At 35.2% G+C, this 144,179-nt stretch overlaps 6 protein-coding genes across 6 annotated transcripts; 4 read left to right on the top strand and 2 right to left on the bottom strand.

Moving 5' to 3' along the window:
- Positions 1 to 4,536: 4,536 nt before the first annotated feature.
- LOC123553886 (uncharacterized) lies at positions 4,537 to 20,738 on the bottom strand. The gene is made up of 2 exons (XM_045343600.2): positions 20,398 to 20,738; positions 4,537 to 6,781 (listed from the first exon to the last, which is right to left on the bottom strand). Exon 2 carries the CDS (start codon positions 6,777 to 6,779, stop codon positions 6,141 to 6,143), a length of 639 nt encoding a protein of 212 aa, XP_045199535.2. The 5' UTR covers positions 6,780 to 6,781; positions 20,398 to 20,738; the 3' UTR covers positions 4,537 to 6,140.
- Positions 20,739 to 47,166: 26,428 nt separating this feature from the next.
- LOC123553885 (protein PML-like) lies at positions 47,167 to 53,241 on the top strand. The gene is made up of 5 exons (XM_045343599.2): positions 47,167 to 47,415; positions 47,971 to 48,503; positions 49,570 to 50,132; positions 50,477 to 50,690; positions 51,009 to 53,241. The coding sequence occupies exons 1-5, from the start codon at positions 47,342 to 47,344 to the stop codon at positions 51,650 to 51,652; spliced, it is 2,028 nt and encodes a 675-aa protein (XP_045199534.2). The 5' UTR covers positions 47,167 to 47,341; the 3' UTR covers positions 51,653 to 53,241.
- A 4,339-nt stretch (positions 53,242 to 57,580) lies between these two features.
- On the top strand, positions 57,581 to 78,285 carry LOC128558351 (N-acetylglucosamine-1-phosphotransferase subunits alpha/beta-like). The gene is made up of 6 exons (XM_053547291.1): positions 57,581 to 57,631; positions 66,015 to 66,073; positions 66,600 to 66,719; positions 68,650 to 68,821; positions 70,381 to 70,551; positions 77,798 to 78,285. Exons 1-6 carry the CDS (start codon positions 57,581 to 57,583, stop codon positions 78,098 to 78,100), a joined length of 876 nt encoding a protein of 291 aa, XP_053403266.1. The 3' UTR covers positions 78,101 to 78,285.
- A 6,535-nt stretch (positions 78,286 to 84,820) lies between these two features.
- On the top strand, positions 84,821 to 88,036 carry LOC123555227 (N-acetylglucosamine-1-phosphotransferase subunits alpha/beta-like). Its single transcript, XM_045345899.2, has 3 exons — positions 84,821 to 84,938; positions 85,432 to 85,533; positions 86,311 to 88,036. The coding sequence occupies exons 1-3, from the start codon at positions 84,901 to 84,903 to the stop codon at positions 86,438 to 86,440; spliced, it is 270 nt and encodes an 89-aa protein (XP_045201834.2). The 5' UTR covers positions 84,821 to 84,900; the 3' UTR covers positions 86,441 to 88,036.
- A 12,152-nt stretch (positions 88,037 to 100,188) lies between these two features.
- Positions 100,189 to 102,768, bottom strand: LOC123558686 (uncharacterized). Its single transcript, XM_053547290.1, has one exon. It carries the CDS (start codon positions 102,766 to 102,768, stop codon positions 100,189 to 100,191), a length of 2,580 nt encoding a protein of 859 aa, XP_053403265.1.
- A 3,659-nt stretch (positions 102,769 to 106,427) lies between these two features.
- LOC123555295 (uncharacterized) lies at positions 106,428 to 136,225 on the top strand. Its single transcript, XM_045345952.2, has 2 exons — positions 106,428 to 106,636; positions 134,371 to 136,225. Exons 1-2 carry the CDS (start codon positions 106,519 to 106,521, stop codon positions 135,417 to 135,419), a joined length of 1,167 nt encoding a protein of 388 aa, XP_045201887.2. The 5' UTR covers positions 106,428 to 106,518; the 3' UTR covers positions 135,420 to 136,225.
- Positions 136,226 to 144,179: the final 7,954 nt, after the last annotated feature.

The raw sequence follows: 144,179 nt of genomic DNA, 5'->3' as shown, positions 1-144,179 counted from the left end.
ACATCCATCAAATACTCGTATTTGCCTATTTTCTGTTGATTTCTTTTCTTGCGCGACTGTATGCCGTCTAACGCTTTGACATAGTAATTGTGACGTCAGGAAAATGTATTGAAGTATAAAAATACATAATATTCAGCTAGGAAAATGAATTGGGTCGTGTTAGAATCTGCAATAAACAACGGCTGACGCGCGGACCGGTAAGAGAACATTATGAAGTACATTATGACGTCAAAAGGTTGCATCACGTCCGGTTTATTACTACTTGGATAAATGAAGCCCAGGAAAATTTTATCAAAACATTTCAATGACCGTGTATTACTAAAAATAAAAATAAATAAGGCCGTTGAGTGGTTCTTCACCTGATTTATCACGGTTCAGAGCTCAGATGAGCAGGAATTGAACCAAAACGTTTTTAATATATCTTACTAAATGCGATATTTTTAATAATGTGATTTATATAAAGACATGCGTGTAATATTTTAAGTGAACTGTATCTATAAATCTAACAAAGCTGATTTACTCTTTGTAACGTCATGATGTGTGTATCATTCTGTATACTTTTGCAAACTAAAGTAATAAAAGATTTACATTGTATATTCAGATAACAAATCAAGCTATAAGCCAACACAGATTGTGACCGAATATGTCGGTTTTTTAGCTGATTTTTATTTTACACTATGGTCTTAGACCTTTGGGACGATAGGTCAATAATTAATTTGTAAGACTTTTTCATGCTTTGTGAGATTAAATCATGTTCTAATGTCAATTTTCTTTCAATCTAGACATACTCATTTGTTAGATATAAACACAGTTTGATTAACTTAAGAAATAGTATTTACGCCACTTAGTACTGTTCATTTGAGTATATTTTTTACGTGTTTTAAGTGTTTAGGGGTGCGTATTTCGAACGCACCTACCAAAATGGAAACTGCTAATTCGCTATTTATATCATATAAATACATTTTTGTTCGGTATTTCTTTAACATTCTTTACACTGATTCAGTTTTGCATTACTTTTACGTTTTCTTTATAGATAAACTTTTCAACTTACGGCATATTTTTATGCTAGCATGCATCATCATGAAAGTGTCTTATGACTAATGTACAGTGTAATCTAAAAGAATGACGACGCGACGTCTGTAAGCAATCGTACATCCAAACGTTGTGATATTTGTAGCCCCGTTTTGGAAAGCCAATTGACTTCGGTAGAACTATTTATTTCAGTTCATTTCATCAAATGCAATCGTTTTAGAGTACTAAGTTGTGTAAAAAATGCTTATGTCCACCTTACATCCCCTTTCATTAAGAAATAGACTGCGGTTTAGTAGTTCACATTTGGGTATGAAACATATGGGCGTGTTTAGTTTATAGAGACCGGTAGTCTTCACACGCGCTTTAAACAAAAACCATGTATTTCATACCAAAATATAAAGTTCTAAACCACGATGATGATGTATATCTTATAACTACTACTTGAAATATTAAGTCTAATTTTACATTTTTTGGGAGTTATACTTCTCGGGAACCCTGCAGCAAACGTATTAATGTCGTGTCACAATGCAGTTTTCCCATTGGACACATCCGGTAACATACACATTTACCATAGTTTACCGCCTTTACGTAACGTCATAGCAATGGTACATAGGTTTATAGTTTATAATGTAGAAACTTTAACATATACTAATGAGGTAGCCTATCCAAATTGTAATGTACTTTGTTGACTTTGAAACATATGTAAAAGTACATTTGTAAATAATTTGTCTACAGTCATACGACAGACTAGCACAGTATATCATCTACCCGGGGAAATGCAGTTTGATATAAATAGGTTAGATAAAAGTCACCACACAATAAGAAAGACATTCAAGCAACACACCTTCTATCCGAATATTTTACCTTATCGGGATCAACTTGCATTAGTTCATGTCAAAACATTATCTCACATGCCACTTTTAAAAATGGAGTTCTAAACAAATGTTTTAAATGATTCCAATAAACAATAAAATATGAGCTAGATACTTAAATAAATATAAGTTCCTTTATTGAGCCGCTTCTAAATGGGTTGAGGCATTGATGTGAATAAAAGTATGTGAGATTGTACATTTCAATTAGCTGTAATTTTGACATTTTATTAACAATATACTTTTCTAAATGACTAAAACTATGTGCATGTAGTAATTTGAAAGGTATTTGAAAAAGTCTAAGTATTACGCTAGAAGATTTGGTAAGTGCATGTTGTCATACAGTTTACAGCTGTATGCAACATCGCGGTACAAATAAAATCTCTCTGAAATATACCAATTATTCTTTAAGGGAATATTTCTTCTTTCAGTTTTATATACCTTCCTTGATTTTTAACAATTAGAAAGGGTCTGCTTTTCTTAATATTTTATATGCCATCCCTTAGCCTAGCTCTGTTGTGAAATAGTCATGAAATTAACCACTCTATAGTGTTCTTCATTATGTTATATCAAGTAACATATCGCTGCAAAAGTATAGAGACGTATTTATTCGAATTAAGCTCTACGTATGTATTGATTATTATATAAATACGAGTTTTGGTTCTTATCCACGAGAAAGAAATATACAACATTTAGAATGAGCAAAAAATGAGGAATCTCTCCCGTATGTGTGGACAACTTTATAATGACCCGAAAAAGATTTATAGTCGAATTCTAAATCGATATAATCTAATTATAAACACATGCTTCCACTTTTTATGACACTATTTTATGAAAAGTTTGTCTTTGTTTGAAAACAGAATGTAAAGTTTGCGATTTGTGATGCGTCGTTTTAGATAATTTGAGCCGTGCCATGAGAAAACCAACATAGTGGGTTTGCGACCAGCATGGATCCAGACCAGCCTGCGCATCCGCGCAGTCTGGTCAGGATCCATGCTGTTCGCTTTCAAAGTCTATTGCAATTAGAGAAACTGTTAGCGAACAGCATGGATCCTGACCAGACTGCGCGGAAGCGCAGGCTGGTCTGGATCCATGCTGGTCGCAAACCCACTATGTTGGTTTTCTCATGGCACGGCTCATTTATCCCTTTTCATACAAATTTTTCACTAAGTAACATTTCTTTAATATTTCTTAGAATAATGTAACTTTGAAAAGCTCTACATAGCCCAATTGTTTTGTCACCAGATTATTGGAAATTTAGAAGAGGGCAATACAATTTTATACGTTACTGAACATGATAAAATTATTTTTACGAATTCAATTGTCCTAATGATGACGTCATAAAACAGTTTGTCCAGGCTTTCATGGTTGACTGATTCGAGTGTTCCATAATCAGAAATTATCTTCTGGTATTGTTCTTTAAGAAATGTATTATCTTAAGTCTCTACTAAAGTTTGCAAGGTTCGGCCATATTTTAGGATTTATAAGCCGGGCTATAAAAGGAAAATTGACTTGTGATCTCTCATATCTTTGCGACGGTGGATATCAACAGGAATAAATTGTCAATAGGTATCAATATATTTAATTAAGCTGTTTTAATTATTGCAAATAAAAACCTTTCCATTTTGATTCGAATGAGAGAACGAAAAGATAAAACTGCATAGACTGAACAATTTGGAATCATCTGTAATAATTTAGTTACGCTGCCTTTATTAAAATTTCGTTATTCGCGCGTTCGCGCGCGTGCCAGGGCAACACAGCGAAATATGCTACATAAACCGCGCACACGCCAACGCGACATAACGGAATGTCCTAAATCAGCCACCATAAATATCATTTCTCTAACATTGCTAAACACATCTACCATATGAAACTATGCTTAACGAAGCTAACACCGTACATTTGGAAGTGTTATTGTTTTGGACCTGCAATAATTTTGATATGTAGTGTTTTTCAAGAGCGTGCACGTAGCTGGAAGATTTAGATACTAGAACTTTGTACACTACACAAAAGAGATTATTACACGGTTACCATCATCAGACAATACGGGTTGCTTTCGCTTATTTATAACAGGTCGTCCGAACATTAAGTAACACACCTACTAACTTAAAACATTGTCTGAAACATTGTGCTGCAAAACTCCAAATTCATTTGGATGTTACTGATAAGGTATAGAATTCACTAAATTGAAATATTTGTAAAAACAAATGCTACGATATGATATATACAATGCCAGCATCGTACGGTACATGACAGGTTATTTACCGCATTTTCTGTCAATCATTTTTCTGTCGTAATTGACGTCCCGCGGCTACACAAGTGCATTGTCCGTGGGTCTGTAGCCTACACCAAACGCATAAAGGATGGAGGGAGTTTAATCATGATTTACAATTATGAAAGCTTATGTTATTGAGTCCCTGATTGAAGATACATCATACCTCGGTGTTTTACGCTAGTGCTGGAGCCACTCGAATTTAGAGAAAGTATGAGACTGGATATCAACAGTTTTATCTCCAGTTTGGAATATTCATCTACCTTGCTGTACTGGGCTACACCCAAAAACTAGGAACATATTCTTACAGATTAACGTTCGTATTTATATAACTATAAACAAAACAAAAAGTACAAAGCCATAATCTTTCAGATATTTATTGGATTTTCACTGTTGTCATGGCAATTGACAGTTAACTATATATAGCTGCGTTTTTATCTATACTAAACCAAAGATCTAACCCGTCATTTGCTATTTTGCAAATAGTTTCAAATTTACTGAAAGTATATTTCTTAAATTAAAGGGAAAGTTAGATCGATTTATCAAAAAATGGAAATTTCAATAGTATTAAATTACACAAAAATATAATTTTATTCGTTTTACTATAAATGTCCGTTTTTAAAAGTCACAAAAATACACATGAAAGATGCGTTTATAGAAATAAAGAAGTTGTAGATTTTGAATTTTACTAGGAAATGTTTAAATTTCACACACATATGAAATGCTCTTTTACGATAGGGCATGACAACGCTTTGTTTCTTTGTCATTTTCTTACCTCATAAGTTTTTCACTAGTTGGTAAATTCTAGATGTTTTAGAGTATTTAATGACTTTTCAAAGATGTGCTGAAGTCGAAAAATGTGCGAATTTAATATAATAAAATATTTTTTTTTTGAAATTGTGAAAACTTATCAACAGCAAATCTAGACTAAATTTCAAAATTGTACGTTCTGTAATTTGTAAATTACTGGCAAAAGAACTAATGGCGGGTTAGCTGTTTTGTTCAGTATATATAACGTGCATTGTCACCTATATGGGGGTGGTGTCTGCAAAATTGCATTAGTATGTTAAGTCAAAATTATATGCATACCATATGTTTTCATAATGTAACCTTACCCAGACGCTATTTATTTATTACAACGCGGAATTTTAATCCTGCTTCTGAATTTGCAAAAGCCAAGATGTCGAAATAAAGCTGACCCTTTTTGACACAAATGTTCATTGATATATCTTTTTAAAACATTTTGAACCTGTCGCAAAAGTAAGAAATCTTAAATTTTTACTATGAACTTTAAGAATTAGCAGTTTTACAAAGAGATGCAAGAAAATTGACATCTTGTTGGATCATGTATCAGTCATGTCCAGCTACATTTGTTTCATTTATTCTGTAAAAAGTTGTTTCGTTTAGTTCTCTTTAGATATCTAACATAGTCTTTGATATTTCTGACACAGATGTATACAACAACTGAAATGATTTAAAGAGTGGTCATAGGGACATTTAAAAAAAAAAAAAAATATTCATTAGTTTTAAACATGTCTTCAAAATTATATGGTAGTTTGCGTTGTATGATGTTTCTGGAACATTTAGTTTTTATTTAATTACTATAGATACATCGAAAATATGTATCATTTTATATATTAAAAATTTTACACGTTGAATTTCCTAAAATATTGATTGCATATTGGATTAAAATGAATTACAGTACTGTAAAGTTTATACCTACATACTGCTGTAAAATATATATTTCAAACTTTAAATAAGAAAGAAATTAAAATAGGGGCCTTCTGGTAAGACAGTAAGATATAGAAATAAACTTAATTTGCAGTTGATAATTATCATTGTAAAGTTACTAAAACTTGTATTCGTCAACATTTTCAATTTGATAAACTGTTGGTATAGTTACTGTTTTTCAAATCATGTCGTATGACATTCAAATAATTGATTTGAACATTTAAAATGTAAATATGCTACCATCCAGTGGGGTTAAATGAAAGTCTCTCTCGTTTTTCAAGAAGTTCTCTCATGTTTCTCAGGAACTTTGTAAGATCTTCGGTATCCCTCGAATCACTTCGGCGCTTTCTCCAGCCTGTTGGATTTAACCCGATTGCTCTATTTCTCTTGACAGATTCGCTTATATACCCATTGTTTGTGCTCAACAGTTCTTTAATCCCGAGGTCGCTAAAATTATCGGGGTCTAAATTTTCAAACTTTTCTGCATCCTTTTTCATGTTCTTTGTCGGTCGCTTTTCTGATATGTATTCAAATATACACTCCCTACGCAAGTCGTTCATGGTATCTAATAACTGCTTCAGACGAAGATCTTGATCGAGTAAGCTTAGTTTTTTACCGAACACGTCAGAAATGTTGTTATCGTCATTTCGCGTTAATGCAACGATGATTGCATTTACATCATTTTCATTGCGCATGTCTAACAGAAAGTTCGATGGTGGTTCTGCGGAATCAAAAATGACTTTGTTTGCTGCAGCTGAGTTACACTTGTTATAAACATCTTGTAGTGAAGTCTTCTCCGTGTTGTATATTGGAATGGCGGCAACGTAGAACGCCAAATAATAGATGCACGTAACTATTGTTAATAACCGGTCCATATCTGAAAATAATCAAAGAAATGCTGTAAATAGCAGTGTAAAATGAATGTTGGGAAAGTATTCGCCAAATAACCAAGTCTTACTACTAGTATTTTATTTGATATTTTTATTCCTGACAGCAAAATGTTCAGTTTGTTTTTGGTAATCTCCAGCGTTATGCTGAACAATTGCTATTGACAAGTGGCAGATTCCGTTGCAAATGAGTAACTGTAGAAAACAAAAGCTTGATGAAAATTTACTTTTTTAAGTGTAAGCTATAAAATTATAATGTTGCTTTAAGCTATTAAAAATACAGATGTTGGTAACGTTTTTCATTCCACTGGCTGCAGACAAATTTATCAGCAACATCCAAACAAAGAGTTGATCGGTTTCATTTAGTTTCCAGAAGTTATAACGGCTTTTCCTTGTTTGTTTTTTTTTCAATTGTCCCTATGCAATACATTGTACTTTTAAAGCTGTATATGTTTTCAGTAGAATCATTTATAATCTCTTTCTCTCTTATTACAGTACTCATTAACTGGTAAAATGACAACACTCTGTTTAAAATTTCGTTTGACATAAATTATATTTAAAACATGGACAAAGTCAGGTATAAAATATGATATTGCTTCTGTTTATAGAGTAATACTGGTGCATTTTTTAATTTAACTTGTTTATTTATGAATACCATTTTGTTATAGAATGTTCACTTTATGTAGACTTAAGGAAACTGTATATCAAGAGATATTACTGGCGTATGCCAAATTATTTTAAATTCACAGAGCTGATGAATTCTACAAATGAAAGCGAAATTAAAAAATTATCAACATACGTTTATAAGGCTTTTGAAAGAAGAAAACTATTTTCGAATATTTAACTGTTCTAAGCCTTAGAACAGTTAAATATTCGAAAATAGTTCAGCGGCTGAAACAGACAATATGTTAACGATGGTTATTAAACGATACACTGACGATCATTTTTACTGTTTATGCTTATATGTTAGTTTAAAAGTATGTTTGAAATTTGTCTCTCCCATGTTTGCTTACTTGTGTAATGTTAGTCTTATTCACATGATGTGACCTGTCCATATTATCATTGTGTTTTATTTCATATGATTATTGATGCTTTGCGCATGGGCCATAAATGGCTTATTACAAATAAAGACATTATCTATCTATCTATTTTAGGTATCGATTTGTGTTGTAGCTTTCTCATTCATCAGAGGTTCATCAAAATCCGGAGACGAACGCTCAACTAGGGAACCATGATGATAGACCTCTGGTATGCGAGAATGGTCTCTTTTATATCCCATACAGATACTGATATATACACACCAGACACTTAAAAAAAGATCAAAAGAGTCCGACACACAAACTGAGTCTCTATATTGAATCGATGACAGCTGAAATAAATCATTTTAGTGAAGAGTGTATAACTGTAAAAAAGCAGATGACTTCAACATTTATTGTTTTTATGTGTCTGGATCAGACAAAGGTAAATTGATATTCTTATACTAAATCACATAGAAAAAAATTGACTGTTGCTGTAAATCAATGACATAATCAGAGGCTAAAATAATGTGAATCTGTTGGAAATCTATAAATTGTCTATTATATCACAACAGGTAAGTTACTCAATGACCAACGTGAGCTTGTCTCACAAATGAGAATTTTGCTATGAAATGATTTAATAACTCCACTTTGAAAGACTTTACAGTTAATTGTGATATTCATTTTTAATCTTCTCGTGAGTGAAATCTCCACGTTCTTCACTCCACTGACATCAATGCACTAATTTGTAATAAAGTTTTACTATAAAACTGTAAAGATGTTAATACATTATTGACGAATTGATCTACAAGTTATAAAAATTGAAGTGCAATTGAAATTAACCAAAGTATGGTTTTTGCAAGATCTGCCGCTGTAGAGATTTAGGAGCTCAACAAAATTTGTATAACCAGTTGAGAAATAGGCTTTTATTGTAAGGCTTCAATTCTATCTAATATTGAAAAGTTATGGAAACTTTGAATTTGACCGATCTTAAAGAAGATGCTTTTCCAATGTTCAGCAAAGCTATCTAATAATAACAATTCATTTTTATGTTGCATTCAAAGAGAACAAAAATGTGACATTTGTTTCATGTCAGTTTCAAATTATCATTCAGTTTGTTAAAATAATGTAATTATAAGAGAGTTTTGTTTTCTGTGTTCGTGTAGGAAGGTATCCCAGTATAGAAAATATTGTCCGAAGGTAATCAAAATCAGTTTCGGTATAAATTGCAAATTGCATGAAATTGCATTAATTATTCATTGTTTTCACGAGGCCCTTTAGCTTATAACAGCTATATTTTCAGAGATATTCGCTATTTCTTGACCTTTAGGTACGGTTAGTCTGTAATTTTCCCGGTAGACATTATCAAACAATGTAAACGCTACAGACAGGTGACGCCCTATCTCTTTCCTTGTAGCGTTTATATTAGATATTTACTATTTTCTGTAATAAAAAAAACTTGCCTGTGTACCTAGGACAGACCAATATTTGTATTACAAAATATTTGTACTACAAATCTTACATATTACGAGTTGATGACATAAACTTGCAGAAGATTATACCGCTTCAACCTGAATTGTTCGTGTTGTCGGATCCGAACTTTCAAGCCAATTCTAACTTGTTCTCCGCCAGTACATTACAACGTACCCGGTCCCAAAGAAGTCCACCCGTTTAGCGCAATGTGGAAGCGCAGATGAACAGATTTTGGTGTCGCGAGTTCGATACCCGGGCAAGGCGTATGTGATCGTTGATAAAAGACAGTTTGTCTGAAATCATTTGTCCACCACCTCTTATTCATGCTAGGGAGTTGACAGTTACTTGCGAAAAACAGGTAAGTACTGGAACAGAATCAAGGTACCTAAGTTAGGTTTACTGCCCGCCGTTAAATAATTAAAATTCTGCTGGAAAATGGCTCTAACCGCAAAACAAATAAACAAACAAATTAAAAAAGTGATTTGTTTATCAAATCAATAAGAAAACCCTTTGGACTTACACAACAGAACAAAAGAAACACCAACAGCGGGTCTACCGACAAGTAATGACAATAAAAGCAACCCTCCTGTCTCCCAAAACCAGCTTATTACAAAAGAAAATAAACTCCATGCTCTCCAATGATCAGACATTCAACACTATGTCTAAGCTTTCAGCTTGCTGTTTGTCCGTCCCGTTTTATATGTTGAGACTGACGAATTGTATTTTCTTTGTATTATCCCCACCCCTTCAACCTAAATATTGTCTACGACCAAAGAAATAAATATTTTTTGTTATGATATAATAATAACAATATAACTTTTTGGCTAACTTTCTACATCTCTTTGTTTTCCATAAGTTTAGCTCGGATTAAGTTTGATGTGCAAAATACTGCCAAAAGTTCTACTTTGCTAAATTTTTAATAATGCCACTTATTTTACTTCCTTGTGAGGTAACAGGTGCTAAATTTGACATAACTCAGCGTAAAATAATACTGTTAAGTTCTGGCGATTGCACCTTAAAAATGCTCCACCTACGGACACACAAATGCAAAAACGTGAATGCAGCCAAAGAAAATAGAACAAGGCAGTCTGAAAGACAGCTAAATCCCCCGCCACTGCTATGGAACGTGAAAGGGTAAAAGCTTTGATTTTAGCCGTGACCTTGACCTTGAACTGACATGGCTGACTCATGAATTCTGCACAACGTCTTGATGAGGTGATCATTTGACCAAAGTTTCATAAAAATCCTTCAAGGGGTTTAGGAGATACAGAGCTGAAACCTTTGACCTTCAGTTGTGACCTTGACCTTGAGTTGACATGGCTGACTCATGAGTTCTTGATGAGGCGATCATATGACCCAAGTTTGATGAAAATCCTTCAAGGGGTTTAGGAGATACAGAGCTGAAACCTTTGACCTTCAGTTGTGACCTTGACCATGAACTGACATGGCTGACTCATAAATTCTGCACAACGTCTTGATGAGGTGATCATTTGACCAAAGTTTCATGAAATTCCTTCAAGGGGTTTAGGAGATACAGAGCTGAAACCTTTGACCTTCAGTTGTGACCTTGACCTTGAGTTGACATGGCTGACTCATGAGTTCTTGATGAGGTGATCATTTGACCCAAGTTTGATGAAAATCCTTCAAGGGGTTAAGGAGATACAGAGTGGACACCAAATGAAAGGCTCAAACCTTCGACCCTTAGTTGTGACCTTGACCTTGAGCTTGCATGGTTGACTCATAATTTCTGCACATCGTTCTGATGAGGTAATCATTTGACCCAAGTTTTATAAAATTCCTTCAAGGGGTTTAGGAGATATAGAGTGGACACGAAATGGAAGGCTCAAACCTTTGACCTTCAGTTGTGACCTTGACCTTGAGCCAACAAGGCTGACTTATAAGTTCTGCACATCGCCTTGATGAGGTGATCGTTTGACCCAAGTTTGGTGAAAATCCTTCAAGGGGTTTAGGAGATATAGAGCGGACACAAAATGGAAGGTTCAAACCTTTGACCCTAAGTTGTGACCTTGACCTTGAGCCGGCATGACTGACTCATGTGTTCTGCACATCATCTTGATGAGGTGATCATTTGACCTAAGTTTTATAAAATTCCTTCATGGGATTTAAGAGATATAGAGCGGACACAAAATGGAAGGCTCAAACCTTTGACCTTGAGTTGTGACCTTGACCTTGAGCCGGCATGGCTGACTCATGGGTTCTCACATCGTCTTGATGAGGTGATCATTTGACCCAAGTTTTATAAAATTCCTTTAAGGGGTTTAGGAGATATAGAGCGGACACAAAATGACAGGCTCAAACCTTTGACCTTGAGTTGTGACCTTGACCTTGAACCGACAAGGCTGACTCATGGGTTCTGCACATCGTCTTGATGAGGTGATCATTTGACCCAAGTTTCATGAAAATCCTTTAAGGGGTTTAGGAGATATGGACCGGACACGATTTTGTTACGGACGGAAGGACGGAAGGACGGACGGAAAGACGGACGGACGGAAGGACGGACGGAGACCATTCCTATAATCCCTCCGCCACGGCGGGGGATTAAAAACGGAAATGAATTGCGATGGAACTCGTTATTTTTTATGACTAGGCTATTTAAGCAAAGTACAATATTTACGGTAACCGTCACGTCCCTGTGAGGATATTGGTTTGATAAAGATAATTAATTTCAGAAAATGAGACCCTTCTAACCGCAGTGTACATGGCATTTTCTCGTTGCAAACAATTATATAAAGGTCGCGTTTAATTTCTTTAATATCGATTTGATATATGTATCTTCTCAATTCATTATATTTTGTAATCAAGAACCGTTTGATGAAGCAGTTGAGATCAGTAAAGTTTTCTAGTATTTCTGTTTCGAACGCTTTTGATGCTAAGTACTTATTGTCAATATATAAATAATTAATGCACACGTGCATTTATTAAAAAACTGCATTTCAGTTAAAGGTGGTTAATCCGATTTTGGTAAATCAGAATATCAACAACTGTTTATTTACACTTAGGTGTGTCAACTGAGTATTTAGTACAAGTTAGATTTGTTCATCGGATGTAGATTTAAAATTTGGTATTCTTATCGTGTTTGCCGAATCAAGATCGAGGTATTTTAGCGTAAATTTAAAATAAATTAACATACATTGCCTAAGAAATTATATACTTGAGGTATTTGCATTTATCATTATTACATCCTTTGCTTAACTTGGATGCGCAACAATAATGGATTGGAAATGAATAAATTCAGAAGCTACGTTAAATACTTTCCCTTGAGATATCCCAATATATATCAGCTGCAAATCAAAAATAATATTTAGATAAAAAGTTTTTAAGCTGCCATGGTTGCATGATTTAACTTTCATCTCGGCTTTATGAGGAACTCGTGATTGTTTTAGCATTTTCGTACTAAGGCGAGAGTGGGAAGAGTGTTGGGAGGTAAGCTCAAAACTTGATAATTAGTATTTCATTTCTAATAGAGATACAATTTTTTTTAATGCATATTGTTTTGTTTTCTAAATAAATAACAAACTATTTGAAGACTGAAAACTGTCAGTGAATGTTGCTTAGATGTGACTGACCGCCTTTAACTATAACGTAATTACCTGAGTAAAACAGATTTCAAATAAAACTTTTTTCTAACATTTCAAAAACTGTACACTTCTACTTTTCGTACCAATAAGAAAATATCTCAGAGGTCAGCAATACCGATTGAGTTCAACGAATCTTTTCCAGTCGCTTTCAATGACAACAGTAAATGTTCTAAGCATTACAACATTTGAATTTATTTGAGTGTTTATTTAAAACACTTCCACTCAAGGACTTTAAATAGAAGTTCGGAAAAGAATATTGAACAATCATAAGTCGTAATACCATTAAAAGATAATTAGCTTGACCTGATAAAAAATGAAGTTGATATTTACGTTATAAAACGCCAATGTATGTGACGTTAACGTTGGCGTAATTTGAACCATTCACGTGCTGTCATTCATAGAACCCTTGAACGGCATCCTATCAATATAGTTTCGTCGACTGTCTCGTACCGAAATAATGGATGGTGTTTGATATTGTCACTTTATAGCATTTCAACAAAATATTTTGAGAAACGCCTACTTATAAAAAGAATTTGTCAGTGAACAACTGAGAAAGTGATATATATAAACTGACACGAAAAGGATCATAACGTATTTTTACAGTGTGTGTTCGAAGGCCTCAGTGCTTGCTCTGGAGACAAACATTTATTTCATAGCAAAATTAAAATTACTAAAATCGCGATTGATGTCCTATATTTAAAATTTCGTTGTCTCTTTCATAGTTTTCCGTGATCCAGTGTTGCCAACTTTCTGAATTATAGATCCTTGAAAGGAAATGGCGAAGTCATCAAATAATAGAGTTGGTAGAATAACAAATACTCTTAATGGTGAAATAGGTTATTTTGTTCTATTCAAATTTCCAAGTAAATTTCCTGTGCCTACTACGTATGAAAAGTCAGCAAATGTCATGAAAATAGAGCCCCCCCCCCCCCCCTCGCCCCCCCCCCCCCACACACCCCACATTCCCACCTCCATCCACGATGGAATAAAACAGTTATCAATAAATGAATCCTTTTTGAAACTGAAATACATAAGTTTTACGGTTTGCATTCCTCCTGCGGCACAAAAGTAAACCGTTGTAGATACCCAAATGTTTTACTGGGCGTTAAAAAGCGGTGCCCAAGTGCGTGCCATATATCTAGTGTTTTTTGTATTGTCTTGGCTGTGCTTTTTGTTAAACATTTTTCATGTATTTGAATGTACATAGACGTTGACATAAACTGCTCTACATTTCCATTTTAAGTCAGCTACATTCTCAGAAAGTCTTATCCCTAAATGACTTTAAACTTTTTGTTAAACAATAACATGCAATCATTCATTTGACCTTGCTTTTAAAGGTGAAATATAGTTAAACTTGAGGTTAATGCTATTCATATTCTTAACAAAACTTCTGTCATCATTCGGATTTCATTTGTTAACATTCATTTAAATTTGATCATTTAGCGCGCAGCATGCAATTCAAGATCCGCTTTGAAAAAACAATTTCAATATCTGTTGCACGCGACCCGCAGACTGTAAGAGCAAATAAGGCCCCTATCATATTGGCGTCCTTGGTTTTGTGGCAGGATGTAAGACTGTAAAAAGATATTTTAACTAAACAGATATCAAAACATATAAATTTATTTTGTATATGCATCTTCTAACCAAAACTACTAAGAAATATCTTCAAGAAAATTGGATGTTGCTTAATGCTTTCATAATGTTTGTTCTCGTGTTTTTCAGATGTTGCTATAATGCTTCCCTGTATAAGGTCATGAATAGTTTAAAATTCAAATAATGGAACACAAGTCTTAAATCGCATTTAACGTATTCCAAAACTTTAAACCTATTAATGACAGCAGTATTATTCGAACACGATCTTCAGTAGTAAGGAAGATAAGATAATTGATTTGGCGGTTTAAATAACCAGTGTGGCCTCAATTAGCATACGGTGATGGTAAAATAAAGAAAACAAATCTTGATAAGGAAGAAGCTGACTTGTAACAGAGTAAGATTTTCAATTTAGATATTATATGTTAATTCTTTGTAAGTGAAATCAATGCATCCAATGGGAACAGACGAAGCACGAATAAGTCAGGTGTAAAACAAAAAGTCAAAACTAAAATTTATTAATATTTGAGCCGTGCCATGGGAAAACCAACATAGTGGGTGTGCGACCAGCATGGATCCAGACCAGCCTGCGCATCCGCGCAGTCTGGTCAGGCTCCATGCTGTTCGCTTTTAAAGCCTATTGGAATTGGAGAAACTGTTAGCGAACAGCATGGATCCTGACCAGACTGCGCGGATGCGCAGGCTGGTCTGGATCCATGCTGGTCGCATACCCACTATGTTGGTTTTCCCATGGCACGGCTCATTTGTATTCTTTGAATGAAGACATAAAAGGGATACTTTTAAGTTTTCCTAATTCATAATCTGTGAAATATATTTTTATGAGAAATTGTCGACACGGTCAACTGATCTTTTATGAATACTTTCACAGTACTATCACAGTACGATAGCCATTTATCATGGTACCGTGAAAACTTTAATACTATTACACGCTATACGTTAATATAACTTAATTAAAGTAGAATATTTTAACATTTACTATCCCTTTGGATAACAAACCCGATACAATATTATTAACAGATACCTATGTCAAATATCAAAATTTCAAACTGTTTAGTTACGTATATTCAAATTGATATTTTAGGAATTAGCTTTCAGTTCAGATGAAATTGTTCTTTTTTAACGCGAAATGTTTACTGTATAAAACACGCACTAGAGCAGAGAGATCATCTGCATATTTGATAGATTGCGCTGTGCATGTTCTGGAAATTTATACTTATCTTTGTTTTAGATTTGTTAAACTATTGATAGAATCCGCAATTTAAATAAAATGACATAAATCCGAATGTCCCTTTAGTAGTTGCTAGGCAATTACTGCAGAAAGGCAGAGCAGAGGAGTTAAACACCTTATATTTGATCAAATAAATTTATAATTATTTACTGGTACTGAAGCAACTTCAATATCAAGCAATCTCTATTTTGATATACCCCCACCTCCCTCTATTTAGTGTCCTCATTTCCAATTATGGACCGGTAAGCACTTTAAACAGAGAAATCCCATGTAAGATAGTTACAGTATCGATCAATTTTCAATTCAAAGGTGTTTTAAGTCTAATTAAGAATGTACAGTAAGGCGAAATTGAAACAAATGTGAAACATTATCTAAATCAAATTTACTGCACAGTTAATGCATATCATACAGACTAAAGGCATGTCAAACGTAATAATGGAAATTTCATTCTCTTTGTTTATGGCAATAGTGGAATGCAACATTAACCTAAATCTTCCAACATGTTTATCGAGAAAATCAGTGTTGCGTTATTCGTTTTAAATTTGAAATGTTTTTTAATTAATACGACATGGACTTTATTTGCATGAGTACTGTTTAAATTCAAATATCTAGGGTGTCATCTTGTCATGAATAGTATAGTGTTGCTGTTGCGGTGTTAGGTTTGTTTTGTCAGAATCTCGTTATGGGCTTGTGACTTTGTTTTAGTAAACCTTAAAACTTTATCAAAAACATAACTGTAGCTTAAAATATTTCATAATTTTGATGAAATTTGTTTGAAAATATCTATCATAAAGCAAATAATTCTATGATTATAAAGATACTGACAGATACCAAAGGATTTTGTTTGAAGCAGCAGATCTATGACCTCTTTACCGTGTCATTTATTTTTATTGCATTATAGTATTAAGCTTCATAAACTAAAATTGCATTGTACACAGCGGTGATAACACATATAGCAATGATTCTACGAGACACCAAAATAATTTTAAATTAAACTTTGATGTAAAAATGAAATTACATGTTATCTTATATTGCTGCACTACTGACGAATAAATAGTATCCAGAAAAGAACAAGAGTGCCAGAATGTCACAATATACGCCCGTCACAGTAAATTTCTTTACACTAGCACCTGTATTTTCAAATGGAATTTTAATTATCTAGTTGTTTACAATGTTTTTTTTTTTTTAGAAATTATTGTAATTCTTTTATTTTTCTAAGTCCACAAAAAGAAATCCTTACCAGGTAGAGATACCTTAAAATACACCCAAAATGTGAAAGTAACATCAATGTTGTACCACAGAAAAGCGGTCTTGGTTTTTCCCTAGCGTCAATTATAAAAAAGTTACAATGTCAGTTATTTATAGTAACAACTAAGGGAAGTTAATCTTTAAAGAGAGAGAGAGAAAAAAAATATAAAAAATAAAAAAAATAAAAAAATTACAAGTCCATATAAAAATCCTAACCAGGTAGAGATAGCTCAAAATACAAAATACACCTCAGAATTGGATGTAACATGCATGTTTTACTACAGAAAGTGGTCTCTTGTAATGAAAAAGTTACAATATAAGCTATTTATAGTAACAGCAAAGGGAAGTAATTCAAAAGAAGGGACCAGTGCATGACACTCCGTCTCATGATGGTGTACAATTGTGCCAAGTTACATCACAATCCCTCCATGCATGAAGAAGAAATGCTCCGGACAAAGTCATTCTTGTATCTGACCTTTGGCCTCTACGTGTGACCTTGACCTTAGACCTAGGGACCTGGTTCTTGCGCATGACACTCCGTCTCATGCTTGTGAACATTTGTGCTTAGATGTATCAAAATCCCTCAATGCATGAAGAAGATATGCTCCGGACAAAGTTTTCATTCTTGTATCTTTTGACCTCTAAGTGTGAACTTGACCTTAGACCTAGGGACCTGGTTCTTGCGGATGACACTCCCTCTCATTATGGTGAACAAATGTCTCAAGCTACATCAAAATCCTTCCATGCATGAAGAAGATATGCTCCGGACAAAGTCATTCTTGAATTTGACCTTTAACCTCTAAGTGTGACCTTGACCTTAGACCTAGGGACCTGGTTCTTGCGCATGACACTCCGTCTCATGATGGTGAACAACTGTGCCAAGTTTCATCAAAATCTCTCCATGCATGTAGAAGATATGCTCCGGACAAGGTTTGTGGACGCCGCCCGCCCGCCCGCCAGGGGCGTTCCCATAATACGTCCCGTTTTTCAAACGGGCGTATAAAAATGTAACTTTACGTATTATTTCACTAAAATGATAAGCAAACATTCTTCCTAAAACCAATAATAGTTGTAGGTTTAGTGCACTTTATAAAGACCCACCACAGAATAATTGTATTCCGTTGTGTTCCAGTTATGGTAATTATACACGAATTTCATACAAATTCAGATATGCAAGTATTTGGTGTCATATATTAGGTCAAGACACTGTGTACAATGTGCATTATTTCACCACGGACAGGTACGTGGGTAGAACCATCGATCTTCAGTTACCTGCTGAATGGTTTCCTCACATGAAGAATTCAACGCCCTGTGCGAGACTCGAACCCACATTGGTGAGGGGTAAGTGGACCTTAACAGCTCGGCCACGAAGCCTACCCCATCCTCACACACGACATTTTTAATAGAATGATGTAGCCGTTTGCACAACACTTGGTGTATTTAGTTAAGTTTAGATCACACTTTATTTGTACAGTACAAGATAGTTATTATCTATGCTTTTAAAACTGCACTTAAAGAGACTGACTGAATGGTTGCAGTCGTGAAAACACACCAGACTGTCTCCCTGTAATCATGTAGTACAGCTTCATCATAGCTATATTATGGAAATAGTTTTCATGTACTTTATGAGCGGGTCAAAAAGTTGGTCATTTGGTTGGGATTGGTCTTTAATGCGAACATTTATGTTGTCATAACCTAAGCTTATAGATTAAAGCATTGAATAAAGTATGTACGTCAAAAGTAAAACATGAATAAAAACTCGAAAAAAAAATAGTGTGATAAAATTTGTTACAGTTATGGGAAACAATTCATTGATATATCACAACGTTTGTTTTAAACTAGAACAATAAGATAACAAAAATAAAAAAACAAAATATCAATATTTAAACTATTATCACGGTCTATTATTCAACTATTTTCAAGAATGCCAATTAGGATTCTGAGCGCGAGCTCCTTCATTAACTAACCACTTATCAAATCCACTTTCAATAACTGGCTAAAATAAAACAGAAATAACAAATAATACTTTTATCAAACTTATACGAACCTGCAAAACAAAGTCGAGAAATTATCAATCTATAATTTCAGGATATTGAAACTCTGCTCAGTTACTGATTCACATTTTAAAGACTTTTTGTAAATATCATGAAATATGCATCGTTGAGAATTTTTCATTTCTTTAGTTTTGACTTTATTTGCTTTTAGATTTTCATCAGACATTTGACTGTCATAAATCAATTTCCGATATTTTACGTTGAAACTTTCAAGGACCAATACGTTCCAACTCTTAGAACAAGGAACAGAAGTACATTTTGTTGAATCAATTGGAACCAAAACTAGACAAATGTGGAATACCTTTCTCTTGGACCATCCTAAATTTTGAGGAAATAAACCCAAAACATGGCGTTTTATAGCGTTATTTTTCCATCATAAAACAGCCGTTATTGTCACTCAAAAGAAATGTAAGCAAGTGTTAACAAAAGACATTATTGCTCTTGATTAATACACTTGTTTCATATAACACAAAACAATCGTAAGATAAATGCAAAGAGTGAAATTTACAAAAATGTTCAGATAAAAACCACAGCTTTACCAGCCGCGTAACGTTTGACAGACAAGCATGTATATTATGACCCTAGAAAGCTTTATTCAAAACAGTAAAAAAGGAACGACGTCACCGTCATTAGACAATGTTGACGTTTTTTTTATACAATTATTTAATGAACATTCAGTGAATCTGAGCAACAAATTATCTACTGTCGTTATGATAAATAATGTTTAATGCATGTAATAGTATCTGAACAAGCCCTTGGGAAATGCTCGTGTCTTCCCGCTAACAGACACTGACATCAACCCAGATGTTACAGCACGAAAATATATGCGATATTCCAAAGATGAATGCCAATTAAGTGACAATTTGGTATGATTATTATTTAAATATCTTTTTTATACTACATAACCTTTTCCCCATTTTACTGACAATGTTCGAAAGGCGATATAATGCTATATATAATCCACTAGAAATAAGTCAGTAACTGGTACTTAACCATAAAATTTGAGACGAGAGAATTTCGGCCTCTCTTTTTACATACAAAATTTTACGTTTTTATTTCATTTCAATTCACACAATTAAGCAAGTATATAACACTTTATAGCAATTCGTTTTGTCTAAATTCAGTCGGAATTCGACTACATTGTATATCAAATTATAGAAAAAAATCTAAAACAAAACTCAAGCTTAACAGCTTTATTTTAAGATGGAGATATTCATTTGAACGATTTAAATTCTTGTGCGTTAATGTGTGCTTAACCTAACATCTAGTTTTATGTAAATCATATGTTTATATTAATACAAAATCTTGAAAATATGTTACAAGCGATGAATATCTTTTTTTTAATTATTTGAATAATTAATTTCATTTAATTCTTACCTTTAGAAACAACTAAAGTGACTTGATAGTCGTTCTGTTACAGACACTTATTCGATATCCGTCTTATGTCACGCTCTAGAGTTATTTTATAAAAGTATCTTTCATCTTAGATATTTATAATTTTCATGTGACAAAGTCGTAAATAAAATATCTTTCGATATCTGAATCAAGTTTGGTAACTGCCAAAAGACACTTGTGCCTTCGCACGTAACTTATCCCTTATCAGTAATGTTCCGCGCCTTTTTTGCTTCCATTCACGTGCGCGTTCTTGCTCTATTCTAAAAGCAGACGAAAAATCAAAGACTAATTATGTGAACAATACTCTTCATTTAGGAAGCTGTTTACACAAATGATACGAAAGCTAGCAGTAAGAGACGTAAAAGGCCGTTTCGAAATTAGATTTGTCACTGTTTATTATTTGCTTGCGAACCTTTTTCTGAAGCGTAGGAAAATCAACTGAATGATTCGGCATTTGTTTTAAGGGCGCACCAAGTTCAAACAAGTAGAAGTGGCGTAATGTTAGTAAATCTTTATAAGAAGAGGATATCGCTAAGATAGAAGGGATGTCGGTTATGCCCAAAAGTAAAGGCAATGAACCGTAATGACCTATTTTGGGTTTTTTTCTAAAATCTTTGAGAAAATATTGTTCGGAGATAATATCATTTTGTTTTTCATCTCGGCAAATAGCTTAAAAATAAATAGGAGGAAATGTTTGTTGGGTAGAGTCATTTTGACGCAATTTATGGTGATGAAGGAATTGTTTACAGGCATGTGCGGGTACCTCGTACATTGATAATGCTGAAATGCATGTATGCTATAATTTTAAATAATTATATCTTTTTATTACTGAACATTTGGAATTTGTTCGCATGTAATGATGACAATGGATAACAAATTACTTTCTATTTAGATAACATTTGAACAAAAACTATCCTAAAAATCTATCCAATGAAAAAACAACGCCTTTTCCGCCGAAAGAAATTTCCTACAGCAATGAATTAGGATTTTCCCTTAAGTGACTTCGTCTTTTAAAGACAACGTATTGAAAGATATCAAAGACAGTGTATTAAAAATTGAATTCGTGTGTAATATTGATAATTTTTGTTTATTTACTATTCAATACCTGGCGTAAAACGCACTGTAAAAATACTAGGCTTGTTTGCCAAATTTCTTCTCTGATAGTTTTTTTTTTTTGGCGTAATACGTCTGTTATGTAGCTGGGATATCTGATATCGTGCGGCATAGTTAAACAGTAGTTCTCGTTAATAATTCACCCTCTTCACCTCAAGTACCAATTTAATAAAAATAAAGAGGGTATTGTAAAACACTCAAAGGTATATCGATTTACTAGAGGAAATCAGCGTAGCAAAAACATGGAAATTATGATATGTATAGATTTTTGGTAATGCAAATAGCTATATTTGTTGACACATTTTGGTAAATTTCAGATTTTCTTATGAAGAAAAAAAAATCTTTATATTAAATTCGGAAAAAGTAAACTGGTATCGAAGTGATAAGCGTTAATTCTCATATGATTATAGCTAAAAAGTTATAGGTCAGAGCTATAATGGAAAGACGAATTATTTTTTTTATTACATTTATAAAAAGTTGATTTAAAAATGAGAAAGTGATGAACATTTCAGCATTTGTTAAAAGGTGCAGCCATTTTGTTTCTATGGAAACATAAAGCAAAACGGCCGATTTTATCCATTTTTATACTAGCGGAAAAAAGAAACTGTGCATAGGTATAATATGCTATAACTTGGGAGGTATATAAGAAATCGCAAAAAAAAATTTCAACAGGGTTTTATCTGACCTTTATTTAACACCAGCTCAGTTGACCTTTATTTAACACCAGCTCATTTGATATGGTTATTGCATCAGCAAATGACCGAGAGGGATACACAGCTTACCTGTGTAAAGTTTCAAGCTTTAGTTTATAAAATTGAGCGATACATGAACATTTTACACATGCACAGTTTCTTTTTTCCGCTAGTATATATATATATTTATTTGAACTGTACTTCTTTTATTCTGTAAGACAATTTCTCTATTTTTATCCAAATAGAATGAAAGAAATTGTATTCAGAGGGTCATTCACTGAAAAATTATTGACAGAATAGCGAACTGTGCAGACCAAGATCATCCTGAACATCCACGCAGGCTGATCTTTGTCTGCACTGGTCGCAAGGGCAGAGTCATTTGCCGCCAGCAGGCTAAAGGTTAATATATTATTCAGCAGTGTGTAAATGGCTGCCTCCATAATCATCAATTTTCTTAAAATTCAAAGTACCGTATCTTTACCAACGGTGGACGCATTTAGAAATTCTTTCAGCGTAATGTGAGGCTTGACAGTCACTTTCATTCAAAAGCTTATTATTAGGCTTTCCTTCCCCACTTGAACAATTTAAATGTAAAACGAAATAAATTACTTTTAAATATTGCAAAATATTTGTCTTCCTAAGTCTGCATGTGGCCGACATGTCATAAAATTTTGTGTATAATGCCATTTTCTTCCACGTTGCATGGAAAAGGCACACTTGGACTGTAATACCATAGCTTTATCTAAACATTTAAGTAAAAACAACCTCACAGCATAAGGATGGATAGTCTTTTTTGGCGAATAGTTTAACCCTTACCATGCTAAATTTCTATATGGACTGGTCCATCTTCCAATTTGGGCAGTACCATTTATCATTTGAAGGGGTGTTTACTAAAAATTTACTGACTGAATAGCGAACAGTGCATACCATGATCAGACTGCACGGATGTGCAGGCTGATCTTGGTCTGCACTGGTCGCAAAGGCAGAATCACTTGCCGCCAGCAGGCTAAGGGTTAATATGGACACTATTTACAATTATAAAGCTGTTCGTTTAACTGGTACACACTTTTTTACTTCCTTTATATTATTTAAATTATTATATAGACATGGCACAAAAAAGTAACAATTGAAAAAGATAAACTGAGAGTAGCATCTCGCCGGTTGGATAATAGCTTCATTTGAATAATTAGAATAAAAGAGAGAAGAAAACAGGTAAAAATTCATAGGAGTAACAGACATTAAGCCAACCACTACTATGAAGACCGTCAATATAATTGTGGACAATAAAGCGAAAATAAAATAATACAGGATCAGCCTTGTTCTAAGGACTCAGCCAGATGGCAGCGCAACCTTACAGCAGTCAGTGTATGTCTAGATATGTACATGATTGACATCTATACAAAATGCACTACAAAGTAAAACTACCAGATAAAAAGGAAACAAACAAGTCTAAAATGACTAAACGTTGTAATCTCTTAATCATATGCTGACGTCCGATCAAACATGCGTGCATCGAAAAACAGTGCTTCAAACTTTGGTCACATTTTTTGCTTAAACACTTTTAAAACGAAGTATCAATTCACTACATGATATTTGCCGTAATGCTATATTTTGTTTTAACACATGTTTAACGTCGCGGGAGTGTAATAAAGCCATTATTAAAAAATGATAATACACTAGTGTAATAAAGCTTTGACGTCGACGTCATTTATAGTACTGGAGACGTTGGTGAAATTGACTTGTTTATATAGCAAAAGAAAGAAGATTTATTTATGTTTCTATAGGAAAAGCTGACATGTAATAAAAAGAATATTACATTTGTGATTTTCCACATTGAATTTATTAAACTCGTTGAATAAAATTGATAAAATGCTCGGTAGAACCTCGCATTTTATCATTTTTTTCAACTCGTTTAATAAATTCAATATGTAAAATCACTCATATGAACTTATACCAGGATAAAATCTGCAATACTTTGTTTTCATCTCAGACAATACAGGTTTTTGTCGGCCAGTTCGCTTTATTTTGCTTGGTTAATCAACTCCACCCGCTAGCGATACAACTTCGGAATCAATATGGTTAATTCAACACGACCAATGTCAGGATCCTTTCTTGGCAAAAATGTTGACGTTATCTTGACTTATTTTTTAAAGTTTCGTTAACACTTTGATAACGTTACTGGTATCTATCTATTTGATTACGAATATAGATTGTATGTCACTTAATGTGCTATAACCTAAAGTAACATGTAAATGTGCCCAAAACTAAGATAGTTGTTTTTCGTAAGAGAGGTGGTCTGAAAGCCGATGAAAAAATGGACACACGGAGAAGATGTTATAGAGGTAGTCAATGACTTTAGTTATTTAGGGGTTACACTTAATTATACTGGAAATTTTAATTTAAATACTCAAACTTTGTATGGTAAAGGTTTAAAAGCTCTTAGTACCCTCATAGCTAATTTAAAGAAATATGATACAAAACCAAAACTGGCGTTACAGCTATTTGATTCCTTTGTGGCATCGACAATTATGTATGGTAGCGAAATATGGGGTTTTTCTAAGTCGAAAAAATTAGAAAATATTCATATTAGATTTTGTAAAGTTCTTCTTGGTGTAAGACAGTCTAGTTGTAATGTAGCTGTGTACGGTGAGCTTGGAAGATATCCGCTATTATAAATAGATACATCCGCATCATTAGATATTGGTTTAAAATAACGAATGCAAATAATATTATTATCCAGTGTATAGTTGATTCTGGTTTGAAAGATGCCCGTAAGGGATGCAATAACTGGTTCACACAAGTACGAAACTTACTTGAAAGATATGGCTTTTTAGATGTTTGGTTAAATCCTACAAATGTAAACCAGAGTCAGTTTTTGAGTGTTTTTAAACAGAGATTATTAGACGAGTATATACAAGAATGGAGAGCCAGTATAGATTCGAATAATGTTCTTATATTGTATAGATCTGTTAAAATTAATTTTGGATTGGAATCTTATTTAGAAAATATAGTATCGAGAAAACTAAGAATAGCATTAACAAAAATAAGAATCTCAGCACATAGTCTCAGAATACAAACAGGTAGATTTTCACGTGAAAGAGTAGATAGTAACCAAAGGTGTTGTGAAATTTGTAATACAAATGATATTGAAGATGAATTCCATTTTGTTTTTAAGTGTCCACCATATGAAAGGTTAAGACGATTGTATATTAAAAGTTATTACAGAAATAGACCAAGTATGTTTAAATTTATACAATTATTAAATAGTAGCAGAAAAAATGAAATTGAAATGTTATGCAAATTTATTTATGAAGCAGTGGAACTGCGATACCAGATCATGAATAGTTAGTCCAATAAATGTAATATATGTATATGTGGAATTATGTTCATACAAACTGAAGTTAAACTGTTCCGAACTACTTTTTGTGTTCTATAGACTTAAGCCGTTTATTGTTGTTATTAAAGCATAAATGTCATTATATCGTGTTTCAAAATTGCGTAATATTGTAACGCAACATGTTTTTGTAATGTGTCCATTTTACGTATCGCTACATTATAAAAGTCAGTACCTTAGTTAACTATACATGAATCAGACATGAAGATTCCAAAAATGAGATAAATGCTATGTAAGCATAGAGGTCACATCTATCTACAACGTTGCATAACATGGACATTTTACCGACATGTATGGTTTTGTTGAACCTATGCGCCACTCGGCTTGTATCTTACTAATTACATTGTAAACTCTAGTTGTTGTTGTTTTTAGTTAAAAACTGATGTTAAACAGTCCCGAACTACTTTTTTGTGTAGTGTAATTAGTTTACTCATCTGCACTGTAAGCTCTTGTTGTTGTTTTTTAGTTAATAATCTGATGCTAAACAGTTCCGAACTACTTTTTGTGTAGCGTAATTAATTGACCTGCGGCGCATAGATGCGACATTGAATATTATATAACTGTATAGTACTTGTATGCTATTTAAATGTTAATCCGTCCATCCAAATCCTGAAATATCTTACAAATAATTCATAAATATATGTATATGATTAATGTCAAAATCCGTTATAATTGTTTGAATGTCATCTGTATTTTCATGCCATGCAAATATGCTTGTAAATGTATTTATCACGAGGAACTTTTAGTTCAAGTGAAATAAAATTCTGTTCTGTTCTGTTCTGTTCTGTAATCATCACAATATAATAAAATTGTGAAGTGAATGTAGGCGTTGGTCGAAAAGCTTGCTTCCAGTAGTTTTCTGATGAAATAATTGGATTAAGGAAGGACGGTCAATGATTGCACATTGTCTTTGTCATCGGAATTAGTTAGCGGGCAGTAAAATTGAACCCTCACTGATAAGCTAACGTCTATTAAAACGTGAGCTTTGACGACGTTTTTCCATCATACAGAAGACAAATTGAACATAAATGAAGGCTAGTCTGAATGTGTTTTCATTCTATTTGAGTATTCATGACTATAAATCAAATCGACATTTATGGTCAGGAATCATTAAAAAGGGAAAACCGTTTTCCTGTTGACTTTATGGTTCGCATCGCAATTAATAATAACTTGTAATAAATATCATCAAGCCAGTCAATAAGTTACTCATTAACGGCTTCAGCCAATAAGACAGTCTCGGCCAGATAACAAAGTCGGTATGAAATCACTTTATTAATGACATTATTGTAGGACTGTTGTTATTAGTTTACATACTGATTTTTACGCCGCCCACAAGTTACACATAGACTATGCCTCCTTGAAATTCCTGCGCTGATGTCTAACCTCTTTGTCGTATCTCATTCAACCCACGTTTGATGTCGTGAGAGCACAGTAAAATTGTAACATACATCCGATGTTTGCACTAGTGCAGACGTTTAGACTTTGACGTCGTTTAAAGTAAAGACGGTGGTTATCACAATGACTGTTTCTATATAAAGAAAAAGGAAATTTGATATTTCAAGAACCTCTAATTTTATTGTTTTATTCGATCAATGTAAATACATAATATTTAACAGAATTTGGTTATAATGTGACATAAAATTTATATTATTTCCTGATTTACGTATTTGTTATCTCAGGATGTATTAGTCATATATTTAATATATTTGATTAACATGTAGAAAGTATTACTGAATATTTATTTCATGTCTTTGTGGCTCTGACCGTAAAAGCTCTTATGCAACATTGAAAATAGTGCTTTTCACACCTTGTGCATACAGTCAAACTTGGGTAAAAGACCACGTCCATTAAGACACCACTTGCATTAAAATACCACTTTGTCGTGCCAATTTATGTTGTAAAATAAGAAACTATGATGCACTGAGATACCACTTGTTTTAAGAGACCAGATTGTGATCATCCCTTTGGAGGTCTCTTGTTACAAGTTGTACTGCTTTACCTGTTTAAGCATAAAATTAATAGCTTTATGGACTTTTAAATATAGTATCACACCGCGGATTGGTCAAGACATGCAAAACATCCCTGGGGAGTGTATGCTTACGCCTCATCATGTTCCAAATCTTCACGATATAATAAATGTTATCCGCTGCATCCATTACATACGCAATGGTAACAAGAACTTCGAAGTGTTCTACTGTATACATAAATTCTAAACGCTGGCTTTTAAAATTTTCATGAAATTACGCTACACTTTGAACATGCATGCACCTGTGTTCCAGTCTGCATGCTCGTTTTAGTAAAATACTGGAAAGTCCCGACCTGATGATATTTTCAAAATGTAGCAACATAAAATCTAAATTTTTCAGCGGCAGGTTAAAACGAATGAAATAATGTTTAACATTATTTACCTTATCTTCATTGTAATAAAGTATATTATAATATGAAATATTTTTATTCCTATTGTATATCGGTAAAGTTTATAAAAACAATTGCTTCTGCCGCCTTGTCATGTTGTTACATTTTAAAAGTATTTATTTATTATCTTGTATTGTAGAAAATCGCTACAGTCCATAAAATAAATAAACGTGTTTGTAAACATGGACGGATCCAAACGGAAGGGGAAGAAGCATTTTATAGAAATATTTCGATGGCAAAATACAATACATATCCGTAGCCCTGACCAGCCTATAAACCGGACAATCTATTTTATAAGTACAACAACACGGTTGACCCATTTAAACGAGTTGTACATAATATTTTGATTAACAAAAAACTCTTTATATTTTTTCTGCAACAAACAAATTGGCAAATTTATTTATTTCTAATTGTGATTTCGCAGTTAGTTAATTTCTTTAGCAATTTTTTTTTTTGCTATTTAGCAATGTTAAAAACACTAAACGAGGACTTTCTACATATAATACTTATAAAGATAATATCAAATTAGAAATTTAGTGAAATATCAGCATAGCTTATCTTCAAGCGTAACATTAAATGTAATATGTGTGTCAATATTTGATATTATAGGCTTCAAATAACCTGTTAAGGATGTACGAGCGTTTACGTCTTCAGGATATCCGCCATTTGGAAAAAAATGTTTCTGCGAATATTTCTTTCTAAAAAATTTATGCCAAAAAATAATGCTAAATAATTAAAATATGGCTAATAATGCACGCTTTAAACAAACAGATTCTACTTGTTGCGAAAAAAGTTTTTCAACCTTATTTTTTGGCTGGCATTTGCCTGAAATTGATGTAAGAAGGGTACAATGGAGTAAGGGTCGGTAATTTCAAATATCTATTAAAGTAGATCAGGTTTGGAAATAAAAGTTTTCAACATAGCACTTTATGAAAACAAAGAAGTAAAAATTAAAACAAAAAGAACTAATATATCAAAATTCACAAGTTTTTAAAGGTATTTTCTAAATATGCCTCTTAGATGCACGGTGCCCAAAACATTATTTCTTTTCATTTTGAGGCATTTTCGTGTGTCACTAAAACAGCAAAGTATTTTTAAAATCTTTACATCAGAATTTTTTTCTGGATTTATTTTTTTTTCGTTGAAAAAAATGTGGGGGTTATCATGCCAACGTGTTAAACTGAAAGAAAGTTAGTGACATTTATGCTTATATAATACTGATTTTACCTTGTATTCATAGTAACCCGTAAGACCTGAAATCCCTATAACATTAAGTAGGATATTAGATGTTCTATAAAGTACCCCCATATTTTTTACTTAATTTCAAAACAGCTTGAACAGTGAGAGAAGAAAATGCCCTATAAAATAAAAAAGAGTGCAAGGACCTATGCTTTTTCTGCTCTGATTTGTCTTAGAAACTAATGTTCTTCAAGCTCACAGAGTATGATATTTTTTAACTGTAGACAAAGAAAACGGTGCGAAAACCGTAGGCTGCTGTTTCAAAAAGTCGCCCCTGCATTCTGGATTCAAGGCGAATGTTAGCGTTAGGCTTTATTTCGGAAAGAATAAATTCAGGTCTAAAAGTTGACGAGTAATATTATTTAAAAGACATAACTATATGATTAGGAAAGTATAACATTTTCCCTCAATGATGATCCGCGCGGAAAATGTTCATGTTTTACTATCTTAAACAACGTGTATTAAGCGAGAATAGTCCCTGTAAATTCGTAAGAATGTAATGATATTACATTTCTTTTTCATTTTTTCTTTTATCTGTCTTTATCTGGATACAAAAAAAAATATTAATGATTAGTTACATATTTTCACGACATTACATATTATCGGATTACTGCCATAAATAGACTGGTGTACTGGATCCTTTTTATAGGATAGCTGACGTGAAGGGCGTGTTAATATAGCCATATAGAGTCCTGCAACCATCAAAAATGCTCTTGAACATTATATAAAGTGACCCGCTGACGTATTTATCAACTCTTTTTAACATTTGCTTTCGTATTTATCAATGACCGCCGTAGTCTTATCCATACTAACATGCCCCGCTCTCAGAAAGTACCGATGTAGGATTCAAACTTCATTAACGGTAGTCAAGGGTAGGGTAATGATTAATTCATACAGAATTTGTCTCCTTTTGTGAACAGAACGCCACAAGTGTTCTCAGATTTAAAATATATCGACAAATTACAAGCAAATTGTCTAATCCCGGAGTCAAAATCCATATAACTTTGTCAAACGTGGTAATATTACAAAAATAAAGACGCCAATGTGAGGTCACAATTTGGTATCATAAAACTGGTTCTAAGTTTCACATCTAACTTATAGGTTATTAGCATATGCACGACTTTTGCAGCGGAAATATTGCGCGACTTCAGGAGCGTAACATTCTTCCGCTAAAGAACGAGTGCATATTTCCCGATGCAAAGATAATAACCTTTTATTTACATACGTATCTACACGTATATATGTAATGTAAATGTTATGGATTTGTTCAATACTCTGAATAAGATTGACAATACTGAACTAAATAAAAGAATTCATGCAGCGACACACATTAAATGACGTCACACACGATATGAAATTCAGGCGTCAGTGTATGGACAAATATTGACCTTTCCGGTACCATTGTAACTTAACGGGGAATAGAAACGAGTATGTAATAATTAAAAAGATGTAATTTATTACCTACCCTAATGACTATCGCTTTTGCTGTCAACCGTCGATTACCTTATCCGACCGCTGTCGTGTTACTTGCGTACACGGTCAGAACTGTTCAAACAAAGTTTACTGTATTCAGGACCTACCTTTAGATATTAAAGCGTCCAGCTCACTACAGTGTTTTAAATCAAAATGCAGTAAATATATATATATGCCATGAAATATGTATGTAATATAGATTATGAAATATCAATGTTCTCTATTGCTTTTACATGTGTATCTTACTTTCTAATGGGGGTAGGTATTATATTATTTTCTGCTTTCATTTGAACCATATTTGTAAATATTTGTACTACAGTCAAACCTGTGAACAAAGACCACTCTTCGTAACAAGCAAAAGTGGTCTTTGTTCACAGGTGGTCTTTATTCGTGGGGAAGGGTCACTTCTCAGTTAGCCATTTCATGCTGATAAAAAGTATTTTTACAGCTTCTTGCTTTCTTTATGTTCTATGTATTAATTCGGCCGGTGCAAACTTGCAAATTTTCAATCAAGCAGTAATTATTATGTTTGCTATAATGCGAAAGTCGTGAAAATTCGGCGGATTTAAAATATTTTCATGCCGGAACGGTCCAGCTTGGTCGTTATGGGGGGGGGGGGGGGGGGGGGCAAATATGACTCTTAGGAATGAATTAGGCCGGTCGCTGGTCGCGGTCGCCAGGTGGTCGCTATTCACGGCCTTTTTATGAGCATTTTTCTACGGGAGGACCAGAGACCGGTCGTTGTCGACAGGTGGCCGCTATTCACGGGTGGTCGCTAGCACAAGTTTGACTGTATAAGAGGGACTCATGGAAGATTAGCATCAGCTAAATGAGCCACCCACTATAAATAAAGAATTTACTTACTTACTTACTTACTTACTTAAGCATAACTGGTATCTACACTGCTGAATTAATTTAGAGGATATCAAATGAATGTAGACTCGGTACTGAATTTACTGAACTATTTAAATGAAACTTTATAATGCCAGTATTTTCGTTTCGATTCGTGCGCATAATGTGAGGTCACTACACTGATAGTCTTATCCAGCATTATAAACTAATATCGATTTTTTTCACTTTGAAATTACCAGAATAATTAACTCTGACACAACTTCCATTCTTTCCTTGATAATTATATAAACTTTATAAAATGAAACAGATCTATTTATTTTTTACAAGCATGTGAAGATATAAGCGGATATTGTCTATGTTCGTGATATTTGATACAAGAAATCGATGCCTTTTACGTATACATTGTATTTTATTCAGTACAGAATATTAAGTTGCAGTTTTGCTGTCTTTTTTTATAATCTAGAATTGTACTGTAAGTATACTGACGAGATAAAGAAACGCCTCATTGAAATTTGGCGTTATTTTTTTCCTAACGCTTATAATTGTTGTGAAATGTAGTAAATCTACATGTACTCTGACCGACAAACACAGTGAACAAAAACTCGCGCGATTTCATTCAGCCATTTGTTCACTTCATGTACCTGGTCATGATTTCCTCGTGCAGTCCGTGCATGTAAACCATGTGGTTTGATTGAACGATTTTTGCACATGTACATGTGTAATACGACACACAACCATATTTTCAGCTATTCTCTGAAAAAAAACATTAGTTTTCGTAATGCCGAGGCTGAATTCTGAAGAGAGGGTTCAGGTTTTGGCTATGCTTGAATGTGGGCGAACGCAGGAACAAGTTGCTAGACGTTTTAACGTCTCTCGTTCGACAATTGTGCGTCTTATTCGACGTGTTAGAGACACGGGAACGTCTATCGACAGACCACGTTCAGGTAGACCGCGTGTAACGTCAATACGACAGGATAATTATAAACGTCAACGTCATTTACGTGACAGATTTGTGACGGCGCAATCTACGTCACGTATAGTTGTAGGTAACCGTGGACGTCCAATTAGTCGTTATACAGTGAGAAATCGACTCAGAGAACGCGGAATTACCTGTCGTAGGCCCTACCGCGGTCTAATTCTAACGTTACGCCACCGTCACCAACGTCTTATTTGGGCCCGCAACCATCGCGGCCAGCGTTGGCAGAACGTAGTGTTCAGTGACGAGTCGCGTTTCAACTTGTGGAACGCCGACGGACGTATCCGTGTCTATAGACGACGCCATGAACGCTACGCAAACAATTGCGTTTTGGAGCACAATCGTTACGGTGGAGCTGGAGTAATGGTGTGGGCAGCAATCAACCATAGGTTTAAGTCCCAACTCGTCGTTTGCCAAGGTAATCTCACAGCCAGGCGTTACATCGACCAGATATTACGTCATGTAGTTGTCCCTTTATTCCGTCAACGTCAAGGATTAGTCTATCAGCACGACAACGCGCGACCTCACGTTGCACGCGTCACCAGGGACTTTCTACAGGCTAGAAACATTAATGTTTTACCTTGGCCGGCGTGTTCACCGGACTGCAATCCGATTGAACACGCGTGGGATTATCTCGGACGGCGGTTACGCCAACGTCAACCCCAGCCAGCAAACGTCCGGGAACTGGTAGCAGCGCCGCACCAGGAGTGGGCCAGAATCCCACGGTATCTGTTACGCAACTTGTGCGGCTCTATGAGGCGTCGCCTTGCTGCTGTGGTTGCTAGCAGAGGTGGCCACACGCGCTACTGATTTTTCTAATGCAATTTCTCCGACCGGGCTATTAAAATTCAAGATTTAAGCTTAATGCGACAATGAAATGATTTCTTATTGACCATAAATTCTTGTAAAGCATCTAATTTGCGAATGGAATTGTTCTTTTCTAATTTTGAATCACGGTTAACGAAAAATTGTATACCGAGTTTGAATGAGGCGTTTCTTTATCTCGTCAGTGTATTTTATATTTCGCAATATATGTTTTTATCACTGCATTTAAAGATGCCCATTGGATTTGATAATGTCATACGTTTGTTTGAAAACATTCAGATTTATCAACAAGGCCAAGCTTTGAGTCATGTGAAATATCATTTTCAAAACCTTCGTTTCATTCCTAACCAAGAGCCGAATATATAAAGGAGGCGTAAATCATGGACTTCTAAACAACGTCACCTCGATCCATACTTCGAGGATCCCTGACAGGGATACCTTTAATATGGCTATAGATTAGAAAAATGGACTTTAAAGGTATATATACCGAAACATGTAGTAATGGTGACCTTTACCCTGCCCAAAAACCTATATGGGCCCATATGGGCTGTATCGTGGCAAAAATACCATTTGAGTCCCATATATGGAACTAATAATATATTTGCCCACATCAGACTCATATTGGACCCATATACAATGTGTCAGCAATGTGTATAAGTATTGTTAATAGTATTAAACCGTTTTTGATTGTTTTCTTAATTTTAATACATTTCTGTCGTCTTGGATTACTCTGTTTCTCAGAAGGGTTCCATACAGGTCCCATATTTGTTATCATGATTGTTCGGCAGTGTAGGTGTCTATCAATATTTTTCCATTTCCTATTCAGTGTTTTTCAAAACGTATTGCAATGAAGTGAAATCATATCGTAACTTGACACATTTAACAAACAGAAGGAAGTTTCAAAATATATTTAAACCTCTCGAGATTATTTGATCTGGGTGCAACCTTAAATAGGACAACAGCCTCGTAGCAATATAGCCTTGTTATGGATAAATTTTATTATTTCTGCAAGAACTTTTTGGCACGAGTTTTAATAATTACAAATAGTGTTTTTCCTTAAAATGTAGGAAACAACTTTACGCATAATTTCATTCTTAGACATAAACCTCGGTAGAAACATTGACCTTCTGTTAAGTCTCACGCGGGGTTAACTTTTCAAGCGAGGCTCGATACTTAACCACTTGGCTAAAGAGGCCCTTTAGATAGAAATTGTGGGAGAGGTAACACTTCTTTACTTTAGCGAAATATTAGAAATACTATTAGTGTACCTTTAAATGATGTAAGACTATTTATGTCAATATGATAAAAAAAAAAACATTTTTAAAGGACTGATAAAATCCGATGGATAATAACTCCCGCATAGAAATCCCGCATGATTAGAAGACAGCCTATGCTTCCATGCCAGACTTTTATCTTTTAAATCTAACATTTTTGTAATCCTTCAAATAACTGATTTGTTTCACAAAGTGTAGACTAATTTTGCAAACGGTCGTATATCAAAATAATTCCCAAACGTACTGTTTTCTTTGCAAATTTTACTTATTGCTTTATTCCATTTAAAGAAAATTCCGGTCCAAATAATTGACTAGGAGTATCTTTCTCTTATACGCATTGAAAAGACAACATTAATATGTAATTAATGTAATTACAAAATAATAGTTTCATGACTTCGCTAGGGTAGAATATTCCCTGGAAACTCATCTAGAATGTAATGATATCATTTTTCTCTTTGAATTTTCCTTAATTATATTTCTCTCTTGATACTCTTCTTTGATTTCAACGGATGTTTTAATGATATTTTGTAGTCGACTTGTTACCTACCTATTGGTTGCTTTTTGTAAGACAAAGGTTTGGATTGCCTTTGGGATCGATGGAGTAAAGGTCATGTTACTTAAAACAGAGAAAACCAATTTCCGCTTAAACTTTAGTTAGGATTTGAAATTGAACTTGGCCTATAGGTAGGGTAGAGAAAGAAAAGTTGCGATTATATTATAATGGGGTCAATCTGAGTCAGTTTCAAGGTAAGCATAACTTAATTAATCTGGCGCATTTGGCTTTAAAGCGTTGGTCTGGAGTATATTTTTGTAAAGTTGAAAAGCCGGATCGTAGTTCAAACTCCTGGTCCATCCCTATCCTGGTATTACTTTTTTGTTTTGGTACAAAAAGCGTCATTTCGATAGTGTCGCTAAAAAGACACTTCACTGTTATTACAAAGATGTGATATTAGTTAGTATTGACTTACTGTCACTTTACTTGGTGCATAGCAAACTTATATGAGGAACTGGCTTTGGATTTAATTTGGGGGTCACTGTTACTAAAAGCAGAAAAAATGTTTCCACTCAATATCGATAGTTTGGATACATCTGATATTGCAAATTTGGTGTGTAGATAGTTTGTATAAACCACAAAAGTTGAGAATGCATTTTAGGCCAATCGGGCCAAAGTCAAGGTCACTGTTACTAATAATAGAAAAAACTCTCGACTAATATCTTTAGTTTGAATATACCTATCTTTAGAACTTGGTATGTAGGTACATTGTATTGAGACGAAGGTTGAAATTATACACGTGTCAAGGTCACTGTTACTAAACTAGAATAAAATAACGATAAAAATATAATAGTGGAAATTGTACTTTTAAATATATAACAGTCTTCTAAGGCAACAGCTAATTTTAGCCAGTATCTTGAAAGTTACAAAAAAAACCAGGGTTTTGAAATATAATGAAAGCTCAGACTTTTGAATCTTATTATGAAATTTTAATACGAATTATTTAAAGCATCTCATTTTTGACTTATTTTACGACCACAAAATTATCATTTTTAAAAAGTCACAAAACTCACCTTTTTTAAATTTTCTATCCAGATAAATTTGATCTTAACAAAAAAAATCAAATATCGAAACGTATCTAAACACTTTTGTTTTGTTAAGGTTTAGCAGTATATCACAAAATAGCAGATTTTTTTAGTAAATGAACAGCACCTTGAGACACAACTTATCTGTCCAATACATGCTTTACTGTTCTGTCCCACAGAGTTGGATACTTAAAATATTCTTAATGAGTTGTCCCCCTTGGAATAAGAATGTCATTTGTAAAGAAATAAATGTAAACATTTGTCAAAAACGATGTTTTACCTAGTTATGTAAAGTTTAAACACTCGCACGATGTTGCAAATGTATCAAAACGAAGACATGTAACAGCTTTTTCAAAATGGTGAGTTTTTAAAGGCGCTGAACTGTCCAGAAGTGTGGCCCCTTCATGCAGTCCCTTTCCGGAATTAAATACATACATGAATAAATTGACAATGGTTTTGTAGAATAATATAAATGTTTTATATGCTGTTAAATTTTCATGTAAAACAACGCTTTCATTCTATGATTTGATGACGTTCGAACTTTTTTCTCCGAAACATGGACCTATACCTTAAAGTTAGAAAGAAAATAAAAGTTTGCAGAAATGAGGTATCTCTACCTATAATTCCGTTTAATCAAAATTCGCTCTTTTGGGTTAACTACACACACATGCGGTTACTATTAAAAATCTTCATATACTCATAATTTGACGCAGAAAATACATTCTTCATTGAACAATAACAAAAGCAATGAAGTCACGCAATAAATTTATTTGTCGTTTCAAAGTATATCTGGATGTGTTTTACCACTTTCGAAATATTTTGACATTGACTGGGTCATATAAAAGACGTTCACGCCAAAATAATTAGTTCGCGTGTCATTTTTAAAATATGAAGCCTACAATAAATGTTTCAGAGATCTCCGATTTCTGATAAAAAAAATGTGAGTCTGTTTCCTTAATTGATAAAGATGAAGAGATATCTAAATAATTCATATTTTGCGACTTTTTCAAAATAAGTTGAGATATCAAGATGCTTGAATAACTTGATTTTGCTGTATCGAGTGCCGAACGTCGCCGCGCCAAAAGTTGTGTCGCTAAACCTGCCCGTCCAAACGTCTCTGAGCCAAAATGATATCCTCGTCCCTCAGTCAGTCAGTCCGCCAGTCTCACATATTTAAAATTATGTTCACATTCTTCGTTAATAGATAGTCTTAGAAAGCGCAGGTACAACTGTTCTCTGATTTATGGCAATTGATTTTTGCAGAACGAAATCCAAATCTGAGCTTGACTTTTGAGACAGGTCCAGGTTTTGCACATGACACATCGCCTCTTTGTGGTGAACATTTGTTTCAAGTAATGCTATAATCCTCTAAACAGGGGAAGACCATGTCAATACCAGATATCCCGAATTTGTCTTCCACCCACAGGCTATTTGCCCGCCCAAGTGAAAATGCAGACTTTAAAACAAATTGCCCCCGATTGAAATGGTAGATAGAACATTTGCTACCCCCACAGTAGTTTTTATGAAACCGACATATGCCCCTCCCCCGCTTCCAAGAGATTTGTTCATAAAATATTGTTTAAGATCTCATCTAAAGACAATTATTTCATTGCAGGTTCCAATATTTTGATTGTAACATATTTTTAAAACTTTTCTAATTTACACCTCTTATATGACAACAGAAACAATAAAAATGCGTTAAACAGTGCATATCATAAAGCACATAAAGTTTGCGGTTGAAAACACATTCAGTCAACTTTTGTTTAAATTTTGGTGAGCTTCTGTCCATCTAAAATTTACCCATAAAACTACCCTATGATGCTGTAGTATTTGATGTTCTATTTACCCTTTACATGTACAACCGAACCTTAGTCAATAAAGTGCGGGGGAACATTGTGTGAACTTATTCGTAACGGGTAATAAAGTTGTTATAGCATTTGGTTGTGTGCCTGGCTCATTCTCCGGAGGATGGTCAAACATAAAATAACAATACAATCTTGTCAAATATTCTGGCATGTAATTTTGTTCTAGACATTTTAGTACCAGTGGTGTAACCTATGCCCATACAAAACACATTAAAACAGCAAACAAAACATACAGCTAATGGTAAAGAGTAAAAGTAATAAGGAACTTTTATATTCTTTCAGTTTCTATATACAGCTCTACGACCGTCCTTCTGCAACTAAAAGTGATATATTAATTTTGTCAAAATAAATTATATGTTTCCTTTTTTAGTCTGAACATAGAGTTAAATGTGTAACTGTGCAAGGATATTGCGTTGATTTGTTTAATTGTAGCCGTTATGTTTTTGATTCATCAAAAGTGTTTCATTTTACTTATTCAACTTTTTTTTGCTACACGAAGATAGGCAGAAACAACATCATAATATTACATGATGTAATAATGTTATTAAGTTCTTTGTATAATTTATATGTAAACAACATGACCTTTCTTGTTGTTTGTCTGCATGTGGTCGTAGTCAGTTTCTGATGGATGTACACTGTATATAAGGAACTTAATATTGCAAGAACTTTGTCATTCCTTGGTCAAAATTGATGAAATAAGCTCAGTCAAATTCATTGAAATTGTTTTCAAAACAAATTTTCTGTTGATATCGCTAGATGAAAGGATTGTGTAATCATCCTCGCGTCATCTATACAGCATGATATATAATGATGGTATGTTTTGAAGAAGATGATGATGATATTTTGGTAATATAATGATGATGTATGTGTGTTGTTTTTTATGATTCTGTTGGTAATGATGATTATTATGATGGTTATATAGCGATGATGATGCTCTGATAATATAGTGATACGTTGTTGATATTGATACGATGATGATGATATGATGATGATAGCATCATCATGATGAGAAGACGATGATTATGATAAAGGCATGATATAATGTCAATATAACGATGACGGATATAATATGATGATGATACGATGATGATGATATGATGATGGTGATAAAATGATAATCATATGGTGATGTTTACAATATTATCTGATGATGATATAATATTATTACACTACGGTGATGATGATGATGATGTTATGTTATGATAATATTATAATGATATGTTATTTTATGATGATATTATGATGATATTGATATAGTATGATGAATTTGATACGATATGAAGGTGATGATATGATGATGGTGATGCTTTGATGGTGATAATGATGTTGATGATGATGTTATGATACTTATGATGAAATGATGATGATAATATTACATGATGATATATTATGGTACGATGGTGACGTTGATAATGATGATGATATTCTGATTGCGATATGAGGACGACGATGATGATCACTTACTTACCTGAATATATTTGTTATAATGCTCCATATTACGAAATCGTTTTAATGTTACGTAATTATGTACTAGTATTCCATATTTCAACCGATACTCAGACTTCAGGGTGATACGTTAGGTAAAATGAATCAAAGGTAAAAGGTAAAAGATGGATAAACGGTTAAATCAGTTTTGTCAGACTCTTAGTTTAAAATCAATACTGATATATTCATAATCATATTTATTTAAATTCCTATTAAGTAACCCGCTGTGGTCGACAGGTTTATGTCACATGCTTCAGATCACTTTTCCCTCTCTGTTGTGGGTTCGAGCCACGGTCAGGATCAATGCAGCAATCAATAAGCAATCCAGCCAGCATTCGCTTTTCTCTATCTAATACGGGCAAGGCTGTGGCTTCAGTTCGCACTTACGAAATTGCAGTCATTCGGATTCGAGCCTGAAGAGATTATGATGTCAAGTTTCGTATTATTTCTGTCAACACATATTAATAGACAAGGCATTGGGTTATGTTATGTCACAATGTTTAAATTGTTTTTATTTGTTTAACATCTCAAATCGTTTGTTTTAAATTTCAATACAAGAAAACATGACATCTAATTTCAGCTACAAATATGAAGGTTTCTGTTACTGCACTACAGAATCTGGATGGAACTTCATTATGATAAAGGGTAAAACAATCATCTTGTTTAATTCTAGAACCAGAAAAGATGAGTTATATACTTTTAAGCTCATGTAATAAACATACAATTTTGACACGGTATTCATTACTAAGAATTTCCACACAAAAAATAATAGGATTTTATATAATATAAATCATTTCAAAAGTCTCTCATGCGCTTGCGCATTACATTGAAACAATGTATATTTTTTTTTTATATCATAAAGATACTTTGCAAAATATCAAAATTTTAGTACGTTAGATAATAAAATACATTATGCACATACCACATAAATTGAATGTCTTACCTAATTTTATCGTATTTACACAACAACATTGTGGTAGCTGATTGGATTAATTTCATTTCATAAAATATTCAGTCGTCCTCAGTAACATATGCATTTCGGCTTGCAATATAGCACTTTATAAAAGCAAACACTGAACATTCGCCTTACTTTTCCCAACAAATCTCTGCATTGTGCCAGTTTCTTCGTTGGCAGCTTATATCATAGGCATCTACTTGTTAGCGTTGCCTGTAAGTCTCTATATATGCTATATATATTTCGCTAGTGACTTTTCTTCTGTTCATATTCATTTCTATAAATTCAAACATGCTGTATGCCATAATATCAATGAAATAAAGCCGCGGCCAGATCTCGTCTAGGTCTTTGTGTTTTAAATTGTTGTTTTTTGAATGCTAATAAGAATACTTTAAGAATATTTGTACGGCTGTCACAGATATAGTGAATCTCATAAAATCTCAGTATATTCAACCTCGGCGGTAACCTGTCTTAAGCTGGTCCTTGCATCAAGCAGTCACGGTAGGCACACTATCCGAAAGATGTTTTGTCCTCAACGTTACCTGACCTAGGCAGCCGCCTGCCTTTGGCAGCCGCATGGGTCCATTCCTCTTTGGGCTGTTAATACATCTTTAGCCGTATATAGTTTATAATTTTGAGGTTGCGAGTTTATACTTTTGCGGGTACGCATACGTTTAGGTTCAAAGAGTATCTCATGTGGTAAAGTTCAGAAAATTAAAAGATGTTCACACAAAAGCTATGTGTAAATGTAAAAGTTATGTGTCCTATCTATGCGATCCTATTTTGTCGTTCACCAAAAAAAAAAAAAAAAATCATTTCTTAAATGTAAAACAAACATACTGGCATTTTCTTTTTGTTTTATGATTTTTCGATCAGACTGTTTACATGTTGTAGTTCTGTGCCATTGTAAAATATGTCTAGAATTTTCAAATGACAACACCAGACAGACATAATTTGCTGTTACCTTTCGATAAGGTCATATTACGTAAAACTGTATCAGATTCAAATCAAAATATTATGTTACAGATTTGCTCTCAATTTTTAACAGTGCGAGTCTGTGAGAGTCCGTCTTAAATCTAGATTATTACTGAAAGTGTATCGTAGGCTAATTAGCAATAAATGATTTATCATTGCATTTAATGTTGGTCAATTTTTGATGTTAGTACATATCATAACCTTGTTTGTGGAATTTAAAAAATATCCTGATTGACTTATAAAATTATTAGAACTCTGGGGTCATACCAATTATTTATTGGTATTAAAATTATAATTTTGGTTAGAACCTCAAAATATTGCACAAAACACACTGTATCCACTTTGTCCAAAACCAAATACGTTCGAAACATTACATCAGTCCTGTAAACTTTATACAAGAAGTCGGGTTCAGACAAGTTATAATGTAATATCATAAAATATTACTTGGACAAACTTATCTCAAAATGTAACAAATAAAATGTTGTATTTACTACAACATTTACTCCGGTCTGTGTAGCAATTATTTATTTTATGAATTTATTTATTCATTTTTGTACTTTTATTCTTGTCAAAAACTATACCTCAAAACTGAAAGCGTAAAGTGGCTTCCACGGAATAAGTGATGCATTTTTGTAAAGGTCAATAAAAGTGTACAGTCAGTCCGGGATTAAAACCCGGGAACCATCGCTTTCAGGGTTGTTGTCTACCGACCGATCTAACCGGACAGCTTGACACAAGGTCTCCTCTTATATGACCAAGTCTGTACCACAGCACAAGTCCGTACCACAGCACAAGTCTGTACCACAGCACAAGTCCGTACCACAGCACAAGTCTGTACCACAGCACAAGTCCGTACCACAGCACAAGTCCGTACCACAGCACAAGGAAAACGGGAAAAGCTCTGTGCCGCGCAGTCAAATTTACTAACATAGCCTCATTTATAGTAAACAGATGTACTCTCATCGTCAGTCAATCTATGCAGCTGTCGAATGATCTGAAGCTCTGATTTGTACTCACATTCTCTACTTTTCATTTGTGAGATCTTTTTCTCATACTTTGCTCAGGACGTTTGAAAGGCTATAATAGGCGAGAGAAGCGAGAGAGGCGAGGGGAAATTTAAACCACAAGAATCTATGTTTATTACAATGACAGTACTTGTTTAATCTAGATACGAGTATCATTGCAAGTTTTTCGTAATTAGCCACATTTTTATCAAAGCACTTCATGCGGGCCAACCACATTTGATACATGTCGTAGATTTAAACAAAAGATAATAAGTAAGGGTAGATTTCTCGGAAGCACAGAGCACTATAAACACAGCCTCAGCGCCACGCATTTGCAAAGTAGACCCACAAGAAGGAGAAGCTGTAACGGAAAAATATTACAGACGGGTTGCTTCAAAAATTCAACAAGTGCATTTTAATTTTATGCAAAATATAGATAGAGTGGGAGGAAGGGGTAATGGGCAGAAAGGGAGTAGGGGAGGAGGTTGAAGGGGGAAAATAGAACAAGGATGAGTATACAAAGGGAATGCTACGTTCCTTAATCACAGTTACACTGATCACATGATGATTTAAAACATATCATTAAACCGTTGTAAATGCCGATAACTTAGCCCCAATGTTTCAAAATAAAGGTTCTCGTAGAAATTGATTTTTCCGCAACACAGTTATAGTTACCCAAGTCGAAGTTGCGCACCATTCAAATAACATAGCGAGATTTATTTCTCTTTTTTTTTTTGGAAATTCCTTATTTCTGTAAAATTCAGTTTATGGTGTAACAAGTTAAGATATGATTATCACTGCATTACACTATTTTTCAATTGAACTGATACTAAATATTGAATTTAAAAACACGAGAGATACATACACTGCCCGAACAGTCATGATAGCAAATACGGGACCCATATGAGACCCTTCTGGGAAGCATATTGATTCAATACCACAGACATGTATTAAATTCAAAGAAAACATAAAAAACGAGTCTTTATTATTAATAAATTTCTAGTGCAGGACAAATATATGTAATCCTTTATACAACATAAACTGCCTTGCTCAAAATGAGAAGCATTATAACCTGATATGAGGTATTCATAATTAACAGGCAATAAACTATTCCTCAGCCACATTTTGGTTAACGAAAAATGGGAAACTGATATACACCATCAATTTAAAACTTATGTTTTATGGACTTTTCGTAGTAAGTCATGATCTGACAGAACTACAACCTGTCTTAATTAGCTTGCATAAGAATATCACTAAAAAGCAAACTTAAAAAAGAATAGTTTAATCAAGAGTAGTTGAAGACCATGGACTTTGAAATTATAAAAAGAAAACAAAAAACTAAAGATTAATGAAAGTGGTAACAGATTTATCATGAATATCTTGTGCACAGCCCTCCTCTTCACACACCTAAAACGTTCCCCATGCTAAAGTTGACAAAGGCGGACACAATCCCCACTTCTCCTTTGATTTTCTTATCCAATTATACCCAAATGATTCAGTTATTTTTTTTGATGGTTATTAAATCTTAAGTTTTGATTTAACAATATCAAAATGATGGGATGGGTTGGTGGCTGCAGCGGTCAAATCTAACAGGGGTGTGTGTGGGGGGGGGGGGGGGGGGGGGGGAAGTGGGGGGTGTACTGAGAGGGAGGTACTGTACACTCATTATTTTTCTGTTGTTCAGACCATGATCTGAATATTTATGTGGGATCCAAATTTATTTTGTTTATTCTATTAATTTAACGTTGTTGATTTCTGTGTATGGTTTAATTTTGATTATATTAAAAAAATTAAGATTATGCCTCAAAATATAAACATTAGCTAGAGATATATGAGATTATTTCCCTTAAGTAAATAAATACCAGATGTAGTTTAAGTTTTCTTGATACGATGCAGTGCTTATGATTTTGGATTTTATTTTTAAATATGAAAATCATTTAAAAAGGGAATTTCCGTCAAAGTTCCAAAGGATCTTCTTATAGATTTTATTTACAATTTAAGGTATCGTGTAATACTTTTATTTCTGATTTAAGAAACAGTCTCGCCACGTGATATTTGTCCGCGTGCGTACTAGTTATGGCATTGTTGATAAGAGGGCAAATGTCAGCAAGTCACATGCATCTTATATGTTTCTGTAACGTTTATGGCTAAGTCTAATCAGACGGCAACCTCGAAATCAGATGTTTTAAAAGTCCAGTGTTATGGTATTGATCACCAAGGTGATCTACGATCTATTGTCAGTTGCATAACAATTACGTAATACTTTCTAGTATGTTTCTAAAAATAACTTCAGTGACAAAAAGCCCCGTCAAGAAATCTACATACCACAGCTATTGAAGAAAAGATATTTTGACACTGTCGGATAAAATGAAAGAAAATATGACATTTTCATAAGCGCGAAACGACATTTAAAGTCGTATTAATTGCGTTACTGTAAGTTAGAATACAAAATTGTATTATTCGTCTGTTTCTGGTTATTTTAAGTCATCAGTAAGTGTCAAAGTCCTCCGTTACCATTACAGTCCTCTATTATTATTACAGTCAACTGTTATATTTAAGTCCTCCGTTATTATTACAGTCATCCGTTGCCATTAAGTCATCCGTTATTTTTACAATCATCCGTTACCATTACAGTCCTCCATTATTATTAAATTCATCCGTTACCATTACAGTCATCCGTTATTTTTACAATCATCCGTTACCATTACAGTCCTCCATTATTATTACAGTCATTCGTGACCATTACAGTCATCCGTTATTTTGACAGTCATCCGTTATTTTTTACAGTCATCCGTTACCATTACAGTCCTCCATTATTATTATAGTCATCCGTTATTTTTACAGTCATCCGCTACCATAACAGCCTCTATTATTATAAAAGTCATCCGTTACCATTACAGTCATCCGTTATTTTTACAGTCATCCGTTACCATTACAGTCATCCGTTATTTTTGCAGTCAACTGTTATATTTAAGTTCTCCGTTTTTATTACAGTCATCCGTTACCATTGCAGTCATCCGTTATTTTTACAGTCATCCGTTACCATTACAGTCATCCGTTACTTTTGCAGTCAACTGTTATATTTAAGTTCTCCGTTTTTATTACAGTCATCCGTTACCATTACAGTCATCAGTTATCATTGCAGTCATCCGTTACCATTTCAGTCATCCGTTATTATTAAAGACTTAGTCATCCACTATCATTACAGTCATTCGTTATCATTACAGTCACCCGTGTTCATTGCAGTCATCCGCTACTATTACAGTCATCAGTTATCATTGCAGTCATCAGTTTTCATTACAGTTATCCGTTACCATTTCAGTCATCCGTTACCATTACAGTCATCCATTGCCATTACATACATCCGTTGTCATTACAGTCATTCGCTACTATTACAGTCATCCGTTATCATTACAGACATCCTTTATTATTACAGTCATCCGTTGTCATTACATACTTCCGTTGCCATTACAGTCATTCGCTACTATTACAGTCATCAGTTATCATTGCAGTCATCAGTTATCATTACAGTTATCCGTTACCATTTCAGCAATCCGTTACCATTACAGTCATCCATTGCCATTACATACATCCGCTGCCATTACAGTCATTCGTTACTATTACATTCATCCGTTATCATTACAGACATCCGTTATTATTACAGTCATCCGTTGTCATTACAGTCATCCGTTGTCGTTACAGACATCCGTTATTATTGCAGTCATCCGTTGCCATTACAGCCGTCCGTTGCCATTACAGTCATCCGTTATTATTACAGTCATCCGTTGTTATTACAGACATCCGTTATTGTTACAGTCATTCGTTGTCATTGCAGTCATCCGTTGCCATTACAGTCATCCGCTACTATTACAGTCATCCGCTTCTATTACAGTCATCCGTTATCATTACAGTCATCCGTTACCATTACAGTCATCCGTTGCCATTACAGTCATTCGCTACTATTACAGTCATCCGCTACTATTACAGTCATCCGTTATCATTACAGTCATCCGTTACCATTATACAGTCATCCGTTGCCATTACAGTCATTCGCTACTATTACAGTCTCATTACAGTCATCCGTTATCATTACAGTCATCCGTTGCCATTACAGTAATCTATTATTAATACAGTCAACCGTAAATATTACAGTTCTCCGTTCTTACTACAGCCATTGATTTATTTTATTGTTAGCAATCCCCGTTATTTAAAACATTTAAAGTTTTAAAGTCCTCCGTTACCTTGGCAGTCCTCCGTATTTATTACAATCTCCCCACCCCACCCTCCGCTAATGGAGCATTGTTCTGTTATTGTAACAAAAGAGTTACTTTTTTCACCACACCCATTATATAAAATCATAAAGAAAAATATTCAAACCGAAAATACCCTTTGATATGAAAGTGGAACTAGTGCGACGGAGGTATTAATGCTTTTATTGCAATGTAGCAATCGTGCATGTCGAACAACTGTTTTTGAAAACAAAAGTCATTGTCAGTAATTACAGTAAAACAATAGTGCCAAAACAATCGTTTAAATATTTTTCTGAAATTTGAAACTAGCGAACTTATAGTTTAACAAAAATCGTGTAATTATCAAATGGAAATTTGTGACCTTAGATCAAAATAACGTGTGATAAAAGTAAATTTTAATGGGGTATCTGCCGTGTACGTTTTATCTTTCTGTTTCAAGAACAATAAAATGTCGCCCTTGTTTTTATCTTTCCTGTCGTCTGCGCGTATAAGTAACTAAAATGTAATTTGAATCAGTTTGTAAAAGGAATTATTTATTTAGGTAACCCACTCAATTAACCCATGGATTTGTCGAAAGAAAATAAAAACGCAAAAACAAATAACGCGCAGAAGAGGACATACAGAGATTTCTGGAGGTAATGATTAATTAATCATTTAACTACTTAAGTAATTGATGTTTGGAGTAAAACAAAAACATTTTATATTTAACTGATATTGAGAAAGAGTAATTTTGTTAATAATAATAATAGTTAAGGATAAATAATACATAAATAATAATTATCATGATAAATTTTATTACTATCGTAATGATTGTGACCAACATTATCATAATCTTTTCACAATCTTAGTTTCATGATAATTGTCACAGGGTCAAGTGGAACTATCTATAATTGATTAAACATACGATTTCCTTTGATTTTCAGTACTAAAGAACTACTAAAGAACTATTCCAAATTTAGTAAACACTATTTTTGTTAATAATGAGAAATAAAAAGTGTAAACAAAATGACTTATTCGTAATATTTAGGCCCGTATTTTCTGAAGTATGTAAAATTGACAGACAGTAAAGAGAACGAATTTAGTTCTCAAGGTAAAATATGGACTTAACTAAACATTTTTTGTTTAAAAAAAGTATATTGAGACATAAATCGTTAATATGTTTTCAGTAGCTATATTTGTCTTTTTATCAGACAGCGTAACTCACTACCTCAGTTTCAAAAGGAAAAACCAAAGTCTTTGGACCGAGACAGAACTTTCGTAAAATCTGATAATAAGACAGCAGACAACAATTTAGAAATGTTACGTGCAGAAGATGTGAAAGAAGAATTTCTCGTCTGCAGCATTTGCACGCATGAGTTTGACGAAGACTCGCACGTGCCGAGAATTCTACCATGCCTTCATACATTCTGTCAAGACTGCTTAAGAAAGATCGTTAAGGCAAAATCAATGGAATGCCCTCTTTGTAAACAAGACCATGAGCTCCCAAGAGGCGGAATCACCGGATTTGCAAAGGATACAACCAGACGAAACCTAATTGACTTCATCAAAGTGCGCAAGCGCTCGTCCGAAATACTGTGTAAAGATTGTCCAGAAGAGCAGACGGCGACAGATTTTTGCAAGGAATGTTATATATTTATGTGCCCGGACTGTACAAAAGCACATAAAAGAAGTCTTGCGTCGAGAAAGCACAGTGTTCTTACTATTAAAGAACTGCAAAATTCTGGTATGTCAAATGTCGCAAATAGATATTTATCGTTATTTCTTCTTTTCTCTAATAGCTTCTATCCGAATTTACTTATAAAGGGGATAACACGCAAGGCGATAACTCATAACAGTATTTGATTTTGAAAGGGATACCAACTAAATGATAGATAATTAATACATTTCGAGAACTTTTCTATATATGTGAGGACTTTTTATATTCAGTTTTTATTTTTATTTTTAATAATTTTCCTCGAATCCCAATAAATACTCATCCTTTTATATCAGTCTTCATCACACTCGCATATTGAGATGAAAAAAAAATGTCCGTACAATTATCAGTAAAGTTCTCTGTTTAGTGATAAATGAAATGCAGTTCTGAAATCTTTTTTTTTTTTCGACATGTAACTGAATTTAAAAGTCGAAAACTAGAGGGGAAAAAGGTGTCATAAACGCTTTAAAGAAACAGTCCATTAATAATTCGGAAATATTAATGAATGGTTCATTCTTCATGTTTCAGTATATTCTAAATCACTGCATAATTTAAAAGATAGTAACACGTTCAAATCGTTGATGTGACACTGTGAATTCTAAATTCTTTTTTCTTACATTTTTATTCGAAGATAATGAGAAATTCTGTTCCTTAATTATGATCAAAGGTAAAACGTATCAGATTAGCGCGCACAATATTTAGATTCTTTGTTTGAATTTCAACATTTACGTTTTTTTTGCCTCTAGAGTGACAGGTACAAATAAAACATCACGCTATTTCTTCATAATTATTGACTTACGACAATATAGAGTTTAGAATAAAATGTATTTCTTTGATTAATTTTCCTTTTTTACCATCTACTACAACAGAAGTTGAATTTGAGAATCCGGTTTGTGCGGGTCCATAATTATATGGTTCGGTAACTTCTTTCTTGTAGCAAGATTGTGATTGATAAAATTGCGTTTCATTTTTCTTATTATAATAAATTTTGCAGAATGTGTCATGTGGACCATGGATCTATTTCATAAAACGTTGAAACAATATTTTATAACTGTAACATCCATCAATCTATACCTGTTATTTTCTTGCTTTGTAGGCATAGATGTATTTCGGCGAAAACTGGTTTGCAACAAGTCCGGCCACGAGGGGCAACAACTCGCCTTTTACTGTACAAAACCCGGATGTGAAACTTCAATTTGCACAGCGTGCACTGTGTGTGACCACGAAAAAGCAAAAGGCCACCAAATCATCAATGTCCAAGACCTTTACAAAGTTAAAAAAGAGGAACTGGACCATTTATTCAAAACTCTAGAGGCGGATATATCGTCTGCAAAGTTCATTCTGCAACAGACAGAACAGGAGTTACTAAATTTGGACATCAAAGAGCTTGAAATTGAAAAAGACATTGATGATACGTTTGACAGGTGTCAGAAAATGCTGTTGAAACGCCAACGTTCACTGAAGGGGCAGTTAGCAGCAATTTGCGAGCAGAAGAAAAGTAGTATACAACGACACGTCGAAATTATCGAGAACTATTTAGATAGCTCCGCAAACGCCAAAGATTTCTCACTCCATGTTATAAACCATACAGACCCGACAGAGTTTGTTCCCTTACACACAACATTGCTGCACAGACTTCAGAATATGTCACTGTTAAAGGTATGATTGCATTTTTACCTTTAATACATAATTCTATCATAAAATGCTGAGAAGTTTATAACAAATCAGATAGTCTTACCGTAATTAGGTAAAGTAATATCTAAAGGGTGCAAACCAAACTATCGCTTTTTTATTACGTTTTAGTATAAAACTTCGAAATGAACTGTCACGACCGTTTTGAATTCGGAGGAATATTAAAACCAACTACAAACACTTGATTAATATGATTTTGTCCTTCTGTGTTTCACGTTTCATTTAAATCTAAACATCGGTTTTATTTAGTTACTTGATCTCTAAATTAATTAATATATCGCCTACCAGTTAAACACAAACACTTTTTTCAGTTTGACCGACAAGTACTAAACATTGAAAGTCCAGTATTTGATAACAGCCGTATGGAGTCCGAATTTCAACTGTTTACCCGCTCCATGGGAGATATTTCTACCGTCATGCAACAAAAGAAACTTGCAATATCACGTGGTCACACTCACATTGGTCTGTCCTCTGCCTCAACCACGCGGCAAATGGCGGACGACAAGCGTTTCGGGGATATATCATGTATGTTTATCAGTACATTCATTGAATTTTGTAGTTAAATCCAAATTCAGTTAATATATCAGTTAATAAAAGTGATTGATCCTCGGATAGAATATCAGTAATACTGATTCAATAGTAAAAATAAACATTCAGTATTAATATATTTTATAGATATTATACGTATATGCCCTATCAAAATTAAATAAAATACCATCTTTCGATGAGAGAGACTAGAAAACAAACACAAAGAAACCGTTGAAGACACAATTTGCTATGACTAATATGTTTACTGAGACTGATAATAGTCAGTCATTGCTAATGTTTATAATATCATTCCAGGTCCATCATTCTATTACGATGTAGAAACTGTGCATCAGTACCGTGAAATCAGCGACAACCGTCGGGTGCTTCGAAATTACTCAACTGTCCAAAAACAGGGAAATATTCCGGGTAGCAGAAAACTGAAAAAGTATCGCGGCGTTCTTGCAAGTCGAGCATTCCATGTACCGGGGAAATTCTATTTTGAAATACTTATCACCTATAACATTGTTCGTCCGTTAGACAATATAAACTTCGTATTTGAAGTTGGTGTCAGTCGCCGCAGTGACATTGATCATAATTATTATGTGTACGATCAGCCAAACGCTTGGTCATTCTGTGGTCAACATTGCGACGACCACAAACAGGTTTGCATCTGGTGCCGGCACAACGGGTACAATTTAGCCCATGCTCCTCTCACTTCGAACACACCCGGGACAACATTGACTCGAACATTTGGGTTCCTTTTAGATGCAGATAGGAGTCAATTCACTGTTGTGGATGTGTCAAGGAAAAGAAAGTTCCACACGTTCCAAGGGGTAGATTTTAACCATGGACTCTGGCCAGTGTTTGGTTGTCACTGGCCTAGTAAAGTAAAACTTGAAATGTTGCTGAAAACAGGAAGAGATATTGAGAACATTCCAAGCATAATCCATGCAGTTTAGTAAACATATAAACATGATTAAAAAACGAAATTGAAAATCGGAAGTATCTGATCCTGTCATGACACAAATATAGAGAAGTGTGTGTAACATTAATACCAAAGAGCTCCTCTGGGGATTCTTGATGATACAAAGTATAAAAATGTAACACTTGATAGACGCATTATTAAGGACAGTTTGCATTAGGTCACACTCATCACTGTAGAATATTATATAAATATCATATGGCAGCGTGTGTGACATTGATATTGTCAACCCGAGGGCAGAATGTCATCCGAGGCGAAAGCCGAGTTGTGACGTTCTGTTTCCAGGGTTGACAATATCAATGCCACACACGCTGTCATATGATATTTATTTTATTATACCGAACAAAACTAATCACATAAAAAAGTTTTAAAAAATGTTTTTAATTCATGTAATTCAACAGTTTCATCTTAGCGCGGTAATCGCCTGTGTACAAATTGAATAGTGACGTCATTACTATATGTGTACATGGGAGGCAATCATTTCATGATTTGGCTAAAAAATTGAAGCAGTTATTTGCTCTTATATGACATTCAAAATATCAGCGCGGTCACATGACCTGACAGTCACATTCGCTTGGTCACGTGTCAAAATGGTTGAAAATGTTTCTGATAGTCAAAATATCTCTTTCTCGGGTAATGGGATTTTATCATTGTAGACAAAAATGAGGTACAAAATGTATAATAAACATGATTATGCAGCTGTATATACGCAAAAATTGAAACAAAAACAGTCGAACCTGTCTGTAAAGACCACCTCTGAGAAATGAACAAATGATCTAAGTTGACAAGTGGTCTCTCAACACAGGTAAATCTAAGCTATTTGTGGAAACTGTAAAATGATTTTTTTTCGGCGACGCCGTCTAAATTCGTTTTCGTTACCTATGCCACGTGACTTCAGTTTGCAAATCAAACTACTTGATAACGCATTATAGATAATTTATTAAAATGGAAGATTTATGCAACACTCTGCCTGATTGGACGAGAGTGTCAATTTCTTTCACTCTGTTGATTTTGCTACGCTGAGTGAAATGTAGACAAAGCGTTTATCCTAAACGACGCTGTTCACAGTTTTAAAGCTAACTTTGGCTCAGTATATTTAGCAAGAATATTGATATATCTCAAAATGATAAGTAAGTTTAATAAATATGATAAAAACCTGTCCAAATACCAACATATATCAAATTAAAGAAAGAGCTGAATACGGTCTGCGTATCACATGAATAAGGGTGTGATAAGAGTCTTTTATGTAGAGAAGTGCTTTTTAAAAGACTTTCCTTGTTACAATTGTCGTCTGTATATGAAAAGGTTTCTTGCTTTTGTGACTTATTCAGATTGCATATTAAAAAGAGTACTTGTTTGCTTTGATATATTTTTCTTTAGTATAGTATGCAAATATTGAACTCAGTTGAAATCTGTTTTATTATATATATGCTATATAATGACTGAATCTCATTACACTGAAATGAAGGTATGCTGCATACAGTTTATCTATGTGATATCACTACGGTCAAACTTTGCTTATGAAACAGAAATATTGGTATAATTACAATTGTATGTTTTGCTTGACCTTCACTTTTTTATAGGTGTGACGTCATTGTCCAAAGATTCATGAATAGCGAATATGCATTTGTTAAAGCGGGATCAGTTGGCCTATTTTAGAAATAAATAAAAATAACAAATAAAAAAATCCTTTAATTGATTTTTTCTCATGTATTCTAATCAAACTTGATTTGTAGCATCTTTATAAGGCCCGCAGCCAACTTTGTTCAGCTGGGACATTTAACCCTTTTAGGTGCTGCTAGAGCTAAAACTAGAAATGCCTTTATACAGCGTCTCATGAACAGCTTGATGGATCTTTGTCATACTTGGTCTGGAGCATCATTATAAGGTCCTTTTCCAAATTTATTTATATAGGAACTTGGGCCATATTAGGGACCACTATAGCTAAAAGTAGATATGCCTTTCTTCGCATTAACCACTAAAATGTAATGGATTTTTATCAAACTCGATGTGTAACAATATCGTAAGGTCTCCTGCCATTTTGTTACAAATGGGGATAGGGACTAACTTAGCTAAAAATATAAACACGTTTAATGACCTCTTCTCATGAACCGCTTCATTAATCTTCATCAAACTACTGCTGTAATTATTCGTCTAAGGATAAACGAAACAAAATTGCAACCCTACGAAACCTTTGCGAAAAATTAAAAGAGAACCATCTTAATTGTTAAAGTGCGGTGTTTAGTTTTGCAATTTGAAAAATGTTAGATGAAAGATGAATGTTAGATGAAAAATTCATAAACTTCTTTCCTTATTACAATTCGCCGACCATCATTTTTAAAGATATTTCTTGTTTCGTTATGTATTAATTTTCATTAGTTTCGCTATAGCATTAATCAGCGAAATAAAATCCCAACGAAAGAATAAAATTCCAATTCATTTTATTTTCTAAAGTTAAAACATAAATTCATGTCATCGCGAGGTAGCCGTGTTTTCTTTTCAAAAGCACTATATGTCATGCCCTGGAAATTAAATGATTTCAAAGTAAACAGAAAGAGACGGTTTTATTGTAGTAGCCGTTATCAAGAGGTGGTCTTTAGCACAGATTTGACTGTAGTTCATTTGAAAAGTAAAAGACGTATTTTTAAAGGCGAAACTCACACGTTTGCCAGAAAATTACTTCATTTATCATACTGTATCTGAGAATCACGTATATTGGCAACAGGAAGTCTCTCTGGGCAAGTGATTAAGGTCGCTGTGTATAAATTACTGGTCCCCCATTGCAGTTGTTCAAACTTTGCTAATGGTGTCAAATTATTTCATGTAAGAAAGGCGTCAAATTAGTTCGTCGAATGTCGCTTATATTTACCCTCTTGATGTGCGCCTATATTAAATTGAAAACATCTTTAATGTAGGGATTACGCATGTCTTTTCGTGTTATAACATCTGCAATTGGTCTCGGGATAAAGAACGGATGTATATCATTTATATATACAACAAGTGTAGATGCTTATATGGTAGAAAGACTATCTTACACATCTAAGCACTTTTGCTGCATAACGTTAAACGTTCAGTTGCAGATTGTACAGTAATAAAAATACTATTGACCTTTGACAGCTGTAGTACATAGCAAAGCCCATTTTACATAAGAATTTCTCATTATATGCTTATAAATGACCTATAAATCAGAAAAACTGCAAAGAGAAGTAGTGGTAATGTATCTTCTTAGACAGATTTTTTGTCGGGCATATTGCTACTATGGAAATTCTTTCAAAACTGGCGGCTGAAATATGGGGAGGGATACATGTGTAATTTGGTTTGTTTATATTTTTGTAATTTAAATACAAAAAAAAACTACTTGAAAGTGCTACCGAATTGTCAGGCATAGATCCACAATGAAACAAAAACTAAAAATGGCTTACATAAAACATGAAAATGCCATCTTACTGGTACAAAAGGATGATTTCATTCTTTCCGCCATTATCTGTTTGCCCTGAAGTGGTGCTTGATTACCTGTTTATTACTATTACATGTATTCCATGTAAAACTGGGATGTTGTCGAATTTAAACGAATATTTTGGCAGGGGGTATTAATTTGACAATTTAAATATCATTCAGTTTTACTTGAAACGACGTCTACTGGCAAGGAAATATCCTCTCATTTCAAATTTTGAACCATAAAAGATTTTCAAAATTCTTTTGTTTGCAATACAGTTACATAATAATTATTAGAAAAATCATTATACTTGATCAAACGCCTTAAAATATTTGGAGTTTCATTCCGCTAGTCTGTCAAAAGGGAGAAAACCAGTACATAACATATGTTAGAACTTATAAGTGAAAGGTTTCCCTTTATGCAAGATGATGTTTTTCTGTTGGAAACTATACTGGCACTTTGGTTGCTACTGGCACGTTATTTCGAGTTATTTTGGTTTAATGATTTGTATGTTAGCTGCAAGAATAAACTGACATAATTGCAATATGACTGTAAGGTATATCAATAAAAACCAACAATCTATTTTAACAGGAACCGCAGTCTGCTTTGTTAGCCTGCTAAATTTCTAAAATGGACTGGTCCATCATTCAGTTTGGGTTGTACCATTTATTATTCAAAGAGGTGTTCGCTGTGTAGCGAACAGTGCATACCATGATCTGCACATCTGTGCAGGTTGATCTTGGTCTGCACTGGTCGCAAAGGCAGAATCACTTGCCTGCAGCAGGCTAAAGGTTAAACAATTTAGCACATAATAATAACCTGTTAGCTGTACGTATTCCAGCACAAAAAATCAGGACACCGGCTTTCGTCAGTTAATGGTATAGACTGATGTAGAATTTGACTTTCATGCCCTTGTACTGTTAGTTTTGAGCCCAAGTATGACACGTTTGCTGGAAACGTGTGAGTCTGTTCGACTTTAAGATAAAGTCTCAATGCAATATGAAAGCATTATTTTGTACAATTTTAGTATTTATTTTATCAGTAGAACACGTATATAAGAAGTGACATACTCATCCATGTTGTTTTCATAGCTAAATTTAAACCAGTGGCCTGTCGCTTCTGACAATTGACAATAAATAACAAATGCTAATTGAATGGGATAAGGCCGTGACTATATTGTTACAGAAAATTAATAAATGGCATATTGTACGAAATAATAGTATCAAGAAATGAAGCAAGAAATGGTTGTTTCCAGCCCAAATGCATAGAAACAAAACTGGCAACGCTATGATGCTAAAGCTGTCATGATAAGCACACGTGCACTAGATACAAAGTGCTATGCAATCCATCTACCTAACATCCGAGACTAAATGCACAACGAATTTGCAACATAATCAGGATGATTTTATCTCTGATGACGTAAACTATGCCAATGATTATAGACTCAATATGCCATACCGAAATGCACATAGTGTGTTTAGGGCCACCAAATATTTTATAAAATAAAATTTGCCCATATAACTGTACATTAAATATCATATCTACTTATTAATGATAACCGCAACCATACATTTCTTTTATAATATCAGATTTTTCGGCTTATTAACTTTCAAGGGTGACAATAAAAGCTTCATTCAGCTATATTTGACCATTGTTATTTCTCTTGTTTTTATTTAATCCACCGAAAGCCACTGTTTCCAATATTATACAGCAGTTACTTTATCCCTTATGAATGTGTTTGGTATAACCCGAGAAAGGCCAGGCAGTACTCTTGATAAACAACGTAGTTAACAATCCAGCCATTAAGTATGTTTGAATAGAGCAACTCATAATTTTGCTTTATAGTTTTTGCTTTCCCTTCTAGGAAAGTTTTCCTTTGATAACAGCAGTTTAAAGTGAAAGAAATCAACCGAGGTCATGCCACTCCGCCACTCACAGCGTACTGTTTGAATTGACAGTCCGCCAATCCTAGTGTACTGCTTGATTCGACAATGCTCCGCCACCATGCTACTCCTTGTGTACTGTTTGAAATGACAGTAACTGTTCTTCTCCCTTAAGAGAGGATGTAGAAGCTGTATATTAAGCGTACATTTAAACAAAATAAAATGAGCCGTGCCATGGGAAAACCAACATAGTGGGTTTGCGACCAGCATGGATCCAGACCAGCCTGCGCATCCGCGCAGTCTGGTCAGGCTCCATGCTGTTCGCTTTTAAAGCCTATTGGAATTGGAGAAACTGTTAGCGAACAGCATGGATCCTGACCAGACTGCGCGGATGCGCAGGCTGGTCTGGATCTATGCTGGTCGCAAACCCACTATGTTGGTTTTCTCATGGCACGGCTCAATTAATTTTTCTAATTGATTCATTTTGTTGGGTTTAACGTTACGCAATCAAATATCTAAAGAATAGAATACTGTACAATTATTCAGTTATTGATGACTTCGTTCTTACGATAAAGTCACAAAACACATGGCTCAAGGTTTGGCACTGTGGACGAGAATTATTAACTGGATGGCGGCAGTAAGATAGATAGCACAGTCCCCAGTCGATAAAACTAAATTGGATAATTACCGTTCTCGATCGATAAAACTGGATATTTAAAATGAGGTAGGAATTGTTTAAAATATAAATTGTTTAATATGTTATTACCTTTGTCATAAACAGTTTCTCAATTTATCCTTGTCCAGGAGCGGGAATGTAACAGCCTTTCCAACCCAACTGACAACGGGGAATGAGAAACTAAGCATTAGCGAGGTTTCTTATCTGCGCTGTCTTGAGGACTGGGAATATAACAGCCTTTCCTTCCTTGAAGGTGCTGATGGAAATATTATCTAGCTCGAGGGTAACTATTTAGGTGGTAACGAGGCTGTGTCGGCTTTTCTTTTGCATGCGCATATCTATTTTACCAGATTTATTTGAAAGTTTATCATACGGACAAGATATATGGACATGTAGGTGGATTTCGGGTCTGTCTGATGCAGATTTTGGTAACATATTCAGGTCTCCAGGTTAGTAAATATTGTCCTTCGAATGAGAATAGCTACTGCGCACGGACATTTGTATTTCACTATATAATTATATTCATGCGGATATCATTTCCGATTTATATCGTCTTAAGTTATAAACTACTATTACAATGAATGGACACAAGATTTCAGATGTTGATATGATTTCATGATTCAGAAACTTAAGTAATATTTAAAAGGTTTATCGGATATGATACTGTATCAAGTTTAGTGGTGAAAGACAGTTTATGTAATCACATACACTTCCATCGTAACCTAAACATTATCATATACAAAAAGTATCTTCAATTTTAAAACGTCTATAGCAGATTAAACCCCGCTAAATAAATCTTTGTGGTGTTTTAGTTTCTTAGATTTCACTACCTTGTAATATGGGAATAAGTTGCGGAAGTAAGTGAGTTAGATTTTACGGCGGATCGACACAGAAAAAAATCACATATCGCCGAAAAAAGTTCTGTTGGAAACGTAATGAAGTCTGAAAATAACTCATGTAAAAACATATTAGTAGTGTAAAGATATTAACTGAATAATTAATAAAATTGTATAAAGTGTGAATTAAAATAAAATATACACAAGTTGCAGTGTCATTGCAGATGTACACTGAACCATTTTAAAACCCAACACTTACTGTACATAACTCCAGTTTTGGGCTTACTTTGTGAAACAGATATTTTAAGAACGTCACATAAGATCTATATATACTTGAAAAAAACAACAACTGATTTTATTGTCTTTTTCATTATCTATTGAAAACGATTAAGTCACGCAGACATATTAACATCGAGCTTCAGGTATAAACCAAAGAGCTCTCCAAAAAATTTTCGTTATCATTTTCGAAAATGAGGCGAATTTTTCTAATACATTTTGTGTATTTAGAAATATTTCACCAAAACAACATGCTGTTTCGTTTAAACTTCAAAAGACGTATTGAAATCCACCCGATAGAACGTGGTACTTTGAAATTTCTGTTTGTGGCGTAAAATCACACCTATATACTTGAGATAGAAAAAGATCCGACATTACACAGACTAAATGTTTTAGGACCGACAGTTATGTTGGGAAGGAATTTAAATCATTATTGACCTCATATTTCATATCAAATTTACTGATGACTGGAAACCATGATAAACCCAAAGTGTTTTTACTCCGTTTTCACGCACAAATGATTTCAAAATTAAACATTGGAAAATATTCGAAACAGCTTTATCATTATTTTGATATTTAACATATTGCTTCAAATATTCGCAATAAATTTTATCTGGACGTCAAAAGGTGCTAATTCTTTAAGCGGTTCTGCACTCAGTATAAAACAAAATGGGTTTTTTCCCAGTATCATTTTTATTTTTGGTGATAAAGTGCTGGAACCGTCAAGGAAGCTGTCTGAGGAAAGAGCTTGAAACTTCTTTATGCAACTTCCTCACTTCTAAGTTCTTACTACCTCGCTTCCGACTACTGACTCCAATTTCTTCTCTTCTTTCTTATAACTTGCGAACTTCTCATTTCTTACTTACAGTTTCCACACTTCTTACTTTTAACTTATTGACTTTTGACTTCCAACTTCTGCACTTTTACTTCCAACTTTCCAACTTCTGAAGTCCAATTTCCACTCTTTTAGCTTCCAACTTCTAAGTTCTAACTTCATGGTGTCTTACTTTCAACTTTTAGCTGACTTCCAACATCTGACTTTCAACTTCCACGCTTCTGACTTCAAACTTCTGCCATTCTGACTTATAACTTCCTTACGTCCGGCGTCCATGCTACTTTCTTCCATACTAAGAAGTAAGAAAGTTGGAAGTCGGAAGGCAGGCAGTTAGAAATCAGAAGTGCAAAAGTTTGAAGTTGAAAGCTGGAAGTGCGTAAGTCCAAATATGAGGCAAGATGCGAATCACTAGTATGATGTTTTAATTTTACTGTAAAGACGTTTTAGTGTTGATGATCCTTAAATTATAATATGTTTAATAAGACTTCTAAAATGTCGAAATGTAACTCTAAAAGTTAATCGACCATTATGGTCCGAGAGCTCACGAACTTTTATTGCAACAATTGAGGCCAAAAGAAGTTTATACATTTTTGGAAACAATATTTCATATCCTGCATGAAAACCCATTTCTTAAGTGTCAAAGCCGTGCCTATCTATATTTTGTTCACTTATGTTTGTGATAGGGGAGGTAAAACTCAATTGTAAAAATATTAGGGTGTAGGGTAAAGTTTACGTCTACCAGTTTTTTCACTGATTAATTACAGTAACTATCTGATTGTCAGTAAATGTATATATGTCCAACAATGACAGCAATAAGAAATTCACCAAAAAGAACTGAAGGGCAAACTGGATATTCAAGGTCAAAGGTCAGATTTATGTAAAAATCACAAAAATTGGCATATTTGAAATTTATTTTTATTCTTAAAAAATGGTTTGTTGTCATAAGTCACTCATCTTTATTTACGTAATGTGTGTATATCAGCCAAAATCAGAAATGCAAATTTTATTGCAAAAAGTCAAGATCAACCCTGATAATTGAAGGTCAAAGTTCATTTTTATGCAAAAATGTGAAAATTATTACCTTAACTTTTTCTAATATGTTTTCACATTATTAGTCACTGAAGTTAATTCGTTTTAATGTTTGTATGTCAGGCAGTCAGCAGTGCAGATGTAACCCTAAAAATGCCAAGAGTAAAGCTAATATCAAAGGTCAAAGGTCAAATTTGTGTGAAAAATCGCATGGATAGCTTCCTGTTTGAAAAATAACAGATATGTATTAATCAGTATAAGTAATTGCTCGTGATTTATTTTAATGTATATATGTCTCACACTGTCAGTAATAAAGATATCGTCTAAAATCAGACAAGTTCAAATGTAATATTAAGTGTCAAAGGTCATTTTCAAGTAAAAGAATGAAAAAAATAGCTCTAACTTTTCTCTTTGTTAACAATAAGTTGTCGATTTTAGGCAATGATATCAGTTCATTTTAATGTATAAATGTTAGGCAATGTCTGGAATGCACATATAATTTCAAAAGATTCAAGGTCAATCATAATATGAAAGGTCAAAGGTCAAAAAGTGACTAAAATAATGCAATAATACCACCTATTTGTAATATTTTAAAAGTAATTGTTTTGTCATTTCTGTAACTGATCGTTGTTCATTTTACTGTAAATATGTCAGACGATGTCATGGAAGAGAAAATATGTCAAGGTCAAACCTGGTATTAAAGATCAGGGGTCATTTTTGTGTAAAAGATCAAAATGTAGCATACTTACTCATTACTGTGTTTAAAAATAGCTTGTTGTTATAATTCATTTTTAGCAATTTGTTTTAATGTATACATGTCAAGCACGGTCAGCAATGTAGGTTTTATCCTAATAAGTCAAAGCCAGCCCTTTTTACCAAAGGTCAAAGGTCAAATTTATGTGAAAATTCGCAAAAAGAACAGCATTTTTGCAATGGTTTTTCTTCATTGTTTTAGGGTATTTTGGTCAACACTAGTAACTGATCTTTATTCATTTTAAAGTATATATAACAGATAATATCATTCTTCCTAGATTACAAAAAATTAGTCAAGGTCAAAGGAGAGGGTCTTCAAGAAACTCGCCATTATGAAAAAAACAGGCTTTAACAAGTTGGGTAGCAAATGAATAGGTCCTACATTAAGTCTACACAGGCACCGTAAGGTCCATAGCATAGTACGCATCCACCTCATGGGTAACTGCTTCCAAAACCAGTAAAGATAAACTGGACAAGGTTCAAAATTCAGGCCTGAGGATAATTCTCGGAGCAATGGAAACAAATCCAATAAAAGAAATGGAAAAAGACAGCCATCCTTGAGCCATTAAAGATAAGACGAGAGTACAAAGCCCTTGTGCAGGCAGAGAAGGCAAAGAGACTAACATCACGCCCACTGTACTCAAAACTCGAGAGCAGAACCAAGAACAGGCTGAAACGACAGAGTCTCAACCATATCGTCAAAGAACTGCAGAAAGGAAAGGCAGCAGCACTAGACGCAAAGGCAGAGTCGCTTGTGCCCGATGAATGGGTTCATAGACAATGTGCTCCAAAGATCAAATTGGTGGTACAGGAGTAAAAGAAAAGGGAAAACAATATCAGGCTCACCAACAGTCTCTTACGTTAGAAATGATCAATGACCGCTATCCAGCACACTCTTGGATCCAAGCATATACCGATGGATCAGTGGGAAAAGCAGTTCATAATGCTGGGAGTGGTGCCTACATCAAATTGCCAGAACAAAATATAGATAGGCATTGCTTTGACACTAGATGCGGCAGTGAACTGCACCGCTTCTGCAGGTCGCTCGCATCACCCCACAGCTTGGGATGTATTTGGGCTAAACTTTCTGGCGTACTTCTTCCAGATAGAAACCGCTCTGCAGGATGTGGAATGGTATTTGTTCCTCTGACCCGCACTGGCATTTTGGTGTCTTTGCAACACCCCGCTTCTTCATATTATGTTTTCTCAGGCCACAGTGTCCAGTGCGCTGACGGGAGGACAGTTGTTTGGCTGTGCCTGATTAGCTTGTGCAGACTGTCATGATTTGGCAGGTAGCCTCCATCATTTATGTTCTTCCAGTCTGACGCAAATCTGTTCTTCCGCAGAATCTGAGATTCTCTGTATGAAGTTGGAGGTTTGGGACTGTATTTGCTTGGTTGCTTCTTTTGCAAGTTTGTCCGCAGCTTCATCTCCGGCTATGCCCACATTTCCAGCAGCTGTCTCGTTAAGTTGTCTGATGGACCTGCTGAGAGAGTCTGAAGAGCTCGCATGGAGTCTGTCAGGAAAACAATATTTTGTCCATTTTCTCCTCGCTCATACAGTTGGGGTGTGGTCGAAGTGGGGGATTGCGTCTCGGCTCTTAAGTTTGAGAATCTCTTGCCGACTGGATGAGAGAGTGTGAGAGAATTTGATGTAGGCACCACTTCCAGCATTCTGAACTGCTTTTTCCGCTGATCCATCGGTATATGCTTGGATCCAAGAGTGTGCTGGATAGTGGTCATCGATCATTTCTAGCGTAAAAGATTGTTGGTGGGCCTGATGTTAGTTTCCCTATTCTTCTAATCCTGGCACCTCCAATCTGATCTTTGGAGCACATTGTCTAGGAACCCATTCATCGGGCACAAGCGGCTCTGCCTCTGTGTCCAGTGCTGCTGTTTTTTTGTTTTTTCCTTTCTGCAGTCCTTTGACGATATGGTTGAGACTCTGTCGTTTCTGTCTGTTCTTAGTTCTGCTCTCGAGTTTTGAATGGAGTGGGTGTGATGGTAGTCTATTTGCCTTTTCTGCCTGCACAAGGGCTTTGTACTCTCGTCTTGTCTCTAATGGCTCAATGTTGGATGTCTTTTTCATTTCTTTTATTGGAGTTGTTTTCGTTGCTCGGAGAATTATCCTCAGGCCTGATATTTGAACCTTGTCCAGTTTATCTTTACTTGTTTTGGAAGCAGTTACCTATGAGGCGGATGTGTACTATGCTATGGACCTTACCCTGCCTGTGTAGACTTGCCTTAGGATCTTTTCATTTGCTCTCCATCTTGTTCAAGTCATTTTTTCATAATGGCGAGTTTCTTGAAGACCCTCTCCTTTGACCTTTAATGTCAGGTTTGACAATGACTGATTTTTCATAATTAAGGAAGAATGATATCACCTGCTATATATACTTTAAAATGAATACTGATTAGTTACTAGTATTGACAAAAATACCCTAAAACAATAAAGAAAAATCATTGCAAAATGCTGTTTTTTGCGAATTTTCACACAAATATTACCTTTGACCTTTGATAAAAAGGGCTGGCTTTGACTTATTAGGATAAAACCTACATTGCTGACCTTGCTTGACATGTATACATTAAAATAAATTTCTAACAGTGAATTATAACAACAAGCTATTTTTTAACACAGTAATGAGTAAGTATGCTACATTTTGATCTTTTACACAAAAATGACCCTGACCCTTAATACCAGGTTTGACCATGACTTATTGTCTCTTCCATGACATCGTTTGACATATATACAGTAAAATGAACAACGATCAGTTACTGAAATGACAAAACAAATACTTTTAAACAATAAAAATTATTACAAATAGGTGATATTATTGCAACATTTACTCACTTTTTGACCTTTGACCCTTCTTATTATGGTTGAACCTGAATGTTTTGACATGTTATGTGCATACCAGCCATGGCCTAACATTTATACATTAAAATGAACTGATATCATTGACTAGATCGACAAGATATTGTTAATAAAGAGAAAAGTTAAAGAGCTACTTTTTCATTCTTTTACTTGAAAATGACCTTTGACCCTTAATATTATCTTGGAACTTTTCTGATTTTAGACGATATCTTTATTACTGACATTGTGAGACATATATACATTGAAATAAACCACGAGCATTACTTATAATGATTAAAATATATCTGTTATATTTCAAACAGGAAGCTATTCATGCGATTTTTTACACAAATTTGACCTTTGACCTTTGATATTAGCTTTAATCTTGGCAGTTTTGGGGTTACATCTGCACTGCTGACTTTGCCTGACATACAAACATTAAAACGAATTAACTTCAGTGATTAATAATGTGAAAACATATTAAACAGATTAGAAAAAGTTAAGGTAATAATTTTTACATTTTTGCATAAAAATGAACTTTGACCTTCAATTATCAGGATTGACCTTGGCTTTTTGCAATAAAAATTGCATTTTTGTTTTTGGCTGATATATACACATTACATAAATAAAGATGATTGACTTATGATGACAAACTATATTTTAAGAATAAAAATAAATTTCAAATATGCCAATTTTTGTGATTTTTACATAAATCTGACCTTTGACCTTGAATATCCAGTTTGCCCTTCAGTCCTTTTTGATGAATTTCTCATTGCTGTCATTGTTGGACATATAAACGTTTACTGACAATCAGATAGTTACTGTTATTAATCAGTGAAAAAACTGGTAGACGTAAACTTTACCCTACACCCTAATATTTTTACAATTGAGTTTTACCTCCCCTATCACAAACATAAGTGAACAAAATATAGATAGGCACGGCTTTGACACTTAAGAAATGGGTTTTCATGCAGGATATGAAATATTGTTTCCAAAAATGTATAAACTTCTTTTGGCCTCAATTGTTGCAATAAAAGTCCGTGGGCTCTCGGACCATTAGCTTAATCGCCTGTTAAAGTTTCGAACAACTTGGCTCAGGGCTTACATAGCTTTTAGCTGCTTTTATACTATAAATGTAGCGGAATAAGTTCCCTGTGGAAAATATCGACATGAACTACTCAAGTTTGAACTTAAAACTTAAAAAAACAATAGCGGAACTCTTCCGGTGAAAGCTGTTTTAACTCAGTGAAGTATCACAATAGGTTAGATATTGAACAGACATATCCATTCAGTGAAACAACAACCTACTTTCGTTTTCAAAAACGGTAAATAGCACGGAAATCGTCATGAAACCCGTGACACTTGCTCACAACTCCGGTACCAAGATTTGTCATATAGAGCCCGACCACGAAGCTCAATAGGGAGAGCGATCTACATATCATATGGTCTTGAGTTCGATCACCGGACGGGTCGAATGTTCTCCGTGACGATTTGATAAAAGACATTGTGTCTGAAATCATTCGTCCTCCACCTCTGATTTATGTGGGAAAGTTGGCAGTTACTTGCGGAGAACAAGTAAAACAACTGAAATATTTTTGAAAAACGACACAACCGAAAACAAACAAATGCCGTATAGAAAAAATACGGAATGACTGTGTGTCCGCATTGAAAAGAAATTAGCCTTTTCTGAATATTGAAAGGGTACATACATATTTATCGGAATGACGACTTTAATGAGTCTGAATTTTTCTGTTTGCTTCAGATTTTTGTCTACAACGTGGGAAATCTTAAGTCAAGATCAGAGGAAGGATGGAAATTTAAGTAAGATTTGTTAATAATTCTTCAAAGAAAAAACATAGACTTGTAAAGCATAACAGAAGCTATAGATTAATAGAGCAAAATCTTTTTATGTATGTTCTTAAAACAGGTTGGAAAAATAAACATGTTATATGCTCTGAATCTACTATCTTTCAAGTATTCAGAATAAAATACATAATGTGGACCAGCACATCTCGGGCATAATGACATCTCTGGCAGCAAAGGTTGATGCTTTTTAAATTGAACACGAAATTCTTTGACAGTTCATTCTTAGATATATCTTTTGAAATTTGATGTGAAAATTCCATGTTTATAACCTTACTGTTATACAAATATCATCAGAGTATCCCTGTAAATTCCAAATGTTTATTGGTTTACTTACATGTAATATATCCATAGCAATAATGTTAATCAGTCGAATTAAGCATATTTAAACGATTTTGCTGTGGTTTGACAACAGAAAATGAAACATTCATCTGAACATTGCATACTTACTTCATATAATGTTTTGTTATAAATTTATTACCAGTACATCTTTTCCCGTGGATTTAGTCTACACGTGGGTAAATGGATCTGATCCTAAACACCAGGCAATTCTGGCTCGTTTGAAGACAACATTACAGAAGGCAAAAGCATACACAGCAACTAGGTAATAGTTAATACCCTTTTTATGCCCCTATTTTGGCGCGGGGTGGGGGGCATATAGATTTGCCCAAAAGTATTTGACCTAGAGACACCAACATTTACAGGAATGTTGGTCAGCATGTGCAGTTGTGCATCTGGGGTTTCGCGTCTGGATTCATTCAGTCGAGTAAGAGTTATGGCCCCTGACTTAGTTAAAGATTGGTCATTTTAATGTTGTGTCGCGCGTAGCTCCAAAAGTATTTGACCTAGAGTCACCAAAGTTTACAGGAATGTTGGTCAGCATGTGCAGTTGTGCACCTAGGGTTTCGCGTCCGGATTCATTAAGTCGTGTAGGAGTTTTAAGGCGGTGCCCCACTGTGTTCCTGTATTTGTTTGTTTTGTCCTTTTGTGTTTATTTTTGTGTGTGGTGTGCGAGAGTTGTTTGTGTGTGTCTTCGGGGAGGCTGCATTTTTTGAACATGGATTTCCCCGTTGGATATTCCTCCTTGTTTTTTTTACCCCTGACCTAGTTAAAAATTGGTAATTTTAATGTTGTGTCGCGCGTAACTCCAAAATTATTTGACGTAGAGTCACAAAACTTTACAGGGATGTTGGTCAGCATGTGTAGTTGTGCACCTTGGGTTTCACGTCCGGATTCATTCAGTCGTGTATAAGTTATGGCCCCTGCCTTAGTAAAAGATTGGTCATTTTAATGTTATGTCGCGCGTAGCTCCAAACGTATTTGACCTAGAGTCACCAAAGTTTACAGGAATGTCCTTCCGTCCGTCCGCCGTCCGTCCTTCCGAGAATGTTGTGTCACGCCTAGCTCCAAAAGTATTTGACGTAGAGTCACAAAACTTTACAGGAATGTTGGTCAGCATGTGTAGTTGTGCACCTTGGGTTTCGCGTCCGGATTCATTCAGTCGTGTATAAGTTATGGCCCCTGCCTTAGTAAAAGATTGGTCATTTTAATGTTATGTCGCGCGTAGCTCCAAACGTATTTGACCTAGAGTCACCAAAGTTTACAGGAATGTTGGGTAGCATGTGCAGTTGTGCACCTGGGGTTTCGCGTCCGGATTCATTCAGTCATGTAGGAGTTATGGCCCCTGACTTAGTTAAAAATTGGTCATTTTAATGTTGTGTCGCGCGTAGCTCCAAAAGTATTTGATCTAGAGTCAAGTTTACAGGAATGTTGGTCAGCATGTGCAGTTGTGCACCTAGGTTTTCGCGTCCGGATTCATTCAGTCGTGTAGGAGTTTTAAGGCATTGCCCCCACTGTGTTCCTGTATGTGTTTGTTTTGTCCTTTTGTGTTTATTTTTGTGTGTGGTGTGCGAGAGTTGTTCGTGTGTGTCTTCGGGGAGGCTGCGTTTTTTGAACGTGGCTTTCCCTGTTGGATAGTCTTCCTTGTTTGACCCCTGACTTAGTTAAAAATTGGTAATTTTAATATTGTGTCGCGCGTAGCTCCAAAAGTATTTGCCCTTGTCCGTCCGCCCGTCCGTCCTTCCGAGAATGTTGTGTCAAGCCTAGCTCCAAAAGTATTTGACGTAGAGTCACAAAACTTTATAGGAATGTTGGTCAGCATGTGTAGTTGTGCACCTGGGGTTTCACGTCCGAATTCATTAAGTCATGTAGGAGTTATGGCCCCTGACTTTGTACATATTGTTTTCCCAAAGTTGATCTGTGTCCTTTGTCATGTAGTGGGGGCATCTGTGTCCCATGGACACATTTCTAGTTTTGTATTTATGATAATACTGGAACGATATTGGCAATATTGGCACTTACGTTTAAAGATATACTAGTTGTTTAGTTGATCTAACGATAAAAAGGGACTGAGAACACAACTAAAACCACCAACTGATTAGGCTCTTAGACGTTTCATAAACACTAGTAACACGTTAACGTAAAGAACTACTTATTCTTAACAGTTAAACATAATAAAGTTTTGTATTTGGCAGAGACAGAAACCTCGCAAACATGCGTTTCGTTGATAATGGAGGACTGCGCTATTCTCTAAGGTCCGTGGAGAAGAATGCAAATTGGATACGTCATGTGTTTATCGTCACGAATGGCCAAGTACCCGACTGGCTGAATGTAGAAAACCCAAGAGTGACCATAGTTAAACACGAGGTATATTTACTAGTTACTGTAGTGCATTCTGTGAACACGACAATGTGAAAAAGTCGATACATATAATTAACCCCAAATGAAATTTTTATTTTGTTAATAAAGTATTACAACAGTTCCGATATACCAGGTATATCAACCGCTACAATTACGTAAATAGGTAGAGAATACTAGTTATGTTAAGGATACTGTTAAATCTTTACTATTCGTTTGGGGACTATTTTTCGCAGATTTCGTGGTTGCGTCAGTCTATAAAACTCAATTTCAACGAAGAGATAAAGTACAAATTTCTTTCATCGTCAAACTAGCACATTTTGATATATATATACTATAAATTTCCTGGTTTATATAACATCGTTTTTCCTCTATGGTCGTTCCAAGAATCAACAAAAGAATGTTTCCTTATACATGTATATGCACCAGTTATATATTACAAGTACTTACAAAATGAATAATATAAGGTTCAACCAGACCTGGAACAGTAAAGATATATCAAAGGTTTACATTTATAAGGCCGTAGTGCTACTTACGTTTTACTGATTACGATTAGGCAGTCGATATTAAAAACAGATATTGTTAAAGTTTAGAAACGCAAACAATCACAACAACAATACATCAGACCGGTTACGACAGAGAGCCAAGAACTACAGTCGAGCGTGCCACAATATGCATATAACTTGTATTTCTTAAACTGGCTTAACCAAATACTTAACTTAACTACTTAATTTCAGCCTTTGCGACCAGTGCAAATCATGATCAGCCTGCACATCCGTGCAATCTAATCAAGATCTGCACTGTTCGCCATTCAGTTAGTATCTGTTTGGTATGCACCCCTTTTAACAGTTAATGGTACTGTCCAAATTGAAGGATGGACAAGTTTATCATGGGGTTAAATATTTGAAGTCTACATGCCGTGCGTATTTAACGTTTTCCTACGGAATCATGTTCGTGCCACATTAATTGCCGCCTCACCAACATGCGACAACGCGATAATTATCGCATTGTCCAAAAGCATATAATTATATATGCAGGATTTAATAATCCTCGCGAGGTTTTGAGTCGAAAATTATCGTTTTAATTTTCGCATGTCTTTCTTAATTCTCATATCGGCATATTGAATTTCCGCATAAATGATGACAATTAAGGCATTTTCGCGTGTTCTACGTTATATCGTAGATCTACGTTTAAGAAATTTGGGTTAAAAAAAACCAAAAAAAATAAGAAAAGAAAAAAAAACACTTTAGCTGTACTTAATGCCACAATACACAATTTTTGATAATTTGACCTGGATTATTAGATATCTGATATAAATTGCTGTGTTCAAAAATGAGATATTGATGTTCAGCTGGAAGCAGGTGCTTTTAAATAGTCAAGTAAATTCGATAATAGGCACATTTTTAACAAATGTGTCTCGTTCCAGGTCAAAACACATTTTTAACATCTGTGGTACTAGAGACAAACAGTTATAGATCAGTTAATTTATTCATTTTATCAGCCATAACCAAAACCTTCATTTGTTTTTTAGATTAATAACATGTGTAGTTTATATGATTCTTTTTTAGGCGATATTTGATCATCCCGAAAATCTTCCAACATTTTCTTCACACGCAATTGAGCACAACATTTACAAAATCCGTGGAATCTCTGAGAGATTCATATACATGAACGATGACTGGTTATTTGGACAGAATGTTTCATTGGCAGACTTGTACACAGAAAATAACGGCACAAAGGTAACGCAAACTTATATATATGTAATGTACAAAATTATCTTCGATATCTGTAAATGGAAATACCGCTTTTAGTTTTCTGTTTTCATCCCAGGAACGAAGAAATACTCTGATTACAATGTCACCACTTCATTCTGACTACAAGTAGCAAACTTATAGATACTATAAACATTAACTGTTCACGGAATGCACTGAATTTGTATGACCCCAGATCAATAATGAACACTTTACTGCACAGGGCCATTGTCATATTGTCATGCAGAAGCAGTGCACCAGCCGCTAGTTTCCCACTTCTTTTTTCTTTAACAGCAGCCCATAACAGTTTGATAAGATCTGCATAGTAGGCCCAGTGATTGACTTACAGCAGGTTTATAATCTGTTTATATAACCCCTTTCCAAAATACACAGGCCATTACTTTGCTGATTGTTGAGTACGAAATTTCTTAGGCGCGGGTAAGCCAGGGCGCTTACATTGCATTGATTATTCTTTAGTGTCTAGATCACAACGGTGAAACCATGTTTCATCTCCTGTTACGAGACGAGTATGAAAGTCTTCTGGATTGGCATTGTAAATTTCCAGAAGCTCTTGACTTGGTTCCAACCTTTGCTGACGATCCTGCGTGTTCAGGTTTCTGGCAGAAATCTTTGACATCCCCAGATGTTCATGAATTATAGTGCAAACACTTCCATGAGAAATGCCACACTCTCTAGCAAGTTTGATTCGACGATCATTCATTACATGACCCTAAACACGTTCAACCATTTCCTTACTGATGGCATCAGCAGGCCGACCTCACCGTGGGTCATCCACCAAAGAGCTTCGTCCACGTTTAAATTCTGCTGACCACTTTGCCACTGTGGAATACTGCGGGCTACTATCACCATACACATCAGCCATGCGGCGATGGATTTCTCTTGCATTTGATCCCTCTTTAGTGAGGAACTTCATTTCAGCTCTAAACTCCAAATTCTGATTTTTCATCTTTTCCTATGGGTCAAGTTATTCAACTGCCAAGCAAGAGTGAAAAGTGTCAGTGTTGAGTTTTGATTTGTATCAATATATACTACTACGAACTTATTGACCTTCTCTCGTAACTGTTTTTTTCCGATATTTATAAAAGTATTGCACTTTAAAAGATAAAACATTTCGTTCTAGTATTGACGAGAAATAAAATCAAAATATGATGAAATATTTTTTTTTAGCAAAGGACCTGCGCCGAAACGTCTGTTCGTTAAGAAAGCAAACTGGATATCTTATTTGAAAGAATTTTACACATCTTGAGTTTGAGCAAAACTGCAGTGATTACAAGTGATCCTATGGTGGTGGCATATTTCTGCTACGAGATAGCTAGGTAGCTATCGTAATAATAATATAAACTTTTCAGGAAATGTGTGCATTTAACTGAAAATATTTCAACATAAAATGATATTTTTATATATTTTATTTATTTCCTAATAATATGTTAGTTCAAAATTTCGCGTAAAATGCTTGAAACTGCCGCGAGATGCTTAACAGCTATCTTGATAATATTCTTAATTCGCCAGCAAAGTTGTTTTTTATTTTTTGAAAATATTTTCGTTAATTTTTTTCCTATATATGTTTTTTTTTGCTTTGAGATAGAAATAATAATGTAAATTGTCGCAGTAATATTACTTTTCGAAAAATTCGCTTTATCATGATAATAAGTATTACGAAAGATACCTAATTATCCCGTGGCAGAAATACGCCACCATTTGAAACAACTTGGTCGAGTAGGAGTTTGAAGTCATTTGACCAGTATTTCAATTATCTAGTAATGACTTAAATCGTGAGTTAAGCCGTGTCGGATATATTTTCAACGTTTAAGTCAGTACGTGAATACGGGACACGAGAAAAGTTAAACCTTCATTAGGATTTTTCAACTTTTAAGTCTTATCTTTCTATTGTTATTTTGAACCTAGGGACGTGGTTGTTTAAGAAATTTCTGAGGTGGAATATTTAGATATAGGTTAACATTTTTTTTTAAAAAAAAGAGGTCGTTGGAAATAAATGAGAATAAAAATTGCGTCAGCCTCTGTCGCATGTAACAAATAAACCTTATTTAAATAATTTCCATCACCTTGGATTAGCTAATATACAGGTGGGCACCTTGGAAGTGTCTAGGAATATTTTATCTATACTAGTATTCGCAGCAAATTTTCTTTACATAGCTATCATTGTTGGCGTATCTTTGAAATGTTTGTATAGAAAAATGCATATGAATAAGCAGCATCAGTAAAATGATATAATTGTGATATACAATATACAATAATATTTAATATTATTACAAACAATATTTTGATAAAACAGCCACTCCGGAAGATATGTCCTCCATTAATTTGTGACCTAGACCTTTGAACTACTGAACCCAAAAGACCATGGGGTTCATCTTTTGACCACTGATAATCAACCTATGAATTTTGATGAAGGTAGGCTAAAGCAATCTTCAGTTATTGATTGGAAACAGATTTACAGCTCAAGGTGAACGCGACCTTTACCACTGGTCATAAACGCAAAATTTATAAGGATCGATGACGGTCGCGACCAACCTGCCTATCAAGTTTGAGGTTCCTACGTCAAAGCATTTAAAAGTTATCAATTGGAATCCAAGGGGACGGAAGGAAATAGGAAATATTTGTCACTATATGCCGCCCTGTTCCGCAAAGGGTTGGGTGGGGCATAAAATTGTTTCAAGGGTAGATATATCTAATACAAGTTAAAGCAAATATCAATTTTCAAAAAAGTTTTGCAATCTTTATTCAGATATTTTGATATTCACTAAATATGATTATACATTAAATCTTATATGATATGGTGTTTCTTTTGTGGTACTTACGTATTCAAGTAGATAACAAATTCATAAACAGTTACTTTTGCTTTGCGACTTCTATTTAAAATTGGGGGTCTATTCATTCAATTCAGTATCGGTTTTTATTCTTCTCAAAAGTAGGTGTTTATCAAAATCATTTTATATTGAAACTCTTTAACGGTCTTGTTGCAAAGTACTTTATAGATATATGAAAAAATACAGAAAATTGGGGGGGGGGGGGGGGGGCGGGATTAAGTGGCAATGGGGTAGATAAAAGGGTCGGATGTTTTGGGAAGTTGAGTAAGTATGAATATTTAGTTCCTTAAACGAAGCAGACGACAAACACGCAAATAGACGATAAAAAAAGACAACATCACTGTGATGCACCGTCCATGACAAACACGCATAGATACATACACGAGCAGGAAAAACAACAGTCGGGCACCGCCTAAGGACGAACGGTGGACAAAATTATGGTTGGCACTGTCACTTACTCATGATACAATCACCGCCCATGATAAACATGTACACATACATATACACAGAAACAGATAAAACAACATGGGCGGAGTCCGGAATGCTCAAAGAGCACGAGCCCCATCCGGAGTTCATACACCAGATGAAGTAGCGCCGCCGCCGACAGAGAAAGACTCCGCCGACTACCATCAAATAAAACAATAAAGAGAAATCAATAAATCAAATATCGCTACATATATCCAAATAAATTGAATCAAGTACGAGCGGTAATCACGGCTTGAATAGCACAGAGAACTATCACTTACATACCCTTATCTTATACATGTATGTATATTTCATAGATAAATGAATTACGAAATTTTACTTGGATAACGCATAGAGGAGGTGTTTTGCTGCCGGCTTCGATGTATTGATCTAAATAATATGGAATTTGTTGGAATGAACAATGATTTTATACAAGAACAAATATCCACAAAATCCTCTTATGAATCAATCAACGTCTCAGAAAACAATATAACTTGAAAAAAAGAATAAAATGATATAATTTATTATCAGTTAATAGATGATTATACGAGATGGATTGATAATTCTTTACATATTTAACTTTACCATTTTAATAACTTTGGTTTAGCGAAATACTTCATAATCATTAAAAGTACCACGGTATCTTGTGCTCTTAAATACGTTACCACTACCGTTATTTCTATTTAAACAATATGAAAGATAAAAAGTAAGGGTAGATTTCCCGTAGCACAGAGCACCCCAAACACAGCTACAGAGCCATGCATTGCCAAGTAGGCCCACAACAAAAAGAAGCTTTAATTGAAAAAGAAATATTGTGGACGGGTTGCTTCAAAAATCCAACAAGTAAATTTTAATTACATGCAAAATACAGAAAAGGGTGAGAGTAAGGGGAAAAACAGAGGGAGGGTGTTGGGGGGAAAGTGGCGCAGTGATGACAAGAGCTCCCTGCCAAATAATTTGTTGTCTATAAAACATTATCTAGGGTGCCCCAAACCTATGTCTTATATATAGTATAGAATTCTTATAATCACTGATGGAATGCGTCTCCATTCAAGTATAGAATCCCCAGCCTATAAGAGTTAGAGCTGATTATCATTAGTCGAAGGTTGTTAGTTTGAAACATTTATGTTATTTTATTTTTTTTGGTGGGGGGGGGAAGGGGGGCGGGTGGTGGGGCGGGGGATTAGGTTTTACACCGCTTTTTAACAGTATTTTAGTTATGTAACGGCAGGCAGTTAACCTTACTAGTGTACCTGGATTCTATAAGAGTACAAACCTGTTTTGCGAAAGTAACTGCCAACTTCCTTACCTGAATCAGAGTTTGAGGACGAATGTTGTCAGACACAATGTCTTTTATAAAATCATCGGGGAAAACATACGCCCAGCCCGGGGACTGAACTCGCGACCCTGTGATCCGTAGATCTGCGCTCTCCCTACTGAGCAGAATGGGCGGCGGTGAAACATTGAGTGGTTTGCCTGATCCCTAATTGCTATTTAGCTCATAATTTAAATCATTTACGTACCATTGGTACACGAACCATTTAAGCGAGGTAGCCGGAAAAAACTGTATATATGAGATATATAGGTCTCACTAGCTCTCCGTTTTAACAAAGGATATTCTACAGTCCTGCTTCCTACCAGTAAATTATTGTTATTCAAAATATGTTCTGTCTACTGTTTCGAGAAAACCCTACGAAACTGAAAGAAATGCGTATAAATTTACGTCTGTTTAATCTATGAAGGTGAAAGGCCTTCTTCTGAATAATTTATCCACCCGGTGTAGCAGAAATAGCTTCATTATTAAGGAACTGGGACATCCGTTAAAATCTTCGATGTGTCTACGTCGATCGTTGGATGCAGAGAGGTGTCACTGTCATCTGCTTACCTATTTATAACCTAGCAACTGATTAATTGATTAAACAAATGACATTTTCAATAGCGTTTTACATTTAATCTAACAAACCTTAAAAATATAAATGATGAAACTCACAAAAAATTAAAAACTAATACCTACGCATTTAAAACAATAATCAAAACATTTAAAACAATGCCATAATGTCTTTAAAATACAGTGTCTTAAGATTTTGTTTGAATGTATTGAGTGATTCAATTTTGTGTAATGCTAACGGTACTTCATTCAACAGTTTTGAACCAAAAAAAGTACAGACACTTCTACTATTGAGTGTATTGAACAATATAACGACATTCAGAATTATTTGATGATCACAATACTTGTCTATTATGAACTAATTCTGTAAGCAGTTCTGTTCAATGCATAGGTGTTCTGCCGTCATGACAGCTAAACATAGAAGAAAGGAGCGTACACCCAATCCTTGCTTTTAATCGGCAACCAATACTAGGAATATTCTCTGTAAACCATTCTGTTGAATACAGAGGTGCTCTGCCAGTGTGACAGCTATACATAGAAAGTATCTTGAACTCAATTCTTACTTTCACCGGCAACCAATGTAAGCGAAACAATGCTTGTTCAGAACTAATGAAAGCCATACAATGCTTGTTTGGAACTGTCAAATTTCCTCCTGTTAAGGACAAGTTTTGCACACATTTATTTATACGTTGCATCTTACGCACGCCGCCGTTAGCTTAACCATACAGTATGCCATTGCAGTAATCCAGATGTGAAATAACTGGACAAAACCAAACTTTCAGAAGTTTCTGTACTTAGTCTATTGGTCCAAAACTTTGGAATGAACTGCCGTTAGAACTATGCAAATGTAAATCATTTTACACATTAAAAAAAATCTTAAGACACTGAGATTTCGCGGCATTGTTTTAATTTTTTTTTGATAACTGTTTATTATGTGAAAACAGCAGGTGATAGTTCTTAAATTTTTGTACAAGGTTTTACTTTTCAACATTTATATTTCCAAGGCTTGTTTAATTAAACACACTTGTTGGCAGAGCTCTGTGGATAGGGTAGTGTGTAGTATTTCTTTCTTAAATAGTATATGATGGCACAATTAACCGTGGGGTTTGAACCTCTATATGCAGCTCGTCTGGGCATACAATGTGACGCTTTAAGCACTGGTATTCGCAGTGGACGTAAAATGACCTCAAGGGGAGGGGTGCGGTCATGACTGTTTGTTACAATAATGCTGTTATTGTTATTATTGTCATTATTAATATTGTTATAATTATAATAATTAGCATAACTGTTTCTCTAAAAACTATACTTGAGATAGCTAGTTCTATACAGGATTTTAACTGTACATGGCTCATGTTTGGCTTGAATGTTAGGCGGTACCAGTATTTCCAAAGGCAAGAAAGGAAGGCAATTAAGGAATATTTTATAAAAAATGAAGTACAGGCAGTGTGACTGAGATAGAGAAATATTTCACTGATAATTTTCTGAACTTCAAGACTCAGCGTAAAATAAATCTTGATTATTGATTCTAAATCATGACCTTATGGAAGTAATTTTTGCATTCAAAACTGGAAACATGGATATATCATGTTTTTAAGAATGGAAGTAGAAAGTTCACTGATTATATAGAATCAGTCGCATGTCTACATTATGATTTTATAGTGACTTATTGAAAAAGGCAGTGTTACAAAATTTGTTTTAAAATTTTGCGATTTCCTTCTGGTATATTCAATTGAAACTCAATTTATCTCAACATTCCGGCTAGTCAAGAGCATTTAAATATCATTTTAAGTCGAAGTGAAATACTCATTGTGAGTATATATATATGATTGAAACTCGGTATTTCGTATTTAAATGGATCGAGCGTTTCCCTTCGATATAACCGAACGTAAATTTTGTGCAGGTGTTTTCGTGAAAGGATTGAGATAAACGGAATTTTGATATATTAGGCGAGTTTGAGATATCGAGTTTCAACTTTACAGTGAGTAAATGTATCTTATGTATGAACTTTTACATAAAATTCCCAATTTGATAGGTTTATCTTGCTTGGAATGCGCCAACGCAGTGCGGCGAAAAGTGCAAAATAGAGATGATAAAAAATGACGTTTGTGATCAGTTATGCAATTACGACCATTGTGCATGGGACGGAGGTGATTGTATTGATATTCCAGAACAAAAGCCAAAGGACAAAGACACAGCCCATTGTGACTACACTAATTCTGTTCTTTACACAAATGCCATATATAACAGAGCCTTTGGTATTAAAAAAAGAAGAGTTATTGCACACGCTCCACTATTTATTGAGAAGAAAGTGAACAAAGATATGGTTCAAAGGTAAACCTTTTGATTTTACTTCTTAACAAAGACTAAAATTGTATAAATGTGTGTACTAGAGATTTCTCAGATTCGACAGCTATTCATCTTATTTTACAGAACTCGCACCGAAGTGTATATAGCTCGTAAGTAGGACAAATCACCAACAAATGTATAATAAATTTCAAAAGCAAATGCATTGTGTTAATATTTATGCTTATGAAAAATTGTGATTGTATGAAACTTGTAACAATTTTACTCAGTTATAAGAAGGTAACGACAGACACTGAATGACCTCTCATTCTCTTAAATGTTTAAAGGTTTGTATATTCAATTAAAATCATCACATTGCTAGAAATACGTAATGTCTCAATTCTAAGAAATGTTTGGATAATTCTTGGTATAACGCTGCGCATATGAATGCATAACATTAAGATAGTTCAATGATATTACAATGTATTTTGTGCTGTAAAACGTTTTGGTATAGGTGTTCGCTCTTCGATATAAACCATACAGAAAAATGTATGATACAAATTAATAATGACTATTAACATTTTGCAAATAAATACATTTTTCTTTTCTAATACCTTTTCTATTGATGTTGTTATTAAGCTATGTTATTATTACATTAGTAATATAAGAGTTACCGCTATAGCCACAGTGATCTTTGGCTCTGGCCCTTGACCCCTCGGTCTAAATAAAACAGAAAGCAAATAGTAAAAGAAATTTAACCAAACAATGTATGATATTATAAGAAAAAAAGAAAAATGTCTTTTGTATGACTGCAGAACGCAGGATCGAGCTAACTGAAGGTTCATGTAAAGTGTTTGCGACTGCCCCTCGGGTCAATTTTCGTTTCATGTTTTTAGACCTCATAGACCTTAGTTTTTCATACATTTATACCAAACTGTTCAGAAAGAGTAGAAGTTTCATTCAAGAGAGGTTGTGTTGTTCGGTACAATAATATGTCTCTTATATCACATGTACTTTGCTTGTCGTCATTCTGTTTTGTAAAAAAATATCAAACTTCTTTTTCAAAAATATTTTGACATTAGGTCTGTACTTATTGTGTGCCTAATATATTTCTCCAGGTACTCCCAGTGTAAAAATTGCCACCATACATTTACATTTCAAAACGTTGCAAAAATTGCAAAACTAAAGTGAAAGTAGAGCTGTCAAAATAACAAAATACTCCTATATTTCAGAAAATATGTATGTTAACCGTATTTCAATACTGAGAATATCTAGATAAATATGTTACAGACACAAACAAAACATATCTAAAGAAAAAATACTTTTGAAAAAGATGTTTGATATATTCTACAAAATAAAACTGTGACGATTGAAGTACAATTTTAGACAAAGTATTTATTCTCAAAGAAGGACTTTTTGTATTGTGTATTGATAAATGTATTTAAAGTTTTTAAGTGCAACAATATGATATAGTTTAGACCTGCTGGTTTTCTTATGACATGGACCTGACGTGTTGAACTGCACTGTAGAAAACCACTTGTTACTGTTTGAATGGCATAAGCGACCCGAATAACACAAGTGGCACGATGATTTAGGAAAATGGCGGTCAAGAATTAGGTTACACACATAATGGAAACATCTTGAATTTTCACAATGGCTGTTGAGGATATCGAAACAAAAATGTTGCATGATAAAGATAAAAGGCTTATCTTCAATATCATATATACAGTTTTAATGTATTTTGCCTAATTTGGAATTCAAATGGGGGCACGAAGGTACAAAAAAAGGGGGACATGGATGTAATATTCTGTAAAACTCTAAAGGTAAAATAGATATCAATACAATATAACTATGATTTGCATTCGTTATGTACTTAGACATTTTGTTTCTCCGAAACACAGAAGAATGAGTCCTATTTACAACACTCAAACTTTTTGATATAGCGCATCAGAAAAAAACCTGTATTTTCAAACCTCATTCCATAAAGGACACTTATATTTAAAGTATATATCTTCCATTCATAAAAAAAACAAGACAATTACATTATAAAGTATAAAAGTCTTCTGTTCAAAACGCAAAATAAATATATTATATATTATAATTATACCACATTTATATAGCTTTTTTCATGCACATGCACACGTTCAAAAGTAATTCACAGAAAAATTGCAGAAATACAAACAAATACGCATACAAAAATAATGCATTCCACATTAACAAAAATCATAAATTTTGTAAAACGTAAAGATTAAACAAAATAAAAATACACATATTTAAAAGTATTTAAGTGATAAAATACTATTCTACGCTGTTTTATGAAGAAGACGAAAAACAAGCATGAAAGTATCAATATTGTACAAAGAAGTGGATTTTTAGCAGGCTTTTGAAAGCAGCTAGCGTGTCAGCTTCCCTGATCTTGACGGGAAGGGAGTTCCAAAGTTTTTGAGCAGTGCACGAAAAGCTGCGATTGCCATAAATCATGGTTTTAGTTTTTGGCATAACCAGTGAGAGCGTGTCTTGTGATCTTAGGTTTCTGAATGGTTTATACACTTCTATCATATCCCTAATATAGACAGGGACTGATTGTGTAAAGCCTTAAAGGTGTGGGTCAAAACCTTGTACTGCACCCTGTATTTCACTGGCAACCAATGGAGCTCCTTCAGAACCGGTGTTATATGACTGTGACGGGGCGTCTTAGTGATGACGCGAGCTGCCGTGATCTGGACATGTTGCAACTTGTTAAGCGCACAGGAAAATATAAGAAAATATAAAGCAAGATGTATTATACACATATTGTATAAATATAAAAATGTATCTCGTAACTGGACATAACTACTTTCATGTTACGATCAACACTGCTCAAAACTGTAAATGTAACACAGATTACATAATTTATAACATTATTAGTCTTAGTCATTCTCCATTTTCGCACATGATTTCATGTTTCATGTCTTAATAGCAAACCAAGGAACTATAATATATCGTGCATTCCTGTAAAGTGTGCGCTTTACTGGTACAGGGTTTTGCAAGTTTAATGACTTTGTTAAAAGGTGACCATTGCGACTGTTTGTGGGATTGGTGAGTGGTAGGGGGTTATGCAGGCAGTGGAAATGATGATGTGCTAGTAATAGAGAAGAAACGCAAGATACTGAAAATGAAAATAATTTTATTGGGGTTTGAGGTTAGGGGCAATTTGGGTGGGAGTTTGAGAGACGGACGGATGAATGACAGGCGGGCGGACGCCTAACGTCTTACCATCATGGTCACTTTATGGTAAGGTGTTCTGAAAATAAACATTAATAATAACCAGTTTCATAGACAACAATGAACAACGACATACACATGCAGTAAGAACTATCTGTCACTACTAAATTCACTCCTATCTAATAGACATGGATGTTCTGCTCAACCCGGGGCTAGAGGGCGTGGACGGTAACATGCATTTCCACTACCGTCCATGAACAGGCTCAATCAAACCGAGCCTGCAACATTTTCGTTTTTGTCGTGTTGAACGATCTGTGGAGTTTCCACTTTTCTTACTCTAGGATATTTATTAATTACCCAAGAGCCAACTCTGCCTTCCCTTGACCCAACAAAAGCAAATTACAAGGCTCAGAACTATATATCCAGATAGAGTCTTTGTAAAATAGCTTTTACACGCTTGCAAGCATCGGAAAATAGAGCACATTCCTCCTCTTTCCTCCAGTTTGCAAACCGCTCACCATGGCCCAGTGGTTAAGGCGTCCGCCTCGGGATCGGGAGGTCGAAGGTTCGAGCCCCATGGGGAGCGTTCGTCCGGGGGATGTTTGTCATGGGACTCATTCCAAAATGGCCGGTTCGTGAGCCGCGAGCTAGTTAAATGAATGGTTAACGATTTCTATCCGCCTGGGCCTGGCATAGTGGTAGAAGTTGGGAGGTAATTGGTACGCACAATAAAAGGTGTCTCATAAGCCAAATTGGCTGGCCCTTTCAATAGGGGTGACACTATAATAAACAAGACCATTACCTTTACCTTACATGTATGTCCACAGTTTAGAAAGCTGTCACTATAACTGTCTTTACAAATTTGACATATTGGCATTTTCGGCCAACTGATGGTCTACAAAGAAAACGGAAAAATATAAAAATCAATTAGACCACAACCACAAGGCGCTTAATGGTCCAAATAGTGCTAGATATTACATTGTATATCACTGTCTCTTGTCTTATATGTCAGCTTACAATTTGGCATTTCTGAACAAAACAGACACTTCAAGTTCTCTTTGCTTTACAAGATGCGGAAAATGAAATTAAAATCATATATCTGGCACTGTTTAGTATATATTTATCATGCTTGAATCACTAAATCACCAAAACGAGTTTCAATGGGGGTAATTTTTAAAAAAAACTGTTGAATTGTAAAGGAAATAATAGTAAGTGTATGAGAGAATATGAAAGAGTATCACAATCTGTACAAGTAATTATTTACTTAAGTTTAAAGTTAGCTACAGTTGTGAACAACATGTTTTTACTTATTTTAGAAAAAGGGAACACTTGTGTCTGTCATCAGAATGTATATGATAGGTATAAAAACTTGCTTAACTAGCATATACAAAGCATGATAAATGATAGGCCAATCCAAAGTTTGGTGAATTCATCTTTTACACAAACTTCTCAAAAATACATAATTCTAATCAATTATATATCCACATAACCAGCTCATTCTTCAATTTTTATATGACTTTTTTTCTTTCTTTTTTTGGATTTAACGTCGCACCGACACATGAAAGGTCATATGGCGACTTTTTATATGACTTAGTTTATCAAATCTGAATATAAGCTATACATTTATTTCAACTGCTTACAGAAGGGGATTCGTAGTAATGATCAATAGGTGACTGATTAACAGGTGACTTGTTTTTGCTGCTGTCCACTTCTATCAGGCTCTAATTTGCGCTGAAAGCCCACCCGCTTAGCTCAATAGGTAAGAGCGTTGGACTACGGATCTCGGGGTCGCGAGTTCGATCCTCGGACGGGGCGTATGTTCTCCGTGACTATTTGATAAACGACATTGTGTCTGATATCATTAATCCTCCACCTCTGATTCATGTTGGGAAGTTGGCAGTTACTTGCGGAGAACAGGTTTGTACTGGTAGAGAATCCAGGAACACTGGTTAGGTTAACTGCCCGCCGTTACATGACTGAAATACTGTTGAAAAACGGCGTTAAATCAAAATCAAACAAACAAACAAAATTTGCGCTGAAATTAAAATCAGTTGTAACTAGAATATCTATACCGTGTATGGCCGATCATGGTTTTGTTCTATAATTAGTGCAGGCTTCCAGTTCTTTGTTGAATCCTTGCAGAATCCCTAATCTCAAGAGGAACAAGGGGTTTGGCAGCTTAGTCAAACTGATATTTCTCCCTTTGTTTATTTAATGAAAGTTTTTCACGAACTTGATCTTGATTACCTTCTTAAAAGCCTCTGTATACTAATTTATAAATATTCCCTTCTATTCAAAATGAACAATAACCTAGCATCCAACTGTTTATGCAATTTAATTCCTCTGAATATTGGACATAGGTCGAGTTTAGACACCCTGAAATGTTACCGTTGATACCACGTAGAATATAGTTCAACAGAACGTCTTTCTACCTTCCGCAAAACAGAAAGAGCTCGTATCACAGACAAAACAACATTCTGTTCTTTCAAAACTGCCTTAAATACAAAAAGCAATAAAAAGGACAATGTCCTGTTTAAAATTGTTCAGCGTAAGCTCCAGGTGATTCTAACTTGCCTAAGACAGGGTTGTAATTCACTAAACTTTATTCTCCATCGGCGTTCATTAATTCCCCGGTGTGTATTTGTGAGTCGAAACAGTCATCATTTATCCTGTCCCAACTACAACTAGCAAAGACAAAAACTTTTGACTAACCTCCCCTCTCCCGCTACAATTGACAACCTTTCGTTCGATAACGAGCGTCTGTCTTTCGAACAAATTCAAAGCTCATCAATTCATAGCAGCGACAGATCGTTTTGAGTCACAACGGTTGATGGGTGTTGTCCCGATAGCTAGATCTCCTTTTTACATTATTTTCCTTCCTTATAGAGGGGTTAAGTTTTCTGTGTCGTATTTTGTCATCTGTCTGCATAAACAGTTAACGTAATTCCCAGTTTTCATATTTACCTCTCATTTTATCCTTTCTTCATTACTTTACTTTTTTACATTTTATCATTCAATACTACATATCTGTTTGCAGCCTATCATAACAATAATACTCTAATTATATGTATACAGAATGTTTTAGGAAAATGAATCAGATGAGTTACTTTGTAACATTTTTCCTCATTCTAAATGTATTTTATACAATGCTGTTGATAAAAGGAATACTGTTTAACCCTTAGGTAATTATTGCAATAGCTTTGTGGCCGTATGGCGATTAACCATGACAAGGACAGTCTCAAACTCAGAATGGTTCAGGCTTTTCTAGTATAATTGTAAATATTTAAGAGGGATTGGAACTGATGCCAGACCGAAAAGAGTCTCCTCTATTTTATGAAACCGTGTCCATAACTGACTAAGTTACAAAAATCAAAATATCTAGTAGTTAAACCAAGTATGTGGATGGCAGAAGTGGGCACTAACAGGCAATTTTGAACAGTTAAGATACTTAAGGGGATAACACGCAATGAACTGTTTGCTTGATAATAACTGAGTTAGTGACATTTTTGAAGAAAGATTTCAAGGTAAATAAGTGAATATTTCATTGGCAGAAATTTGCGTTTGTTTAACAGATTCCCGAATGAGGTGCAATTTACAATCACTCAACAATTGAGAAGTCCGTTCGCTTTTCAGTTTGGGTGTGCATACATGTACTTTCTCATGGAAGGAAGTAACAGTTCCAACAGGTTAGTTGAATGACATACATTGCATATTATTTCAATGACATATAGCTTGCATTCTAATTGTAAAGTTTTTAGCTTTCAAAATTAAATATAACGAAAAGATCGGGCCCCGTGTTCACAAAACATTTTAAGTCTCAGCCAAGTTTGATAATGAAATTTTATTTGTCGTTTATGTCTAAACAGCATGTTTAAAACCAAATATGTTAATAACTATTTTCAAAGGATTTAATAAGATTAAAATTAAGATTTCAAACTCAAACTCAGCTGAGACCGAAACATGTTTTATGAACGCAGGGCCAGGAATATGCAATTTTGATTAGTAACAATACAGACGTCTCTATATACGTTTGTTATATATTACATGTTGTAGAATATTAGTCAAATTAGTCTTAACTTTAAATAAAGACAAGAAAAAGAAAAAGAAACATATTTAAAGAAGCAGTCGCCAAAACGGCAATAAAACTTAGATTAACTGATGACTTTTTGTTTCAATTAGGTTTGAACCTAAAATAGACAGTCCTCATGTTTCATTTGTGATGGTAACTGTAGATGAAAACAAAACACGTAAAGACTTGGATATGCTGCTGAAAACTAAAAGGTACATTCTTTCCTACTGAGACTTTTATCTAAGATACATATTACTTTAAGGTATATCCCTAGCTAGAATACTTTAGAATGCAGACAAACTTGTAAAAAATATACATTTTTAAAATATGACACTAGTTTTATGTAATTTTCTTAACAGTTCTTTATTTAACAAGTCTCGAACCGGTGTTCGGGAACTGAGGGTGTTGCACCATGAACAGACTCATTCTTACCGAGTCTGCTATTATTTTGCTTGACTGCGTTCTTTGCTTCCAAAGTCTTTTCATAGACTTTATAGACATGCTTCAAAGGGTCGAAGGAGGAGTAATATTGTTATAAATAACATCTTCAACTTAAACAATAAGTGAGAGAACTCCCACTTCCGCTTTAGTTTTACCTTGTATTTTAGTAGGTAGCTAATAAAAGCACACGTCCTTCGTTTGTTTCAGCATATTAGCATATATCTTTTGTAATTAAGAAACATACATTAAAACGTTCGAGTATCACTATCACACTCCCTCTGATTTTTAGATCAAGTTTTGACATTTGTTTTTGATACTCTACAAGAAACCTATTAGTAAACTATAAACAATACAGATATGCTTCTAATACAATCAGAGCAAATGAGTTTGGTAATGACAGGTAAATCTCCTGAGAGGTAAATATATCATGCACATATTTCTCATTCGAGGTATCCAGTCATAAAATATATTTTTTTTATCTTTGTCTTTTACTTTAATTTACTGAAATTAGAATGTATTGCTTACTCATTCATATACTTCTTATCCAGGAAATTTGTTTGCATCAATGACGATATTGACTACAGCAAGCCAGCCGCAGCTGACAGGGTAATTGCCTTACTGGAAGAGTATTACGATTCGATGTTTCCAAACCCTTCGTCATTCGAAAAAAGTAAATGACTGATGATATTTGCTTAATTGCTGAAATGAAAGTGCCATATAGTTCCTGCTTTATAAACAGGCCCGAACAATTTAGTGTCTAATCTTTCGAACATTTATCTGCAACCGAGTGCAATTTATGCACATCACATAACCCTGAGAACACGGCACCTTCGCCAAAGTCAGCCAGGATGTTTCAGCATCGCACATATAGGAGTCCTGAACATGACTGACAGTATCAACGGGTTCGAAATCCACATTCACTACACTTTTAAGTGGCTGTTAATGTTGAGAACCTATGACTCAGTTATTTGTTTCATTTTCTTCCTGTAATAGCCACAGACGACCGCCGGACAAAATGTCTACTTTGAATTCTAATACGACCACAGAAAGCGTTCACTAAAACGCTGCTATAAGTACAAAACACTAAGTAAATGGCTTGCTTTTCAATAGTCAAAATTATTAGCATGTTTAACTAATAATACATGGTTTACGTAGGTAATATTCGTCATCCATTAAAAAAGATAATTGTAATGGACTTTCGCAAACTGCACGCGCATATGATTACGTTAGTGATGAGGTTTACTACATGAAGGTTTAAAGCTAAACTAAACCCGAATTTTATATTAGAAAGTATGCACAATGCCTGCGTATAATGTATGTAAATGTAAAAGAACAAGAGCTGTCGGAGGACAGCAACGCTCGACTATTCAACAGCAATATGAGTCGAAAAAGGGGCAGGATTTCGTAAAATTGCGAAATAGGGTTATGAAGCCTGACAATGCATATCAGCTCGTGGCAAGATCAATTGTGTGAAGTTTCAATTCATTCCTGTTAGTGGGTACTGAGCATATCAGCTTACATACAAAAAGTTTACCAAGAACTGCTAAGTCGAAAAAGGGGCATAATTTTGTAAAAATGCAAAGCAGGGTTATGTCCTGCATGTCAGATCATCACAGGTAACTAGTATATAAAGTTTCAATTCATTCCAATCACTGGGTACTGAGATACCAGCTTACATATGAAACCTTAATAAAAAGTTTCTAAGTCCTACAAGGGGCATAATTTTGTAAAGAATTCATTCCCACAAGCAAGTGGTTACTGAGATCATACCAGCTTACATACCAAAACTTAACCAAATCGGGACGCCGACGCCGACGCATGGGCGAGTCCAAAAGCTCTGCCTATTCTTTGAATAGTCGAGCAAATCAATTATGTACATTGAAAGAATTAAAAATTAATACTTTTGTAGATGAATGTGTACTGACACTGAAAAACTTGAACTTTTGTAAGCAAGCCATTGTTACCTTCTGACGTTACATTATAAAATTAGCTCTGTATATACATTTAATTCATGTGTTTAGTAAAGTTCAATACATATGGTGAGGGTTTTCTAAATATGAAGTAAATAAAGATGGGCATTGGATATCTGTACTAAAAGTTTAATTAATAATGCCAAGACTTGTGATGACAATATTATCCCGTATGTTATCCAATAAAAATCAAGTTGTTCAAATAAAGGTATACTTGTGCCACCTCTTTTGAAATGAGTATTTATTTTAATTTGTGAGAAAACATTGTCATGTCAACACATATTGTAATGCTCTAGAAATTTACTCTGCGTTTGTTTTTCATTCAGTCAGTCATCTGAAATAATTTTTTTTCGTTCTCTAAACGTTTATCTAGCGGTGACTATAAATAACTTAGATACATACATATCGATCGCAGACAAGGTGGATGACCTTCTAGCATGCAGGAATTATTAGTCAGGCTAGAATGTAAAGCTAATTTTAATCACTCACACTCAACAATACTATGATCTGTTCCATAATCACGATTTGCCCCTTCGTATGCATTAAACTCTTACATTTGTAATGTTCTTGTATATAAGACTCGTATCTTATTAAGTAAGCATGATATATAAAATAAAAAATGTTGAATGACAATTACTAGTTACTTTGAACAACAATTTCCTATTTCTCAGCACAAAATATGCTGTGCTTTGTAAATAGATGAAACATTAGAAGTAAACTCAGCGAAAAAAAAGGTGTAACATGTAAAAGATATTTACATTTTACTCAAAAGTTTAGCTGATGGGTACCGAACACTAATTCTTACTATTTATGGTTCAGCTTCACACCCGTCGTTTTTTTTTAAAACATGTCAAAATCTCTCGACATTCAGTAAAGCAAACCAATTCTGTATTTATTACCTATACCGACGAATGTAAGGCTGAGATCGATTATCTTCAGGGACAATTTATTCGGTCAAATCGTCAGGGAGAACACTCGCTATGCTTGAAGACAATCTGAGTCATAGTAATATCTTTAATACACCTCATCAAGCAGTCTTTATGATTTTTTCTTTATGATCTTGAACAAAATGGAACATTTGCGAGCAAAGAAAATAATGTGTCTTAAGAAGGTCTTTCGGAAGCATAGAACATATCCAAGCAGAATAATAGAACACTCTGTTTGAATGTGTTAAGCGGTAATGAATGACACTCCCTAGCACTAGATTAAGCAGCCTTCATTTGATACATTGAATAGACTACAGGATCCCAGAATACCAGAAAACATACCAAAACATGTTTTGTTTGTCATCCAGTTGTTTTTCTAACTCTAACATTTATAAGGCACAAGCCGTATAAAGGAGCCGTTTTTAATTCCTGGTTTGTTGAACACAAACTAACAATTAGTAGTTCAAGGTTCTGCCTAATAAAGATATCGAAAGCTATGTTATCGATGCATAAAGTAAATTTAAATCAAAATCTTTTTTTTAAAAACATACGTTAACAGAACAGCTTGAAAATTTTAACACTATTGTATTGTATGTTGATGATCCTCCTAGTGAACCTACTCATAGAGAATTTTTGACATTGTACACAAATAAGATGCGATGCTGGTTGATATAAGCACCATTTATCACAATATAGAACTCTGTTTTAAATTTAAAAAAGCAGCCATTGATACTAGATATCGAAAATCATTAACCAATATTGTATGAGTTTATATTTTGATGTGCCTCGTATAAATTACATGTAAAGGTAAATTTCTACTATTCAGTATCGATAGTTTTTTCCAAAAGAAAGCGTAACTGCCAAAAGATTTTTTCTGGCATGACATATATAACTGCTTACTAATAACTGCCACAGCGACTTTAAAGTGTTAACAGTTCAAACGTCTTATTTTACCGGGTTGTAAGGTCAAAAGGCAGTAGTTGTTACCTTACAAAAACGAATATCAAGCCACCGCAGTGTTTATTTCACAGACGGTAAGATGTTGCAGGTTATTAAACTCGGGCTTGTTATCAAACCGAGCCTGCAACATTTTCGTTTTCGTCGTGTGGAGTTTCCGCCTTTTCTATTTTTGTATTCTTTAAGGTTTGTTTTGAGGTTTTAATACTTTTGTAACGAAGGCGTATATGAAGCGGCACAGTTGTTGGACAGCATATAACAGTAAAAATGGGAATGTTGCCGATTCTTTTGTCAGATGGTTATAAGTAGTTGTGTTTTCACTTTTTTACGAATTTACTCTTTAAATATTTTACTTTTCGTATCATGTTTTTAATTTCTGTTTCATGTTTACTTCGTTACGTTTCCTATGAAGGTATTGATTTTATATAAAAAAAACTGTGGCACCTGACCAGGAAGAAAATGCCACAGCACATATTATACTATTTAAGATATATATGGACGCGACAGTGTGCACATGTTAGGCGCATTATTAACCGTTATACTGACACGACGATCGACGTACAGTTTTTGCATAAGCCAAATTTTATAATGTCGCCTATACCGGAAGTTCAAATGGGAAGTTTATCCAAGATGTTTCTTTAACGTTGATGAAACAAATAAAATACACAGAGTGTCTCTGCCAAAAGAAATATTGAAACACTATGACTGGTGCATGGTGGAAGATAAATAACCCCTTGTTTAATATGTATAGTTACGCATTCATTGAACTGCGCGTTTTAGGTATGCTATGTTGATTGAAATGGGATTTATACCATCATGGGCCACCCTTTTCCAGATTTAATCTTTTGGGGTTAATCTATGTCCAACATAAATGTTTTAGTGTGGGATCAGTTGTATGCAGCAAGATTAAAATTTAAAAAAAATTAATCCCCAAAAATACATGTATAGTCGCACATGTTTTTAAATAATTCAAAGCAACTCTTACACGTTCTATGAACCTTATTGTAGACCATATTATGCTGTAGTTTTTTACTTCCTGTACACTACAAGAATCAATGTCTGGCTGTGAATATCTAAAAAAAGTTATTTTAACATTTTCAGCATGTACGGCTACGTTTAGTATCGTGTCAAAATTCTGAATTCTAATACACAAAACCAATGAAACCGTTATATTCTTTACTAGTTATTTATAAAGATGAATGATTTAAACAGGCGTTCACGTTTCTTTATATGATAACCTTTCTTGTCTTAAGTACATCCTGTATGTCAAAAAATGAATATAAGTGAACTAAGTCTTAAGAAAACTTTATAAGATAATAAGTATAGAAGTAACGTATGTGTTCTTGTTTGTACTGTCCTACTTTGACTACATTTGCTGTCTTTATTAACCCAGTGACTACTTATTAGTTTATGCATGTTATAAAACGTGTTAACTAATTTTGTACACTTCCTTTTATCATGAGGTAAAACATTTTTTAATGTTGGCACTTTTGTGTTTTGTTTGTTTGGATGTACAAAGTTAAAACACTGGGAGAAAGGAAAATTAAAGTACATACAACCTTTTCCAAACATTTGAAGAAAGAATTAAGTTAAACTCTTTTATAAATTCATAGCATCCCAATTATATATCTGATTGCCTGCACCATGCATGTGATTTAAACGACTGTACCTGTAAATTTTATTTCAAATTTAAGCCGGTTAATTGTATGTTTCAAACTCAACTATACTGTATAAGACTTAAAAATTACCACACTTCCATGATACCAGGATCAAAGAGAAGATTCTATGTCTCATTACAGACCCAGAACTATATTTTCGCGGGAACACAATTGAAAGGAATTATGCCATCTTCTTTAATGTTTACAATCATTTAAAGATTTCTGTTAAATTTAAACACAAACTATAAAGAAAGGTAATATTTGTTAAGTATGTACACAACTATCTACTTCTCACGTATATAGCGATTAGTCGTTACACTGTTTATTAAATTATGACATTTTAGCACCTCCAACCACTGTCACAATATATATATATTATTTCCAAAATATTCGATTGTTGACGTTGACCTAAATATATTTCCATTTTAGTGCTATTAATATGAAATCAAAATTGATATCAAATCTGAGACTCTTCATAACAAGGACAGGAACGCAGTTCATTTGGTCAAACGCGAATACCTTATATATCCTTGTATGTTCCGATGCTTGCATAATGCATGCTCAAAAATAAGTACAGAAATTAAAACAACTTGACAACGAGAACAAAGTTTAGTGGGGGTACCAGCTAAAACGGTGAATTAAAAAAGCACAACTAGTGGGTTCGAAGCGGCCATTTGTATATAAACTCACTTAAATACCCACAATATTCCAACAAGTTGAAATGTTAATACGCCGCCAAAAGTTGTATTGAGTGATGAAACAGAAACTACGGACGTATTGAAGTCAAGATGTGGCTGTACAAAAAATTGAAGAGGTTTCATGCTGGCACACCGGACTAAGCGTAACATGTTAAAAGGAGAACTGGAGTATATAAGCCACAAGATGGGGTGAGGGCAGGCTTTTCTATTACTTTATGCAATCTAAACATCAGGGACCCATTAGAAAAACATATAAAAACAGTAGAACGAATTTTTCTGAAAATTGGCATATTTGTACATTTTTAACTTTTTTTACAACAGTTAATCCAAAAGTCTGATTCTAAAAATTCTTGCAAAGATGACTTTGAGAAAGAAGTTTAAACCTGTCAATTTCTCCGGGAGGAGTGGCCAACAGACAATACTCTTACTCTTTGTAAACAAAACCAAATGAATGGGATTACAAATGTAGCATTGTGGTAACCTGACCACTAAGTTATTTAACAGTATGTACAATACAGTATTTGTGTACATTTTTATTCATTCTTGCATAAAAACTACTTTTTTCACTGGATCCGCCCATGTATAAACGGGAGAAAAATCGTGTGCAAACAAGGCATTTCACGTGCTGTTAATACATGATTTTTATTTTTGAAATGCTTTGCCAGGGATATATGTATGTATTTTTGCGCACACTGATATTTGGCATCTGCGTCTTGTTTCTTCCATAACAACCACTTCTTGTAGCATTATAGATACAATGTATTCCATAGTATGTTTAGCTGTATCTGTTTCCAACCCCAAACGTACTGCCCCGATCAATGTACGCACTAGCTTCTCTTAGAGTTCACTCCCTTTACAAAGCGTCTGTTCAGTTATTGTAAATGACTGTGAATAAATAAGTATCGCGTGTAACTTGTGCTATTGTTCGTTTTTAGGTATTATATTTATGATTTTGGTAAGTATCAGTCGGTATGTTTTTATCTAATTTCTCGAAGAATTTATGTAAACAGCTTGGAAACTTGACACTACGTTCGTACTCATCCGTACTCCAACTGCGTGTTCGTACTCAATATAACTCGAATGTAAAGTTATTATTCTTGAAATTGTGATCGAGTCCACCAAATTGTGAAATTATATGAACAATTATTGGTAGTTTTATGTTTGTAATAATGAGAGATAAAAAAATCGCTTAAAAATCTTCAGGATGTGCTTTTGATAGCGTTGTTTATTTCCGGGCCCTGGATACGGATATTAAAAACATGTTTACCGTTTCCAGGAACAACATGAATGGTAAATAAAAAATGTACCGGAATCGTCAAGTCATCACATATGAAAACAATACATAAATCGTCGTGAAATATTTTTTATGCAAGAATAGCGACAATACACGTTTGTTTTGTGTATTAACGTCTGCAGAAGCCCTTGGGATATGTTTGTGACCTCGACCTTCGGTCTCGGTCACAAACAATCCCGCGGGCTTCTGCAGACGTTAATACACAAAAGAACGTGTATTATCCCTACAGTTAAAATTGAAAGTATAACAAGACAAAGAAATAACCTCTTGTATGGATAACGCATGTTTTTTCGTGTTATAACTTCTGCAGAATCCCGAGGGATTGGTTGGTACCCGAGGGATTCTGAAGATGTTATAACACGAAAAATACATGCGCTAACGCTATTCTAGCATAAAACGCGTAAAAACCAGGTAAATGAATGTATTGTCCCTCAACGTCATTAAATTTTCATGAAATGCGCGGCAAAGTCTACATTGTTTTTTTTTTCACGTTGACGTCATTTCCTTTTGAATTATCCGTTTTGGGGCCGTAATACGTTTACGCTTTGCCTAGGAACGTGAATATATAAAAAGGTGTTATAATAGCACGTGAGCGCGAGAACCCTCTCTGTAACACACGCTTTCTCCTGTTAAAACACCCCGAAAAAGTAAAATAACAGCAGTTTTTATGCTAGAATGTATGTTTTTATCAGTATGCATGACTTGTAGAAGGTAAACACACATTCGTTTATTTTTAGAACAGCAGAACATCCTACAAACTCTCGCTGGTGTACCAGCGAAGTAGATTTTTTCACTTAATCTACTAAAAGATTTTGTAGTTTTTAATATACCTTAGTTGCCTTAATGAAGATAGAACACAAACGTGATTATCTGAAAGAAGTACATGCTATTATAAACACGTAACTGGTGAAATCAAATACATGGTAAATTTTAATCTCCACAGACATTTAACCCGATACATCCCAATATACGCCGTCTTCGCCTTCGGGTGGCGTATAATGTATGATGGCTGATTTCTGCCATTTTGTGTTGTCGTGTCGGCGGGCCGAAAACACGACAAATACCTAATTTGTCGAGTTTTTGTGTTGGCGAGACGAAAACACGAAAACACGATAAATTTTACGCGAAAACTCGACGTTTAAAGGGCGCCGACACGACAGATTTATCTGTCGAGTTTTCGTGTTGGCGGGTATAAATTTGTCGTGTCGGCGCCCTTTATTTGTCGTGTTTTGGTGTTTTCGCCCCGCCGACACGACAACACGAAAACACGACAAATACATTATTTGTCGGATTTTCGTGTTGTCGTGTTTTCGACCCGCCGAGACGAAAACACGAAAACTCGACAAATTAGGTATTTGTCGAGTTTTCGTGTTGTCGTGTTTTCGCTCCGCCGACACGAAAACACGACCAATTCTTTTTAGACATCTCTTATAAAATGTAGAGTTATTCTGAAGCCAGTGGCAAAGGGTTTTAGAAGCATTTGTCTTTCTATTGGAACGAACCGCCAATTTAAAATTTATTTATATTCCTTAAAGCTGCATTAGGATATTGGAGATTATAAAACAGTACAATAATATGTCAGATGTCAGTTATCGTTTTAAGCAAACGAAGTGTATGTATTACTGATCCGGTTCCAGAAATATTTCTTTGGGGTGCGAGGGGCGGCAACAGTTAAAGAACGAAGGCGGCATCGGTGAGCCGAGTAGAGTAGGTGGGTCAGGGCGTGTCTGCTTTAAAATGTTTGAAATACATATATAAAATGTTGGCTTCTGCTGCAAATTTTGAGGTACCGTTTACCCCCCCCCCCCCCCCCGCCACACACACACACACACCTGTCAGTGGAGTCACAGGGTCTTTCCCTTCTCATTTTTGAAATATAGATATAAAATGGTGGTCCCTGCTGCATTTCTTTCCAAAATTTGAGATACGTTAGGGGGTCATGCCCTCCGATTTATGGGTCAGAGGGTATCCTCACGGACATTTTTGAAATATAGGAATGAAATGATGGCCTCTGTTGCATTTTTGGGTCTAAATTGTGAAAACAATATTATTCCTTTGCCAAAGTAGTTGGGTTGGGTGCAACTATGACGAGTAAATGTCACTTTAGGGTTTGGGTTGGAGTTTGGGGATGGCACGGCCATCGCCCCCTACCCAGGACCCGACCCTGTACAATTAGAAAATAATAACGTATATGCGTGGGCCTCCATGAAGATTATCTTATTCACACGAAATACCCAACCCCCGTACCTCAAAATTTGGGCTCAAAAATGCAGCAGAGGCCACCATTTTATACATATATTTCAAACATTTAAAGGCAGATACGCCCTGACCCACCTAACATGAGGGTTTAACCCTTTCCGTACCTAACCCCTCTCGGCTCGCCAATGCCGCCTTCATTCTTTAACTGTTGCCGCTCCCCGCACACCAATGAAATATTTCTGGAACCAGGTCAGTTATACATACACTTCATATTATTCTACATTTTATAAGAGACGTCTGAAAAGAATTTGTCGTGTTTTCGTGTCGGCGGGACGAAAACACGTCAAAAACCTAATTTCTAATTTGTCGAGTTTTCGTGTTTTCGTGTCGGCGGGGCGAAAATACGACAACACGAAAACTCGACAAATAATGTATTAATTAGGTATGTGTCATGTTGTCGTGTTTTCGCCCCGCCGATACGAAAACAGGACAACACGAAAACACGACAAATAACTAATTTGTCGAGTTTCCGTGTTGTCGTGTTTCCGCCCCGCCGACACGAAAACACGACAAATAAAGGGCGCCGACATGACATATTTATACCCGCCAACACGAAAACTCGACAGATAAATCTGTCGTGTCGGCGCCCTTTAAACGTCGAGTTTTCGCGTAAAATTTGTCGTGTTTTCGCCCCGTCGACACGACAACATGAAAACTCGACAAATTAGGTTTTTGTCGAGTTTTCGTGTTGTCGTGTTTTCGCCCCGCCAACACACCAACACGAAATGGCAGAAATCAGCCACCATAATAATGACACATGGCAGTGTAAATAAAAGTAATCCCTGTCAGATTAATTCTCACTGTAACTTTACCTTATGTAAAATTATGGTTGTCACATTGTCTATGTCTCCCTTCGAATATTGTCCAAGTGGGTACGTTGGTGTATTGATACCTCAGAGTGAACCTATTTATATATTTACTTTATACAGTCTGGTAATTTGTCACTCATGTTAGAGCTTACCCCGGCGGGGATTTACTGTCTTGTCAAACTAGTTGGAAAAGGATTAAGAATAATGTTGGCAAGTCCAGATCTCTTTTAAACCGATGAATTACTCTCCCATAGTTATATCTTTAAAATTTATCATCAAAACGTACCTGTTGATTTATTTTTTAATCAACCCAACTGCTATATCTTTCCACTATTTAGTTTATTTTTGTGGCTGACCTGCTTTGAGATGTGCGGTTCTGTCTGTGTTGCTGTGCTCAGTGCTTTAAATGAGTCGACGCTTGCCATTTGTGCGTGTATGTGTAGCCTAGACTGTGAAACATGAGCATTTCATCAGGTTCATTAAGTCTGAAACGATATGTTTCAAACCAAAAATCATAATAGTAGAAATATGCCATATTTTAAAAAATGGTATTTCCAACTAGCAGCGCCGCTATAAACAGACTGCAGAAGGTCTGTCATACTAAAGACAACACCGCCTAGGACCATTTTTCTTGATATTGTGATCACCTGCACGCAAGTGTTTGATTCTTGTGCAAACAACAACCATGCTACTTTCACCTCAAAGGCAACGTCATGAAGGATGTCGTATTATTTAACATTGAATACGTGTACACACTAATTCTAAAAATGAAAAGTCGTATGTCAACCTGATTCCACATTAAAAATAACACAAAACTTTGAATTTTGAGATGAAGAAAATATAAAACGTCAAACAGGTATACAAACTTATGAATGTCATTTGTCCTACGATGAACACATTAAAGACTCAACAAATCGGGCATATACCTGGTGGTTTGTAGATAGGCGTATGTATAACTTATAAAACATAGAAAATATGTTGTCGAAACCTTTTTGAGGTACTTAAAAAAACTAGATTATGTTTTACATTATTTAAATATAAACGTAATAAAATGCTATTATTTCATTCCACGAAAACGATTTTTAGGAATGATGACAAAGCTAACAGAGGTTCAAATATTAACAAGAGGCCAAAATGGGCCGAAGCCGCTTATTGTAAATCATAAAACGGGCTATGTTAACTCATATGAACAGATTTGAGAGCTGACCATACTGAGGAAGCTAAAGGCAAAGTTTGGTGATGATCGGGTGTTTCATCAGAAGAAAGCATTTAAAGATTTCTGATTTTGGCTCTGGCGGCCCCCAGAAGGCCCAAGCGGAACCATTTGATAGAGGACTTACAATAATGGTACATGCCAAGTTATTATACCTTAGGGACATTTATCCCGTTTTACGCTTTGCCCGCGTTTCACTATAAAACTTCAAACAAAAAAAAACAGACAGTTTGATATCGCCACGATATATATGTCACAGTCACAAGCTGTCGTTTACTCTTACAATGACAAGCGTGTTGGCCAATCAAAAATTAGTTGTCTGTGTTTTTTTTTTAATTTGTATTTTGGTAACTGTAAACACAGTTCAGCATTTCTTAAAGACAGTTCGGCATTTCTATTTACAGGAAAATTTAACGTCAACATATATCCTTATGTACACGCAGTCTACCGAAAGCACATCATGGAAGGCACGCCGAAATATTATAAACTAACTCCTTATTATACGTGACATTCAGAAGATGTGTCGATCTTAATAATAATCAGCGGGAAAATGTTATTGTAAAAAAGATAACACTGTTTCAACAATTTCTAATTTATTTTTAGTCATCTTAACTTAGAATAAAATACATGTGTGTCAAGGCGCCATTCCTCGAACATTAGTCCCGATTTCGTTCTAAAATTACAAGCAGTTCCATAAGACAACGGATAAGGATATTGTCTGGTGCATGTCTCGGCAAAACGTGTTTTAAAACATTTTTAGTAAATGGGTTTGACGCGAAAATTACCACTTCGTGGTATATATTTTGTACACGCGATTTTTAATAGTGACGATTTTTTATGAATGATTAAGTCGGAAACTGTTTGCAAGCATATGAAATACTCCGTAAGTCGGAAAATAGTCTTACGTTTGTTTTAATTAAAGTATAAATCGATTTTTGACATAAGTCCGTTGTTTTTTTTTTGCCCACTGATCTTGGCTGGTAGTCATAAAGCTCCTAAGGGAAAATGTTCCCTAAGGGACTAACTAAGGGAAAAGTTTCAAAGCATTTTGTGGACAATCGTCGAGATAGTTGGAATGTCTAACAATATTGTCACATACAGTCTGGCATAGTTGTCGGGATTGACATCAATACTAAAAGCAGGTTCGGTTTTGATGACTGTATTACATCAACTCAATTCAAATCCAAACAAGTATAGAGAAAGTACGTCAAGAAGTGACGTAGCGGTAAAAGGCGCCAAACGATAAACGCCAATAACGTTAAAAAGATGCGCGCTAAATATAACACTCCGGGCCACGAAAGTTATATGTTTGCACTGACTCTACTCAGACTATCCATGTCTCTGAATTTAATCACAACATTAATTTTAAATAATCACTTTTTAAAGTTGTATGTGCTTTTTCAAGTCATTATGAAAATACAAATATGACGTCAGTATTTTCATTCGCTGGTCTCTAATGGATAAATATTTTTGACCGGACGTATGTTAACACCTCTATTGGTTCTGACTCGGGCTGCTCGCACGAAACCGTCTTGACCAGTGATCAGCTCATCGATAACTGCAAGTGGCCATCTCGTTCTATGGATATTATCGTCATGTACGAGTACGACATCGCCGACCCTAGGAGTATCTGGTATTCGCTTGTGTACTTTGTGGAGTTCTCGCAGTGATGCGAGATATTCGTTTTTCCATCTGATCCAAAAATGATGTATCGTATTAGCTGTAAAATTTGCTAAATTCTTCACGCAATCTCGCGAGTTTGACGTTGGTGTGAGAGCGCACGTGTCGTCTGGAAATACTGGTGAAGAAATCCGGCGTCCTTATAGAAGGTGGGATGGTGTGAGTGGATCTTCATCTAAGTGATCAGAAGACACATATGTTAGCGGTCGGTCGTTGATGATGCATTCAACTTCTGTTACAAGCGTCTGAAGAACCTCGAGGGTGATAAGCGCTTTTCCTAGTACTTTCTTAATGCAGGTTTTAGTCAAACCGATCAGTCTCTCCCACCAGTCTTCGTACCAAGGCACATGTTGAGGTATGCCTTTCCCATTGATCCGTCTTTATTTTTAATGTTCATGGCTCCAGTAAAATCTACTCCTGTAATGCTAAATGGTGGTCCGTCCTGTACTCTGTATTTCGGTAATGGTAGTGGGTCTGGTACTCTGTAAGCTTTCCCTGTAACCTTTCGACATGTTATACACCTGTGTATAATGAATTTTACTCTTTGTCGTATTCTCGGAATCCAGAACTTCTTTCTCAGGTAAGTAACTAAACTTTCTGTACCGCAATGCAGTTGTCTTTTGTGTGTTGAAGTAATGATAAGGTCCGTTAGTGCGTGCTTTGTAGGTAGCAACAATGGAAATTTTCTATTCTCATGTACATAAGCATTTGACATACGAGCACCACAGCGAACCATATTGTGTTTATCCAGGTAGAGGTCAAGTTGTCGAACCAGATTGGACTTAATATTTAGTATCTTGTTTTCTCTTATGAAAATTTCTGGATAACTTGTATGTTGCACATCTTTTATCCACGTGCATAATGCGCTGTTTATTTCATCTGCAGTAAGCGGACCTCGTATTTTCTTTGTATTTCTGCAGTTATATATGAACCGTAGTATATATGCTGTGACGTTCAGAAGTCTATGGTAAGAGCTGAAATTCTCTATTTTCGTCACATTTGAGATGGTTGATAGTTTGTCGACGTCTGTGATGGTTAACTGTGTTGTAGATTGGGGTAATCGCGCCATTGATCAACCATGAAGGTTCATGTAACCATAGCTGGTTATTTTGGAATATGTCGAAGGTAATGCCTCTTGATAGCAAATCTGTTGGATTAGAATCAGTGGGGCAGTATCTCCACTCACTATCACCAGACAGTTCTTTGATTTTCTTTATCCTGTTATTTACGAATGTGTTCTGTTGTTTTGATGATGTAAGCCATTTAAGTACTACTTGGCTGTCACTCCAAAATATTATCTTTGTGCACTGGATACTTTTCTGGATATGATCTGCCAATTTTGCGCCAACAACAGCAGCCATTAATTCTAGTTTTGGTATAGTTAAAGTCTTTATCGGAGCAACTCTGTTTTTTGCAATCACTAATGAGCTCTCGTTTCCGGAAATTATATATGCGTATGCGCCGTTTGCTTTCATACTGGAATCTGTAAATACGTGCAGTTTGGTTAAATCTTTGAATTCTTTCGAGAAATAACATCTAGGAAGCTCCGTTTTGATTCCCTCATTAATATCTGCTTTCATGCTATGCCATCTGAGGACTATTTCGGCAGGTAATGGTTCATCCCATTCCAGCTTCTGTTGCCATAGCGACTGCATCAATATTTTACTTCTAACTGTTAGTGGACTCAGTATTCCTAATGGATCGTATATGGATGAAGATTCTTTAAGTAACTCTCTTTTCGTCATAGGGACCAGATTGCTTGTACAACGTTTACTTTTCGCAAATGTGATGATGTCGCTTTCAGGGTTCCATACCATTCCAAGGACTTTGGTAGCTCTGCAGTCGTCTGCAACATTCTCTGATCTCGCCGTTTCACGTAGAATCTCGTAATTCGAAGCCCAAGACCTCAGCTTGAATCCCGCTCCCTTGAAAATATCTCTGCTTGAATGGTAAACTTCCATTAGAGTGTCGTGATCAGGTAAGCTTGAAAGTATGTTATCAACATAAAGATCCCTTGAAAGTTGCTCTCTAATGGCACACTGATTTGATGAGAGATGTTTCTGTAATACGGCGCTTAGAATAAAGAGTGAACACGTGGTACCAAACAGCATGGATTTGAAACAACGGTAGACCTGTAAGTCACTGCTCGGGTCGTCGAGACCACTCAACCAAAAGAATCTTGTGACGTCACGATCATCTTCGCTGAGTCCAACGTTCAGAAATGCTTTTACTATGTCAGTCGTGACAGCATACTGGTGAATCCTAAAATGCATCAGAATAGACGAAAGGTCGTTCAGTATAGGCGGAGTACCTTGGAGACAATCATTCAAGCTTGCTGATCCTTGTGAACTTCTGCAGCTACAGTCATATACAATCCTTATAGGAGTTGTCGCTGAATCTTTCTTAATCGGGAGGTGGGGAATATAATGTAGCATTTTGGGCGAGGTGACATCGTCTGGTACTTTTTCAATAAATCCGAGTCGTTCTTGTTCTGCAATGATTTCTCCGTATTTCTTTAGAAGACTTGGTTCTCTCTGTAGTCTGTTAATGACATTTCGTGTTCGTCGTCTGGATATTATTTCATTCGTCGGTAATGGCTTGTGATTTTCTTTCCAGGGTAATTTTGCGTAGTATTTTCTATCTTCTTCACTGTATGTAACGCTGGATTTCTTGTAGTTTGTCATATAATCATCATAGGACTGATTACATTTTTCTGTTTCTATTCCGAGCGATCCTATCTTCCAAAATTTTTCTAGATCTATTTCTTCGCTGACGTGTGATGCCAATAAATTCGTCGTGGATGTGTGATGCGGGTTATCTTCAAATGTATTCAATGGCCCAGACAACAGATATCCAAGTTTTGATTTTACGGCAGTAGGACCATTTCCTCCCACAACTTTATCTTGTACTATGCGCCAATAATAATCTGCTCCAATTAATAAGGTTATCTCAAATATGTCATCTTTGTTCATCGGGTGTGCTAATTTGAGATCTTGTAAGTAGGGAAGCTTGTTAACGGCACCTTGATATGTCTTCAACGGGACTGCTATTTCTGGTACTATCAATACTTTGATTTCAATGTCTTTATTTTCAGTCCGTAGTGCTATCATCGCAGTTTCTAGATGTCTGACTTGTCTGTTCTTTTCGCCAAACCCTGACAAGTAATGTGTTTCTCTTCCGGCTACTCTAAGGTTTAATTTCTTTGAAAGCTTATCTGTGATAAAAGATCTCTGAGCTCCTTCATCGAAAAGTATGTTGGCTTCACAATATGTAGAGTGTGCCTGTACCTCGGCAACGACGGTGTTCAGAAGTACAGGTCCATCTGTATGTATATGTGAGGAATGCAGCATTGCTGTATCTTTCTTTTCAGTGTATATGTTTTCTTCCTGTCTTGACTGTTCCTCTGGCAGTGGCTGACTTTTAAGCTTGTCCTTACAAAGGCTGGTATGATGCCTTCGAGCACAACTCTTACAGTTAGACTTAGAGTTGGTTGCAATTTGAGACCCTGTGGTTTCCAAGGCAGTTAAAACATAGTCTGCCATGTTTAACTATATCAATTCTGGTATTATAATCTTTCACAGTATCACAATCTGCGCTGTAATGAGGTCTTTTGCAGAAAACGCATCCTTTCGCATTTTTTTACTGAAAACTAGATCTATGTGGATTTTCATGCCTTTTTCCTGATTTACCAGATTTATATTTGTTACTGTTGGTCACAAACACTGCTGTAGCTGGATAAGCCGAAGGCTGAGGTTCATTACCGGCTTCCATAATGATTAACTCCTTCGGAAACATTCGTCTAATGTCTCTTAAACTCCAATTTGTTGAACCATGTTCACGGGTCATGTTCTTTTTCATTTCCGCCGGAAGTTTCTGCAGTATGACGGGAACTAGCAATGAACCGTATGTATATTCACTTTGTCCTAAGGAATCTAAACCTCTGATATGTGTCTCTGTTTCGTCGTAGAAATGGCGAGGGCTTGCAAAATTGTTTACTGGCGCCGGTAAATCTAGTAGTGCTGTCATGTATGTCTGAATTATCTTCTCCCTCTGTCCATAACGTTCGTGTAAAATCTCGAATGCTTTCTGGTAATTTACATTTGTAAGCGCGAAGCCTGCGATTGTTTGAAGAGCCGCTCCCCTAAGGAGCGATTTCAAATAATTAAATTTCTGTACGTCCGTAAGTGACGAGTTTGCATGTATTGCAGATTCATATGAATCCCAGAAGACTTGGCAGTCAATTACATTTCTGGTGAATATGGGAAGGTCTAATTTCGGCAATCTATGATAGCTGCTTCCAGAATTTACACATTGAACATTATCATAACTGTTAATCAGCATTGATTGATCTCGTGCTGAACTGCATGAATTAATTGCGGCCCTGTTGGATCGATTTATGTTTTCACTTCCGGTACTGTATTGCGTTTCTGTTGGGCTATTACTAAATACATTTGCGGCGGCGTTGAGATTTGAATTTCTTATCTTTACCGTTTTCTTGATTTTGTTTAATGTGCATTGTAAAGAATAGCTGTAGTCGTGCTGTGCTATCACCTCCTCTTCTATTTCCTCTCCATTTTCCGGGGGTAGAATTTCTAGAACCTGTGAGTGTAGACTTTCAAGTGTCGTGTGCTTCTCTTCTAAAGAATGGAGAATATTCTCTATTTCTTCTGCATTGATCTCCGAATCGTCTGCATCGAACTTTGACATTAGTTTTGTAACTGCGGCTTTATTTCCCTTAATAAGAGCTCGTAATTTCGTAAGATTCATCTTTGCGGCTGTAGCGGTAAATTTACTCTTGAACTGTTACAAAAGTTTCTCTTTGTAGGCTGTGTATCCGGTTCGCGGGACCAAAATGTCGGGATTGACATCAATACTAAAAACAGGTTCGGTTTTGATGACTGTATTACATCAACACAATTCAAATACAAACAAGTATATAGGAAGTACGTCAAGAAGTGACGTAGCGGTAAAAGGCGCCAAACGATAAACGCCAATAACGTTAAAAAGATGCGCGCTAAATATAACAATTGTAATGAAGTTTATCAATAAATCTTATTAAGTCTACACTTTTCTTTTGTGCTATGTTGTTCAGGAAATTTTACAAAGTTAAGGATTTTCCTAAGTTTTCACCTTATACGGGCCCTTGTCACAAGTTTTACTAATATGAAAATAATTTATCTCTACAATTCATTAACCCATCATTAGCTTTAAATAAGCTCACCAGGAAAATATTCTTTATGGCATGTTTAGCAACTTAAAAATGCAGTTCGAGATGCAAACTGGCTTTGGCGACAGGCAGATTCGACTGAAAAATGGGTATAATTCTCAGTGCATAACAGTTTTTATGTTCATCCAGTTTATGCGTAACGACTTTGCAAAAACAAACTTGTGACGGGTGGAATTTGTTAGCATTAAATCGCTATGTTTTAGGACCAACACAGTCCTCATAAAACATGTTTGGCTACGTATGTGACACTTGCATGAATCAGACAACGATACTTCTATGTCAATGTCGTAACAAATGACATATTGGCAATTACAAATATATGATTAAAACACATTTTGTTTTCCTCGTTTAATTAATGTAGAATGCACCACCTCTCAGTTTTCAACGAACTGTTATAAAGTTTTCACAGATTAAAATTGGCCATATTTCCGACAGTGTATTTTTTCTCCATTTCGCTGCTTTATATCTTCAAACATGACCACTAACGTCGTCTTTTCAACGCAGCGCAAAATGGCATACTTGATTTACATTAAAACACATCTAGTTTTTGATTCTATTGCTGGATATAATGAAACAAAACCACAATAATGATAACAAATAAGTCATTTCATGGCATTTTTTCAATAGATGAATGATGCCGATAAAGTGTTCTACTATACATGACAAACGCACGATTATGGTACACGAGTGCGCATGTCCAACTCAAATACATGCCATGTCTTCTATTGCCATTGCGGGTGTAAGAGATTGACCTGGCTGGGATTCCTTTTATTTACATTGTCCAGTGACTTTAGAACATGGTGGGGGTTAGAGTGAGGTTAGGTGCGCACCATAAACCGGTTGAAGCTACAATGTTGCAAGGCCGTGTCTCTCTGCATTCCTTTGTTCTTTTTGTCCACGCGTGTGTGTTGTGCGTGTGTACGTGTGTGTGTACGTGCACGTGCGTGTGTGTATGTGGTATTCCAACTTGTTTCTTAGTATATTACATTAGTGCTTGGCACAGCAAAACCAGACCCTTGCCACGATTCTATTACATCTGTTATTCTAGGAACTGTATTTAGAAAACCTGAGTCACGTAAACCGTTAGCCGAATAACGGCACTCTCTATGAATTTAAATAGCAAGACTACAAATTCGACGGGACGATATGAAACAAAAATATTTCAGTGAACAGAAAAAAAAACGAGTTAAATTTTGATTTAGGCCTAACTGAGTGATTGAAACATGCTTGTCGATAAACCCCGTCCATACGAAATGTACACGCTCACCTCAAGCTGACATGTCAGGTAAGCTTCAAAGACATGTACCGAGGTCACGGAGGGCAAGCAAATGTTAGAAGTGGTTCACAAGTAAACGACTGCAAACTTGCAAAAGGGAAACGTCTTCTTAATGGGTATTAAGTGATCATTCATCACGTGGTTTCCCGAAAAGAAGTCGTTCATGTGTTGTTTTTTTCTATCTTCATCTGAGACGTCTCCTAAAAGCAACCAAGTGGAACCATTAAAATAGACTTGACAATGCCTATGCAAAGATGCAACAGAGCAAGTTTGACGCAATTATGGCAAGTAGTATCAGAGAAGAAAGTATTTAATTAAAGATGTTTTGTCGCAAGACGATGGACGACAGAAGCCACCAACCTTTTCTGAAGTATAAAACTGGAATAAGTAATAGAAAACATATAAATGTTACCTTAGAAAAAGATAGTATGTTTGTTTTTATACCGGATATGTAATAAAATGACTGTACAATGCTATCTTTTAGCACAAAGTTGAGAAGGCACTTCCTTAAGACTCGATGATCGATGCTCAAGAAAAAAAAACTTGTTAAAAAGATTTATAACGAGCATCAAAACTAAGCTTCTACATGAACAATTTCTTTCAATGTCAATCATGTATCATATTGATGTTAAAAGAGACTGCTTGTACCATATGTTATTTCTATATGTGTCTGTTTCACTTGTTAGGCATGCGTTTGCATGAAAGATGTAACACGTTGCGACTTTTTTTATGTTACGGCAAGACGTTATGGGAATTTGAAAACTTAAATAGATACATTCGATACTTGTAATGAGACAGCAGAGATCCTCTTTGTTTATCTGGATATGTGCAAGTTTTTTAGCACAAACAGTTCTGATATTATACTTTTATGAGGTCCCAAGATCATGTGAATGTGGACTAAAAAACGGTAAATATACAAATTGTTCATTTACTAGCTTACTTAAAGTAGTTGTAAAGTATATGGCAAATTGACATATTTCAACAAGTATACGTTTGCAATCTAGCCTTCACATAAAACTGTTTTTCTTACTGAGACACACAAATGTATATATAAATGGTAAATGATTATATCTCTAATTTTTATCTGAAGTTTTAGTGAAATATTGATTTTTATACGTGAAAAGCATAATTTTCAAATGCAAATTTAAGTATAAGATCTTCTTTATACACCTAATGCTGATATAGTAAAATGCAGTCTTCTTAGACCAGTTCGATGTGTGTTCTGAAAGTTCCAAGACTCCATCGATATTTTCGTATGCTTTTAAGATAAAAAAAAACAAATTTGTTTCAATTATTAACACAAGCCTTGTAAATTTATTTTCAAAATCGTCACGTTCAATATTGATGCACTGAATAGTTATCGTATCCATAGCAACCTCTTATACACAATGCCGGTCCACACCGTATTTTATACCTTCCTTTAGGATGGAAGCCGCACAAAAAATGTCTGAAACCCTCGATAACCTATGGGTTGAAAAATGTGTTTGCCTGTTGTGTTTGCCGGCACGAGAAACGTGTGCATGCTAGTGGACGTGGAGTGGCATTAACTTGACGTCGCACTTAAAATGACGTTGCCTTGGGCCGACAGCTTTTTACTGTGAGAGTTAATTTTATTGTATCTCATATTTCTATAGTTCAAATGTAATGAAAATTTGTACACTGTGTAGTTAATCTATTTAATCTATGTGCGTATGATTTTTCAATACAACATCCCTTTTAACTTTTCTTATATGATCACGTTCTTGGAACTTTCCGAGCACACCTCGTATATCTATTCAGTTACATCATTCATCTTTAACATAGTATCAATTATTTACAGACGATGCATTTATAAGTTATGAGTAGCAGGGCGTAGCAAAAGTCCCCGCTGCAATGAAATACCTACTACAATTAAAGAAAACACGAATGTTGAGAAGAATTTAGAGATGTAATCTTATTTTTACTTTCACTGAAACATCATTACTTAAACTAGAACGCCCTTCAGCTTTGTCAGCTTCTTACAAGAAATGTCGAGTATTCTCCCGCTTGATTACCGATCGTGTTAAATCAATTACCTGTGATTGGATTGTCTCCCGTAAATTCGCTAAAGCCACAAGACATACGGTTTAGTTGATTTAGACACATTTTGCTTAAAAGAATGCATTTTGTTCATATCACATCAGTGTTTTTGGAGAAATAGTAATTACATTAAAAGAGATTTGTCTCCCTTTAAGCACACCATCTTAAAAGTTAGAACTGAACTTGTTTAACGCACGCTAGCATTAATGTAAACTAAATCTGATTGATATAAAAATGGAAAATAACATAATTTTAGGCGGTTATTTTGAAGTCGACTGGATGTTAAAACACCATATAGAAAACATTCATAATGCATAAATTAGGCTTACAATGTTCAGGATATGGGATTGCAGGAACACAAATTTATGAGCTCTAAAATATCAGAAGGTGACATTCTATAATGTGTATCATATGCATTTCACGGGCAATTGTAAGATTGTAACTCTGTTATAAGACGTTTTGCAAGAACAAAATTTTAGACAACTTTCACAGACAAAAATAAATTTTCTATAAAAATTATCTAAACAAGAATTTTCCAGATAACACACCACAATAATAGTGGAATGAAACTATTACACCTAGTCTAGTTAAAGTCTGACCATGACAAATGTATGCGAGAGATTTTACACTTTTGTCTATTTTCGTACATTTTCATTATTATAATATTTTCTGTATTCTATAGCTCTAACCTTAAGTTTAGTTCCTTCAAGGGTAAATGAAATGTCAGAGAACTTGACGATGAATTCTAGAAAGGTTCAAAGAAATACGGCGAATGTCTTCACCATAATGTTTTTGGAGCCTCTCGTTAAAGCCAATGTCCCGAGAACATCGTCTGTAAATCCCCGTATACCTCATATTATTCACCAGACTAACAAGTATTATATTAACAGAATAGTAGAAAAGTACCTTACTTGGACATATTACTTTTGTGCCAATGAATCATTGAAAAACACTTACAAAAGCATTATTCATAGAGCAGATGCAATGACATATCTCGTCTTATAATTATGAATTTGGCGGATTTTATAGCGACCTTGATGTAGAATTCACGCATTCTTTATGCAACACAACTATGAACTATGCCTGTATCTTTCCATCAGAACTTTTTAAATAAAGAGTGTTTCGACTTAATTTTCAATATTTGATCAATACCGCTATAATGCTATGTTGTCAAAAACATAATGGAAACGTTTCATCAATACAAACTAATTCTTGAACAAACGGATGTAGCCAGTCCTGCTATTTTTTTTTACGTCATTCGATTTAATACCATTTCTGTCGATTATGTATTTAAACGAGAGTAACTCTCCTTACTTTTACAATTTCCCGAAGATGACGAGGATGCTGTTAATGTTCCAAATACACAATACTTTATCAGTTCACTAGGTCAGAGACCATCAATTTAGTAAAAAGAAGTACAGGGAACTTACTGGGAATAAGGTGAATAAGGTAATGTATGTCCGTTCCGTTGTGATTGGTTAGTCGTGTAAACAAACCCAAGACGTGATTTTATTTCAAAATTGATTTTTACTGCATTTACAGTATTTTATTATACATTTTGACAACATTTGCTACAATTTATGTGTATTAAAAAAAAGGTTTATCAAACGAATTTCGCCCGCCATGCAAACGATGTAAACAGGGGGTCATCTAATTCACACGAAAATTACCTAAATGAATTATTCATATCTTTTTCGTCCGATATTTTGGTGGAACTAAGATAGGTCTTGACAAAGATTTGATTAGATATACGAGTTTCGAATTATGGAAGGCCGTACACACCAAAATGTTATAATGGAAGTCTGTGGAAAAACAATAGGTCGTCTCTAACCTGTAGTAGAGCTAAAATGACTGTAATCATCACAGGTAATGTTAATGCTCAGAAACTGTTGTAAATGATGTAAAAAGACGTTTTCGTGCAAAAATAAGCGTGAAATTTGATTTTTTTTTTTTGAATTTGCCTCTTTTTTTGACAGATGTGCCCATTTTTATCTGATGTTTTGGACCAAAATTATTTCATTAAAATCATATTTATCTCTGCAATGTCAGAAAATTATCAAAATTAATAGACTTTATTTTTATTTCTTACGGAATGAATCGTATTTCAGTTTCCAAGAAAAATCCAATGCAGATAACATAAACTTTTGCGAAAAAATGCAATAAAATGACAACAGGGTCTGAATCTTAGTGCGTTAATCGACAGGAGGTTATCTTAGTAAAATGTCTTAAAGCACATTAAACTTAAACTGAAATTTTGTAAATAATTTGTTATTGGATCATGTTTGACAATGACACTGTTTTAATGCTGATTTAATGTAAAATATTTATACTCAACTAGCAGAAAATATGACCATGAAAAATGTTATAGACAAAAGAAACACATTAAAAGATACAAATTGAAATGAAACTGCTGTATTATTCCTGGCGCGACCTCAGCCGTACGCTGCACATGTCAGCATCATTACGACTTGCTTCACATGTAATACGCGGAGGGACGATAAGATGACCTGGTGCTTTATTGTCTTGGAAGTTTTTAGCTGTTGAGTGTTTCCCATCATGAGTAGACAGTACTAGTTATTCTCATAGAAGTGGACTTCACGTGTATCGGCGCTTTACACATGGCAAATATAATTTGCCGGGCATGCATGGATTAAAATATTTTTGTCTGTCAGTCTTCGGCTTTCTCTCGCTCTGTCCGTCAGGTGAGGTGAGATTGCTTTGTATTTGAAGATACTGAGTGGCTGCATTTATTTGTAATAAACATGTATTTTATATTGCTTTATACTTTTAGTATGTTAAAACGGTATTGATCCTGAAATTATAACAGACATTCTGGAAAGTTATTCAGCACTCTTCGAGACACATGGTTGCATTTGACTTGTTCGTAACAGTTGTACTGATTGTTTTATTATATCATTTTCAAATGAAAAGAACATGGATGTTTGAATGTCCGATTGTAGCTGTCTAGAATGGCGTAACTTGCGCCTGGTCTTATCTTAAAGTTAATGACAAGCTATTTAACACGATAATCTAATATGTTATTACTCGTAGTTAGTATGAGTACTCCTGTACTGGCAATGTAAAGGCTGGCTCGGCTACTTCCTTTGTCGATTCAGTCAGGTACTTAACTTTAATAACAAAAAATGAGAATTGAGCGTATTGATTATTGCTTTTATCTTTTGCATTATTGTGTCGAAAACACTGACATGTAGACCGACATTACTGATATGCCATGTATGAAACCAGGTCTAATGTAATTGTTTTGCATTTGTATCTGTTAGTTTCACATACTTCCGTTTCGTTGCAATGATCGTAATTCATTTCATTTCATCATAAAATGATAACAGGTTGCAAAAATAGATTGATTTACCAGAACTATGCATTTTCGTTTTGTTTTATATCAGAACTATGGTATAAATACGAGACAGGCATGACCTCTGTAAGATAAACGCAGATATTCTCTTATTTATGGAAATTATGTCGAGAGAATTTGCATTGCGTATAATTGAAAACTCCGAAATTGTTAAATTTCTAAAACAAGAATCAATGAAGAAGTTATATTAGGTTACATCTTACGAATTACATTGTAATATGACAATGTAACAGATAGTTCCTGTGCGATAAAATCATTTTATAGATGCATATGTCCATAAAACATCAATAATGTTTGAACTACATGTTACGTATTAAATAGTTCATGGTGTCATGTTTAACACTTATAAAAGCAATTTGCAGACATAGATATTGATCTGTTTATATTGACTTTATCACTGATAATGTATCTTATGCTATTTCTTCGCTTAAAAGAGGAAATAAAGGCAGCTGATTCCAGAGATATTTATTGTGAACATTCTTTATTATCGCCAAAATTATGTAAATTGTTTAATTATATATAGACTAATGGAAATTATCAAGATTCTTGGTCAAAATGCATTATATTTCTCTTATCTAAAGCGACAATTCGTTCAATATAAACAATTATGAAGGAATAAAATTAACTGTGTATTCTCTAAATCATTTTCAATACTTTTAGATATGCGTCTACGCAAAGGGGATGGAAGTATTGAACTTTTAAATGCTCATTATTTCTGATCCATATGATAATATGGGCATGATAATACTTTCAAACAATGTAATCCTAACACTTTAATACATTTAATTACACCACATCCATTAATGAGTTTCACGAAGGTAAAGCTTTTAATGCCTGCTTATATAAAGCATTTTCGGCTTGGTAAAGGTTAAAGTTAGACGAAAGTATGACATCTAGGTTCATAAACATTTCTACAACGCTCAATAGCATATTGTCATAAAAGATTCTGATCTAAAAACGATTATGACAGTCTTTCGACGTTCACTGATATGCCCTATTTATCACAATAAGTTTGTAGCTTGTTGAGCAATAACTGTATAAAAAAACACAGTGTCATCTGCAAAGAAACAAACAAGAATATATGTATATCATCTAAAGGAAAGGTATTGGTATTGTTATCTTTAAAACAACCATACAGCATCATTGACGAATACGGTGGCCTCTGTGGCCGAGTGATTAAGGTCGCTGACTTCAAATCACTTGCCCCTCATCGATGTGGGTTCGAGCCTCACTTGAGGCTTTGAATTCTTCAGCTGGCTTACGGAAGGTCGGTGGTTCTACCCAGGTGCCCGCTCGTGATGAAATAATGCACGGAGGGGCACCTGGGGTCTTCCTCCACCATCAAAGCTGCAAAGTCGCCATATGACCTATAATTGTGTTGGTGCGACGTTAAACCTAACAAAATAAAATAAATAAATCATTGACGAATAAACAAAAAAGATGGAGAGGTAATAGTTCCCCTTGTTTTATGCCTCTATATCAGTAAAAATGGTCTGAGCGTAAACCACTGGCTTTTACATATGATTGCACACACTTAAACGTACTGCGTAAAATGATAACAATTTTAATCCTAAGACCTAATACCAGATTCAAGCAATTTGAACCATATGCCATTTCTGTAAAGGAAAACACTTGCAAAAGTTTATAGAACATGAATATACATTTTTTTTTATATAAGTAAACATTTTTATCCTACCTTCATGCAAAATAAAGGCAAACATCAAGGGGTCAGATAAATTTTGCTTTATCTGGTCAGTAACTAGATGAAGCTTGGCGGACTACTTTTTGGATATTTTTTAAAACGGCGCCATCTTGTTTTTGAGAATAACTGCTAAAAGACATATTTATGCAATTATTTTCATAAACCCGCTTTTATTAGGTACGTGAGACCATGCCACAAATGTATAGTGTATGCATACCGTATTTGCAATTACTACAAATAGTTTTTATAACGGAAACGCTCGGAGAAACGGAAAGTGACTCATGTATAGCGTTTGTTCAGGATTTTAGCTTTATACACTTCAATCTAGAAATATATTGCATCTGGAATGAAGTGTTATTGAATAAAATCGTCGAGGAAACGGTCTGCCTATTTGTTCTGTCAAGCGGCGTTATGACGTGTATATAAGTCCCGTCAATCGTTTGCTTGGTGAGGATGGGTAATCCGGCATTCAACTGAACTTCGGACAAACCTTCACTTGGCAGCAAATTAAAATTATTCTTTAATGTTCAGCAGAACAGAGAAGTCGGACACAAAGCTAAACAAGGTTAGCATTTATTTTTCGGCTATTATTTTATAATATTTTTATTTTAAAGACCTGTTTGTGTAATGGTAGGGCGTATTAATTTCTGTGCAAGACAGACTTGGTGGTAAATTTTGAATTTTAATTATAGAATGATTTTAGATCAGAAGGTAGGATAAATAGAACATTAGGTTACTGTCTTATAAATTTTAATTTATGAAGTTCGTCTACGAAAAAATAAAAATCTCGGCAGAGCCTCGACTTTTATATTTTCTCCGACTCACTTAATAAATTTAAGTTTATAAGACAGTAACCTAATATTCTTCATATCAGTGATAGATACAGTCAATTATTCTTCCGTTTTGTTTGAAACCACATTCAGTTTAATGGGATTGACCAGCACGATGTCCCCTAAAAGGACACATGACACAGATGCAGAATTAGCCTTTTTATTACACCTACCTGGGATATTTATTGTTTATTGAAACAAATGTCCAAAATACAACTGTGTTTTTAAACGTAAAAGTAAGTTCCCTTTGAGAAATATCCTTTCAGATGTATTTTGCGTATCACACATTCAAATAAATAGAGTTTCTTATTTTCATATTCGTATTTTTATGAACAAACACCGACAGTCTGACTCACAGCTCACTTTTCTAGATTTGATTAAAAACACAATTTCTAATATTTTGTAATTATATTTCATCCCTTTATGTAATTTTTGAAAGTCTAAATATATCTTGCTATTTAGTGAAATAGAAACAAATCTGGATCTTAAATAGAATAGCTATAGTAAAACGAACGTGACAATACCTTCACTAAAATGCATTTCAACTCACAAATGCTTACAATGTGTAAGACCAGACATAGCACTGAGCAGCTCTACAAAGTTTGGTTGAAGTACGAGGTGTAGAAAGGACAAACTTTTATGACAGACTCATAGAATGACGTAAATATCTTACCACATATGGCGAGACATTGCGTCAGCTGTTCTTGTCACATATTGCTTTTATGTAAAGAAAAGTGAGCAAAACATATATCGAGTGAGAAACAACGATTAAAATCTGTATAACCTAACGGCAGACACAGAATAATCTATCTATATTATTGAGAGCATACTTCTAAGATTCTAGCTCACCTGAGCACGAAGTTCTCAAGGTGAGGTATTGTGACAGGTCATAGTCTGGCGTCCGTCATCCGTCAACATTTGCCTTGTAAACACTCTAAAGGACACAGTTGTGACCCAATGAAACTTAGTCCGAATGTTTGTCTTGATGATCTCTATGTCAAGTTTGAACCTGGGTCATGTGGGATCAAAAACTAGGTCAGTAGGCCAGATCATAGGAAAAGCTTGTACACTCTAAAGGCCACAGTTGCGACCCGATCTTTTTGAAACTTGGCCAAAACATTTGTTTTGAAGATTTCTAGGTCAAGTTTGAATCTTGTTTATGTGGGGTCAGAACTAGGTCACCCGGTCAAATCAAAGGGAAAGCTTGTGAACACTCTAGAGAACACAGTTGTAACTCAATATTTATGAAATTTGATCACAATATTGGTCTTGATAATTTCTAGATTAAGTTTGAAACTGAATGACGTGGGATCAAAAACTATGTCTTGAAGTGTTGAATGATTTTAAATCAGGGTCACGTTGGTCGGAAACTTGGTCACTATGTCAAATCAAAGAAAACACTTGTATAATTGTTTGCTCCAGTCTTCCTTAAACTTTGTCAGAATGTTTGTTTTCATGAAATTGTTTTGGACAAATTCGAATCTGGGTCATGTGGGGTAAAAACGTAGTCACTAGGTCAAATCAAAAAAATGCTTGTTTACACTTAAGAGACCATATTTTTTGGTCCAATTTTAATGAAAATTAGTCAGAATATTTGTCTTCATGATATCACTAGGTAAAATATGTTTACACTGTTATGGTGTGTTACTCAGGTGAGCGAGCTGGGGCCATCTTTGTCCTCTTGTTAATATATAGAGGATGTATCTATAAATATTGTCAGGCCAAGAGATCATAATAACAGTTTCGACATTATGAAAGTTAACCTGTTTTTGTTGCACTCTATACTAGCTTTTTATTTCATGACAATATATTCCTATACAAAAGTTCAAACGGAGAGTTGAAACGTGGATTGATCAATACGATAGTTGGTGCGTGATATATATCTCCTATGTTATATTGATTTATTTGAAATACAGAAAACAATGAGGCTATCACTGCCATTGTTTAATCATTACATATGGAGGCAGTAAACAGTTTTCTGAGCTTCTCGGCCTAGAGTCGCCTACCTAACTTTCAAAACCTCACACAAAAGTCTGTAACCACACACCTGAAATAAAGATATTGCAACATTAACATCACTGTATGTCTATCGTTACAAACCATCTGCAATACATCTCTAATATCTAGATTTCTGTTTACAAGACCTGAATTTTGTGCTTTCCCGGTCGCGGAAACTGATGATGAAAAAAGCTAAATTTGCCAATTTTTCAATCGCTGCAGAAAATTCCCTGCCAACGATAGCCCCAATTGCTACACTGTTCCATACTCCAGTAACACTGTAAAATCTGAAAATAAGCTGAAACATATGTGCCATCCGTACCGTTTTTTCACTATTCCACTTTTCCTGTGGTCCCTGCTAAAATGACAACCCCACTATAAGCTAGCTCAGGGGAAGCATGTATACGCTCCTGCAAGTCATTACGTCATCCTATCAAGATCAAGGCTACTCAACTGATTTTCTTTAAATAAGTGAAACTCAATTCTAGCCGCTGAAACTTCAATTCTAGCAATTATTATTATTTAGAAGTTCAAATATGCACATCATTCCGTAAATTGCCTCTTATTTGTAAATTTGACCCAGGCCAATTCGACATTAACAGCTGAAAACTGTTTACTGCCTCCTTAAGGGAGACAAAAGTGATCCCAATAGTATGACATTTGCTGTTTATTTTGTAATTTAATCAATTCTGACCAAAAGAAACCAAATTTCATACATATCCAACATATGCTGTTGAAAATTTTGACAACTGGAGTACATCATGTATGCAAAATTTCTACCAGGAACGCGTACCGAAATTAACTAGTAACATTATAGTCTCATTTAAGGCCCATTGCATACAAAAATGAGGTCTCAACCATGTTTTTAGCATCTAGATATGTTCATCTGCCAAGCTGGCTGAATATTATAGCAATTTTAAGTCACTGGTACTGTGCTGGACCTGCTACAGGAAGCTACAAGCACATGCATGAGCACCATATGTCACCGTCTTAACGTTTCACAAAATACCACTACATGCTAATTTGTCTACTCCAAGACACTAAATGGTGTCTATTTGAAGATACTTATCTGCACTGTGATATTTAGCTATGATGTACATGACTTTCAACACATAGAACTGACTGCATCAGACTACGAGTCCATGTTAAGACCTCAATTTGATAATGATCACTTTCCGCGAGTGATGAAATATGAGAAAAACGTTACTTTTGAGACTAACCTTTCAAAACCTATCTATTTCAGGGAAAAAGATGTCTATCCTCTAAACTTTGTGTGCTGTGACTGGAGTCTATGTTATATGCAATATGTACATAAATTCTAAACTGAAACAAACAACGAAATACTGATTCAAAGGACATACTGCCGAAAGTACCCCCGAGGTCTGTTCCACAGTCCGAGCCGCTATTTTGCTGTTAAAAAGCTTACTTAATTAATAGAAGTCAATGAATTTGCTTTTAAATGTCTTATTTGACGACTTTAATGTCACAGTAAGCATATGTCTAAGTAAAATGGTGTCATAACAGATATATCTTTCATTATATCGGCTCGGAAAACACTGTAAAACTGACTTTCATGTCTGAATCGCGGTTATCTCCCCTTAGAGACTGCTCTTAAAAACTCTCATTTTGCTTCAAAATTAATTTTAAAACTCATATTCCTTCACAAATCATACTGAAAAACCTCTAAGACATCAAATAAATGCACATGGAAGAACTTACAAATTTTCAAGATTTGCTCTTAAGGGAGACAAAAGTGATCCCAATAGTATGACATTTGCTGTTTATTTTGTAATTTAATCAATTCTGACCAAAAGAAACCAAATTTCATACATATCCAAAAAATGCTTTTAAAATTTTGAAAACGGGAGTACCAGTAGAAAAATTTCTCCCCAAAAAACGCGTACCGAAATTAACTAGTAACTTAAGTCTCTTTAAAGGGGCCCATTGCATACAAAAATGGGGGTCTCAACCGGGAAGGGATAACGAAACAGGGCGCATGGTATTGTTATGCGCATTTTCAAATATCTGAAAAAAATACCATCAAAAAAATACCCCAAAATAAAATCTATTTTTTAGATAACTAGCCCTTTTTCTTTTTCAATTAACATCATGGAACGGATGGGGAAATTCACTAGAAGAATTACTTTTATGCTTTTTATTTTGGTCTTTGAGGCAGCAAAAAACGTCATTGACGACTTGAATATTTACTTTTTCCCTTTTTTTTGGGGGAAACGACGAACCCGGTATATATATACTATGTAACCATCCCCTAATTGTTTCATTGTTGGAAACAACAGCGGGAGCATTGTATAAAACAGTACTAAATTAACCATGACCCTGCTGTAGTGTAGCTAGCAACACTTGAGCTAGGGGAAATGGACATAAAAACCATCCCCAACTTTGTCATGGTTGATAAAAACAGCTGACATAGTATAAATCGTACTATTTTTAACCCATTTTTTGGGGCCGTTGTCGGGGTTTGGGTAAAACACGGGAGCGGGGTATATTTGAGTACAAGTTAACCTGACCAACATTTTAATGCCCAGTAGCAACCGCGGAACAGGGTATACAGAAAAATATAATAATCATGCACAAAACTTTGCCCGGGGTTTGAAAACAACACATAATCTGTACATGCATTGTGTTAACTTTCCCAAATGTTGCATTTTTCGATAGCAAAATCAGAAGCCACTTAGTGAACACCAACTGTAGAAAGGAATTATAAAATTAGTAATTTATTCATTTAAAAACGGAGCTGGTAATCTGTGTACTTAAAACCATACATTGACTCTTGCCGGGTTTTAGGTAAAACAGCTAAGTTTGCCATAACAGTACATTACTATATTTAAACACGTGCCAATTGTTGCTTTTGCGACTGGAGCATGGTTTAAAAATATATTCCATGTTCGACTTTTGTCCCGAAACCCAGCGGGAGAAGTTTACCAAAAGAATTTAATCCTTTTCCCAAACTGTAGAAATGATCGGTAACAACAGCTGAAACATGTAATTCCAATATTATAGTTCAAAATGCCCCGGGTGGTGCTAATAAATACATACAACCTCACCACAGCGGCCCTCTCTTAAGCAAAACCCTATATAACATCTTTTTTAAAATTTCCTAAGCAAAAAACTATCAAAATCCCCTCCCAAACAACACCCTACTAACATCAATATTTGTATTCCCAAAGGGTTTGCTCACAGAGTTGCACTGTAAGAGTTTGGTAAATATGCCATGACAGTTGATTGGTTTGAACCCGTCTGAAAAAATTTTTCCATTAAAAGTTTCTTTTTTTTTGGGCATACTACAAAGCTAGCTCGGGGGGCTGTGATTAGGGGACTAGAAAACTTTCGACTGTTGTCGCGTTTGGTTAATACAGCGGGACATGGATATATCAGTACTAGAGTTAACCATATACAAAAGTTTACAAAATCCCCCAAAGCAACAGACGAAACAGGACACAGTTGACCATGTTCTGGTGTTTTTGTGGTTCGATAACAACGCTGAATGGTAATATGAGTAATAAAAAACCATGCCCTAACGTTCATTTTGGAAAAACCAGGTAAGCACAATATCAAATTACAGATAACCATGTTCGGGCTGTTTTTGGGTTCAGTAACAACATGGGAGCACGGAAAATTGTAGCACAAAGATACCATCCCCCAATGTTGTCATGGTTTGGTAACAAGGTAAGCAGGAAAATTCATTTTACGATGCCAATGTTCGACGTTGTGGGTTTCAGTAACAACAGTGGGAGCATGGTAAATAGTAGTTTTAAATAGATAACCATACAAACTTTGTCAGGGTTGGTAAAAACAAAAAACATGGTATAATCGTATTACGATGACCTTTTTCTGACGTTTTTGTGTTCATAACAACAGTGGGAACAGGGTAAATATATAAAAAGTACCCAGCCCCAAACTGTTGTCATGGTTTGATAAAAACGGAAAAGCAGGGTATATATCATATTACAGATAACCATTTCTGACGTTGTTGTGGTTGATAACAGGGGGACTAGTAAATGGGGCAAAACATAGATAACCAGCCCTAACTGAGTCATGGTTTTGATAACAACAGGTAGAGCATGATAATATCAATACAGATAACCATTTTCTGGCTTTTTTTTGTGGTTCAAAAACAACAGTGGAGCAGGTAAATAGTAACTATGAAACCATGCCCCAACTGTTTCAGGTTTTGTAACAACGGGTAGAGCAGGGTATATATCGTATACAAAACCATTTTCGGGCTTTTTTTGGGGTTTCATAACAACATGGACAGGAAATAGTACACATAGATAACCATCCCCCAACGATGTCAGGGTTTTGAAAAACAGTAGAGCATGATATAAAACATTTTACAAAACCATTTCTGGCTTTTTTTTGTGGTTCAGTAACAACAGTGGGAGCAGGTAAATAAGCACATAGATAACCATGCCCCAACGTTGTCAGGGTTTTGTAACAACAGGTAGAGCATGAAATTCGTTTTACAGATAACCAGTTCGGGCTTTTTTTTGTGGTTCAGAAACAACAGTGGGAGCATGGAAATAGTAGCACAAATAACCCCCCAACTTTGTCTGGTTTGGTAACAACAGTAGACAGGTAATATCCTATTACGATGACCTTTTTTTGATGTTGTTTGGTTAAAAAAAACAACAGGGAGCATGGTAAATAGTAGTTTATAGATAACAATCCCCCCAACTTTTTTTCATGGTTTGGTAAAAACAGGAAAAGCATGGATAATCGTTTGAGATGACCATTTTCTGACTGTTGTTGTGGTTCAGAACAACGGGGGAACATGAAATAGTAGTATTATAATCCCTGCCCCAACTGTTTTCATGGTTGAAACAACAGAAAACATGGTATATATCGTTTTACGATAACCATTTCTGACTGTTGTTTTGGTTCGATAACAGGGGGAGCAAGTAAATATGTGCACATAGAAAACCAGGCCCAACTATGTCAGGTTTTGTAACAACAGGAAAAAATGATATATATCATATTAAGATAACCATGTTTCGGTTTTTTTTTTGTGGTTCATAACACAGTGGGAGCATGGTAAATATTTTTACTAAGTAACCAAGCCCAACTGTTTCAGGGGTTTTGGGTAACAACAGGTAGAGCATGGTATAACAGTATAAGAAACCATTCTGGCGTTTTTGTGGTTCAGAAACAAGTGGGAGCAGGGGAAAATAAGCACTTAGATAACCTGCCCCAACTTGCCTGGTTTGTAACAACAGTAGAGCAGGAAATCATATTACAGATGACCATGTTCTGACGTTGTTGGGTTCAGTAAAAAAACAGGGGGAGCATGGTAATAGATATTATAAAACCATGCCCCAACTGTTGTCTGGTTTGGAAACAACGGGAAAAGCATGGTATATATCAATTTCAGAGACCTGTTCTACTGTTTTTGGGGGTCCGATAACAGGGGGAGCAAGTAAAAAATTTACTATAGAAAACCCAGCCCTAACTTTTCTTTGTTTGGTAACAACGGGAAAAGCAGGGTATATATCAGTATTACGAAACCATTTTCTGACTGTTTTTTGGTTTTAATAACAGGGGAGCAAAAAAATAAGGTACTAAAATAACCTACCCTAAGTTTGTAAAGGTTTGGTATCAACAGAAAGCAGGTAATTAATAATATATATAAAAACATTTTAACAGTAACCTTTTCTGGCTGTTTTCTGTGGTTCAGAAACAACGGGGAGCCTGGAAATAGAGTAATAGATAACCGCCCCAACGTTTCATGTTTTGAAACAACGGGAAGAGCAGGTAAATCATATTACAGAAAACCAGTCCTACGTTGTTTGGTTTCAGTAACAACAGTGGGGCAGGTTAATAGTATATTAAAGAAAAACCAGCCCAACGTTGCAGGGTTTGGAAACACGGGAAAAGCATGGTATAATCATATTCAATGCCCATCTGACGTTGTTGTGGTCCGAAAACAGTGGGAGCAAGTAAATATGTGTACTATAAAACCCAAAGCCCAACTGTTTTGGTTTGGAAACAACGGGAAAAGCAGGGAAATATATCGTTTTACGAAAACCATTTTTAGACTGTTTTTGGTGTTCAAAAACAGGGGGGAGCATGTAAATAATTTACAAGAAACCATACCCTAAGTTTTGTCATGGTTTGGTATCAACGGAAGAGCATTAATATAAAATATATATCATATACAGAAAACCATTTTTCTGGCGTTTCGGGGTTTCAGTAACAACAGGGAGCCTGAAAATATGAGTACAAAAACCTACCCAACTGTTGTCAGGGTTTGGTAACAACAGAAGAGAAATAAATCAGTATTACAGATAACATTCCGACGTGTTGTGTTCGTAAAAACAGGGGGAGCAGGGTAAATGTATATTATAAAAACCCAAAGCCAAAATGTTGTCATTTTTTGGTAACAACAGGAAAAGCTGGATATATCAATTACAGATGACCATGTTCGACTGTTTTTGTGGTTCAATAACGGGGGACTGTTAATATGTTACTATAATAACCATGGCCTAACTTTTGTCATGGTTTGGTATCAGGGGAAAGAAAGGTATATACAGTATTACAGATAACCTTTTTTCTGACTGTTGTGCTTAAATAACACGGGACATAGTAAATATCTTACTATGTACCACCCCCAACTGTTTCTGGTTTGGTAACAACAGGAAAACAGGGTATATTCATATTACAGTTTCCATTTCCCTGACTTTTTGTTGTGGTCAATAACAGTGGACTGTAAATAGTGTACAAGAAAACCATGCCCTAACGTTGTCAGGTTTGGTAAAAACAGGAAAAGCATGGAAAATTATCAGTATTACAGATGACCAGTTCTGACGTTTTTGGGGTTCAATAAAGTGGGAGCTATTTAATATGGTACATAGAAACCTGGCCTAACTTTGTCAGGGTTTGGGTATCAACGGAAAGCGAATACAAAATTACAATAACCTTTTTCTGATGTTTTTGCTTTTGAATCAGGGGAGCATAGTAAAAAAAGTACTATAGAAAACCCATCCCCTAACGTTGCATTTTTTTGGTAAAAACGGGAAAAGCAGGGTAAATTCAGTATTACAGATGTCCATTTTTCTGACTGTTTTGGGGGTTCAAAAACAGGGGAGCAAGTAAATATGGTTACTTTAGAAAACCCAAAGCCCTAACGTTTGTCAAGGTTTTGGTATCAACGGGAAGAGCATGGTATATATCAGATTACGAAACCATTTTTCTGACTGTTGTTTTTGTTCAATAACATGGGGCATAGTAAATAGTGTACTAAAGGTAACCATCCCCTAATTTTGTCATGGTTTGGTATAAACAAAAGACATGGTTATAACAGTATTACAGATAACCAGTTCTGGCTGTTTCTGTGGTTCAGTCCAACGGGAGTCTGGAAAATATAGCAAATAAACCATGCCCAACTGTTGCATGGTTGGAAAAACGGGAAGGGCTATTTATACAGATTCGATGAATATGTTTTGGCTGTTGTTGTGGTTCTAACAACGCGGATAAAGGTAAAATGAGTACTATAGATAACCATGCCCCAATGTTGCATGGTTTAAAGAACAGAAGAGCACGGTATAACGGTATTACAAATAACCTTGCGGCTGTTGTTGAGCACATTTCCCCATAGATTTTTTCTTTCAATAAAGAGCTTTTGCAACGTATAAATTTTCCAAAAATGCAAAAAAAAAGGGGACAAAAAAGGAAAAAAAAACTAAAAGGTTAAAATTTACAAAAGGGTAAACCTGGAAAAAAAATATGTTTCTTGACCTACATTCCACGTAAAAAACTGAAACATCAAGGAAAGGAGCTTCTAAAAATCTGTTTTTCTGCCGACTAAAAGGGGGAAAAAATTTCCCCCTTTATTTAAAAAAGGAAGGACTTTCTCTAGCTTTTTTCTGATTTACAAATATTTTCAGAACCTCAGATTTTCAAAAATTTTCATTCTAAAAAAAGCAGCCAGAGACTGCCTTCAAACCCAGACAGTTGGAAGTAAGTAAGATCGAATTGAAATTTGTTAAAGTAAAAAAGGTTGTTTTTTTTTTAAGAGGTACAAAATACTAAAAAATGGGAAAATTTCTTTCAAATATCTAAATGGTTTGTGAAATTTTTGGTGTGGTGTAATTTTTTTTCCAAATTTTAAAGAAAAAATTTTAAATTTTTATACACATTTTACTCAACATTTCTTTTTGTACTAAGTGCCAATTTCCTAGTCTTTGAAATCATGCCAAGGGTTTGAAATTTTTGTTAAAGTCATTGTGACAGTATGGCACCCAAATAAAATCAACTTATTGCAATTTTTTAAGTAAAAATGCATTTAAAAAACCTTTAAAAATTTCGAATTATTTTGCAGTTTTTTTAAAACCAGATTTAGTTAAGTACAATTTTTTCTATTAAACCAATTTAAAATTTATGAAAGTCTTCCTATATTAAACAACTTGTTGACTATAAAATAACTAAATCAACCAAAAAAATTTTTCCCCTTCAAAAAAAGTTTTATGTGTCCCAAAAACCTTTTTCTGTTTCTCCTACATTTTAAAAAAGGACTTTTACCCTTTTGGCGTTAACACCTCGATACGTATTTCGATAAACAGTTTTGGCTGTTGTTGGGTTCGGGAACAACAGGGATGGATATATAAATAATAAAAACCATGCTCCGACTTTTTCAAACGTTCGTTTAAAAGCATCTGAGCTGGGATGTTCTGATACGACAAGCCCAAATGTTGTAACACAACATGACAAAAGTTTTGGGGCCCAATTATCTTTGTACGAAAAAGATGCCCGGCGTTGAACGGGCATGGCAACATCAAGATTTTACTATAGTACTATACAAAAAAATATCTAATTGTTGTTAAACAACCACAAATATTGGGTCCGAAATATAAAAACTGAACGACCGTACTCTAGCTTTTTAACACAAACATGACAACATTTCGGCCTTTTACTATAGTACTAATATAGACGATTTTCTACGTTGAAAAACAAACCTATAACATTTTGGGGGTGGTTTGGGTATATCCGGACAAACCATGCCGCTTGTTTTACAACCACGACAACATTTGGGGCCGGTTACTTTTTTAAATAAGGAAACCACTCAAACTGTTTTTTTACCGGGCAATGACAAAAGGCTAATGTTATCTATTGTACTGATACAGAACTCTCTAGCGTTGCTACCGGACCAGACAACAGGGGAGCAGGTTTATTGTACTGATAAAAACCCGCCTAGCTTTGTTACCAACCCCGACAATAGTTGGGACCTCTTATCTACAATACTGATACAGACATGCGAGCTGTGTTTCCGGGCCAGACACATTGGAGATATAAGTATGAACATACCCTGCTCCAGCTGTTGTAACGCAACCTTGACAATTGTTGGGGGCCGTTTTATTATTTTACTAATACAGACCATGCTCACCTGTTCTACACAACCAGAAACAGTTGGGCCGGTTTTCTTAACAATGATACAGACCAGGGCCCCTCATTTGGTTCCGGATCAGACAAAACAGAGCATGTTAAACCCAATCGGATACAGATCAGCTCTAACTTTATTTTACTTATTGTTGGGTTTAAAGGTCGCACCGACACAATTTTAGGTCATATGGGGACTTTCCAGCTTTGATGGGGAGGAAGACCCAAGGGGACCCTTCGACTTATTTCATCACGAGCGGGACCTGGGAGAACCACGGACCCCCGTAAGCCCTTGATGGCTTTCCCAACATAGCAATTCAAAAACCCCCGCGTTAGGGGTCAACCCACATCGATCATCCTACTGTTGTTACACAACCATGACAACCGTTTTGGGCCGATATCTAAAGTGTGATGCAGAACACCCACCTGTTTTTAGCACAACCGACAAAAGTTGGGGGCCCTTTTTATCAAAGTACTGGGACGAAGAACTCCAGCTTTTAAAAAACCATGAAAACATTTTTGGGCCCCGGGTACTTTTGTGCTGTACAAAACCCTGCGCTAGCTTTTTGGGTTTCACGCCGAAAAAAGTTTGGGCCGGTTTCTAAGTACGATACAACAAAGCTCGTCGTTTTACCGGGCCATGACAACACCGGGGCATCTTTTTCATTGTTTAAATAGACCTTGGCAAGCTGTTTCTTCCGGACCAGAAACACCGTACAGGGTTTTTGACTGATACGGACCCCTCAGCTTTTTTTTCAACACAAACCGAGGAAGTTGGGGGCCAGGTATCTACATACTAAAACAGACCATCGTGCTGGTAACCGGGCCAGACAACAGCCGGGGGATGTTCATCTATAGTACGATACAGACCCGGGCCAGCTTTTTTTCCGGGGTCATTACAACACCGGAACATGTTTTTTTCTATAGTTCGAAATATCATATCCAGCGTTGAACGCAACCTTTTCAATTGTTGGGGCCTGTTTTTTCTATAGTTCTAATACAGACCATGCTCTACCGTTCTTACCAACCCTGACATCGTTAGGGCCGGTTTTATAGTACTGATCAATTATGCCCGTCCTTGGAACCAACCAGCCCAAAAGCCAGAGCATGTTTTCCAAGACTTATACAGAACATCTCTAACGTTTTTAAAACCCCCAGACAACATTGGGGTCTGGTTACTAAAGTACAATACAACAAGCTCCACTGTTTTTAACAAAACCATGACAACATTGGGGCCTGGTATCTAGAGAATGATACAACCATTCAAAAACGGGTTTTCACACAACATGGGAATGTTTTGGCCTTTTTATCTAAAGTACTGAACAAACATGCCCGCTGTTTTAAAAAAACCATGACAAAATGGGGGCCGGGAACTAAAATACTGAACAGACCATGATTACTGTTGCAAAAACAACCAAAAAAAAGTTTGCTGTTTTTTCTAAAGACTGATACAGACAAGCCCAGTGTTTTAACCAACCATGAAAGCAGTTTGGGGGCCTGGTTTATTAGTAAGATACAAACAGCTTTAGCGTTTTAACACAAACCATGACAACATTGGGGCCTTGTTTTCTACAGTTTACTGATCAAACCCTGATGTTTCTGTTGTAACCAAACAGACAACAGCTGGACTTTTTAAAACCCTAACTGATTTTTAAAACCAACCCCACTGTTTTTAACACAACCTGAAAAAAGTTGGGGGGTGGGTTTTAAATTTTGACTGATTAGACCATGCCTAGCTTTTGTTTCCCTGAACGACAACAGCCGCAGCAATTTTCTTTGTAAGAAAAAGCAAAAGCCTAACTGTTGCTTTGACATAACAACAGCCGGACAGGGTTTTTCTATTGTACTGATACAGACCCCCTTTTCTGTTGAAAACAACCGAAAACATGGGGCCTTTTTTCTATAGTACTGAACAGACCATGTCAAACTGTTTTAACCAACCCTGACAACATTTTGGGGCCCGGTTTTGTTAGTAAAAAAACGATTATTTTCCCCGGGTATTGTTACCGGACCAGGCCCCATTTTGAGCCCTTTTTCATATATTACGCACAGACCATGCCCAACGGTTTTTTTCACAATCATGACAAAATTGGGGGCGATAAACATAATACTGAACAGACCATGCTTTTGCTGTTTAACCGGACCCTGACAAAAGCCGGAGCTGTTCATCTATAGTACTAATACAGACCATGCTCCAGGGTTGTTTCACAACCATGACAACAGTTGGGGCCTGTGATTTTTAGTATTAATCAAACCATGCTCCATCCTTTGTTACCGTCCAAGCAACAGCCGAGCATTTTATCTTTTCACTGAAAAAGACATTCACTGTTGCTACCGGACCCAAAACCGGGGCATGTTTATATATTGTACGAACGGGCCCAAACCACTGTTTTAACACAAAACCCTGACAAAGCTGGGTCCTAGGTATCGTAGTACAAAAAAACCATGCTCTAGTTGTTGTTACACAACTATGAGAATATTGGGACTTGGGATCACAGAACTGATGCGACCAGCTTTGCGTTGTTGGGTAACCAACAACAGCCCTAGCCTTTTACATAGTCTAAACAGACCATGCTCTAGTTGTTGAACACAAACCCGACAACAGTTTGGGCCCGGTTTTTCGATACAAAAACAGATTTTTTCCTGGCTATAGTTACCGGGCCATGGCCACAGTCAAGCCTGTTTACCTTAAAAACTGCTACAATCATGCCCTAACTGTTTTTACAAATCATACAACATTTGGTGTCTGATTTTCTATAGTACTATACAGTTCTCGTAGCTTTTGAAAAACAACCTGCCCAAAAGTTGGGGGTTGGTTATCTAAAGAATTTATGCAGACCAGCTGTACCGTTGTAAAACAAAAAGACAAAAATGGGGTCGGCTATCTAAATACTGATGCAACCATGATTAGCTGTTGTAACAAAAAAACCCTGAAAACGTTTGGGGGTGGTATCTACGTACTGATACAGACAATATCCAGCAAAAGTAACCAGCCAAAAGCATTGGGCCTGGGTTTTTTTAATACAGATACAGATCCTGCTCTAGGTGTATCACACACCATCAGAATAGTTTGGGGCCTTTTTTTCTACTTCGATACAGACCATGCTGCAGCTGTTTTTAACCGACCATGACAACAGTTGGGGCCTGTTTATTTTAGACTAATTTCAACATGCTCCAGCTGTTGTTACCATCCAAAAAACACCGAGCAAATTTTTTCTTTTTTCATGATAAGCCATGCCCAGCTTTTTTTTCCGGACCATGCAACAGCCGGGGCATTTCACTAAGTACTGATCAGACCATGCCCAGCTGTTGTTCCCGGGTCAAACAACAGCCGGAGCAGTTTAGTATAGTAAGATACAACATGCTCCACGTTTTAACGCAACCTTGGCACTTGTTGGGCCTTTTTTTTATAGACAAAACAGACCATGCTCACCTGTCTTACACAAACCCTGACATCATTAGGGGAGTTTTTCATTAGATGATACGATTAATGCCCACTGTTGGGAGCAACCATGTCCACTCGAGCATGTTCCATAGAACTTTACAGAAAAAGCTCTAACGTTGTTACCCAACCATGACAACAGTTGGGGTCTGTTATCTATAGTACATGGGAGACAATGCTGCGCTGTTGAACACAACCATGACAACATTTTGGGGCGGGTTTTCTAAAGTAAAGCAAAACCCTGAGTACCTGTTTTTATTTAGTACTGAACAGACCAGCTCTAGCTGTTGTTACCGGTCAATGACAACACCGAAGCAAATTAACTATTTAAATAAGATATGCTCTAGCATTTCTACCGGACAATGACAAAACCTAGCAGGTTATCATGAAAAGATACAGACCATCCCAGCTGTTGAAACAAACCATAGAAAAGTTGTGTCGTTGGGATCTAAGACTATTTCAGACCATCCAGTTTTTTGTAAAACAACCATAAATTGTTTGGGCCTTGTTACTTTCCGATACGGCCAGCTGTAGCTGTTTTTAAAAACCGGAAACCCTGACAAAACCCGGGGCATGTCATCTAATACTAAAACAACCCTGCTCCAGGTGGTTTTACACAACCATGACAACATTTTGGGGCCTTTATTATAAAAAAAACAGACCAGCTCCATCGTTGTTACCGGCCCGACAACAGCCGAGCATTTTTATCTTTTGCCTATACAGACCATGCTCTAGCTTTTTCCCGGGCCATGACAAAAAACCGGGCAGTTTTATCTATTTACTGATTTATGCCCTACCCGCTGTTTAACACAACTATACCATTTGGGGTCTGGTTACTTACACGATCAGAGCATGCCTAGCTGTTGTTACCGGCAAGCAAAAGCCCGCATTGTACAAAGAAAGACTAAGCCAGCTTTTCCCCCGGCAAGACACCCGTCGGAGCAGGACATTGTAAGATAAAAGACCATGCCTAGCTGGTTTTAACCAACCCGAAAAAAGTTTGGCCAGGTTTTCGTTAACAAAACCATATCTCCGGCTATTGTTTCCGACAATCCACAGTCAAGCCGTTTCATATGTACTGCTACAGACCATCCAAAATGTTGTTCACAATTAGACAACATTTTGGGTCTATTACTATATACTGAACAGACCATGCTGAGCTTTTTTTAACACAAACCCTGACAACGTTGGGGGGGTTATCAAAATAATGTGTAGACCATGCGTACCGTTTTAAAACCCAAACCCTGACAAAAATGGGGGCGGCATCAAAGTACGAGCAGACCATGAGTCTGCTGTAACACAACCATGAAAAAGTTGGGGATGGTTAACTAAAGTACTGAACACACAATGTTCCAGCTGAGTAACACAATCAAGAAAGCAGTTGGGACCCGGGTTATATTTTGTACATTACATACGCTCTACTTTGTACACAACCATACAACGTTGGGGCCTTGTTATCTAAACTTTATACAAACCATACGTCAAGACAACGCCGGGGCAGGTTTTATCATTTACTGATACGACCAGTCTAGCTGTTGTAACACCCATAAGAAAGTTTGGGCATGGGACTAAAGACAATGCGACCATGCCTAGGCTTTTTTTTTAAAAACCATGACAAAATTTTAGGCCTTTTATCTATATACTTATACACACCCCCATCGTTGTTACAAAACCCTGACAACATTAGGCCTTTTTACTAAAACTTTTAAAACACCATGCCTTCTGTTTTACACAAACCCTGACAACAGCTGAGGCCTTGTTATCTATGTACTTAACACACCATGCCTACTGTTGTTACCAACCATGAAAACAGTTGGGCCTGGTTACTAATACTTTTACAGACCTACTTTAGCGTTGTTAAGACCAACTCAGTTTTAGCCTTTTATCAAATTTTTTATACAGATCTTTCTCGACCATGACAACAGTGGGGGCAGGCTAAAGTAATTTCAAAACAGTACAAATAAAGTTTGAGAAAAAAAAGATGCAAATAGATAAAATTTTTGCACATTAACTTTTGTTATACCATTCGATTAAAACATTAATATTCAAAAGGGCGTGCCGTAAAAAGAATTGTGATACCTTTCTTTTAATTGTCAAATATTGAAGCGCCATTTCAAATGTATTTCCACAAAAAGTAAACTTATGATACCGTATTTTTTGCCTCGTAAATGACTTATAGGCTGCTCCATGAGGGATATGTCACTGGTGAGAAAACTGTACAGCGTAACCAGGACTCGAACCCGGGGCCTTTCGCTTACTGGACGAACTCTTTTGACAGAGCTACCCGGTCCCTTACACATTTTATCCACTTCAAACATAGTTTGAATTTTAGAGAACGGCATTCATTTTTCTCGTTAGTTATCATAAGGGCAATGACTGTGAATTTAAAGGCTAAAATAACTCTAAAAGAGATATGTAAGATTAGAATTTTAATCAAATAAATAAACATCATAATTAGGTTCAGGAAATACATGCTGTTTTGCTTCCTCTGAAGTGCATGTCTAACTAACAATTTTAACTTGAAAGCAATGATGTCTACAAAAGGAAACACTAAGTTACAGGGAGTTTTGTTGCATATGTTTTATATTGAAACATTATTTTAAATGTTCTGCTGGCGATTTTTGTTTATTTGTATGTTTGTCTACTTGCTTTACATGAATTAAATATTTTGAACCATACCTCAAAACTTTCTATTTCAAGGTAATTAATTATTTTGAACAAAATTGCATTAAACTTTGCAGTTTCATGGTGTAAGTGTAACCTATGTATATAAGAAAAAATATACGAATTCAAATTGCACTAACCAGTTCCAGTTAAATGAAACTACTACATCGTTATTTCATCCGCAGACGTGTCCACTTGATAGTTTTCAAGGCCACATAAACGGAAAAAAATGAGACAAATCAGGCTTATAATCATTTTGTTGTATGTTACATAACATTGACAACCCTACTAAGTCATATTGTACGGTAGGATACGTCACAATATGGAACTTAAATGATATGTATAAATGTTGGAATTTCCGACATCTATAAAAAGTAACCAATTGACGCATGCGCATTTTGCAACCATGCGCGGCCTGTTGTCGTTATCCCTCTCCCGTCTCAACCATGTTTTTAGCATCTAGATATGTTCATCTGCCAAGCTGGCTGAATATTATAGCAATTTTAAGTCACTGGTACTGTGCTGGACCTGCTACAGGAAGCTACAAGCACATGCATGAGCACCATATGTCACCGTCTTAACGTTTCACAAAATACCACTACATGCTAATTTGTCTACTCCAAGACACTAAATGGTGTCTATTTGAAGATAATTATCTGCACTGTGATATTTAGCTATGATGTACATGTCTTTCAACCCATAGAACTGACTGCATCAGACCACGAGTCCATGTTAAGACCTCAATTTGATAATGATCACTTTCCGCGAGTGATGAAATATGAGAAAAACGTTACTTTTGAGACAAACCTTTCAAAACTTATCTATTTCAGGGAAAAAGATGTCTATTCTCTAAACTTTGTGTGCTGTGACTGGAGTCTATGTTATATGCAATATGTACATAAATTCTAAACTGAAACAAACAACGAAATACTGATTCAAAGGACATACTGCCGAAAGTACCCCCGAGGTCTGTTTCACAATCCGAGCCGCTAGTTTGCTGTTAAAAAGCTTACTGAATTAATAGAAATCAATGAATTTGCATTTAAATGTCTTATTTGACGACTTTAAAGGTCCAATACTAAGGAAAGTGAACATTTTAATTTCTTTTAAAAAGCACAGAAACTATTTCATTTTATTGGAAAATGAAAGTTGGTATGTAGAAATTCGAAATAAATCGCAGTATATGTACAATTATTTTTCTATAAAGTATGAAGAAAGTTAAAAAGACCTGGGGGGTCATTCTGTCGATTCATTGAAATTTCAACATAATACACATACATTTCTTTGAGTTCCAAAGACTTTCTGTAAATTTTGACCTGCCAATCTTCATTATTTAGTGTCTTGCAGAAGTCTATGCACTGGCTATGAAAAACATTGCCAACTCACTTTCCCTTAGTAATGGACCTTTAATGTCACAGTAAGCATATGTCTAAGTAAAATGGTGTCATAACAGATATATCTTTCATTTTATCGGCTCGGAAAACACTGTAAAACTGACTTTCATGTCTGAATCGCGGTTATCTCCCCTTAGTTACTGCTCTTAAAAACTCTCATTTTGCTTCAAAATTAACTTTAAAACCCATATTCCTTCACAAATCATACTGAAAAACTTCTAAGACATCAAATAAATGCACATGAAGAACTTACAAATTTTCAAGATTTGCTCTTAAGGAGGCCTAGAGTCGCCTTCCTAACTTTCAAAACCTCACACAAAAGTCTGTAACCACACACCTGAAATAAAGATATTGCAACATTAACATCACTGTATGTCTATCGTTACAAACCATCTGCAATACATCTCTAATATCTAGATTTCTGTTTACAAGACCTGAATATTGTGCTTTCCCGGTCGCGGAAACTGATCATGAAAAAGCTAAATTTGCCAATTTTTCAATCGCTGCAGAAAATTCCCTGCCAACGATAGCCCCAATTGCTACACTGTTCCATACTCCAGTAACACTGTAAAATCTGAAAATAAGCTGAAACATATGTGCCATCCGTACCGTTTTTTCACTATTCCACTTTTCCTGAGGTCCCTGCTAAAATGACAACCCCACTTTAAGCTAGCTCAGGGGAAGCATGTATACGCTCCTGCAAGTCATTACGTCATACTATCAAGATCAAGGCTACTCAGCTGATTTTCTTTAAATAAGTGAAGCTCAGTTCTAACCGCTGAAACTCAATTCTAGCAATTATTATTATCTAGAAGTTCAAATATGCACTTCATTCCGTAAATTGCCTCTTATTTGTAAATTTGACCCAGGCCAATTCGACACTAACAGCTGAAAACTGTTTACTGCCTCCTATACAAAAAATGGGATTATAATTATATAAAATGAGGCTAAATTTTACAAATGTTTATTTGTGCATTTAATTAAATTTAACTGTATTTTATATAACAGTTAACTGGGAATGTAGAAGACAACTATCTGTTTGTGTATGTGCACTATTTGTAGCAGACCATGTGTATGAAATTGAACACGGTTATTATACAATTTTTTTATTTACTAGTTTATTTTAAGTCCCAAGTAGAATCTGTAACTGATCGAATGTCCAGACACACTCCATATGATTTTTTACTAGTGACGAAAACATTTTGCATACCTCAGTGTATGCTTGTAACATGGGACAGTCATAAAGCACGCCTTGTGGTATTGCTAATAACAAGGGTCAATGTGCACACATTGTGGGTATGCCTATACAATGGGTCATCGCGAACACCTTATGGGTATGTAAGTACCATGGGCAATTGTGCACACCTTTTAGGAATGCTAGTACCACGATATAATATTTCTTATGTTTATAAATACTGTGCTGTTCAATTCACGTTGTAAAATTTGTTTAATTATGTGATTTCACAACGATCAAATAAAATTATTTTGTAAAAATAACTCTTCTCCTTCTGCTTAACCCAAATAAAACCTATTCATAACGAACCTGGCTATATTCTGAAAATTACAAATACATGCAAAGAATTAACTTAAAGGTAAGGGTAGATTCCTCGGAAGCACAACGCACAGCAAGCACAGCCCGGGTCTACATCGCATAGTAGGTCCGCCATAAATAGTATTTGAAAACATAACAGACTGGTTGCTTCAAAAATAACATATAATAATACAACATAACTACGACATTTCTTCTATTTATATTTATTTTCACTTTGATATTTTTCTGTCTTCTGCAGCTCTTCACACAAGAGATATTCCGTCAAAAACAGAAAATAAAACGGACAGCATGATAGAAACCTCTGGTAAGGACCGCAGGAATACGGTGGATTTCTCTTCCATAATGTATTTGGAGCCACTCGTAGAAGAAACATTTCTGACAATACCATCCACGAGTCCCCGTATACCGCACATTATTCATCAGGCCTATAACAGTGAGCGTATACCAGTTGTATACGGACAATATGTTAAGTCAATAGCGGAAATGAATCCAAATTGGACATATTATTTTTGGACAGATGAATCATCGAGAAAATTTATCGCCGAAAGGTTTCCATCTCTTTTAAAAGTGTGGGATGATAACAAAATCAACAAAATGCCAATTGCTGCTGCAATAAGATATCTTGTCCTGTATGAATTTGGCGGATTCTATGCCGACCTTGATATAGAAAGCAAGCGTCCTTTAGATAACTTAACAACGAAATATGCTTGTATATTTCCGACAGAACCTTTTGAACAAAGTGTGTTTCGACTTCATGTACCATATTTATTCAGTAACGCTATAATGTTATGTCGTCCAAAACACCCTTTTCTGAAACAAATAATCGACACGCTACACCAGTACCAGCCAATGCTAATGAGTATAGATACAGTAGGTCCATCTTTTATTACGTCTCAATTTATTCGATATAATAACATCACTGCCGACTATGTTTACAAAGTGAAACAATCAAACGAGAGTAACTCCCCTTACTTTTACAAAGGGGAATTACCCGAAGATGACGAGGATGCTGTTTATGTTCCAAATACTCAATACTTTATCAATTCATTAAGCCAAGAATGGATGAACGAAAGGCATTATAAAATGACATGTGCAAAGTCAGGAACTAAAAGTATTGTTGTGCAAAGAGCTTGTAATGAATTAACTCGTCGGCTGTCTCAGAAAAACAGAGATAAGTATGCATTTACAGATCATCATTGGGTTTTCTCTTGTAACCGAACACAAAATAAACTATTGCATACTTATAAGTCGTTAAAGGAAAGTGTAAACAAATATATTGTTTATTAAAAGGTTGAAAATACGAAACCGTTCATCCGCAATAAAATATAAAAGATCTAAGATAAATAATGTAGAACAGATGTTATACTGTACAAACAAAATGAATCATCTATTACAGTATGCATCTAATTAACTACGCAAAAGTAAATCACTTGACACATGCAAAAAAAATCTTAAGACACTGCATATTAGAGGTTTCGCGGCATTGTTTTAATTTTTTTATAACTGTTTACCATGCGAAAATAGCTGGTGATAGTTCTTAAATTTTGTAAAAGGTTTTACATTTCAACATTTATATTTCGAAGGTTTGTTTAATAAATGCACTTGTTGGTAAGGCTTTATGGGTAGGGTAGTGTGTAGTATTTCATTCTTAAATAGTATATGATGGCACCATTAACCGCGGGTGGGGCGGGGGGCGGTTGTACCTCTGTATGCAGCTCGGCTGGGCGTACCAGATGTTTTAAGCACTGGTATTGGCAATGATGACCTCAAGGGGAGGCGTGCGGTCATGACTGTTTGTTACAATAAGGCTGTTAATATTATTATTGTCATTTATAATATTGTTGTAATAACTATTATTATTACATGTATTATTGTGTACAACGCCATCGAATATATCACTGTATAAAATAGGCGTTTAATCAAATTATTCAGTGCAGTGTATTGATAATAAAAGAAAAGTTTGAACATAACTATGAAACACGTGTAAGCTTATATTAAAAGCGGGCAAGGAGTTTGATTTAATGTAACTGTTTGTAATAACTGAAGGGAAATTTCCAACATATACAATTAGAAAGCAAAAAAAAAAACAACAATAGCTGAACTGTAACTGTCATAGGGTGAATTTGTACATTTTGGCCCCTGTTAGCATCTTTATGTTTAATAGGTTTCTTTTGTGTGAAAAGTATATTTCAACATGTCGATTGTCAGATTCCGTATTTTAAAAGAACCCGTTTTATAGCAGGAACAGTGTATTTTAAATAGTTTAATTAGGAAAGTATGTAGTCGTATTTAGGGTTTTAGATAGTCACTCCGTCACTTATCGCATTTTCTTCAATTAACATTTGCACTCATCAATAACCAATCACACCACCCTCCGCTTTCTCCGCCATTATTCAAAATGTAAACAATGCCATTTTTGTCACAAATCAAATAAAAAATCCATATTTTTTGTAATTGTATATTTATATAACACAGGTAAACATGTGTTATATTTACCTTTATATGTGTTTCATTGAATTGTATCGGTCAATTGATGTAATTATATGTATTTTGTTCATTATTGATTATATTTGTGTGTACGAATGCGTATATATAATTACAGGATCATATCATACAGGATCGTATCTGTTGCATCCTTACTACCAACCCCAGGGTCCTAAATATATCCCGAAGCTCTACCGGACCCATATAAAAGCTAGTACGGCAACAGTGGCGCCCAATGTCACAGGGTGACATTATGTTAGTTAAACTGGACGGAGCAGATAATGGCGGATCGTCATCATCTTCCCCCGTCAACCGGTTCAAATCAAGAGGGGACCGGTTATGGGTCTGAATGGGATCATCAGATCCTTTTCCAAACCCATCAGTTTTAAAGTCAATTTTTTATATGGGTGTTTGACTCACCCCACGTTAATTAGTATTTAACATAGCATTTTGCTTTGACGACTGCAAATTTGAGTACTTTGGTACATTTTGTACAGCTGGTAGCAGCTTTGGTTTAACAGCTGCATTTTGTACTACTGGTGTCTGAACAGGTTTTCCTGCAACTTTTGGCTTTTCTTTTTTGAACATTGGGACAGGCACAGAATCAGTTTGCGTAGACGCATCAATACATTGAGTTGATTTGTTTGAGTTAGATTTGTTGGGAAGAATATGTCGATGTCAGTGAGGGAGATACGAATTTATCATTGGCAATTTGTCTAGCTTCAGGAAATCTAATGCCCTGTGTGAATTTGACATAGAGAACGTCCTTTTCGATCTTCCATGTCTTGCAGTCTCGAGACTTGGCTGAATGCGGCTCGCCGCAATTCACACAACGCAATGGATAACTGCAGGTGTCATGTTCATGAGAATAGCCGTTTTGGCAACACTTTGGGCAAATGTGATCAGCTTTACAGTTGTTTTCATTGTGGCCAAACTTAAAACAATTATAACATTGAAGAGGATTGGGAATGTAAGTTGTAACTTTTGTACACAGATAGCCGATGTTAATGACAGAAGGGAGAAATGGAATGCCAAATTTTTGAATGATAGCGTTTGTGTGGATTTCTTTGGCTATTTTTCTTATTTTGATGCGTCTAGCAGGAGTGACATGTTGCGTAGTAAGTTCTCGCACAATTTCCGTCTCCGATACCCCTGCAAGATCAGGACAACGAATGACCCCTCTTGAGGAATTCAGAGAACGGTGTGGTATACACTTACACGGTTGATTAAAAAACGATGTCATGCCAGGTAGATTGTGTGCCTGTGCTTGTTTTTCAACCTCCACAAGCAGGTCTCCTGTACGTAGCTTCTTTACTGATTTTGGAGCACCAGCGACACTCCGGAGTATTTTCTCAATCACAAAAGGAGAGATACTTGCCATTTTGAATGTTTCGTCGGTGGACTGAATCAGTAGAAATCTAGGGAAAGCAATGTTTGTGCCAAAATGGTCGGTGAGAAATATTCTCACCTTCCTTGCCGTCAGAGTCTGTTTCCGTATGCGGTCGTTTATTTTTATTTATATTTTCCATATTTAAATGATTCAGATTCATCACTCGCAGCCCCCACCCGCCGCGGAGTCCAACAAGGGAACATGTAAACAAAACGGATATCCAGCTCATACATGTTAGGGATACTGTAGTGATATACTCGGCTAGGTATTTTGTAATCTTTTTTTATATCTTCCACCGCCTTCTAGGAAATAGAAATTAAAATGTATATTGCAATAAAGTGTTCAATAAATTTGTGTGAACATACTACGAATTTTGCTGAACGCCGTAGAATATGACATGAGAAGGGAAAGAACATTCGATGATGTTTAACGTCAATTTGACAAGAAAATAACAGAAATTGTGCAATGTAGAAAAGGAAACATATAGATGCAGTTTAACGTGAAAAATATTAAGATGTAAGCATAATTTAAGTGAGATTTCCTAGGGCTTGGTATGATTAGCCGATTGATCGTATCGGGCCAATACGACCGCCAAAACGTCTACACCGAATTAGAGGCCAAAAATGTGTATTGGTATCCACATCCCGGAAAGAGGAAGCGCACATGCAAACAAACAGGCATCATCTCCGGCTTACGGGCCGCCACCCACGGCAAACAGGTGGCTCCATTTTCGGGGGAGTCGTACCCCTCTGCATGGAGCCGGCATTTTATATCCCCCCGCCGGCAAGGGGCCAAAGTTAATAGGCACTGCATCGACGTTTTAACAATTTTTTGACAAGGCACCTTCACTGTGTGAGTTTAGTAACACATTTCGCAGATCAAATTAACCCAATATCTTAATGAATTATGTGTCATTTTGTGACATATCCTTTTACAGTGGATATCTCCTAACGAATATATAAACGTTCTTATACGTTTGTTTCCTTTATGAATAATTTCGCAATCAAGAGTGACTCATAGTGCGGCGGCGTCAAACAAGAAAATATCGGAAAACCGATGGGTGCTCTCCGAAATTTACATATTAAAGGAACAAAAGTGGAAATTACTTGCACATAATAGTTAACCAAAGGGCAATATCTTGAAAAAAATATCTTTCCAGCATTCTTTTTTATCTTTCGAGATTCTAGACAGAGGAAGAGATAGGTTTTCTAATATATTGTACATATTAAAATGTGCTTTGTCGTTTGATGCTTTTATAGGTTGGCCATAGAGTTTACCGGGCGTTGGCGATCGTTGTTGCTGTACCACTGCCTTTAAGAAGTCTGGCCCGTTAATGAATGTTCTGCACGTCAAAGACAAGACCGCAAACGAACGGTTTACTACTAATAGATATATGCGGTAACAATAATCCTTTTATTGCAAATGGAAGACTTGATCTGGGTAAAACTATGGACGAATCTACTTTCAGAGAAAAATCAATTATTGAACTGATAAGCATTTATAATCGTCTTAGCTTGTGTCAAAGCTCTGACCATCAGAGTTTTTTCGACCCCTATTTGTGCGCGGCATTGACCAGTTAAAGTTCTCATCTTGACCATCTTGACCACTAAACATGTGATCGCCGTTATCGCTTTTATCTTCCACATGCTCTAAAAAATCAAACCGGTTCTGAGTCAGATTAAACTCGAAGAATGGGGAATACTCCCTGTAACCTGGTCAGTGTTCATAAAGTTTAAAATCCTTTTAAAATAGTTATCGTGCAATCAATTTCACAAAATATCCTCAAAATGTCAAGTTTCTGTGCAAATTCTATCCACATATGAAACACGCGTCCATGCTGATCTCTGCTGGAACCGGAAAAACAGAGAAAAATACTGACGCAGCGTCGTCTGCAAATAATAGTAAATAGGTTGACAACTGTCTGGTTGTAGATGTACTTCAATGTCATTTAGGAACAACGAGAACAAAATTGGAAACGATATCTTCTCTCGTAATAAACCAAGATTGCAATTGAAGAAGTCAGACATTGTATACATATGTGGTACATATAATTAAAACTTTTCGTACAATGAGCGAATAACGGAAAATAAGTTCCCATCAATACTAGATATTATCAGTTTAAAACTCGAACGGTTCCCACCTATCAAATCGTATGCTTTTTTGTAATATCTGTTACGTCAGAGGGTAACAGTTTCTTGTTACAGTAAAGAAAAGTAACAGAAAGACAAACTAGCAACTATTAACAATAACAAAATTTCATTCACGAATTTAAGTAACAATACAAATACCTTTAGAATTGTCAAAGAGCCGTAAAATCAAATCTTACATGTAAAATAGTCCAAATCCTGTCCAGGTCAAATTTAAATCCAATCAGAATAAATTCCACAATGTTTCACACAGTTCAAAAGTAACTTTAGTATGTCCAAAAATTATAATTTCTCTCTTCAAAGATAACTTTTTAAATCCATAAATTTTAGTAAATTCTTCAAGTAATCCTTCAAAATATTAAATATCTAAACTGGTACTATTTTGTTGTTAAGAAATACAGGAATGTTTCATCAATATCTACAGTATAGATTCTTAGGTTCTATTGTCCATGTTCTACAATAAATAGTAATACTAAGAATAAAAAGAACATTCTGGAAAAATCAAGGACAATCTTTTCTAAAAATAACTGTCATACACTGTTTATCAGTATTGTTACAGAACACAATAGAATATTCTGGATTAAAATTTACATAGGATTTATCTCTGAATTGCTTTTCAGTTAGAGAATTTAATATGATTATTATGGTTACGTAGTGTAAGATATGTGTCTAAACTGCGGACATACACTACTTTTATAAACGCATTTAATACTGAATTAAATGTACAGCAAAATGAACGTTCATTACTGGAACGCTTCAGGTGTGCTATTTTACCACTGCGGGTTTAAACTGGACGCTATGTGCGAGAAGCCCCAGAACAGAGACTTTGTAAACATTGGTATACTAATATGATCGATCATGAAACACATTTCCTTCTTGTCTGCCCTTTCTCTTGTAAAATTAGAGAAGAATGTTTTAACAATAGTTACTCTGATCAATTTAATGTGATGTCTTCAGAATGTAAACTATGGCATTATTAAGTAAAAGTCCCAAAAAAAGTTGCAAGGTATTGTAAAAAAAAAAATATATCATTGTATGGTAGTTATTTGGCATCTTACGGAGTAAACAGTTTATTTATAAACCGGACTGTTTTTGTAATCTTATTACCGGGGTTTTCCCACGTTGTTCTGTATTTTCAGTATAAATGTTCATAAGTGTAACCCCCTTCAACCTTCATATCTATAACGCTATATTTCATTTCCTTCAAAATCTGTTTTTTCTGTTGTTGGACATAAATAATAATAACCTTATACCTGAATTATATTACATATTTACATTGTTCTATTATCCCCATATTGTATTTTGAATAATTGGGTTAATAAAAGTAATATGTTGTTGTTGTTTTAAGTTATACCATCGCATACAATTTAGTGGAAAACTGTGTTAAGCGCTTTGTCATGAGTTGTGCTCCATAACAAAGACAATTATAACTGTATGCGTATGACTTACATTTGCTGCACTGATAGTTTTGACAGCTTATTCATTGACAGACTTTAACGATTAAATAGTGATTAGAATTGTATATTAAAACAAATTTTTTGCCTATAATAAAATGTCACATTAAAGGGAATTCCTATAGCTTTTTATGCGCATCTTTCTGCGCAGCCGACACTTTCTATAGAAAACTTAAGTGAAATCGACATTTGTTAAAACATTTGACAGACAATCTTAAATATGAGGAATCTTGAATGAAATAACATTTTTGATAAGTTTCATCAGTAATCAAATGTTGATACTGGTTTATGTTGTATTGACAAGTATCATGCCTGACAGGTATCTTGCCATTTTTGTGTTTGGTTTTCACATTGCATTTTAGTACAAAGACAGTGTTGTTCATATAATGTAAGACAATTGACTTGGTGCAGATAAGATAATATCACCTTTCAGATTATTTAGTATTCAATTATAGAAAGAATTAAGAACGTTTAAAACTTTTTGTAACTTCTGGCAGATATACATGTCATCAATTTTGGTCAGGTTCGCGCCATTTTTCGTCCGAACAGGTGTTGTATTCTAGCGGTCTTAACAATAAATTTAGTCCGGTGACTCATACATTTTAGCCCTTTTTAGACTCACAATACAATTATTTTTACACAAGAAAAACAGGAAAAAAAAATATGAAACAGTTTTTTCAAAAATTAAAAAAAAAATATTCTTCACTTTGGGTATTTTCATTGAAAAAAGTTCGCAAAAGTGAATATGAAACAAGGTTTTTTTTTTTTTTCAATTTGTACCCATTATAGTAAGGATTTAGTATTACAAATATGACTATGATATCAAATAAGTATATAATAAAATCTGTAAAAAGAATAAACCTTATTGTGCTGTCTTGATGTATATTTTGGTTGGTATTTATAAAAAGCAGAAAATTATGAAAATGTTGAAAATTCACTGGCAGTTTCACCAACAGTGGGTATGTTCAAAACAATTTTTCACAAAACCAAGCCTGGCGACCCATTGTTTTTATTTGTTCATTGTTTTCAGCACAAATTTTCCCATCATATTTGTGAATTTGAAAAAATTCTATGAAAGGAAAAAAAATTAGAATAGGAATTCTCTTGAATGCTTTAATGCACAGGTGTTCTAACACATGATTGGTAGGATTCAATTATAATGATGAATGACTTAAGGTTTTATATTCTGTACGAAGACTAACATTAAAAAGTGCGAGGCATAAATGGGTACTACAACGCTAAATGAATTGTATGCAATACTTGTTTTTAAGCCTGTAACTAATGAAGTTTCAACTGAAGTAACCTTTCAGTAACAAATTGTATTTCCGCTACAACCATGCAACGTATACTATTTTCAATACATGATTTTAATAGATATTGATGAGGCAGACAATCAAATCAAAGTATGTTTACACGTTTTAACCTAAGGCTACATTTAATTTTCAAAAGCGGCGTTAAAATTTGGTATGTACAGAAACGAATTGTCACTTTGATGTCATTTTTTTCAATAACACAACAAGCTGAATTGACAACAACTTCATCAATTCGAAGTAAGTTCCTCATTTGTGGTATAAATATGACCAAATATAGCACAGGCAAAGGCATAAAGTGAATACTACATACATAAGAGAATAGTTTCATGAAAAGCTTGAAAACCTGGAATACTGTTTTCTTTTGAAAAAGTTAATATGGTAACACGGCAAGCAAGTGTCCCTTTTGACAGAAAAAAAGGAAACAGGGTGTTTTGCATATTACCGATTCACAGAGACTTTAAAGCGATTCTGTTGGAAGTAATGTGGCTTAATTAATGGAAATATTTGGAAAATGCAATATATGTCAAAGCGGCAAGTCCGCTTATACGGCAAGCCATTTTTACATTACGTATTGTCCAATAAGTCGCATTTTTCAGCAAAAAGTCATCCAAAGTTCTCCAAAAGCTAATCACTCTACTTTTTACCCAAACCATATCAATCTCAAAGTCCTGTATACATTTAGAAATTCATGTCCCGCAGTTTTATGGCGAGTTAATTTCTGACTTCGCCCATTGGAAAATATGGAATTTACAGATGAGTACAACACAAAATAAAATTCAACCAGGTCGCTATCTCAGTCTAGACGCATAAATATCTAAAATAATGAGATCATTCAAATGCACTAAGACAAAAGCAAACACTGTTTGACCATGTCTGTTCATGAGCAATTACAAAATATGTAATCCAAAAAGAATCTTTGGAAGCATAGGATACAACCAAGCAGAATAATAGCAGATGCGGAGTCTGTTCATGAGAGGTAATGAAATGTGCAACACCTCTCACGCACCCTAGCGCCAGCTTATGCAGAACTTCATTACACATCTATTGAATGGATTACATGATCCCAAAGGACCCGAAAATATAACAACACTGAATCTAAGTACGGGGAGACTTTCTACAGCCGCCACACGGAACATAAAGATTGCTGTTGTAATAGTTAATACAATCTGTAAAAAGATCCTTTGGAAGCACAGAATGAAACCAAGCAGAATAATAGCAGACTCGCTAACACTGCGCGCGCCACACAGCATCTGCTCAAA

Source organism: Mercenaria mercenaria, chromosome 7 (genome assembly GCF_021730395.1).
Source record: "Mercenaria mercenaria strain notata chromosome 7, MADL_Memer_1, whole genome shotgun sequence".
Classification (NCBI taxonomy): Eukaryota; Metazoa; Mollusca; class Bivalvia; order Venerida; family Veneridae; genus Mercenaria; species Mercenaria mercenaria.
This window is presented reverse-complemented; position numbering and strand designations above follow the sequence as displayed.

Coding starts and splice junctions, on each gene's coding strand:
- LOC123555295 (XM_045345952.2), top strand. CDS start 106,519: ATGAGACAGCAGAGATCCTCTTTGTTTATCTGGATATGTGCAAGTTTT. Junction 106,637..134,370: donor TGAATGTGGACTAAAAAACG/GTAAATATACAA, acceptor TGTCTTCTGCAG/CTCTTCACACAAGAGATATT.
- LOC123553885 (XM_045343599.2), top strand. CDS start 47,342: ATGGATTTGTCGAAAGAAAATAAAAACGCAAAAACAAATAACGCGCAG. Junction 47,416..47,970: donor ACATACAGAGATTTCTGGAG/GTAATGATTAAT, acceptor TCTTTTTATCAG/ACAGCGTAACTCACTACCTC. Junction 48,504..49,569: donor TAAAGAACTGCAAAATTCTG/GTATGTCAAATG, acceptor CTTGCTTTGTAG/GCATAGATGTATTTCGGCGA.
- LOC123553886 (XM_045343600.2), bottom strand. CDS start 6,779: ATGGACCGGTTATTAACAATAGTTACGTGCATCTATTATTTGGCGTTC.
- LOC123555227 (XM_045345899.2), top strand. CDS start 84,901: ATGTACTTTCTCATGGAAGGAAGTAACAGTTCCAACAG. Junction 84,939..85,431: donor GGAAGTAACAGTTCCAACAG/GTTAGTTGAATG, acceptor TGTTTCAATTAG/GTTTGAACCTAAAATAGACA. Junction 85,534..86,310: donor ATGCTGCTGAAAACTAAAAG/GTACATTCTTTC, acceptor CTTCTTATCCAG/GAAATTTGTTTGCATCAATG.
- LOC128558351 (XM_053547291.1), top strand. CDS start 57,581: ATGGCTCAAGGTTTGGCACTGTGGACGAGAATTATTAACTGGATGGCG. Junction 57,632..66,014: donor TTATTAACTGGATGGCGGCA/GTAAGATAGATA, acceptor TGTTTGCTTCAG/ATTTTTGTCTACAACGTGGG. Junction 66,720..68,649: donor AAAGCATACACAGCAACTAG/GTAATAGTTAAT, acceptor TGTATTTGGCAG/AGACAGAAACCTCGCAAACA.
- LOC123558686 (XM_053547290.1), bottom strand. CDS start 102,768: ATGGCAGACTATGTTTTAACTGCCTTGGAAACCACAGGGTCTCAAATT.